Genomic DNA, 144,179 nt, shown 5'->3' with positions numbered 1-144,179 from the left:
CAAACCCAAATATGTGATAAAAAAATTTTTTGTCTGTCTGTCTGTCTGTATGTTCAGGCATCACGTGAAAACTAACGGTTCGATTTCGATGAAACTTGGTATAATTATACCTTATTGCATAAAATAGGATACTTTTTATCCCGGAAAAATACGTAGAAAAAAATAAATCTTAATTTTTCCGCGCGGACGGAGTCGCGGGCGGAAGCTAGTAATAAATAATTTATCCCGTAAAAACATCAAACGCAAACTAACCTCCAAAGCAGTATTACTTCCACTGTGGACAAGAGACAGCGCTATATAGATCGTCTAGCGCCATCTCTTTCCCACATTGGAAATAATACTGTTATAAGACGTCACGGTACCGGTCACCGTGAAACGACATGGCTCAGGCCCTTTTCGTAAAATTGTAAAGAATTGCTTTGTACGTGGGAATAAAGGATTTATTAGTATATCGAGACCACAATAGGAAGAAAGCCGGGACGGGATAGTTTATCAAAGCTCCCATTATAATAGAGTGAAGGTACGTCCTTTTGTAGAGTGAGGTTATTATTCACTCCTAATATTTACTACTTTTACATACCTAATAGAAAAACTGTTATATGTTGCATAAAATTGTATGTTTATTATATTATTGTTTTTATTTATTTACGAGTATGGCTAACGTCCGATGTTAATAATAATTAATCAATCCTAATCCTAAAGTTGCAACCAAATATTACTTTAGTAATCCAATTTCTGATAAGTCTGTAAATAAGTTAAGTATCTATCGAAGGATTGTTTTTGTATAGGAATGTAGATTAGATATCAATCGAAAAACACATCCAAATGGCTACTATATTAGATAGAAGATATATTAGTTATTGAACGAGACATATACAGGGTGTCCCACTGTTGGTATACTAAGCTCAAAGGAGGTTATAGTTTTACATACGCTGAGTACGTAAAAAATACTTATAAAATTCCAGATGCTTTTTTTTTTAAATAGATGAAGTCTTAAAACACTATGTGTACACCCATACCAAGCAACCCGCCCAGCTTTGCCACCAGCACGTGAGCTATCGTTTAAGATTATGTTTTCATAGACAAAATGCTCATATTAGCGAAGCGATATATGCCGGCTGCGCGAAGCCAGAGAAGCCAGAAAGAAAACATGGATTTACAGGAAAAAATTAGCAAAAAATTTTTGACGTAATTTTGTTGTTTAAGAATTTTTCATGATCAGTGTATGCTAAACTACAAGTCCCTATCACGCTTAGTATACCAATAGTGGGACACCCTGTATACAGCGAATATTTTCTACATTTAATACACTTATGTTTAATTATTTTAACACGTGTATAGTAAACCACAAAACTTGTTAAGACCGCTGTAATATGTTATATAGGTATGTATAGTCATAACATTAACATTAATGCACACTACGCACTTCTTAGCGACTCCATTATGAGTAGGTACCTAGTACTAAAGTTATTTAGGTCATTCATTTATCATATAACTATAATATAATATTATAATATATAACATTCTCGTGTCACAGTGTTTGTAACCAAATTTCTACGAATCGGCTTGACAATCTATACATATAATAAATCTGTAGAAGGGTCAATTCTGTACATTGAAAATATTGAAAAAATAAATAGCAGGGGGTGTTACTGGATCGATACCAAACCCAAATATGTGATTAAAAAAATTTTTGTCTGTCTGTCTGTCTGTCTGTCTGTATGTGAAGGCATCACGTGAAAACTAGCGGTTCGATTTCGATGAAACTTGGTTTAATTATACCTTATTATCCTGGGCGTAAAATAGGATACTTTTTATCCTGGAAAAATACGTAGAAAAAAATTTATCTTAATTTTTCAGTTTTATCCATAGACGTTGTTCCGTAGAACCGCGAACACACGTTGCGTATTATTATAGGCCTAGCCGTATTTGGGAATTGGGTCCAATAGATATTTATAAGATTTTGTTGTCAGAGGTACCTACTCAAAATGGAGAAATAAACCATCCACGCGAAGACCGACATCCGCGCGGACGGAGTCGCGGGCGGAAGCTAGTTTTAATTAAATTGTGATAAACGGTGTGGGCAACTGTTTTTATACACTTAGGAAAATGAAATAACGTTTGCTATATTATCAGTTTATCAGTGTAAAAACTTAGAGAACTGAGTAGGAGATAAGATTTGGAAAGGTAAAGAAAAATTTACAAGATAAAGAAGAAAAAATAAAAGATACGGACTTCTATGGAAAAACATGTGACATCCCAAGAATGAAGAAAGTATTTTACGCAGATATATAATTCCTTCCATCGCAAGATTGTCCCAACTTATACCCAAAGTACTTTTCTTGATCATTATTTCTTACCAAAACGCTTGAGTTAAAAACTAACTTTATAGCCCAGAAACTATTCATACAGTGGGTCGAACTGGACAAGTAATATGGGAAATAAAATTGTATACAGGGTGTCCCACTTTTGGTATACTAAGCGCGAAGGGACTTGTAGTTTTGCATACACTGATCACGTAAAAAATACTTAAACAACAAAATTACATCAAAAAATTCTTGCTTATTTTTTCCTGAAAACCCATGTTTCTTCTCTAGCTTCGCGCAGCCGGCATATATCGCTTCGCTAATCTAAGCAATTTGTCTATGAAAACATAATCTTAAACGATAGGTCACGTGTTGGTAGCAAAGCTGCGCAGGTTGCTTGTTATGGATGTACGCATAGAGTTTTAAGAATTCATCTATTTTAAAAAAAGCTGCATCTGGAATTTTATAAGTATTTTTTACGTATTCAGCGTATGCAAAACTATAACCTCCTTTGAGCTAAGTATACCAGCAGTGGGACACCCTGTATATTATACGTAATTGTCCGGCCGCTCGTAGAAGTTTATCGGGCGGAGAAATCATTTCTATTACTGGAGTACTTGGCAATACTTTACGGCCTTAAGTACTGTAAAGTGAAAAGTTTTAGGGTTCCGTGTGGGTTGTTATATATGTTTTTATATTATCGTTATTGTTATATTAGTTGGAGAACATTGTGAGAGTATGAATAGTTAAATCAAATCCATTATCATTCGAATACAAAATTAAGTAGTTGTTTATTGATGAATGAAATCAAAATTATTTAAGGAAATTGTTATTATTCATATAACGTTAAAAGTTAAATTAATAATAATATTTTTATTAAATGAACTAGCTGTTGCCCGCGACTTCGTCCGCGATTAGGTCGTTTTTCGTCATTCGTCGTTTAAGAAAAATACGTGAATTTTAAAATAAAGATTTTAAAATTTTCTTAATTACCTATTGTCTCTTATAAAATTTAACTACATTAAAATTGAACACTCTGATAAGAAAATCTTATAATCTGAAGAAAACATGAATGTGGTTTAAATTCTACATTACTTAGTATCAAATAATAATCTAAATTAAATGTAGATTAACAGTTTGAGCACACCATTATAGAATATGTACCTAAGTATTAAATTACGTTAGTTTACATAGTAACTTTACTAAAAACACGATGACTATCTTTCGCGCTCGATACCACAAACTAAGCATGTTTGTGGTACGTGGCCCGCGTCACTTGACCCCCCGCGAGTTCCCCTCCGTTGCTATGCGAAAATACATTCGTCGCCCTACTGTAGGAAAAATTGTAATACTGTGGCCTGGGCGTTATAACACGTCCAGGGAGTTCCTGAGTGCCGATATCACCATCTTGAGGAAAAGCTTCTAATGTCGATTTAAAACTGCATACATACGAATTAACCTGTTCTAAAATTGTGAAATGAGTTCAGTTTTAAATTTGAGAAATATTGATTTCTTGTATTCCACTATTCGTTGTAGTCGAATACAAAATATATTTAAACAAACTTAGGTTGGCCTTCAGGCAAAAGGGATCCTATCAAATGGTAAACTTGACCTTGTATCTTAAAAGTAAGCATGAACGGATCTTCTGATAATTATTGAGCACCAAAGGATCATTTGAAACGCACTACTATAAGAGCGAATATTGTCTAATAACAGTTTACATTGCACCACAGAATACATAATACAGAATACTAAACACTAATTGCACAGTATGTTCCTCTAAAAGTAGTGATTTCAAAGGTTCCGGTGTATCTTCAAACGAAAGCCGACTCGCCTTACTACACTTTAAAGCATTACAAAAAGAACATACTACGTTAATATCGCCTATACAGAAGATGATCTGTAATCAATTGTGAGGTTATAAGCAAACCCACTTTTATATTTGTCAGACCACACCACCGAATTCGTAGATTGTTTACCTCAAGACATTAAGACTATGACGAAATCTGTCTGCAGTAAGACGGGCCTCTCGCTATTCGTACGTTTCCAGAGACCGAATAGTTTCAATTCTTAATCTTTCATTAAACAAACTTATTAATCGTTCTTGTCTCATATAATTGTAATATTCGCGTCCCTACTCTAGTCATTGCTTATGCTCATGTTCATCTTATTATGATGCACCCTATCATTTGTCAAACGGTCTTCATATTGAGTAAGTAAAGTTTTTAATTGTGAAAAAATGTATTATGATTTACACTTCATATTAACACTCTTTTATCATTTAACATAAAATATAAGTCTGTGAGTGTGTAAAAATAAATCCAGCTAATTACACATTAAACTTATGTTTATAATTTGGTATACGACATGAAAATATATTAATTGTCAAGCAATAATAATACAGATAAATACTGAACATAAGTATAATAGATATTAAGTAGTATTAGTTAAAATATACTTTGACTACTTTGACTGTAAGTTAAAGTTTATTTTTACTAACAACATGTAAATGAAGAAGAAATAATAATTACCAACGTACTAACCTTTTCTATAATACTTAACACGGCACATTTTTCAAATTATCTTGCTCAACTCTACTAAAAAATTTGAGGGTTTTGTTGGAACTTTAATATGTAAAAACTATGATATATCTAAACCACGATACAACTTGCATGCGGAAATGCTCATTACAATTGTGAATCTAAAGAATAACTAACAACATACTGTTCAATTTTATTGAGCTGATGAATATCTTTTGCCTGGAAGAAATCACCGTCGCCTAACAAATATAATGTGTTTTCTTATAAAACCGTTACATAATTTATTTTATCTACTTAAATAATGAAAATGATATATTTATAAAATATAAAACATATTATGTAAAATGATTAAAAATAAATAAATGAAGCAACTATGATTCAAAGAAAACATCTTTTTCAGTGTGAAAATGCTCTAAGCAATCCTGGATGATGAACTGTATATCATGTACCTACTCTGATCCCAGTACGGTCGGTACGTCGATAGCCATAACGATAAATATTATAATCAGATAACCGCAAAGTCAAAATAAAAATAAAATTTTGACTTTGCGGTTATCTGATAACTTAAAACATTACTTGTAAAGTTGTGAGTGCAAAATTTACGTTTCATTTGGCAATAAAAATTTTTTCGGTACTAAAACGTAGTAGTTTGATATGTGGTTGGCTGCCCCTCCTCTCCTTCCTGAAAAATATCCTCCAAAATTTCCCGAGATACTTCCAATGATTGAACCATTGGACGTTGGACATTAACTTCAGTCAAAAATTGACGAAGCGGATGATTACTAATTTCCACTTAATCCTCGCTGCTACTGTCTTTATCATCAAATCATCAATTTTCAAGTGGTGTAGTAAAAATATCAGCAGAAATCGTCTTCCAAAGGCGATATAATTTTATTAGCATTGAATCTGTAAATAAAAAAATCAAAAGTTAACTGTAAATCTATAAAAAAAGCTACTTACAAATAAAATTTTATCAAAAACTTCTGTTATCAATGCACCTCAAAATAATAAAAGAATCATTCATTTCATTTCATTTAACAACTTACCAACAAACAACAACAACTTACCTTTTGTGGGAACGCATGATGGTGAAAATTCACAAAACACGAAGATTGCATTTGATATTTTTTGTTTTATGGCATTCAATTGCTTTATAAATATCACTACATAGTATAAAAAAAGTCGCTTTCTGTGTCCCTATGTCCCTTTGTATGCTTAAATCTTTAAAACTTCGCAACAGATTTTGATGCGGTTTTTTTAATAGATAGACTAATTCAAGAGGAAGGTTTTAGTACATAATTTATTAGGTTTTAGACAAAGCGGACGAAGCCGCGGGCGTTAAGCTAGTAAATTTATAAAACACGGAGATTTTTAAAATTGTAACTAATGAACACAACAATATATTATTATACTCTTTGGAACACAATCATTAGATTAACTGTAGATAATATGGTGTCTATTTTTACTTAAAATAATAAACATCTACCCTCACTTTAAAAAAAATGTAGTTTATTATTTACACGAAATATATCTTATAGGGAACGGCAGATATGGGTTAAAGAGTTAAATAAATAAATAACATAATTATATTTAAATTATTAATTTTTAACATTGTGTTCAGTAGTGTTAACATGTAAATTGATTTGATTTTTACGAAATCTCATAGATGGCGCTGTTACAAAATTAACATTATACAACTTACATTCTTTAAGCTATGTTTCTCTTCCCAAGTTACTTAAATGGCATAATTTTTTATAGTGTCAAAATCTAGATATTGTCAAACAACATTTATATATGCGTCATTTGATTATTAATTTCCAATAGTTAACGTGTAAATTGATTTGATTTTTATAACATTTAATAGATGGCGCTGTTTCTAATTTGTCTTTATACTACTAAATTCATTTAACTGTTTCTCTGCCCAAATTACGTAAATGACATAGTTTTTATTTTGTAAAGCTAGATAATAGCATGGCTTACTCGAAACCAACATTTAAACATGAGTCTTTAGATTGTACGCTGTCGTAATACACGGAATACGTAAGAAAAATAAAGGTTCACAGCTCCTCCCCCGTAGGTGATAGCTTAATAATATGTAGCCTATAGCCTCACCCGTCCTGTTAGTAATATTCATGCAAAATTTGAAGTAAATCTATGCAGTACTTTTCGAGATTAGCTCGGACAAACATACAGACAAACAGACAAACAGACAAACAGACAAACAGACAAACAGACAAACAGACAAACAGACAAACAGACAAAAATTCCCCAGGCCCAGGTATTCTTTTAAAAAAATATTCAATGTACAGTTTTGACTTTCCTACGATTTTATTATATGTATAGATTAGATATGATCTTCTAATTTTATTTTCGTTCTGATTCTATTTTTTTTTTTTTGTTTTTTGGCTAACTGTGTATAATAAATAAAGCCTACATAAGCTTAATAAATTACACAATATACGGTTTTTAACGAAATGAAAAAAACAAGTGATAACTGCGTTAAAAACAACCGACTTCAAACTTGCACTTGCAAAATTTACAAATACCTACGGACAAAAATGCTCATAAAATAAAAACTACTGGGCCTATCCCAATAAAATTGTTATGGGACCAATTCGACACCATCCCGCATCGAACAAAAAAAGAATCACGTAAATCAGTTCAGAAACCTCGGAGTAATCGGTGTACATACATAAAAAAAAACACACCGGCCGAATTGATAACCTCCTCCTTTTTTTTTTGTAGTCAGTTAATAAATAGAAAATACATTATTAACTACAGAACCCACGCAGAGCATTATGCTCGCAATTCTTTATTTAATGCTAGCGGTGGCATGAATGGCTCGCTTCCACACGATTCCAATGCATGATACATTCTTGTTAGGCATGCAATAAGACTTGTTATTTGATTCTATATAAGTGTTAGTATCTTATATCATAATATTTTATTTTTAACCACTCTTCAATTTATTCGTATTATGTAGGGTAAAATATAAAAAAAAGATCGTGTATGCCGAGCACACGTGTCAGAAGTGAAACTTCTTTGCCAAAATCGTCGCCTTACTCCATGACGTGACGGTATTGCCATGACGCGACCTTTAAATTTTACAACGCGCTTAGGTAGTAGTACCTATCATTTCAATAAAAGTAGGATTTTTTTGTTTTGAAATTAATTATATTTCACTTAATAAATAACCAATAGGCTGGTCCACACAGAGCGAGCACCAATTGCTTCGCGAAGCGGCTCGGTCAGTGTGCACGTGGCTCGCGGATGTGCCGCTATTTTTCTGAAATAAATAAACCATACTATATTGCGAATCTGTACTAATATTATGAAGAGTTGTTTCCTTGAACGTGCTTATCTCTGGAACTAGGAATCCAATTTATTATTATAAAATTATTCAGCTATTGCATAGCTTCTATCGCGGGCCTTGAGCGCGGGGACCGAATCTAGAAACGACGGGCGGAGGTGTGGCTTGAAGGCATAGCATGCAATATCTTTACCGCGGCAGTCCCCGAGTGCCACACGTCGTTTTTTTATTGTTAAATAGTCCAAAAGGCTGCATAATATCATTACGTAAAGAACAATTATTATAGGAGCGGAGCAAGTTACTTATTTTATTTTATTAAATGGTAAAACCGCGGGGCACAGCTAGCTTAATATACCGCACATGAATTTACCAACACAGCTTATATACAACAAATAAATAAATTAATAAATCGTTTATTTGCAAGTAAACATGGTATACATAGGTGTTAATAATAAGATACATTATTTCAGCATGTTTAGCCGTTATTCAATGGCATGCAAATAACTTAAATACATTTTTCATTAGATATACATTTTATATTACAAACGTAAAAAGAAGTCAAAATACGAAGCCACTTTAATCAAACAACCCAAAAGCTAACGTTTCCATTTGAACGGGACACGTGCGCTTCACTTGTAATAAACTCAACAAAATATATTATTCATTGTAAAGAAAGGGCTTAGCGGGCAATCACGTCTCCACATTTCTTGGGAAGAAGACGAGCTTAACAAAGGATAATCATGAGATATTGTGGGTTGTGACACTAATATTGGGATGGAATGGGGCCTTTTTATAAGGCTAGTGGTGTAGAGACAGCGAAACTATTTTATAACTCTATGTATATTGAAAGTAACAAAAAAGGGTATTGAAATTGTGTAGTAATGGAAGAAATGCTTTTGTTCGCATACTTTTGCTCCTGACTAATCACAATCGACATGGTTACATGCTAGCAGAAATTTTGGTAAGGCAAAGTTTTACAATAAAGCTATCGTTACAGTCTCACACTTACGACATTTTCTTATCTGTCTGTCTTTATGTTTGTATATGCATCACGCAAAACCTACTATGTGGAAATGAGTAAGTACAGTTTTTACCTATGTATGTATTTGTAAAGGACCAACTTGAAATATAGAATCCATTTTACATATCAAATGAGAAATGAGAAATGAGTAATGAGACTTTTAATAATATAATATTACATAGTTCAATTTTGCAAATAGAAGCTAGATTAATAAAATTGTCATTTTACAAACAGATTATATTCCAATTCACTAAGATTCAATCAGCTGATAGATTTTAATCCTCACAAAGAACACTAATAAATTATTTCCAATATCATAGCTTGCAATAAAAACAAACCTAATAGAGTATTGTGATTGCTAACGCAATATCCTTCGCTCAACTCAATTATATTATTCCCCTGAACGGTGACTTATATATAAACAATGCGACTTGAAAGACGACCGATATAATTATTGTTCAGATCCGAAGATACTTATACATTGCCTTTTATAATGTTATACAATTTACTTTGGGGAAAATTGAATCATTTACGTAACAAAGCCTTCCTTTCTTTCTCTTTTCTTCGCTTGTGGCATTTTATATAAAAAGGTAGACAGGTTACTGCAACATTCGATCTGCACATACCAAGACAAAGTAAGATGGCATGATTCAAGTATCGTGAACGAAAAGGCTTTAAGCTCACCTACATCATTCTTCTTATGAAATATATGCCCGAAGTACCCTTAGCCTACCTACGCTTTTCTTCTTATACTATTATTGGCTTGCTCTAAGCTGTTTCTGAGAAACACTATTCCTTTGCGAAGTGATAGGTCATCTTGTCTCGCTTGCACATAGGCTAGTTGGATATTGTCATCTTGCTTGCACTTCTAGAATGCATTTATGGTTGAAGATTTTTGACCTGTGTCACCTTAGTGTGTCACGGTTCGCAGAAAGAATATTTCTACATCAAAGTTAAATTATTTCTTCGAAGAAGTATTGAGTAGTAGAGACTTGTATTGAAATTATAGATATTATAGATTTTGGCGAAAGAATTTTTCAAATCGTACCAATAGTTCCTGAGATTAGCGCGTTCAAACATACAAACTCTTCAGCTTTATAATATTTAGTACAATTAATATTAATTTCATCAAAGTATTGTATTACATATTTGGTTAATAAACTAGAATAATTTAATCATTATTCAGTGTTAATGAACTATGGAGCAGTAATTATCATAGTTTATAATTATTTCGATACAATTGCCTATTGTGTTATACATCAGTTTATTACCGGATTATAATGTTAATATTATGTTACCAATCATAGACGGTGAATGCATTGAAATAAACTAGCTGTCTCCCGCGGATTTTCTCATAGAGACGAGCAAGCAGAGTAGTCTTAGAGCCTTTGTCTCCAACTATTTTTTTATTATAATTTATTAACTAGCTTTCCGCCCGCGGATTCGACCGCTTTATCTTAAACCTAATAAATTATATATTATACTAAAACTTCCTCTTGAATCACTCTATCTATAAAAAAAACGAATCAAAATCCATTGCGTAGTTTTAAATATTTAAGCATACATAGGGACAGAGAAAGCGCCGTTGTTTTATAATATGTAGTGATTACAATTTTTATCTAAATTGTGGTGTTATTGGTAAAGTTAACTGTAAAAGACTAACAGATTTTCAATTCAAAATATCAGTTTGGAGATATATTAATCGTAATATAATTTTAGCTACGTCAGCTGACCAAAATAATCCACAGATATGTACAATAATAAGGAACTTTATTCAGCCGAAATAAATAGAATAGTCTTACAGGAATATGTCAAAGGAAAACCTATATTTGTCCTTGTTTTTCTAATTTGGAGCTTTATATAGAACTAGCGGTCCGCCCCGGCTTCGCCCGTGGTACATATTTCGCAATAAAAAGTAGCCTATGTCCTTTCTCGGGTATCAAAATATCTCCATACCAAATTTCATGCAAATTGCTTCAGTAGTTTAGGCGTGATTGAGTAACAGACAGACAGACAGACAGAGTTACTTTCGCATTTATAATATTAGTATGGATATTATTTTATATATTACTATAGCTGCGCTCCGAGGTTTCACCCGCGTGGCTCCGCTTCTGTTGTTCTTAGCGTGAATATATACTATAGCCTTCCTCGATAAATGGGCTATCCAACACCGAACTTTCAAGTTTGTTTTTTGTTGTTCAATAAATGGTTTAAAAATAAACTAATTTTTCAAATCGGACCAGTTCTTGAGATTAGCGCGTTCAAACAAACAAACTCTTCAGCTTTATTATATTAAAGTATTTTCTCGTGTCTGGTACTCAGAGATGACAGTAAAAACAATCTTACTACATACAGAATAGATCTTTCTCAAAGAAGATGTAAAATACTACTTACAATTCAATATAAATTAATGTATGTGGGAAACAACTGCCAAGAAGCCTATGCTTACGGCTTATAGAATCGATCAGAATTTGTAGGAAAACTCGGTCCTTGTCAGGGGAATTACGTCTTGACTTTTAAACTTTAATAGTATTTGTACTCGAACTCAAACAGCAAATATTTTACGTACAAAACTCTTATTTAATGTTCAGTCATCTTTTTAATTAGAAGATTTCTAATGTCTCTTCTACCCTTCTTCTACCTATAAAAATGTAGGAAGACTTTTCATCGTGTTTTGTTTTATATTCTAAACTACAACGGTATATTTTTTTTTAATGCTGCAATAGGGAAGCGCTTGGCCACGAACTCGCCTGATGGTAAGCTGAGATGTAACCTAAGATGGAGCGTGCTTCCCTAGAATGTACCTGTTCACTCTCCTCTTGAAGACCCCCATATTGTACTCATCGGGGAACACAGATTCAGGAAGCGTGTTCCAGTCCCTAGCGGTTCGAATAAAGAATGTCGATCCAAACCGCGTCCGGGTACATGGAACGTCAACCATATAAGTATTATCTCTTGTTAATTGTAATACATATTACAGATCACAAATTAAAATGTCAGTATCAATAGCGGTCCGCCGCGGCTTCGCCCGTGGTACATAAGAACCATCCTCGTACTTCCAGGAATATAATAAAAAAAGAATTATCGAAATCGGTTCACCCGTTCACGCGTGATGCAGTGACCAAGGAAAACGGGTTTCATTTTTATATATATGGATAAATACATTCTACTATCTTTCAAATTTATGTCAGAAATGAAGCAATAAACAATAGACTGACGAATAATCAAAATACAAAGAAAAACGTAAACTTTTTTTCTAAATTTTGCAGTCATGTAGTGCAAATGTGTACAGTTAGAAATTGAAACTCTAAAGCGTGATTTAATCAGCTAGCCCGTAGCTGAAGTATTCAGAACTTTTAGTTAAATATTCATTCTCAATCCTTTGTTAAGTGTTTAATTAGAAGAGTTTGTTCTCAAGCATACTGCAAAGTATTGTAGACATTTCCATGACTGAAATTATACTTTTCCATACAGAGTAGTGTTAAAATAATTATATATTTTCTCATAGAATAGTGTTATAACAATTACCTATATATTAACTCTTGCTAAAGCTTAGATGTATTAGTACCTAAATACCTGATGACGTATATGTAGGTACGTATATACAATAATTATCAACTTTAGTTGACCCTACGAGTAAATAGTTTTCCCTTACGCGACTTTCATTTTGCTTTTTTCAAGATAAATTAGATTAGATTCATTCAAAGTACAATCTTCAAATCGATACAGAAAATTAATTAGTAGCATGGACGAATAATTTATTGGGTCCATGTTAGTAGGTAACATAATATGATAATTTTATTATTCATATACACTTTGCGTTGATATTGTTTATAAATATTGAATCATTCTGAAAGTCAGGATATCCGTGTATTCGGTTCGTCAGAATCAGTCAAAACATGAAAATATTATTCTATTTTTTTACTCCATTTTCTCGTTCTGCCAACCACATAAAAAAGTTTCATGTTACTTTTTTAATACGCATTTTAAAATATTATCATTTAAATTTTAGCTTTATTGCATTTAAAACTGAAAGGATCGATTGTTGATTTGGGAATTGGGATCATAGATAACTGAGAGGTAAGACGTCGCCACGGTCAGGTTCAGGTCAGGTCAGACTCAGGTTCGAATCCCGTCACACGATAGCTGTTGTTTTTCTACTCTCTAAATTTTACTGATACAAACTTTGTTAAACCAGTGATTTATATGGTTATAAAAATTTTAATTGTTACAAGTGGATACATTAACAAAAAAAAAAGCTTTTCAAACTAAACATTTAACAATAATAATACAAAAATCACTCACATTCATTAAATTTCAACGTTTTCGCGTATAATACTAAATTATGCTACTTATAATAATACTGCATGCTAGCCGTGCATCGTACGTGCCAAGATAATATCAAATTATCTTACATCAAATGTGGAGAGATGCCAGATCCGTACGTTAAGATTTATGTATGTAAAGTAAAAGTGCATGTAGTTTTGCTAAGTTCTAACATCGAGTTAATATTATATTATATTATTATAGTTATAATTAATCTTATAACTGAAAGGTATAATGTATATGTGATGGACATGCATATGACTGACCGGTTGGCTTAGTTGGTAGTGGCCCTGCGCCTGAGAGAAGTGTGCCTCATTTAGTAAAAGCTCATTATCACACTGTTTGTATGCGTTTCCTGAGAACATTTACTATGGTAATGTTTATTTTTTTTACACAATATGAAAGTAGAGATTTCAATGAACAAAAGGATTCCCAAGTTTTTGATAAAAGCTGATATTTTGACGGGTGACTTTTCGATTGAAAATTAGGTTGTTTTTTTGGTATTAATTCAAAATAAGGCGCAAAAATAAATATTTTCAATCAAAAAAATTACAGGGTATTTGGGACATAATAAAGTAAGATTCCACCAAATTTCGTAGAAAAAAAAATTTTTTGAAGTAGATAAAAATAAAAAACCAAACACATGGTTTTTTGAATTTTTCACCTAAATTTTGAGGTTATGTGAAAAAATTTTAAATACAAAAGTTGTAGATCTTTTTATTACCTACAACTTTGCGATTGAACGTTTTTTCCGTAGGACTTGTAGTTTTGTTGGAAATCGAGAGAAACCATTTTTTTTCTCTTAAAAGCCCCACTTCTCCCACTTCCCCCACTTCCCGAACTCGGATTGACCGTAATTTATTTTTCCTTTTATTTTCATCATAAAAAGGAGGGGCTTTTCTAATGGGTTTCATCCGACTGCGTTTTTTTTACCTTTTTATTATATTTTTTAAAGGCTTCTACCCCAGTCTATATAGTCATAAAACTAAAACTAATTAAACTAGTTTATACACATTCTAAATCTTTGACTTTATAATAATCTCAATTAAATCTAACAAGGGACAATGTACTAAAATGTCACAACCGCCTACATCCCAGCTGTCGAAATGGAATAATTTAACACGTAATTATTTCATTCATTCATTCTATTAATAATGTCAAATTAATTGGAATTTGATTACAAGTGCAATGACCTGACAATTGAGTTCTTGTTTTACATAATAATATTAAAAGCTGGACGTGATCTGATGTTAGTATTAATGTTCGCGTTTAGATTTATGTATGTGAACAAAATTGACTATTTTGTAAAGGTATTTTGTAAAAGACAGTGTCATCTAAGTTCCTCTGAAATGGCTTGACCAATTTTTATGATATTTTTGTGTAAAATTAGCTAGGTTTGGGAATACCTCGTAAATTATTTTGTATCTTTTTAATAGGTAACAAGTTTCTCCCGATAACTGATTACACTGGCAGTATTTGTATAATATTATATACATAATATATGTATATACATATTATATTTTTTTAATTATTTTGTCAGTTTTCCAATATTACAAGCTCTTTCGACTATCGAAATAAAGCATAATCTAGAGATAATATGAATAACCTCGCAAGGATACAGGCCGCTAAATTTTAAATACATAATATAAAAAACCTTTTACATAAAACAGAGGTCTAAAGATTGTATAGGTACTACTGTCATGTGTGAGCGAAGCAAAAACTTATTTGTAATAAAGTGAACTCACGTAAAAACCGACTGATGTTCAAGCGTGTTATAGCTTTTATGAAGGTAATGTACATACACGTAAATATAACTTAAACATAATATAGAGACTAGTAAACATAACCACCACGATTGAAAGTGATTGAAATGTACTGTGATTCAACACAACTGCAGATTGAGATAGTTGATATCACGGCCATAACTAGTGAGGGTCTATCGATTACACAGTATCAGAGAGACAGTGAATGCTGATAATGAATGAAACTGTTTTATAGCCAATTTACAAGAGACATTAACAACTGTTATATCTAAAGGGACAGTAATGTATGAAGATTAAACTAGAAGCACAAATTACTATTTAGGTACTAGAAGATGTGTCAAATAATATATTATCTGCAGTAAAATTAATACTAAAATATCAATAGTTTTTTGTGTGTACAATTAATATTCAATATAGTATAATACTTAGTACTTGTAGTGTAATTTAGCTTTGTGTATTCACACTTGAGGGTTTATTAATAATTGGCAATATCTTAATCCCAATAAGAACAACTTATCCAGAAAATCATAAAGTCCTTATGGTTCTTCAAGCTCAAAAGCTTACAATGCAACTTCTTTAGGTATACAATAAAAAAAGCCAACGTCACGTTATAAACCTATAATAGTTAGGACTCTATTGACCAAAGTATGAAGTTATAGCATTGTTACGGTTACACTTATTGAAAAATAAATTTCATCTTGTGTTATAATCTTGACAAGATTTACAAGTCATATTTTAAAAACCTAATCAAAATCTTCACCTAAAATACATTTTTACATTTACATTACGCCTCATACAATCAGGCCGAATGACAGACAAAAATATCCACAAAGTCACTATTGCTTCAAAAAAGCGTTTTTTAATTAACACAAGGCATTCGTTAAATAATTTATCAAATCCACCCTCACTTTACACCGTCCTCGCTTCCCTTATTTAATTAATAATATTTACGTGCTCTACAGCCTACATAGGCATGAAACAAAATTTTGTGTTAGGGAAAATTATGTGATCTTTACATTACATTGTTTCGCGCTTTAATAAGGTGTTTTTGAGTGTATTTTTGTGTTAAAACACACGATTTACGGTGTTTTAAACAGTTTATTTTTCCGGTCATGAATTAAAAGACTTTTAACGGATTTTTATCGCGATTTATCCATAATATTGACTGACTTATCGAATACTTTAATCTTCTACTATATAAAAATAAGTCGGGTTTTCCTTCCTGACGCTATAACTCCAGAACGCACGAACCGATTTCCACGGATTTGCATTCGTTGGAAAGGTCTCCGTGAGGTTTGTAGCAAAGAAAATTCAGGAAACATTTCAAAAGAAAAGCGGGAAATCCGGGAAAATCGTTTTTCACATACAGCGCCTTATGTAACAATTCGTTAGGTATTTAAACATAAGGTGGCGAAACGGAGTTCGCCGGGTTCGCTATAGTCTGTGTATAAATATTGATTTTAATATTTTGTAAATACTCACGTAAAATCAAACGCAATAAAATACTACTATGCTTCTGAATGACTACCTATAATTTTATCAAAATAATTTAATAAGCTCAATGACAAAGTTGAAAAACTGTTTAGAAGAATAACCAAAGCACACAGACTGGCAAAACTTTAATAATTATCATCGTTGATTTTATAGACACCATTTCTAAACTTACACGGGCGATAATCTTTTTATAAAAACAATAAAAACTCCATTTTATTTACTTACATCAGGCTAAGGGATTATGGATTGATGAAAGACCTAAGTAATCGTCCCAAAACAATATTTCATTTACTAAATAAAGACCCGATTTGGGACGCGATCACTTTCTTGTTCATTGGCTATTCGGTACAATTTTATATATAACTTTATTCCGACAATAATTTGAAAACATGAACCAAGCCACCCTTTATATCTTTACTATTTAATTAAAAATCAATTTATACACACCTTTTTAATTTATATTGAAAACTGTATGTATTTGAAATCTCTTTATCAAGTACTAGGTTTCCGCCCGCGGCTTCGGCCGCGCAGGCAAAGAAAAACCCGCATAGTTCGCGTTCACGTGGGATTTCCGGGATTGCGTCATTTTCCTGGGATAAAAAGAAGCCTATGTCCTTTCTTGGGTATCAAAATATCTCCATACCAAATTTCAAGAAAATTGGTTCAGTAGTTTAAGCGTGATTGAGTAACAGACAGACAGACATAGTTACTTTCGAATTTATAATATTATCAAGTATTTTTTTGTAAGAGTAGGAAATAAAACGTCTTCGGAATAATGTATAACAGATGATTACAGGCAAACAACTTTAACAGTAACTATCCCCACGGAAAATGCTTCATCTACACTAATATTATAAGTTGAAGAGTTTGTTTGTTTGAACGCGCTAATCTTAGGAATTATTACCCCTTTTATCGAGGAAAGCTATATATATCACGCTAAGACCAACAGGAGCGGAGCTATGTGGATAATTCCGCGAGGCATAGCTAGTAAGCATATATCTGAATTTATAAAACCATTATTCAACTCTTTCATTATCTCTATAAGAAAATAATAATGCGTATTTAATAGAAAAATATACAAAAATGTTTCATAGACGAAAAAACCACAGACAATGCGCTATATAATACGAAATCATTAAAATCAACATAAAATGAATAATTAAATACACTAAAGGTTCAACGTCAAAAAACTCAAGATCTTAAGATAATTATTTTGCTTGATATTTAATATCCCTGGAGGCTTTGCGGGTAACCCTTTATACCCTCTTTTATCCAGTAATGAAGCCCTTTCACTGTAGGGCCTTAAATTATTTACGTTTTTTTACACTAAACGTTTGCTTTTTACTCCACTAAAACCATAATTTTATTTGACTGAAATAAATGGGTTTTGGAAATTAGGTTGGCCTTACTTTGTAAGTCTTGAAGCTAACCAGCTGTATAAATTTGTCCACGATCTAGAAAATCTTGTAACTTTTATTATTTCAGAACGAAGTTTTTATATTTTGCCGTACATTTTTTGTGTGTAGGTAAATTCGATTTAGATTTTTTTATATATAATATTTGGATATAATTATCTTTTCATATATTTATTTCATTGAAGGTTTACCTAGAAATCAGTCACATTATTGTTATTGTTTCTGTATACATAATATATAAAATCCACCCTCACTCACTCACGTTTTTGAACCAAAAATGAAAATAACATATATTGTGCTACAATAATTAATTTGATACCTATAATATATAAAATAAATATTTTTTTCTTAATATGAGAGATCCAATTAAAATATCAAAAATAAAAATCTGCTATTCCATATTATCAATATTGTATGGATTGCCATATAAAGTTAGAGCCAGCGCGCACGGGCAACTTTGTTTCCGCAACTATTTTGTCTCCGCAACTATTTTGTCTCCGTAATTTGTCTCTCCCACCCATGGGCTAGTATGAAAGTGCGCGCACGTAGCGATGCAACTCCCCATACAAATTGATGGGAGAGACAAAATAGTTGCGGAGACAAAGTTGCTCGTGCGCGCTAGCTCACAGTAACATTTTATCGTTACGCGTGACATTAATTTTCCGTTACGCGCCATCTTTTTCTTATCCCTACCACGCGTGGTTCGACGTATTTCTGTTTCACTTCTTACGTGTTTACACTAGTACAACAACATTTTTTTATTACGATTTGTGTAAATTTAGCAATATTCTGCTATAAATTAATTTGTTTTGAAGGCGCGAACGTAAAAATGAATAGAAAAAGTGCTTCCAATATCGACTATGAATGGTTGGATCGTATCCTATAGAAAAAGCTTAGTAAAATTTTTCAAGGTATTTTTTTTATCCAATTTATGCGAATCCTTTTCATTAGATATAAATAGAGCTTCCTGTTCTATGAATGTGTGTATAAAATGATAAACCTATAATAGTTTAATAGTTTAGATTGATTACTATTAGAAACTAGCGGTACGCCCCGGCTTCGCTCGCAAAGAATGGAAAAATTATGAGGAGGCCTATACCCGACTATGGGTGAATTAAGGGTTAAAAGAAGAATTTATTTAGTTACTAGCGGTGCTCCGCGGTTTCACCCGCATTGCTCCGCTTCTAACCTAACCTTCCCCGATAAAATATGGGCTATCTAACACCGAAATAATTTTTCAAATCAGACTAGTAGTTCTTTAGATTAGCGCGTTCAAACAAACAAACTCTTCAGCTTTATAATATTAGTATAGATACTAGGTACCTGAAAGGTCAATAACCTCCATTAGCTTCAAATGCACAATATCAATTAAACTTGTCGACCATCGGAACATTTTATTTTTATTTATTTATTTAAATAGGTACACACCACAGCTGACAATTTTGACTTATTATACACAAATTTAATCACAATCATGTTGCGGTAAAATGCCAGCCTAATAATTGTATGTACACAGCACAATTGAGGTTAAAAAAAATTATTAAAAATTACACTATTTAGCACAATAATTCACAGATCAAGTAAAATATTTTTTTTAAATACATGTCGTAAAATAAATTGAATCCAACTCATAGTACAGATAAATATCACATCACTATAGCTTCAATATATAAAATTACATAAAATACAGTTAAATCAATAAATAACTACATTACATTAAGTTGAACTATTTTAATTATTCAGACTCCGGCCCCAATGTTAAAGGATTTTATTGTTTATTTATGAGCGATAGAGTTCAAATTAATGTGTTATTTAATAGCTGGAAAATATGAAAGACCATTAAAAGTTTTGCTTGCTATATGGGATATGGGGAACTTAAATTGTAGAGTGTGTTTACGTACTATTAGTGATATCTATCATAGATTTTCAAGCGACCGCAAAATGGTGAATATCGTAATGTATGTTTTTGGAATTTTTTTAATTAAATTCTGATAACAAAAATTTTGTTATGTGTTAATCTTTAATGAAATACTTTTTTTATCTATCAGATTATGATTGTTATAATATATATCAAAATCAGTACTGTTTTTAAGAAAACATAAATATACAGATCCAAATGTTTTATTTTGTCATTGTTTCACAGTTTATTGTTTTGCTTATCCAAATTTTTTAAACACGCGCTACTTTTTTATGAAAATGACCCCACCCTGGAATCCGAAAGCTCACATAATATAAACTAAATTAATAAATCATTCATTTAATGGATCGGACAGATACATCGCATAGCACAGTCAGTAAATACGAGAGATAGAAGCAAGTAGCGAGGAATGGCAAGTAACACTCTGTTACACTTTATAAGTTCATAACACGTCTACACGGAGTTGAACTTTAGTTTGGGAAATAACGACCTCTACCTGAAGGTACTTAGGGGAGTATTGTGCTAATATATTTTGTAATGACATTTAAAACTTATGTTGACCTCCTCCTCCTGCCTTTTCAGTACAGTGCAAACCTCCTCATCTTTCTGCCTCCCTGGTACAGACAGGAGAACAGAAAAACAAAATCTATAATATCAATTTTATTTTTTAACATATAAACCTCTCAATATCGTGATTAAGAAGTTTCCACTAACAAAAAAACATTTTACAAGGATTTTTTTCAGGATTAATATTTAATAAAACAGATCCTATATCCTAATTCAAAATCACCACTAAAACATGAAAAAATTGATAACCTACACAAGACCTCAACGAGACCTGATAAATAGCCCAGATATCAATCCTAATGAGCCTAGAAACGCTTCGCCAGCACAAATTTGCCATTCCCTGGGTAGCTACGTCTTATAGCAATATTATTCCCAGAGTGGGAAAGTGATGGCGCTAGACGACCTTTATAGCGCTGTCACTTTCCAACACTTTGGAAATAATACTGCTTTAAGACATGGTACGTCCAGTTTCTGACGAATTGTGAAGGGTCGAAACGTTAATATCTGAAGCTATCAATTATACGATCCAGTGTCGAATATATCTTGGATTATGACAACATAAATTTTATAGGGTTGAACGTTAAATTGCCGAATGGTTGGGATATCCTTGGCCTCGAATGGTGTTCGTAAAAATGTGCAATTGAAACTATTATGGCAGTTATATTTTATGCGTCTCTTTCTGGGTGTTTTACTCCGTCTTTAGGTGTTGAAATGTGGGTTAATGTCAAATGGAGACTAAATTATGAACATAATACAAAGAATCCACGGCACATACATAGATATGAAGAGCACCAAAACTGCATTTATACACAATGATATAATTTTTACACACTGTAAAAATCTCCAAAAGTACTGATCCAATATTAAAACTATTTTATTAAAAGATTTTTTTTAAATAAACTCTACAACTTAACCGTGTTTAACATAAATGTATCTATATTTGCCACCTATCTTCCACTAATTGAAATTGTATTTCAGACCACCAACAAAACAAACAATACCAGTTTCCAATAAAAAGTAACGGAAATAAAATGGCCACTCGATGACGTCACACTCGTCAAAGAACTCCCGCCAAAAGTAAGAAATGGAATATTCTTTTGACAATATTCCCAATCAGAAGGTTTAATTGTGGTCGCGGTCACGATTCCGGTCACGTCGGTTCCGACCTCTTTGTAGATATGCTGCAATGACGATTCGATACTTTTATACCATCCGACACGATTAATCGTATAAGAGAAAACACATTTATTTATACAGCCCATTATTAAAACTAAGCAGCACTAAAAATTAATGAGCAATATAATTTTCTAAGCAGCCGGGGCAGAATAACAAGCCAATGAAAATAATATAAGTGGCTAGTGGAGAATTAATATACCTACTTGATCAAAATAACTTTCCCTTATCAATCTATAAATAATTCCTTCAATTAGCTTTTAGTATAACAAATATTTTTTTTTTTTAATAATATGTCGTTTATCTACAAAGACACACGACCACGCTGGCCAAGTGCGTGGAAGATGTATGTAGTAGATTTTCTTACTTGGACATGTCAGTTCGCTTACGATATTTTCCTTACTTAGTGTCGCACATACTAAAGGTTCGTTTCAGCGTTAAGGGGGAGCGGACACTGATGTATTGAGATATATTCGGATAAAACTCGATTCGAATTTGCGCGCTAAGCGCACGGTTGAATAACGATTCGGGCCAATTGTGAGGAATAACTTTGCCTTCGATCCAATAACGTTTTCGATTATAGACTCGAAATATTTATGTGTCAATAAATAGTGTTACTAAAACCGAGAAAATGGTTTAAAAGGTACTTTATCGATAGAAAAGAAAGTAAGGTAATAAGAATTGTGAGGAAAGAGGAAATCAAATTAAAATAATGTGCAATAGGTGGTTTTAAGGTTAAGAATCGATGCATAATATTTTATAGAAACCTTTTTCTAAGAAAATAGATGTATCAATTAGTTGGATGGTATGTTGATTGTATAGATTATTGGTGGATAACCTTTAATTCACAATACAAAATAAACATTATATTTTAAAAGCTAATTAAAGTATAATAAATTAATAATCATCATCACCCTATAATACATCTGCTTGCTTATTACAACATTATAATAACAAGGCGTTCCAATACTATGAAATAATAAAAAATAAAAAGGCCGTTTAAAACCGAGGAAAGTTTAGAAAGTAAAAAGGCTATAATATTTCACGAGCAATAAGCACAATGCGCAAATCAAACTCCCCTTAACTTAAATAACAGTTGGAAATCGGACTAAAAAAACACGCTGACGCGAAAGAAAAATAAATTGGCATCGATTCGGGAAAGTAATAAATTCATTATGACCTGTTCAACGAACTTTCGTTGATACGGTCTATATATCTCCTGTGACGTGTTAATTCTGCTAGTGTATTGGGATATTTTTATCGAATTATTGGAAATAGTGACTTCTACGTGATATATGAGCCAATTTGGTTCGTCCTCTTTGTTTATTTAACCCCGTACCATGATGATTATAGCTATATTACTTCCAGTGTGGAAAAAGACAGCGCTATAGGCATTGAGATATACATATGGAGACGACACTGCCTACATCGCTTATGTTCCGCTCACCATAAGCCATATGGCTTAATTGCACTCAGTCGCTTGCTAGGGAGCAAGCGACGCTCATTTTTTATTTGTTTTAAAGTGAAACGCATCAAATATGCCTTCGTGTGTACAAATAATACAAATAATACGGAAAAGTGCAAAGGAATAACTTTTCATCGGTAAGTACCTAACTAGATAATAATTTTTAAAACTTAGTTAGAGCAAAAAATGGCGCACAGATTTTGTTCGTGGTGTCTCCTCCATACGTAGTAATATTATCTCAATGAGCGCTATAAGTAGGTTGCCTAGCGCCATCACTTTCCCACACTGGAAAAAATACTGCTATAATATCATAATAACCCGTTGGCCTTGCTGGCAGGTACTTGAGGTTCGCTGAAATCCTTTTATTTTGTAGGACAGCTTTTGATGAAACTATGAGCTATTTTTGGTAAGTGTGCTTGATTTATGAGAGGGCTTAGTTGTAATGGATCAGATATTTCCAATAATTATAGGATTACTATTTAAGGAACGCTTGGCAGGTAAACAATATAAACATTTTGATATACAAATAAGGGCATCCTATTTACATCGATACTAAGCCATTTGATTTGGGTTCGACTTTAATAAAGACAAGGCCTTGATCTGACTTATCGTTTCATAGTAATCTAAAAGAGTTTTGATAAGAAAAAAGTGCGTGCCGAGCACACGTGTCAGAAGAGAAACTTCTTTGGCAAGATTCAAAGATAGCAAAATTACGTACTCCATGACGTGACGGTATTATAACCTAAATTTGCTCTCAACATGCAGAAGTTTCATTTCAAAAAAAACAACATCTTTTCTATCAATGATAAATATCGCTCGAAGCAATTGCATTCTTCGATAATTTACAAACGGTATCTAAACAGAATTCACAAGCAGCTCGATAATGCAGTATCTTCACAGGAATATAAATATTTATTTATCTGAGAAAAATGTACAATCGAATAGAAGATGGAAGCTCTGAAGTAAATGATAGATGGAAACTGGATGATGGAATTTCAAAGTATTGTTAGAATTGTTCTTTTAATAAAATCAATTAGTATAAATTGCATATTGAGCTTCTTTATAATGTAATGCAAATATTTCCTGTTAAGATAGTTCAATAGGGCAAAAAGATTGCCTTTTGAACTATATCTTAATCTATACTAATATTATAAAGCCGAAGAGTTTGTTTGTTTGAACGCGCTAATCTCGGGAACTACTGGTCCGATTTGAATAGTTCTTTCGGTGTTAGATAGCCTATTTATCGAGGAAGGCTATAGACTTTATCATCAATCTAAGACCAATGAAACTAAGAGCAATGCGGGTGAAACCGCGTGGCACAGCTAGTGCATTATAAAAAAGCTTAAAAACCAAAATTAGTTTAGGTAAAGTTTTAATAAAGTGGTAGATATTTTTGCCTTAAATGCTAATAGCTGCGGAATACATATACAACAAAGACATATACAGGTACGCAAATTGTATGTCGTAACGTAACTAGAGTTTGAAATTGGGTTATCCCAACAGTAGTTCAAGGCAAGTTTTCGATGTAGATCATAGTTAGAACTGCGGTGTTATACCCAAAAATGTTTTCAATTTGAAACGAGGTAGGTAAATGAACTTGAATGAGTCAAATGGTATTGTATTTTGACTCTTGTAAAATAAACCTTAACGCATATGTAAGTAAATTCTCGTGCTTCCTTGTGAGATATTTTTATGAGCTCGACTCCCACAGTCAAAATTGAACAAATCAATTATACATCAATTTAACTGATCAGTTTTACGTACAAATCTACTTGAACTTAAAAACCGATCAGTTAAATGGTTAACACAACCATCTGATTGTTTTATTTGTACGTGATATAATATGACCAACATCTCCTTCAATGATAATCTTAAAATTTCTAGTAAAGAAAATAAATCCTACCTTTAATATAACTAAAATTAAGCTCTCAAACCTCTAGAAATCTAATATTAACTCAGGACATAATTCACTAGACCCATAATTAATTTTAGAACTTAACTCGACTTGCCGAAACAATTAAGAAAACAGTATACAGATAAATATATGTTGTTATTAATATTCATATATGAATTAGAAGCAGCGGTTAAGGTCTTGGTACGGGGACTGCTAATATGAGGTCGGTAAGATCTGGCTTGCGGCCAAAACACTCATTATAGGTGTGGGGTACACTGAGTATATTTTTGTGTTTATAATAATATTATTATGATGTATTTTTTGTTAATCATACATTAGAAGTATCTTAAAATTATTCAAACGTTTGTGTAAACTAAAATATCTATAGATCCTCGCTCTATAAAGTCTTGTGACTGGAGAATCTTCAAAAAAAAAAAATCTCGACTATTAATTACCTATTAAAAGATATTTTTTTTTCTTCTTATCGGCAAATTTACAATAAATGGTTATAATTTATAAGTAAACATCTTGTAAGCTATATTATGCATATTTGCATACACATAACGCATACCTTATTTTTCTATGCAAAGAGTTATTTTTAATATCTATAGATCCTCGCTCTATAAAGTCTTGTGACTGGAGAATCTTCAAAAAAAAAAATTCTCGACTATTAATTACCTATTAAAAGATATTTTTTTTTCTTCTTATCGGCAAATTTACAATAAATGGTTATAATTTATAAGTAAACATCTTGTAAGCTATATTATGCATATTTGCATACACATAACGCATACCTTATTTTTCTATGCAAAGAGTTATTTTTCTATTCAGGCTAGTTTTAACGAGACTCATTATTTTCTTCACATCTAAAAACAATAGTCTCGTCGTTTGTTTGACGTCCTTGTTCCCAACAATGCTTTCATTTTATTTTCACATTATTCACGCATTTGTATTAACAGTAGGTGGGTACTCATTGTACCCCCAACCTAAAGTCGACAAATTGATGCGAAAGCTCCCATGTATCGTCCGCCGTGGTATTTAAACTTGTTCCCACATTGTAGCCGTGTTACTTGCGATATATCTCTGTCATGTTACATGTCACAGATAATATAAGCTACCCACGAGTTATTTAATCTGTGTCAACGGAAAGAAGGATCTTGCTGGAAGTCATAATATTATGTGAGCATACGTACTGATTTTTTATTTGTTTGTTGCGGTTTAGCAATAGAAGTGCTGTATCGATTTTGACGAAAATTGGCATGATGCTAAAATTTTAAGAAATTTATATGTTTTCAACTACATATTGTGAATTGACCCTGTGTTCGATAAAAAAACGTAGTATTCAATAGTCTCTAACAATAATAAATTTTGTTAAAATAAAAGGTAAAAATAGATTCAACGTTACAAATGTTCTGTGTATTTGTAGCCAATTCGGATAGTCGGTTGATAACAAATAGCAGCTTGTCGGTATATCTATTAACCTAATGTTAGTAGGTGCGTACATTGTACGTATTGAATGAATGAAAAATTCTTTATTGCACACAAAAATACAAGATTAAAAAATAAGAATGATACAAGTTATAATAATAACAGTGGGCGTTCATATCGCTGTAAGCGATTTCTACGTATTATTATTGTACCTGAGTGTATTTTGTAAAAAAATAAGATTTTCATTGATTTTTACCTGTTTGTTCCAGATAACCTCCTGAACGGCTTCAACGATGATTGACTTTGAGCAGGCAGAAGATAAGCTGTTTAATTGCAGTGGTTTAACTTAATTCAGTTGACAGACATTTTATTTATTTAGCCCGGATAGGTCCCACAGTCTTATGCTATAGCAACATTTTAAGATAATTTTATTTGTGTATAAAATAGCAATTATTAACTGCTATGAAACTAATTTATTTATCTTATACTAGCTTTCCGCCCGCGGCTTCGCCCGCGTTTTCAAAGAAAACCCGTTCCCGTAGGATTTCCGGGATAAAACCTATCCTATGTCCTTTCTCGGGTATCAAAATATCTCCATACCAAATTTCATGAAAATTGGTTCAGTAGTTTAGGCGTGATTGAGTAACAGACAGACAGACAGACAGAGTTACTTTCGCATTTATAATATTAGTATGGATTGTTTCCGTGTATATCTGTAGATATTATAATGCAATTGTATTCAAACCTCTTTTGCATAGAATACACTACAAAAACTTACCTATCTCATCACGTATCATCATATTTTTCATATACATCTTCTAGACACACAATAAAAACATATTTCAATAATATCAGGCCATTGTTTTCACCAGACAACCCCAATTCAATTTAAATTTAAATATTTCTATGTCAACAAAACATTGCAATTAAAGTGCGACTTCTATTAACTTAAAAGACAATGCATCCAGCAAAGCCTTTTCCGTAGAGGCCACCTAAGTTTGAAGATAGACTGAATTAAACAGTGTTTTGGTCACAATTGTGGTGCAATTTATGAAGCTAAGGCTTTTGGCTTTCATCGCGAATCGTGCCTATTTATTTTCTGAGGTCAATGTTGTTTCTTTTGTTTTAGCTTTCCACCCGTGGCTTTGCCTGATTTTTAGGTATAAAATTTAACAAATTATATTATATTCCTCGTGAATGAGTAGGTATATTTATTTAAAAACTTTTCATCAAATCTGTTGCGTAGTTTTAAATATCAAAGCATACAATAGAAAAACAAACAGACAGCAAGGAGCGACTTTGTTTAATATGGAGTGATTATTATTAAAACCCTTTGAAGTTTGCGTTAATTGTAATTTTCATTATCAAGAGAGTAACTATGATTTCTTGAAGCAGTATTATTTCCAGTGTGGGAAAGTGATGGTGCTAGACGATCTATATTCTATCTCTGTCACTCTTCAACACAAGAATGACTACAGACTGCTTTAGGTCATAATATTATAACCTTACGTGGTTAACAGATTAACGTGTATACCGTATAGTGTATATCTTGAATTATAATTCACTAGTCTCTCATACTTATGTTAAAAACTAAAAAATGGGATTAAACTCATGAAATAATTATATTTTTGCATATCCTTGATAGGTGTATAAAGGTTGAATTAAATCGTTCCATGAAAAATGAGTCAAAATCGAGTTAAAAGGTTACATACAATTATACATGCCAGTTACACCTATAATAATATTATAAAGCTGCAAAGTTTGTTTGTATGTTTGAACGCGCTAATCTCGGGAACTACTGGTCTGATTTGAAAAATTCTTTCGGTGTTAGATAGCCCATTTATCGAGGAAGGTTATAGGCTATATATCATCACGCAACGACCAACAGGAGTGGAGCCACGGGGGTGAAACCGCGCGAAGTGTTTTTTTTTTTAAAAGCGTGTTAAAAATGTTTGAACAAAACATACATATTCAAAGAACATTTTCTCAAACACAAACTGTTTTATGAAAAGGTTTTATTCTAAAAGAATGATATTTTACCGAGATGCAATAAAATAGGTCAGTTATTTTAACACCAATCGTTAAAGAAAAGCTCAGAATAATGTCATGAAATTAGATATTTCCGATACGATTAAATGAATTCTTAAAATAGACTGTCAACCTTTCCTTCCTTTTCATTTGAAACGAATAAGCAATTGTTAAATGGAAAAGAAATTAAAGAAAAAGTTTAAATTGATGAATTTATTTTATAACTGTTTCTAACAGTTATTTTTACAATAATTACATAATAACAAATGCGCCGAAACGACGAATAGTACCTAAATGAATATAGGTAAAATGAAATAGTATGGACGAACATACATATTGCATAACCTTTAACATGTGTCTCTAATATCTATGTACATAATATGCGTACATTTCTAATATCTACGTACATACATAACATGCGTACATCTTTACGTATGCAAGTTAAATACACCTACCAAATGTTTTACTATGTCTAAACAGTAGCTATTATTACGTATAATTTAACCGAGACTAATACAAACACACATATAAATTTACTAGATTTCCACCCGCGGCTTCGCCCACGTTTAAAAAAAACCCGCATAATTAGTTCCCGCTCCCGTGGGATTTCCGAGATAAAACCTATCATATGTGTTAATCCAAGTTACGCTCTATATGTGTGCTAATGTGTGTTTCATTGAAATCGGTTCAGTGGTAAATACCACTGAACCGATTTCAATGAAATTAGCGTGAAAGAGTAACAAATACACACACATCCTCACAAACTTTCGCATTTATAATATTCATAGGATAGGATATTAATTCCCCTTTTATTCTAACTTAATTCAGTACAAGAATACCAAACCCAACTAAATTCAAAAGCCTCAAACAAGAATACGTAATAACAAAAGACACATAATAAAAAGGCATAACCGTAACAATAAGTATGAAAACGTTTCGTTTGAAATTATTGGATATCTCCGTACTTTATCAAATACTAGCTGTTCCCCACGGTTAACCCGCATTGCTCCGCTCCTGTTAGTCTTAGCGTAATGATATATAGCCTATAGCCTTTCTCGATAAATGGGCTATCGAACACCGAAATAATTTTTCAAATCGAACCAGTAGTTCCTGAGATTAGCGCGTTCAAACAAACAAACTCTTCAGCTTTATAATATTAGTATAGCTTTTAACTTCACTTTGTACGATATTCATCGTAGTCAGTAAAATTGCTTCAACACTCACATTTTTTTTGGTCGTATCATACATAGTTATTGCGTATTGAAGTAGGTATGTATTAAGTGTTATGACTTTCGTGTAGAGTAGTGTTAGGAGTTTTCGTTAGTTATTTAGAAGGGCATTTTGTTGAAGATTTTTTGTATGCAAGTAATTACTTATTAATTCATTTCAATAATATAATGTAAACAGAGATTAACCTTGACAAATTATATAATGAAACCTTACTCTTGCATTCCTCTATCTTGCTTGCTTGCTATCAAGTTGCTTGGAAGAAATCGCTCACGAGCGATAAAGCCGCTCTTTGTACATCTCTATTATAAGCTACCTTAACTATGTAACAAAATTTATTTCTGTGTATGTACAATAAAGAGTGTTCCATTCATTCATTCTGTCTATGGAAAAAACCGCATCAAAATCCGTTGCGAAGTTTTAAAGATTTAGATAAGGGACGGACATAGAGCTACAGCGACTTTGTTTTATACTACGTTTTGATTTATTGAATAGTAAGTTACTATATTAAAACTAGAATTAAAAGGTTAATCAAACTCACTAATACATTAATTAACAACTCAATTGAACATCAAAACATGTCTCAAACACAATACTATTTGATAGAAGACAATCTGATAACTGCCTTGTCGGCTTCGTTTGACATGCCTTTGTGCTTTGTTCTTGTAAATATTATAGGCTTGTAGCACCTTGTAGGCTGCCTAGATGTAACGTGTGCAGCTTTAGAATCTTTTACTGAAAGGAGTATAGGAGAAAATTGTCATGTAACGATATCACTACATAGTATACCTAAAACAAAGTCGCTTTCTCTGTCCCTATGTCCCTTTGTATGCTTAAATCTTTAAAACTACGCAACGGATTTTGATGCGGTTTTTTTTATAGATAGAGTGATTCAAGAGAAAGGTTTTACTATATAATTTATTAGGTTTTAGACGAAGCGGGCGGGACTCGCCCCTTTTTTTTTAAGTGGGGTAGAGGCCGTGGCTTATGTCGGATTCCTACCGACCAAAACCCCACTGTGTTCCGTCAAGCCGCATCAACGACGGGGCCACGGGTATGTGTAGAGTTCATCCGTGACCCCATCAGCGGAAACCCGTCGCCGGGCCCTAGACTTTCGCCTCGTGATCGAAAGCTTCTCATTTATAAAGCAGTTGAACGCTATGAAACGACGAACGCTATAAAGCCAAATATCGAATTAAATGACCAGATTGCAGTATAATGAAAAACATAAGTTTTATTTTTTTCAAAATAAGTTAAAAATGTTTTCGGTGACTGCACTTCTCTAGATAAATTGGTGAAACTGTATAAATGAGCGTTAAAATTAGTAAAATAAAACTTTTGAAAACACACTTCAAAAATAATAATGGTGACCGCTCTCTATACAAATTGATAAACTTTATAAAATTTCAAATAAATAAAAATACGCAGTCCAATATATTTTTTTCGATAAAGCAAAAATCAGTCCCGCGTCCAATTAAAATCGCAAACGGTGTGCATGTTTCATAAAAATTAATATCAAATCTAAAATTTAAAATCAAATCTCTAACTTGTGAATTCATATTTTTGAAAACGAATAAATCACAATCTGTTCGTATTCAAATTCCTATTTCGTCAGTAATAAATCACTCAGAGAGAGAATCAGCAAATGATGATCGATCCTTTGAAGCCGGGAGCATAATTTGACGTTTGCCTAGCAACTAATCCCGATGGTGATTAGGCAACTTTGTAAAGATGTAAATGTATAGACTATTAGCAAATTGGAAGCATTTTGGAATTTCTATTAATTGTCTCCGTCTTTCTTTAGATTGCCAATATTGATGCAATTTGAAACAAAGATAGTTTAAGACAGAAAAGAAAGAATAGTTTGTATCCCGGAAATCTCACGGGAACAAAAACTATGTGGAAAACTAATCCTGAATATAACGATAATATAAAGTAACTAAGTTTATACTAATTGTAAGCTCCGACGTTTTAAATAAGGCGCAATACTCATAATTTATCGTGGTCTAAAAAGGCAGTTTCACATTATTAACTAATCTTTGTCCATATATGGCGTCCGTTATTGATGACAAAGCGCTGAATAGCCAGCTGTACGTGCTCTCTGTATCAGAGAAATATTTACATCAGCATATAATACAGCATGATTCAAAGTCAAGACACTTAAACATTAAAAAGGAAATAAAGGTCACTTCTACTTGTGCAGAAAAGAGGGGCTACTAAATATGTCTATTACTAATAAGGCCTAAAAATTACCCTTTTTAGTTTGGAAACTACTAACAAAATAGGATGAAAATTGGAGAAAGGAAACCCACGTCTTTGCAGTAGTCCATAGAGAGTATTTGACCATCATTATAACTTTTTGGAACTGTAGAACACTTGCAAAAACTAATATCTACTTGAAGATCAAAAAATTCCACAATTATAATTATAACCAGGAAAACAACAAGCAAAAGCAGAGCTACGATCCTCATGAATAGACTAGCCTACACTGGGGACGTTCGACCTAATTCCCATAAACTTCTACCGAGATAGGAATCGACGTGCTGAAGTTCATTTTTGCATTCACGTTACAGAAATCAGGGCATCGAGATAAATATTTGTAGCAATTTATCGGACTTTATATAAGTCAAAATGTCTTTGAGGAAATTTTCAAATCCTAATTGTTGATGTAGCAGTATTTTAGCTAAAGTTTTAGAGAAAATAAAAAAGTGGGATTCGAACCCGCGTCTTCTGCCTTACCGGGGCGACGCCTACTCGTGATCCCTGGGGTTGCATGTGGGCGAGTGGTCAGGCATCCTGGATAATACTATATAGAGGATAGATATGTTTATTTTGGATATAATAAATGACTATTACAAAGGACCCTACGTATTTAAGCTCACACGTTAATTATCGTACAATTTTTATACTACTTAATAGTAGCAACGCTACCTAAAGGGTAAACACGAAAGAAGCGGTCCAATTACATAATATCTAAGGTATTCGGCACTATTGACCCGGGCTAAAAGTAGAAATTAAATATAGCCTATATACACTTTTAAAATAATGTAGCTTGTCACTTGAGAAGTAATTTTCAAAATCGGTTAAGCAGTTCTTAAGCTAATCTATTACAAACAAACTAAATCAAACCTTTTCATTATTAGAGTGTAAATAAATCGTGTATAAAATCTATTTTGATAAAGAAATTTTTAATGGGAAATTTTACTTTTAAATTGAACAAAACTCTATTGTATTTTTACCATATTTACTGTATTATATACTTTATGAATTTACCTAACTCGCAAAGCTGACCTAGTTAGCGTAAACAGCTGATCTAGGGGTGTAGTTCTAAAGAATATATTTTAATAATATGTTAATATTTTGCATATAAATGTGGTAAATGTATCGAAGTGACTAAAAAGATATATTTAGAAGAACTGTAACCAAGCGACGACTGATAAATTCTGAATCTTACATTAATTAGACGATTTATCAAAACTTGGTTTTTTTGAAACATTTTAGCAAATTCTATACAAAAGATTCTATTTTGTGTATTTTATTTTATTTTAAAACACAATTAAGTAATTTAATTTAACGTAAAAAATGGAATGTCTCACAATTTTTCCATAATTAATTAACGTTTTAATCCTTTAAAATAATTTTAATTTATTAAGATCCTATTTCGAAAATTGAAATAGAAAAGATCAAAAATTTTCGGATAGTGAATTACGTCTTAATTTTTAACAGGAATTTTGTATCTAAAGTAATTCATTGCTCCTTGTGTGATTATATAGTTCTTAGAAAAATGTTTAAAATCAAGGATTTCTGAGAAAGGTTAGGTAATTTGTTAAATTTGTATCTGTTAGATATTACATTTTATTCGAAGAAACTTGTTCAAAATTAAAATTGTCAAATAACTTGTTGAAAACGCAATTTTGCTAGACTGCAGCCTTAAATCAAATAAATCAGATATCAATTTCAGCGTTGATATTTGTTTTTATGAAAATCTTATTAATATTATAAATGCGAAAGTTTGTGAGGATGTGTGTGTGTTTGTTACTCTTTCACGCAAATACTACTGAACCGATTACAATGAAATTTAGCACACATATAGAGGGTAACTTGTATTAACTCATACGATAGGTTTTATCCCGGAAATCCCACGGGAACGGGAACTACGCGGGTTTTTTGAAAACGCGGGCGAAGCCGCGGGCAGAAAGCTAGTATGTTATAACTCTTTTCCTTGCATAAACTGCGAATATTATGTATAATATCTGTTTTATGTATGTATTGGACAGGTTCGCAAACGACTTCAAATAACTACCTATTATCAATTTATTATTTGTACGCAATTTGTAGGACAATATGTCTGTTGAATTATATAAACATTAACTAAGTGAAAACAAAAAAATCAGCTTGTTAGTAATCATTTATGATGACCTCGTTATCGATACACTTTGGAAAGGGGGACTCTTTGAACCAAGCATAGATTTTGTAGGACAAATATTTTTTCGAATAATTTAGGTAAGTAATTATCTTGAGATTGAACAAAAAAAAATCTGTTAGTAATAAATATTTGAGAACCATGAAATCAAAAATTTTTATCCTTGTTATCTCTGTTAGCTACCACAATCGAGACTTTCGTACACGAAATTATTGAGCGTCTCATCAAAATAAAGCTACAAACGGAAAATTAGCTTGATAGTAGTCACTTGCAAAAATGGGCGATGTATCCTGAACTATTATATGTATGAACATAAGTCCCATATTAAATAAACCTTAAGTCTTCACTGTAAATGCTTAGTTTTTCACTATATTTATCTATTACTTTTAATTTTATTGATATTTTTCACGACAGCTGTAATAAAATCCGCAAGTAGTTAAAGGAATTATCTTGATTTTGTTTACTTTTTATTTATTTATTTTTTTTGCTTTGTATACCACATAGTGACTTGACTCATTAATCATGTTGTGTTATCCTGTAAATGTTTGTCACAATTGTCTTTTTTTTTGTTATATTATGTACCCTAGCTCTAATTATTGTTGTGACTGATGTTGGATAACCTAAATAAATAAAATAAAATAAAAATAAAATTACTTTACTCTTAAAAACGACTAATCTAATCAAGATGAAAATAACCACAAAACTAGATATCATTATCGATTAGTAGGAAGTCTTTTAGTATAGGTAAGTACCTATTTTGCGACTGAGCCGTGTGCAAAAAGTAAATCTATAAGTATTAAGTTGTTTTTATGTATGTAAATAAAATGTTTTTACTACTTTATCGGGTCGGCTATATTATTTAGATAAATATACAGAAAAAACTCGTAAAATGAACGTAATTTAGGGCTATCAAACAGCAGAAATATCTGAATAATTGAGCACTGCAGCAGCCCTGATGGAATCGTCAATTCTTGTTGATTCGGCCTACTTTGCTTACTCTGCACTGCTATAACGAAATGCAGTATGTATCTTAGAATTGCAGGCGATAATGGGTGTTTGTTTTCAAGGAATATTTGTGTAAATAGTATAAAAAGTGGGATATATTGATTTTATTGGAAGCTGTAAAATTTATTAATTTCGGTGTGAACTTTAGAATATTTCTTTATCTTAATATATATAAATCTCGTGTCACAATGTTTGTCTTCAATGCACTCCTAAACCACTTAACCGATTATAATAAAATTCGCACACCATGTGCAGTTCGATCCAACTTGAGAGATAGGATAGTTTAAATCTCAAATCGTTTTAGAGAAAGCGGGCGAAGCCGCGGGCGGTAAGCTAGTACATATATAAATTGATTTCTAACATTTCCTGTATTTGAACTGACAATTAATTACAAATTATAAAAATATAATATGAAGCAAGCAAAATTCTATATAGGTATGGCTTTCAACTAAATTTCATACAAACAAAACCCACACACGAAATATGAAATTAAACGTCCAACTCATACAGTTTCTTTAAGTTTTTAAGACAATAACCAACTTTAAATTATGTGGGTTTCGAATTACAATGACAATTCCTTGCAATAATAGGAAGCTTTAATTAATAAGGCCACACACGAACCTCCATCTATATCTATATAGATAGTTCTTGTGTGGCCTGGGACAGTCCCAGTTCCCAGCTCCGTCTGCCGGCCTAATTGATTCAGGAAGAATGTAGGTTTCAAATCAGTTTTGTGTGAAAATAATACAAACATGCATTACACACAACTATAGAATATAGGTATCTTTAAAACTTTAGTTTAGATAATTTGCACGTTCAATCAAATTATCAAAATATGTAACCACATATTTAAAATGGTACACAAAACTGAGACAAAGTTTCTAGAAAAGTAAATCTGTAAAAAATCTGAGAGCAAGTAAAAAGGTTATTTACACACTAGGTTTTGGTAAACCTCGTTGGAAGGTAATTTTGTAGGCGTCTAAGGATGTTATTAATTTTGCTCCTCTCTTACTAACGGTAACAATATGAAAACTTTATTTTTATGGTATTATGGCGTAAACTATGCTGTGTTTCTCTAAGGAGACAACCTGGCTTCACTTATCCAATTACTAAGTTGTTATGATTTCAAATGAAATCAAAAAATGTGTTAGGTATCAATTCTGAAAATAAAATGTAGGTAAGTAATTCTATTGTTAGATATTTGTCGTTTCGCTTTCAGTCTTTCCTAATTGTTATATTATCAAAACTAAACTGTGTCTTCAAATTGTCAGAAAAAGAAAAAAAATCGAACCCACTGGAAGACACGAGCTTTCCAATAAAAAAAGAATCAACAAAATCGATTCACCCGGTCGAAAGTTTTGAGGTATCAAACCAACGAACAAAAGTACCTAGTTAAAATGAGAACTCCTTTCTGGATTCAGTTGAAAAGGCTTGTATGTAGAGCAAAATCGATGATTGAAATTGTGAAATGAACCACTATAAAGGTCTCAGCACACATATGGGATCGGAAAGGGATCGTAACCGTAACGCCTTTCGCCTCGCTGTCAACCAGGCGTCAACCTACCGTATGCACGTGACGAAAGCGTATCAGCAGCGCCTGCACGTCAACTCGGCTACGGCTAGGCGACACCGGCGTTACGCCTAAAAACGGTAACTACGGCAAGTCGTAGCAGGCAGACACGTAAGCGCGTGGACGGAGAGACGTAAGCGCGGGGACGGAGAGACGTAAGCGCGGGGACGATGAGCCGTTAGCGCTGGAATTGCAAGTTCGGAGCCTGTTCCGAGGCGAGGCGATTACGTTACTATTCCGATTAGTGTGCGTTGCAGTAGGGAGTTTAATACAAACCATTCTGAACGGCTCGAGGCGATACGGTTACGATCCCTTTCCGATCCCATATGTGTGCCGAGACCCTAAAGAGGATATGACCCCATGTTTCATGCTGTCACAGTATACAATCTATCTATACTAATATTATAAAGCTGTAGAGTTTGTCTGTTTAAGCGCGCTAATCTCAGGAACTACTGGTCCGTTTTGAATTATTTCGGTGTTAGATAGCTTGTTTAACGAGGAAGGAATAGACTATACATTATCACGCTCAGACCAACAGGAGCGGAACACTGCGGGTAAAACCATGGGGCACAGCTAGTGTAAATATATATTTACCATGATGTTCTCTATGCAGCTTACCATTAAATAAACTACTACCGCGATTAGACTTCTAAAAGACTCGATCTAAAAGCTCGGCTTTAGCTGAAGACTTGACCGCTTCAAAAAGATTTTTAAAAGCACTCTTTTCTTACCGTGTTCTCTAATTTATTTCTTCCACGTAGGTCGTTAACGTGGCTCTGGAAAATCTCGTGTAGACAACGACGATCCTCAAAAACAAGTGTTGAGAATTAAGCCGTAATAAAATGCAAATGAGACCTACATACCTTATTGTAGTTGAAGTGATGCGTTGTAGCGGTTTAAAATGAGGTGTCAGTGAAAGTGTGTCCTTGGCTCAATTCAAGCTAATACAAAAAAGAAGAGCTATTGCGACTATAGCAATTACAAAATGCGGTTAGTAGTGTCGATTTAAAGTATTGATGATGAATGTTACAAAGGCGCCTGTGCAATGAGAAAGAATGTATGTTTATATGTGTTCATGAAAAATTTAAAATGTACGCTAATATTTAGCAAATATCCTAAAAGAGAGGAAGGCTTGCAAAGCTCAATGTGCGATGAAATAGAACGGCAGTTATATTTAGGCCAAAACTGTTTTATAAGTTCACATATAATACATAACAGTAGATATTCAATTGTATATAGCATATCTATGCCATAATATTTACTTTAGCATATACAAATATACAACTCACTATTATAGTTTTATAAGGTATCTAGAGAAAGAAACTGAAACTAATCGCTCGCCACTCAACACTTGAACCACGCTCATGTATAATTCATAGGTAAGTTAAAGTTTGACAGGTACGGTCCGACGTAGGTGCTGCGACGTGTTACACGTATCCAGACGATTAGCTGGACGATTACATGTTACATGTCGGAACACGTAATACGTTTTAGTTCTGATTATGCATGTTTTGGCACTTTTTGGTTAAATGTTCACAAATAGGATGCGAACTTTTTGGATAAATCTGTGGTTTGCGAAAAGACACTGATAATAAAATGATTGTGATGTAATGAAAAGATTTTACGTGAAAATGTTATTTTTTAAACCTTTTCTGATCGATATAAATTCATTTTATACCGTCTTATTTCAAAAAGTTAAATAGATTTGGCGTAAACCCCGTTTTAGTTATTTCGTGATGTGACAGACATGTTCATGATAAGACAGACAGACTTAAATAATTCATTTATTAATTATAATTAAATTAATTGTCAATTTCACATAAATCGTCATGAATTGTTTTCGCTAATGGTATTAATTGTAGGTACATACAATTTGGAGCATATCAAATAATTGAATTTCACACATCAACGCATTTAATGATAAAATAATACAAATTATAATTGATTTATATTCTGTGCGACTGGATACAATTGAAATTACTGTTTGTAATTGTTAAATAACTGAATTTATATATAAATGTAGAACAACGTAATTATATACTTACTACATGATAGGTACCTATAGAAATTAATTTAACAAACTATAAAATCGCTAATTTGTATCTATTTCTTTCTTCTTCCGTTATTTACGTTCAATGACTGTTATAAAAAGTTTCAATTTTGATTTGTATTTAATATTTGGTTTTATGGCATTCAAATGCTTTGTAAATATACATTTTTTAAAGATTAGAAAACATTTGATCACGACGCGGGACTCGAACCCGCGTCTTCGCCATGCGACGCAATGCCAACTCGGCCACCTGTGATCCCTATCTTTACAACAACAACAACAACAAAAATGATTTATTATGCGCCATAGAGAAAAGTAGGTACAAATAAGGATACATTATTACTTTGCAAAATAAAACTTAGGATGCCAGCAAAATACTTCACTGTTAGGCAAACGAGTCTCAAGAGTCATGTTGTAAATTATACAGTTACCTACTATGATAATCAAGGACTTATAAGCTTTCTCACTGAACTAATTTAGGTATAACATATATTTTAGATTTTGCTATGGAATAATAATGTGTTGGTTATTGGCATGAACTGATGTAACTGATTTTCACAACTTAATTATTTGTTTTTTTGTTTCATATTGTAGACTGTGCTGTGTTTGTCTATTTATTATAAAAAATGTGTCAATATCACCCAGCCACAAAAGTAATTATATTAAAAAAAATTCAGATTGATGATGATGATACTTTATCGGTGTTATAATTTACAAAAAAATCTGCGAGGCGCTGAAAAGAATATAAATTGAAATTCTCAATCTTTGATCAATTTTACTTATCAAAATCGAATCAGGTTTTGTTTTCGAGAAATAATATAGATTTTAATCTTCAATTTAATGATTTGACGGTCCTTTTATTCTCAGTGTAGTTAATTATAAAAAATAAATTCTTGTTTAATCGGACTATCTATTGGCATTTTGCAAAACTCGTAGCCACACTCCTAATTTTATCCTAAGCAAAAAAACTGTTGTAGACTTAACATAGCCATACTCAAGTCCCAAGTTTCATAATATCTCACATAATATAATATACTACTCCATTACTAATCACAAGACACATCATTACATAGTATAAAACAAAGTCGCTTTCTCTGTCCCTATGTCCCTTAAATATTTAAAACTACGCAATGGACTATGATGCGATTTTTTTTATTGATAGAGTATATAATTTATTAGGTTTTAGACAAAGCGGGCGAAGCCACGCGTGGAAAGCTAGTTGTAACTTCTATGTATTACCACGTATTACTGAAATCTGTATCCTATAAGCTAAGTAGGTACCTTAGCTAACTATGAACAAAATATAACGTCCCGTCTTAAAGCTTAACGGGTATCATTTATCGCGTCCGTTCCTCGAACACTGCCCATTAATATATTATTGCTTCGAAAAATTAGTTCCATGTACCTTTGGGAGATTATTGACGGCAATGGATGGTTTTGGAAACGTGAGTCAGAAGTGCTAACTCTGGATTGGACGTGAGACTCATTAGTATAGGTTCGATCTAGTTATTTACGGACGTGTAAAACAGTCGGATAAATGCTAAGTTTAAGTATGTATCAGGTAACGTCTGCGTAAGAAATGTCTACAAAATATGTAAAAGGTTGGAAGTGTTATGTGTAGATTCTTTTGTACATTAGAACATCAAGACTACTAGAAATATCAAGAACTAGACAACACTAGAAATATCAAGGTATCAACCTTGATATTTCTAGTGTCTATGGAAACTAATGTATAGGCACTTCTCATATAGCAGCTTTTTCTAAGCTCTTTTGCTGCTCTTTAGCTGATTTCAATAATCTAATATGCAAGATAGTGTAGTCAAATTTTAATGAAAATTAATTATTACGGTGTAAAGTCCCCATACAATTAATATATATAATATATTTAATTTTTATAATGTCAACATTTCAAATTTTAAAACGTACGTCGAACTTTAAATTCATACAGACAAACGGGAAAAACGTTAAAAGCTACACTATAATGGACACATTAACAATTCGCGTAAAATGTACCTACGTCATTAAAAATAATTTTAAAACCATTTCTGCCCGCAAACGAGAAAGTGCAACACAAAGTTAATACAGCGAGCCGTGTACATTAAAAATGAATTTGAATATCAAATCTATGCTTTAATTAAAACTACGTTTACTCAAACAATGAACACGTTCGTTATAATTATTTCTAATTACCTTTGATAACTTTTATATTGTTCTGTTCTGAATTTTTTGTACTGTTTTCCTTTTCTGGTGGAGCTTTCCTTGTTATTTCTATAAAAGATTGTACTTAACCGCTGTCAAAAAAGGAGGAGGATGGATTTTGAACAGTTCGACAATTTTTTTTTTATTAATGTACTAGCTGTGCTCCGCGGTTTTATTCCTAGTGATCCGCTCCTGTTGGTCTTAGCAGGACGATTTATAGCCTATAGCCTTCCTCGATAAATGGGCTATCTAACACTGAAATAATTTTTCAAATCGAACCAGTAGTTCCCGAGATTAGTGCGTTCAAACAAACAAACAAACTGTTCAGCTTTATAAGACTAGTAAGTATATGTAGTATCAACAGTTCACGATTGATCTAGCCTAATCAAAGTTATCGAGGCTAAATAATAATTCTAACGTTCTGTTTAATAATAATAATATAATAATAATAATATTTTAATTACAGATATTTCATCCATATTTGTGTTAGTATACATTAATCTTAGAAACTATGTTAGTAATACGATTATAAAATTAAATTCCATACAAATTAAATTCAAACACAGATTAAAACCATTAAATATTATTCAAATTATCCATTATCCAATTATACTTATTGCATACAATGTAAATTTGCCCACCGCTTAAGGAATGGTCCGTCTACTTTCTCAATTAATGTCTTCAGAATACTATTGGAACTCTCACGCATTCTCCTCATCATAGATGCTGCCCTTTTCCTCATTATCGCGAAAAAATCGTCGGTCTGGCAATTGGCAAACATCTGAGACGCGCTACAGAAGCGTGGAAGCCCCAACAGTACTCTGAAGCCATTGTTATATTGTACACGTAGGACATTGTAAGCCCGCCGCGTAAAAGATAGCCACAGGCTGCAAGTATAAAATGTTTGGCAGTACGCCTTAAATAAAGTTATTTTAGCCTGTGGCGAGCAACGAGCAAATTTTCGTGCGAGCATATTGCAGCGGACTGCCAATGCCCTACGCTCCCTCTCAATATCTTGTATATCATTCATATCTTCTGTCACAATATGCCCTAGATATTTAAACTCTCCTACTTGTTTAAGAGGACTGCCATTAATATACACAGGTGGTATGTCATGTACAGGGACTCCCTTACTTTTAAACACAAGAAGTTCGCATTTTTTTACATTATATTCTAGACCGTGCGAAGCTGCATATGACTCACAAATTTTAATGAGCTGCCTGAGAGCACCAATTGATGGACTCAGCAAGACCATATCATCCGCGTAACTAAGATTATTTATAGTTAGTCCATCGATAGAACACCCGATACCAGTCTTGCTGAGTTCATCAATCAGCTGGTTCACATATATGTTAAAAAGTGTCGTAGACGTCAGGCCGCCCTGTCTAAGGCCGCACTCTAACACATATCTATCAGAATACTCCCCCGCCCATCTGACTGAGTTAAACTGGTTGTTATACCAATATTGCAACACTCTAACAATCTCAAAAGGAACTTCAAGGTATCTTAGTTTTTCCCATAGCTTTTCGTAAGAAACACGATCGTAAGCCTTAGACAGATCAAGAAAAGCTGCGTAAACAGGTGTCTTCCTGTCTGTGTAATATTTCACAGTCTGTTTTAATGTTAATATAGCATGTTCTGTGGAAAGGCCGTGCCTAAACCCAAACTGCGCATCGTTAAAGTTTACACATTTTTGGAGGCGTCGATCGAGCAAGCAGTCAAAAACTTTGCCAAGAATCGCGGCTAGTGAGATTGGTCGGTAATTACCTTTATCTCCGATATCACCCGATTTGTTTTTAACTACTGGAACGACGACGCTCTCCATCATGTCTGCAGGTAGATAGGAATGACGGATACAAAAAGTATACAACATTGCTAGGACTCTGTAAATATGTTGACCCGCGTTTAAAAGGTGTTCTACGCATAAACCATCGTGCCCTGCTGCTTTACCTTTCGCTAGATTTTTTACAGCGAACTTAACATCATTGGCATTAAAAGATATTTCACTTTCTTTTATAGGTAGGCAAGCATGAGACATCCGCTGGGACGACGGTATATTTGGATGTACATGAAAATAATCTTTAAATATATTTGCTATACCTTTTGGCTCCGTCTCTCCATCGACACTCATAGGGAGGCCCGCCCTACAATTCAATTTGTTAGTGGCTTTCCAAAACTTCTTAAAATTTTTATTTTTATGCAAATCTGCTATAATATCCATTTTAACCTGATCGCTATTATTCTGATAGTATTTTAACTTATTTTTAAACTTACTTCGGCTCTTTCTCATATCTTTATAAGTATTTCCACAGAAAGGCATGCCACACGCTTTCCAAAGCAAAAATTTACTGCGCGCCTCTCTATGAGCGTCCTTTACATATCTATTCCATCCTACAATATGCCTACGCTTACGATACAATCTAGTTTGTTTACTCAATATTGCAGCATCTTGTAAAATATTTATTATTTTATAATACAACTCGTCAATAAAAAATCTATGCTCCTTATCATAACACATATTATCACAACAAATTCTCAATTGGCAAGGAAGATCAATATTTTTAAGGGCTGAGTTACATATTTCAGAATATTCGTCTACATTTATATCCTCATTCCAATGTACTGTATTGCTTTTTTGTGAAGCTACATCGTGACTATTTATTTTTATCCTTAAACCATATAGATTGCAATTAATGACTAATGGAAAATGATCAGACCAAAAAACGTCACTACGCACCTCCACATTTGAAATAGATAGCCAAGCTGACTCAGATGTTAAACAATGGTCGAGCCAGCGACAACAACCATGCGCATCGCTTATAAAAGTAAAAGTATTGCTATCTAAACCAAGCTTAATTACATCTGCACATTTCCATTGTTGATCTGAACAAAAATTAAATAGTTCCTTACCAAAGAGTTCACCAGGGTGGGCATTGAAGTCTCCCAAAATATAAACCGATTCAATATCACACATTTCCACCATGGCAACAATTTCACTCAAGCATTCGTTAAATTCCACTATATTGTCTAAGGAGCATGTAGGCATATAAACACTGAATATTAGCATTTCACGATTCGACACTATACCTTTTATTGCCACTATGCGATCACTAGAGCTCGATACAACCGACACAGAACTGAAGAAATTTTTACGCCACAGAAGCGCAACGCCACCAAAAGGCCTGCCTCTTAATAGACCGTCACCGAGATTCACACTTGATTTCCCAGTATATGAAAAATTATTATGTATATCTCCAAGTGTAGGTATATCACTTGGCAAGAGCCATGTTTCCTGGAGGGCAATAATGTCCGCTGAGTCACACAGCGCCTTAATACATCCACTAGACCTCTTGGATCCTTTACAATTAAAACTTATTATACTCATATTGGCATTATTATCCATTATTTGAAAAATTTATTCTCCTCCATATTACTTCGAAGAGCCGGTTCTTTAGATTTGAAATAGACATAGCGCCGAAACGCTACACCCATTGGCCAAATATTTTCGTCCATGAATAGGGATAATTTACTTCTAGGTATATCAAATTTGAAAGCTTGGTATTGTTTATTATTTTTCATTGTAATTTTAGAAAGCTCAACTCGAACCATAGTTTTGTCAAAAATATATTTTTCTATATCATCTACTTCAGCGGCCTTATCTACGTTATATATATAGAATGGTATCTTAATGTCCGCAGCCTTAAAACTGCCACCGATATTGGAGTCGCCTTTACCCTTGCTAGCAAAAAACCTATTTTTCGGTTTATTTTTGTATGACACCTTAATCCACTCGCCTTCTCTTTGTTTCGTGTAATCATTGGAAATCATAACGTCTGCAAACGTTTTTTGTTTTGGTTTGCTCATTCGCGGTGATAAGCCCAACCGCTTTGTACTTAGATCCATAAATTTAGCTGTATTATTAGGCGTCACAGTAACATGATGCGGCTGACGATCGCTTATACAATTCTGCGCGTGCAAGAGTGAGATATCTTGATTCGCCTGCGATGTTATACATGTCTCACTATCTGCGGAAACCGGTTCGTTACAAACCACCGCGCGCCTCGCAGCGCACGACCCGTCCGGCTGATAGCAACAAGCGCTCTTTGCAGGAGTGAGAGAGACAGGTATATCCGTGTGACCTTGAGCGGACAGTGACCCTGACGGTTGGATGTTATTATAGCAACTTAGATCCGTTATTTTATTTAAATTGCCGATGTTTTTTTGCAACTTCTCCACGCTTTCTTTCATTGCGAAATTACTTTTTATGTATTCAATATCTTGTTTTAGTATTAAAATGTCTTTTAGAAGCCTTGTCGCGTCTATATGATCAAATGTAATAGGCGGGAGTTTCCGTAACTCCCGGGCTACAAAAATTGGCACTATATCAGGATCAACAGATTTAAGAAGATTAACAATGTCTTCCACATCACGGGCCGTTTTACCCTTATTCTTACGTTGTGTCATACGTTTTGAATTGGGTAAGGCTTGTTGTAAAAGCGATTTTGCACAAGTTATTTCTTCGTCACTAAAGCTTCCAACACATAATTGCACCAAACTTATATTATCCATAACGTCTATTTTATTTTGAATAAAACAAAGCACTTCGCTTATCACAATATTACAGGTATTGCATTTCATTAAATTCGACGACATTGCGTACGCGCAGCAGAGGTTAATAACCTCCCGACCGGGTCAATGACACATCCGATCGCCACGGCGTCTCGGCGTGAACTTAAAAAATTTAAAACAATATCTAGGTACCTATAAGTTATGACTTAGTTCTTGGATTGGTTTCTAACTGAAACTCGTGCTGTGGAGTTTGATCTTAACTATAATGAGCTTTGTTTGAGCGAAAACCACTGAATATATTAGCGTTAAAAGGAATTATTAATAGGACATTTAATTATAAACGGAATAAATTATTGACGGAGTAAGTTTTAAAGGAATATAATTATTTAATTATTATTTAATTAATTATTTTAATATTTTTAATTATTTATTTATTTATACCAGACAACATTGCCACCATAGTGTTAATAGTGCTTATTCTAGTGTTAGTAAAACCACATATTATACCTACCTAATTATTTTTAGATTTAAGACTTACAAGCATTTCATTTAATATCAGACATTTTTTTTAATATCACTATAGTCAGTTATTGTGATATCAAATAGCGTGAAATACACAATTCTTTTTCTTTTAATTACAATTATTCAAGATGAAATTATGAAACTGTAGCGATATAACGAACTGCACGCGAGCGAAGCGAAGCGGGAAACGCGGCTTTAAAAGATAATAATATGGTGTGTTAGGTTAGGTATAGTCTGTATTATAGACGCCAATTTTATGTCCAAAACAGCATATTAGTTTTATAGTTCTGCAGGAACACGATTTATCAACAAAACCTCTTCTCTAGGTATGAAAAGCAATAATTGATTTTATATCTACAAAAATGTCTGATTTACTCAAATTTTTCAATTGATTAAAACAATATTATATTTTTGTAAACCAGCCCAATTTGCGCGTATCATGACAATGTAATTTGGAAAGTGGGTTAAGTAGGCAAGTCCATTATTACCGAGTGTAGCATATTGTGCTTTTATTTGAAGGTTGTTCAACTTGTGGTTATAATTTACATGGAATATTAAATACTCGAGTATATTGTTTTAAGGATTAGTTGAGTATGATATAGTTATAGTCAAAAATCATTGCCGATCAAAACCACTTTTGACTGCAAATGAATTTTGACTGTAACATTGTAATATTATGTAGGTACACTTACATATTATAACATATGGTGAGGAATATTGTTATAGGATCTGATTTTGGTATTATATTATGTGTTATATTTGTGTATAATAGAAAAATATATATGAGAAATGAACATGTATTTTAAAATGTCGTCTAATTTTAATATTGAACGGTACAATACCTGATTGAACTTATCCTATGGGATAAGAGGATCGGTGAAATCTGAAATCTGAATTTTAATTCGATACAAAAAACTTTAATACTTATTTTTAGCAAATATTTTAGTATAAACAAAACAACACAAACGTTAATCCAATTGTGGTAAACAGAAATACACCAGATGGGAGAATCCAAAGCAATATAAATCTTTATCAACGTCTACTTATACATTAGTGACCCTGTCTGGAAGTCTGCGAGCTTATTTCCTTGAAAAATTATGTCCTTTAGTGCAATAATATAAGAAAGGAAAAGAAAAGGATAAGAAAATGGCTTTTTAATTCTATTGTAGGTTCTTCTTCTTTCATCTGGAAATCGTTGTCAAACAATGCTATTTGCAAAGCAGGAGCATAAAATAGATTTAAATAAAATGGAATAATAATAACATTTTAGTTACTCCATATTTTTTTTATATTTTTGCAAAATTTAAATTTTCTGTGACTAGTTGTAACACTTAACATGAAATATGGGAGTTAAAGTTTTTCACAAAGGCCTCTTTATTAAACCATTTATTTAGGTATCTACCTGGATGTGATTCAACCGTTTTGTTGTTTATTATAGCAAAAGCATATTATCATTTTAGAAAAGTTAATTTATCGCGCCGTTTTATAAAAAACCTAGGCTATTCATTAAACTACTGATTCAACCAATTCGCTGCGACACTTATTACTTCTACATTCAAAGCGTCTATATGTGCATAGTAATAGCATCCATTTTCAGTTACAATCGAAATACCGACTCCACTCTGGTACCGAGGAATTTTATAACGTTTGGTATTCGAACACAGGAACTCTAGTTGTCTAGTCGCTTTTGTTATCGCTATAGCAACAAAGCACATTCAATATAAGGAAAAGCGTTTTAATACTCATAAATACCAACTAAATGTACTTACTTATAAATTTATAAAATGTGTAATTATTAAAATAACAAAGAAATAATGTGTTTATATTATTTTTAGAACGTATTACAGATGCAATATTTTTACGAATCAGTTAGGTGTTTTCTGAGGTAACAACTTTCCACCCGCGGCTTCGCCCGCAATGTCATATTATATACAAAAACCTTTCTCTTGAACCACTTAACGAATTACATACTTACATAGAACCTTCCCCTTAAACCTCTCCATCTATTTAAAAAGCGCATCAAACTCTGTTGCGTAGTTTTAAAGATACATAGGGACAGACAGACAGTGGGAACTGGGAAGCGACTTTGTTTTACACTATGTAGTTTTAATATGAATTATATATATCCAGTTATAATATACACTGGACAACACAGTCACTTACACGTACAATCATTAAAGATCAATATCGTATTATTTAATACAATATAGAAACACATACACTATAGAAACGACCTCTACACAATGACCTATTATACTAGTAGACGCGGCATACGCCAACATCATTGCACTAAAAAACAGCGTAATTAATACATACCTACTTACTAACGCATTATCACCAATACAGTTGTTCTCTCTTTCACTCTCACGCACGAGACATAATACATGTCTCACTCATGTACTTCGTAATAACAACTGCCGATTAAAATATAAAAAGAACGTCCAGCCACGACGTTGAATGGTGCGTGACTAAGTGAAACTCGGGCACTTACCTGAGTTTTTTCTTGCCAAAATAGAGAGCGGGTAACGTATCTAGCTCTTTTATATATCATAGCCTCTACATGTTTATGTATGGTAAATTATATCCGCAGGGCAGGCAAAGATTTAAAGGCTTGAGGCGCGTTGTAGCAGAATAATTCTGCTTACGATGTGGTGATGACAGTGCCGGCTTTGACGTGAAGTTACTCAGGGCGCCAAATGGTGAAGGGCAAAGAAAACACCTAATAAAAAAACAATTGAATTTGTGTGTGATCAAAGTACATAGATAATGATTTTAATTCCTGTCTTGTTATAAATATTTTTTATGAAATTTATAGGTACACTAAAATATTTTAATATGAATTATTCTTTGCTCCACACAAATAATAGTTCAATTATATTATACTAGCTGTGCCCCGCGCTTATACCCGCAATGCTCCACTCCTGTTGGTCTTAGCGTGATGATATATTATTATAGCCTTCCTCGATAAATGGGCTATCTAACACTGAAATAATTTTACAAATCGCACCAACTGTTCCTGAAATTAGCGCGTTCAAACAAACAAAAAAAAATCTTCAGATTTATAATTATATTAGTATAGAATATGCCTATCTAAAATATTTAAAGTTCGATACAGCCGGCTCTGGTAGCTTCTCACGTGGAAACTAACGTCTTATGATGCATTTGGACCGAATACACTGTGACACGATTTGTGCTGGAATTTTTCCTGTTTATAGTTTACTTTTTCTTTGATATTTAGCCTGAGGTTTTCACTTTTACTTATTTTTAATATTAAATTATGTGTTATTCAAAACAAATATGAAATATCAACTTCATAAAACAATAGATAATTTAAATAGATGGGTTTGCACTTAAATGTGTTTCACTTTAATTTTACTAGCTTTCTGCCCACGGCTTGACTCGCTGTATTTAAAACCATATGAATCTCTCTTCAATCACTCTATCTATCTATTAAGTCGCATCACAATCCGTTGCGTAGTTATAAAGATTTAAGCATACATAGGGATATAGGGTCAGAGAAAGCGTAGTTTTATACTATGTTGTGATACAATATTAGTAAGGTTAGAAGGTTTCGATAGCTAAAACGTATCTAAGTGTTTTCTTTGGAAATGTTTATTCATATCGAGTGGGATCGCTGAAATTTACGGAGATCTCTCTAGATAATAAAAGTGCTGTTTGGCTCTGGATGCCCGCCAATGTAAGAGATTAAATTAGGGTGTATTGACTAAATTAACTTCCCTTGTTTATGACCTTGATTGTGTGTAATGCGGTTTTCGTAGGGCTGCGAACGGTTATATAGTTGTATTATGATGTCAAAATGTAGGCATAGTTTTAGAGGAAAGTGTGGGTTGAATTATTTTTCAGTCTAAAGGTTTAAATTCTGGCATCCTGAAAATTCACAAACATTACCAACACTATTTTATGGTTTTGTGTAGGTATATATACAGTACATATAAAGGGTTAAGGAAAGTAAACCTTTATAGATATCTATAATCTGTGTTGTGTGTTCTTAGACAGATTTTAATCAAAAATTCAAATTTAACTTACAGAAAAAAAATATAGATAGATTTCGGGTTACTGTAGGTAATATATAAGAAATCCATAGAAAACAACAAAAGCTGACGAAGCTTATTAACCATCAAATACATTTTGTTGCATTTCATTAATAATTTACACAAGTGAATAAATGAATTAATATTTAAAAAAAAGCCAAGACTGGGGTTTTTATTATTAGTAAGATTATTTTCGATAGAGGCCATATTGAATTATTCCTGTTAGAATAATTCCACTGGGAAAATATTCAAATTTTGAGAATACATAATCTGTCCCATAATTTCTTACATTATTCAAAAAAATCTCGACTTGTAACGGAAACTTTGAATGAATAATTAAATAAGGAAAATGCGGGGATAAACGATGTTATTCAATTTTTATTCAGAAATATTGAGGTTAGAGTTTTGATTTATAATTAACGTTATTTAATGTACCTATGTCTTTTTGGTGTCTATAATTAACGTTATTAAAATGTATGTCTTTTTTGTATCTATTTAACAATTGAATAGACAATTTAAAGTAAAAATACGTTAACTACGTAGTCGGTGCCAAGCACTAAGCACTTAGTATTAAGCCCGTGCACCGACATCAAACCTTTTTAGTACCTAAATAGCACTAAATAATAATATTATGTAGTAATCAATAATATCAAATCTTTTTAATTTTTTAGTTTTCCGTTTTTGTAGACGGTTGTTTTTAGCGCAGTTTTTTTTTTTATATATCTACTATGTAGTGACGAAAAAATATGCCTACGATCACTTGCCTATCAAAGTGCTAATGGCTATTTTTAATTTAATTAACTTTAATCGATTTTTTTTCATCACTTTTATCTCCCACCGGCACACAGATATTAGACAATAAATTCATGTTATTTAAGTGCAACAAAGATAACCAACTCAATATTATAGTTTTCTACTGCTATAATTTCCTTATAGACTTCGATTGTAGTCAATTAAATACGCCTGAAACACAACGTTAAAGATCTTAATATAGCAATATTGTCTTGTAAATTGTAATTCCGGTCCTTTATTTGCGATCTGAAGCGACTCAATTTATTAGGCAGACCCTTGATGTCACTTAATCTCTGAGTAGGGATTGTGATATGAAGATGGTCGATACATGTAACGGCGTAGTGATGTGCGGTGTATCGATATCGATGTTTTTATACTTTTTTTCGAAGACAACAAAAGTTTGATGACCCTTTCACCAACTTTCTTTATAAATTGTAAGGTTCTATATTATTTTAATTTCTTAATCAGTTAACAATATTGTATGTTGAAATACATGATAAATTATAATACAATAATCACTCTATTTAAGAATCGTCGTCTCAGCCACAGACGTCCACTGCTGGACATAGGCCTCTCCCTAAGATTCCAGAATGGCAGATCACCAGCGGCTTCCCGTCACCTTGATCAAGTCGTCCGTCCATCTAGTTGAAGGAATCGTCCTGTTCATTCGAGAAGCTTCTGCCTCAGCTGTCATTGGCTCTATTTATTAATACTGAAAATATATCTATCTGCGTTTATGTGTATTTGTTTACCTATTATGATTGTGTGTGTACGTGTTTTCAAAGGGTTGTTGAACACTTTCGGACCACTGGACTGAGAAGAAGGTTACATTGAAAATAAGTCAAACCTATTTTACGCAACAAAAACCTTAAATAATAAAAAACTATGACTATTGTTTATTTAAGTAGTAAATGAGAAATGAAAGAGCTAACTAAAATAATCCAAATCTTATAAGTTTTACCGTGAAAAATGATTAACTTTCTAATAAAAAAATCTTTTATAGCTATAGAACATCAAATATTTTATGCACTGAGCTGTAAATGTAACTTATCTCACATAGACTTTAACTCTGAACACAATGTAAAACTTTATCAATACTATTTCTGAAATAGCATAAAATACAAATGCATATTATTCAACTTAAACTAAATAGATAGTGATTATACTATGAAACTAGCTGTCAACAAAAAATAGTGTCGCGCGCTTTTATCGATAGACACGTCGTAAATACGTCAACAATTTTATGGTGCGATAAAGGATTTATGGGTTGTTAAAGCTCGCTGTAACGTGAATAAGAAGTTACAAGTTTTTGTGTTGCAACTTTCTCAAGTTTTTACTGCTCTTATATTGTTATAGTGGTGATTACATATGTTTAGATGGTATCATACACTGTTTTCTCCGTGAAGCGATAACAAACATGTTTACAGCGCTTAAGTGCATAGTTCTTTTGCAGCTTCAAGTTTTTATGTCTTTCTGTTTTTTAGCGTTAAAGTGAAACTTTGGTGAAGTATTAATATCTTAAAATAAGATTAGAAATTATCCTTTTATAAAAGTAGTTAGTTATACTAATTTATCGATAAAATCTATCGTTACTTCCATCACTACATGTTACGTATGCTGTCAGATTTGAACAGTAGCTTTACGGGCTGGTTTATAGTCGGCCGCAAGGCGTTCTGAGCGTAACCTCTATGATGTTCTTACCAGCCGTTAAACGGCCGCCATTTTCATTTACATGGTAATGAGATGCATGTTGCAGAAAATTACTTAATTATATAATGAATTTTCGTTTTATTGGTGTATACTGTTATTAATTTCTTGGCCGCCTCCTTGGTACAGTGGTTGAGGCGTGAGCGTAGAACCGAGGGGTTCGATTCCCAGTTGAGACGAAGAAAAAAATGTCTCGGTCTGGCAGGACACACAAAACTTATCTTCTACTTGTCCCTAAAGAAAATCGATTAGTGAAACATATGTATGCATCTGCCCCTTACCTCACTAGGGGACGGACTTCACTTTTATGTTGCAACTTTGATGAAAATTACAAGGAAATTTTCGTTTAATTGGTGTAGGATCTACTGTTGAGCTTTCTTAAAATATATACCTACTGTTGTTAATTCATTTATTCATTCTGTATATTTTATGCCGCAAGCCAACTAGCTTAATGAGTCTTTGTGTAATTAAGAGTCAAGGCTCTTTATTAAAGGGCCGTTGAATTTACAGTCTGAACAAAATTCAGCTATTCAATCAAGCAGCTAAGGATTCTTGCCTAGAAAAGTCTATTCTAATTTAGCCCAGGTCTTCACTCTACAATAGTAACTAAATAGATGAGAAATGCTACATTTTTATAGCTATGGAATTAATCTATGATAATAGATTAATCAATATTATAATATAATATTAATAAAAAATTTCCAAATAATTAGGCAAACCGACTTTAAGGTACTTACCCTTAAAAAGCTTCCAGTTTACATATTATATTTGTATTTTATATCCAGTATTTCACTATAACCTAATGTGTTAAAGACTATGAGTAGGGTAGCGTGAAAAATGTCACTGTTGTGGACACTAATGTTTGTTTGTGCATAATATGTTGTTTCTTGAATAATTACCCTGTTGGGTTTATTTGTATAGATAGCCAAACATATTCTGGCACGGATAAGTCGCCTCTCGAACAAGGCTAATGATGCATATGATTGAAATAGAAACCGGACATTTTTACTAAGATTGATCGGTTTTTCTGAAGTATGGAAAGTTTTCTCCAATATACAACATTATACCTACATGATGATATTTTATTGTAATGAAATTGTATTGAAAAAAATCGTTCCTATGAATAATTAAATTTAAGTTTCAATAATTTCCACAGACTTTTAAAATAGTAAAAAATATTATTAATTAGAATATTAATCAAAATATAATCTCAAATTCAGCGGAGTACAATAAAACACAACATAATTATCATACTTTATTCATCATAATACAGATTAATAAACACTTTCATTATTTACATATTCCACATCTCCAGCAATGTTATACACTGCCTCTATGTACAGGTACTCTGTCATACCCTCATCTCATCAATGGCGGCTTGTGGTAAGTTCTGAGGATGCATTTTACCCCGTCTCAAAGTAGCATGAGGTACCCTCTCTTCCCTTGGAGACCCAGAGCCATTACCGAAATGTCTCTCCCCGTTATGCCCTATATTTTTCGGCAAAGTCGCATACCCCTGGTACGTATTCGGCAGTCGAAAACTACTATTCCTACTTCCCAATTTACTGGGCAACATCATGTTATCTATACTCAAGGTCGGACTGAGCGATTTGCCATCTAAAGGCCCTTTAAAGTTCAAATTGGATAGGCTCTGATCCATTTTCTTCCTATTCTGCCGTTCAACGTCCACGACCAAACTCGGCGCTAGGGTCGGATCGATATGATAATGCGAGTGCTTTCCGGATATTGTTTCGAAGTGTTTTTCGTTGAAGCGTTGCTGTTTTCCCCTCGACCTCGACTTATCCCTTTGGTAATATACGCCGGCGAATATTAAAACGTTGAGGATTAGGAGGGAACAGCCGATTGCTATTGTGACGCTTAATGCCGTGGAGTAGGCCGCGTATCCGGCTGCTTCTAAACTTGCTAGGGTATTATCACTGTTATTATACGTTTGTAGATCTCTTCCACTTGGTACTATAGTAACGCAAGTCGCTAGAATTGTATCTACAGTTGTCAATGCTGTATCGGAATACGTAGAACCATTTCGTCGTACCTCATTATCTGTACGCGCTAAGGGATCGGGTCTAACAATGCCTTCATACAGTTCTTGGTCGTTGTGGTTTCTGAAGAGGTTGTGTCGAGTTGCTACGTCTTCCATACCGGCTCGATGCAGTTCAGGAACCAAGCGGAGCCATACTGAAAGCTGGTGCGCTCGGTAATGGTTCTTGAGACGGGGTTTTACACCTATGAGAACAAAAAAAATTGGTTATAAATAATGAAATATAAATTAAAGAAAAAAGGCTTGAAAATAGAAAACTTAAAAGATCCGAAGTGACTTACCACGCTTTGTAAGTCACCGCGGATCTTTTTAGTAAATCGGTAGATTTCATAAAATTACTAATTCTTTATTGATAATAATACGAATTCGTCCAATAGCTTCAGAGGTAATTAATTTGATTCCATAGTGCGCACACGTATCTAAAATATTATTCATTACTAATAGTGTAGTGTCATTACATCAAATTCTGCCACTCTATTATATGCACTATAGACTAAAAATAATTACCAACTTCATCGTAATCAGCTCAAGAACAATAGACCTAACTCAGATAGCATCTAGAACCTTCTAGTTTTTTAAAGGCAAAGAAATAGATGTTTCATTTATGACCCGGCACGCTCAATTCAAGTACGATCTAGAGCTTTCAGACGCGCTGACCTATATCCTAGTGGTGTCGAGTCGTACCTAATTTGTTGGTAGCTTTTTTGTTCGCGACTTAATTTAAAATGTTGGAATTCGGATCATCGGAATTTCTAATTGGAAACCGTTGACAGTTATATTGGTTAGTCTTGATGGTAGTAATGAAATAGATTTGGAAATGGGGTTTTTTATATTAAACTAGCGGTCCGCCCCGGCTTCGCCCGTGGTACATATTTACGCTTTCTCTACATAAAAACCATCCTCGTACTTCAAGGAATATAATAAAAAAATAATTATCGAAATCTGTCCACCCGTTTACGCGTGATGCCGTGACAACGCGAAACGTTTCATTTATATATTTATAGTTATATAGTATAGTGCATGGTGCATTCTTGCCTAGTAGGTACGTAAAATTACTGGTTTAAATATTTTTTCATTTAAAACAAAGTAAGAATTAATAATTTCGCGCAGAAATATTATACTATTAAACGTAACATCTTAAAAGACTCGTTAATAAGGTCTTAAGATAATTCCGCCATTACGAAGGGAACCCTATTGCATCATCTTAATGAATTCTCATAATTCGGAGAGTTAATCCAATTAATTTGTAATATACCGAGAAAATTTTTAGCCTCCATCATTTACTACTTACTTTACGTTACAAATGTAGGTATTTAAAAATATTTTATCATATTATAATGACATGAAAATCTGATATTAAGCAATAATTTTTCATATGTTATCGCCCCATTGATTTATTTTTATTAAAAACTGAACGAATTGGCATAAAGTTAAATTATACATTTTTTCCAATATTTTAACTTATATTTCTAAGCACAACAATTTTTTTTTTATCCTACGTTACAACTAACCTATGTCCTATTAAAACTTATTAATTGTTTCAATTTAGTAAATTGAACAACGCAGCGGGTCACCAATACCTTTTTCCGTGATCACGCTATAAATTGGAAGAGTTTCCCTATTTCCTATGTGCATTATGTCGAATTAAATATTGTAGAAATTTAAGAATTTTGCAATGGAGAGTTACAAACACAGGGCAAGTTGAGTCAGCTAAGGCATTGTTGTAGAAAAACTATAAACATTTTAATTCAAAATTGCCTATCAAAAGGTCGTAAAAAATTACAGAGCGCGAGTTTTATAGAACATACATTACAATTAACACCTGATCTCGTGACAGTAGTGTTCAAATTCCATTGTTTCGCTTATAAGTAACTCTGCCTATTATTGTACTGCAATGTAGTAAAGAAATGGAAGAGAGAGTGCACTGGTGTTTGTGCACATACTAATGCACTAAGGCCTATTGTCAACGTATACGCTTGTCATGAAATCTTTTGTCCATTGACGATTGCAAGACGAATACATTGCATTTGCGTAGAAGCAAACGTCCACAGAGCGGCAACGTCGCGGCAGCCGCTCGCCGTGCGTGTTTCTTGCGGAGCGGCAGGCGCTCGTCATGCGTGCAATGTGCGGAGCGGCAACGTCGCGTCAGCCGCTCTTCATGCGTTGACCGTGCGGAACGGCAACGCCGCGTTGCGCGATGTGTTTTGATTGTTTCTACGCAAGATGCATGCATATTCGTCTTGCAAAATTCAATAATAGTCAATTGACGAAAATCGATTTCATAATCATAATAGTCCATTGACGAGCGCATACGTGGACAATGGGCCTAAAATACATAATTTTTTGCTAGACCTTATAATTCCTTACCTATTTCCAGATACTTTTGGTGCGTAGAATCGTAATCTTCCCACACGATGCCTCGGAATTTATTTCTTTCTCTGGAAGCTGGTAGCAGAGCCTCTTGCCGCGTGTTGTCATTGGGATTCCTAGGAAAAATAATTCCATTTAATATGAAAAGTGAAACCATGGGTAACTGTAAAATTGATTTAAAGCAACATTGTAATATGGAAATTTAAATATGTAAGTAAGTAAGTAGGTAGGATATTTTGATTAAAAGTCGATAATGTGATTAACTACCTTTGAGCTTTTTTTTACAGACCATATTGAATAAATTAAGTACCTTCATAAATAAAAAAAATTCAATTATGCTTATTTATGAATTGACTCATCCTTTCTCTGGTAATCCGTTGCAAAATATTAAATCAATAACGACTTTGAAAAATGATACTAAGTTATTTATACAAAACCTTTCAAACACTTACCCAGTCTTAGCAAAACTAGCGACATACAGCATCATAGACTCCGCCAGAGCGACCTCCGACTTCGTGTAGTTTTGTGGAAAATGGCCGAAGCCCTGGACGAGTGGTGCGCCGAATATGTATGGCAACTCTTCGCCGTGGACCGCGCCCATTCTCTGTACAAAAAGATTGTATTAATATTTTTTATTTATTGTAGTAGGTACAGTAAATAAAAAGGTAATAAAATAAATAGGTAGTTTTTTTTATCAAGGTAAACTACAATCATTAATGTTAGTTTAAATTACACATTACTAGAAAATCTATTTTAATTCATACATTCAAACTAATTAAATAATAGTCAAAACAAAAATACAGGTTATAAAAGTACCTATTATAATATTACATTTTATACTAATAATTAATTATTGTGGCCTAATATAAAGTCATAATTGCCACTTATAAAATATCTCTCATAACATGTTATCTTCTGCAATCATTATTTGTCAAATAAAAATAAAATACTGTGGTGCACAACATTTTCTTTTAATATTATTTGTATAACTATATTCAACATACATAGTTCTTCATCTTTTGTTTTTAAAATGTAACAGTTTTTATAAGTGTTCCTAAAATACTCAAAATCTTAAATGTAATTTTAATTATATAAATATGGATACCAGATATCTGAAATAAAGATCTATTATTATTATTATTATAGTACATCAAAGTTAATAAGTACTAACTAAATAGAAACAGAATATTGACTCCAAATACCAATACTATTCCTTTCATTTCTAATTTCTATAGTCAAAGGAATCTCTTCAATACTATTTACATAATAAATATACTTCATTTATGATTACTATATAAATTCTATTATATTATTAGAAAATAATATAAACTTTTCGAAGGAGGAAAAAAAGTAATTTTTAGGAAAAAGAAGTAAAAAACTCCATAACTACGCCCTAAAAACAAAACTTCATCTGTTTAGTTTATTTTACTTTTCTTTTTATGATTTAAACGGGTCTTCGCGAACAAAAATAAAACTAATTATTCTTCTTAAAAAAACTTCAGGCAACTGATTCACGTGTTTATTGAATAAAAGGCAATTTCATTCAAACGTAACTTATGAAAAACCAAAAAACATTATGGGTATAACAAAATAGAAATTTTATTACGAACGATGTTGTTTCTTCGATTCAATTTGAGAAATTTCAAATCTACATAAATAAGCATTCAGCTTACAAAAATGTTCACACAAAAAGTCCAATTCAGTGAACCATGCTTAGGTTTCTTACAACAAAACTCAAAGTCACTTTTAAAATGTAAAAGTAAACGAAATACGTGTCACCATACACTACTGAAAGCTTCAAACTTCAATTTATCACGCAAAAGCCTTTGCTGGGTCTCATTTATTTTATATAAGCATTGAATGAATTTCAGAACGTGTACCGTATTACATTTATATAGCAATTTCTGAACGCAATTTTCTTTACATGTGACCCCGGTCGTTGATCTAATTAATTTTTAAATTTGAATTGCGAATGTCATCGTTTTATATCTTAGAGTATATATAATAGTATAGAGCGAGTGTATTGCACAAATTGCTTATTGCGCATCGTAGGCAGATGAGCTATAGATACTATATAGATGTGTGTGTGACAAATAGGGATGGGTAGGTATCAATTGCGTGTTGAACTGTCGATAAGTTATGTAAATAAATATGTATCATAAGTAAATTTTATGTTCAATAAGTTATTAAAGGAAAAATATACGAATAAAGTATAAATATGTAATTTTAAATTTGTCTACCAACTGAATAAAGTTTGTTTATTCCATTTGAATATTAAATATTATATATGAAATTTTCTTGTATTAATTATAAGTACTTTAAAAAAATATCTTTAATTGGAATATCAGAAAAACGTGAGTACTTTTTAAATAATAAAGTTAATAAAATAAAAGATCAGGTTTAGTGCTATTTCTTTAATAATAAATCAAACCATAATAATAATGTTTTAAAAATGGTAAAAAATATTAAGAAATAATTTAAAATGATAATATAATAAATAATATTAATAATTTTTTTATTTAATTTTATCCATTCTACTATCAAAATCTTCAAAATCAATTTAGCGGTTCAGAAAATATATCGTAACATTACATACTTTACATTTACATTCGCATTCATAATATTAGAAAGTGTATCATACAAAACACACCACAAATATATTTATAATACATTTTTAAAAGAGTTTAAAATTTTAAGTTAAATAAATAATTTGTTAAAATATAGTTCTTCTAGTAAACTTTATATCGAGTACAGCGTTGGTCAGGTCACATCACTACGATCACGTGGCGGCAGTGAGGCGCGCGAGCAAGCCTGCGCGTGTCCGCCTCTCACCTACCCTTCACCCCCGCGATGCTAGATTTATTTTCATAAAAATAAGTATAACAATCGACTTACTGATGGAATGTGATAGTGGATTTCAATTTTGTGTATTTTCTAGTATCGTTTTTGCAAGATAGAACAGCACATTTCACCATGTTTATTCGTAATATGAAAAAAAATCCAGAGCAACACACTTCGTGAGCACTCAACCACGACTGCGAGCGCTCGCGGCGGGAACGTCGTGTTGTTCCCACCTGTGCCTACTGTTCCCACTTGGTTGTTCGCACTCTATAGATAGTATATATACTCTAAGTTTTATATTTTTTTATTCACATCGCTGGCCGTCAACACGGATTCGAATTGAAACCATTCAAAGATGGCGGGAAACCGAAGTTCAAAAGAAATGTCAATATTAAAGATTAATTTTGTTTTAATTAATATTACTTGTTTAACACTAAATGAGTTGGTGTGGATTTTAATTTCTATTTAAAGTTTGTGAATTATTTTTGAAGTGAAACTTCTTTAGGCGCGTTGAGAGTAAAATTTCAAGGACGCGTCATGGCAATACTGTCATGACATGGAGTAATGCGACGATTTTGCTTTCTTTGAATCCTGTCAAAGAAGTTTCACTTCTGACACGGCATAAAGTTTTTTTTATTCTACATCGTTCATAAATATTTCATATCCATAGATTAACAAACGAGAGATAATCTGTGAATAATAATTTATAATCTGTCTGTTAATAGCGGTAAATTTAATTGGATATTGCATTATATTTTAATTAAATTTGAAATTAATACGTTTTATAATGTAAAACGATCCATTTCATGTGATTGAATTTTAATGGTTACCTTATTGGAAATATCTGAAATACATAAATTGGATTATTTTTGAAAATATTTCGACGAGAAAAAGTTTTTAGCAAAATAAATCATCATAATACCTACCTACTTCAAACGTTTTATATTAAGTACGTAAGTATTGATTTAAAAGTACCTACTTTGAAATTAATAGATATCATTCACAATAATAAATGTGCCAGACTAAAATTATATTAAATATTAAAATATAGCCTCCATTGTTCTAACCACAATGTTTAAAACGTAATAATTAAAGCAAAACTGAGGGTAAAATTAATCGTGAATTGTTAGAGCTTCAGAATTAGTTTTAACTACCGCAATACAATGTAGGAAAATGCAGTGTAACTTTTACGGTTAGTTATGGAATTAAATGACGCTATTATAATATAGTTAAGATGAATATAAAATATAATACACTGGTCTAGTACTACTTTATCTACGCGACTTCAATCGCTTCGAATTTTATGTGTAGTTTATTTTATTTTAGGTTTCACTTGCGTAGCTCCGCTCCTGTTGGTCTTAGCGTGATGATATATAGCCTATAGCCTTCCTCGATGAATGGGCTATCTAACACCGAAAGACCTGTTCAAATCGGACCAGTAGTTCCTGAGATGAGCGCGTTCAAACAAACAAACAAACTCTTCAGTTTTATAATATTACTAGCTTCCGCCCACGACTTTGTACGTGCATCCCCGTTTTTCCCCGTTCCCGTAAGAATATCGGGAAATCCTTTCTTAGGGGACGCCTACGTTATGACATCTACGTGCATGCCAAATTTCAGCCCGATACGTCCAGTGGTTTGGACTGTGCGTTGATAGATCACTATATCAGTCACCTTTGAGTTTTATATATATAGATTATAGATTATTACCTTCACTTCTACAGAAACATTAAAAGAAAGCTTGCTTTTATTAGATCCATCAGTTCTAGTCTATAATCAATTAGGTATTTAATGCCTTATACGTATACTAGCCGAGACAACTGTCTCCCACCAGAAAAATATGGTTACTAATTTGGCACTACCCAGGGGACACGTGTAGGGTCTCAAGAGTTTACTCCTACGGACGCGAGTAACATTATTCTGTATAAGTTTTCACCCCTATTTTACCCCTTTAGGGGATGAATTTTCTAAAATCCTTTCTTAGGGGACGCCTACGTTGTGACATCTACCTGCATGCCAAATTTCAGCCCGATACGTCCAGTGGTTTGGGCTGTGCGTTGATAGATCACTATATCAGTCACCTTTGAGTTTTATATATATAGATTGGAATTTTTTATGTATCTATAGAATGTATATATGCGATTGTTTTTCACGTTGTGTGTATAAATATCAGTTTAATTGATTTATTATTAATTGCGGGTAAATAAATAATCTATAAAAGTATAGCTTTATTTATATTATTTCTCCGAAAGAGAAGAGGATTCTGTAGTCTCCACTAGTATTTTCATTTCTACTTTCTCCTTTACGTACTGCCCTTTACTATCCTTACCAGTGTAGAACATTAGTGAATCATTTTTACGCACGTTACAAAAAGGAAAGCTTACAAAAAAGATATACCTAACTTCATACCATACTTACTTTTCCAAGGGAATTTCCCTCAGAATTGGCCAATCCACAATATTATATGTTTGATCTTTCACCATTGTTTTATACGAAAACAAATGAGCAACGTTTATTTTATGGTAACCCAACATATAAGCATACAAACAGTGCAAAACATGCGAAGGAAAATTTATTTTGAGCAGCAAAAAGGGTACAAAATGTTTGTTTTTAAAATGTATTTTTAAGCTTCCGTTTTGTGTGTAAATTTTGACAGTTTGTTTGTGAAGACTGAAGAGCAATCGTGGCTTATATTTTAATTACGTAGTTTTAATACTTTGTTATCAAGTTACAAAGGAGATCTATGCTCGGTTCTAAATTAAGACAATTAATAAAATGTTTATCTACCAATCTGGGAGAGACAAATTTCAAAGTGCCGATAACATAATTATAACGTTACATTAAACAACAGGACGAGCTGTCTTAATCATTCAATTGAATGTCGTCATTCAATGAACGTGCTAGTCAATCAATCAAATAGCTAATAGCAGATTTCAATCGGACTTCGACATACACATATAGCTATCTGTTAGCTTGTCATATCTAGATAGCTTAAGATATCTAAAAGTTGAATAATTAACCAAAAATATAACTCGAATTAATTCCTCATGAATATTAAGTCCTTGAAACTTATCCTACATTTGGAACAATTAAATTAGAATATCAAAATGAGTCCAGAGCTGTGCTATATCTAAATAAAACAGTTAAATCTGTTGTTACAGAGAAGATTAATTAAGGACTTTTAAACTGGGTTTATATTTTTATTGGGCATTTAAATTTATAAGTGTTCGTCGGTTGATAGCACTTTTATTATATACTTGAGATGCGTTGTTCGTTTTAATATATTCGTTTTAAAAGATGGTTTAATCTGTTTTAACCGACTTCAAAAAAAAAATGAGAAGGTTCTCAATTTGGGTATATTTTTTTTTTGTTTTTATTCTTTGCGATATAGGTACGTCTTATATATTTTTATTAACAAGTTATAATTTAGGATACAATTTAGATAAGAGTTTTATTTTTATTTATTAGGAAGATAAACAAGTAACTCGTCATTGTAGAATTGAAGAAATGATCACATACAAAAGTGCTTTTATGATTTCGTAAAGACGTTTGTTTTCAATAATTTTTACATACCTATAGCCTTCCTCGATGAATGGGCTATCTAACACCGAAATAATTTTTCAAATCGTACCAGTTCCTGAGATTAGCGCGTTCAAACAAACAATCTCTTCAGCCTTATAATATTAGTATAGAATTATAAAAACTCACTTGAGGATAATATCCATCCTTAGTCTGATAGTCAAACACATAGAAGAAGGTCCTCGTCGCACGACCAGGTCCATCGTCATCGCTGGTCGTGGCTTTCGGACCTCCACTGAGGAGGTCCCCGCTCTGGACCAGCGGGGCCACGTATTGCGCGTCGGATATAGCTGATACCGTGGCGTCGCGTGTGTTTATTGGGTTCTGGAAGAGAAAAGATGTAAGAAAACTTCGTCAAAACTAATTATCTATTGTAGTTTTTAAGTTATAAAACATTAAAATAGGCCAAATGATCATTAATTCAGATTAATTCGAACGCGTATTTTCGAACCAGTCGACTTATTTCTATTCGTTTATTGTTTCCAAATATTTATAAGGATTTTATTACAGGTATAAAATTAATATTACTGAGTAAAATAACCTAGGTACGTATGAATTGAGTTCTCATGTGAAGTTTCTATGAAAGATGTAGGAGCAATATTTATGTGTTTCTAGCTGTTTCTAGTAGTCGGAAATATATGGGAAAATTCTAATTCAAATAATTATTTTCAGTGTTTCATTGAATTGTAAAAACTAAGTAATTAATAAGTAAGTATTTTCCAGTAAAGATACGGTCCGTTTTTCCTAGACTTTATTCTGCAGAAATAAGCTAATACTAACCTATTTCGATTCCGATCCGAGCCCATACATTGATTGGCCCATAACCTTTTTGTACAACAAAATAAAAAAGCCTAGTTTCGAATAGAAAAATGTTTCAGCAAACGCGTAGAAATTTAAGAATACGAGAAGATTATATTTGATCAGGGCAAACCCGTTTATTTTTATGGCCCGGCCGTGGAAGAAAATTGGTCGAGCTGAGCAGGTATTAGGAGTTATTAATAGTGGTTTTTTATTTGTAGCAACGGAATAGGGATGAAATATATGGGCACGAATGTGTCATCGTGTGGGATTTGTATGAGTTATATTAATATGTGTACTTATTCTGGTTTGTGTACATAGGTACGTATGATGCGTGTGTGCGTGAGTATTATAGGTCTTGCTTTTGACAGGAAAATGATAAATGTATGTGATAATGTTGAGTGTGTGTGAAACTCACACACATTGTTATAGTAATATGAAATTGTATTAAAGCTAGCATTTGTAGATTATTATATAGATAGATATTTTCAGTTACGGTATTTTTGCTTTAATTACATAGAAAAAATAGACGCTAAAACTAGGCATTTCGGCTACATAATATCCGTAATTTTTTCAATAAATTTTGATAAGTATTAAAATTTATTAATAACCGCGTCCTCTCATTTATTTTGGCTTTCAACAAGCTTAATAGAACTAGGTAATCCCTAATAATTTTACGTTAAGAGTGCTTCAGAAGCCGGTACTCAAAGAATTAATTCCTATATTGGTATTCTGTCCTCTGATATTACAAGGAACCACTTATTATAATTCAAATATTGATATAGTATGAAATAACCAGATTAACAATAAAAGTGTTCGGAACCCCGAAGCTCCCTTGAGATCACGATTCGCATTTGAATTTCAACTTAAGCTCTTCAAAATACGGTCCAATTTTCGACGCACTTAATGGTATAATAGATAAAAGCACTTAATATTCTCGGACATTTCCGAACCCAGTTACTTATACTTTGGCAATTTGAATAATAAACAATACTCTACCGTACGAGTGGCTGAGTTGGTCAAGCATCCGCCCCGGATTGGCGTGAAAGGATGCAGGTTCGAGTCCCGCCTCGTGATAGAATTTTTTCTATCCTACTAATATTATAAATGCGAAAGTTTGTGAGGATGGATGTGTATGTGTATGTTTGTTACTCTTTCACGCAAATACTACTGAACCGATTACAATGAAATTTAGCTCACATAAAGAGGGTAACTTGGATAAACACATAAGATAGGTTTTATCCCGGAAATCCCACGGGAACGGGAACTACGCGGGTTTTTCTTGGAAAACGCGGGTGGGTGGAAAGATTGTTCTTTATTAATTTATATTTATAAAGACTTTGAATGCCATAAAACCAAAAATATCAAATTCAATACTCTACCGTTTTCTCCCAGTCGGTGTATTCGTTGACAATGGTGTAGAAGATCTCGCTCAAGTGATATGTGTATGAATTTCTGACGTATGTCCTGAAATGGAATTCTTTATTAGTTTGTGTAAGCGACTTTTATAAAAAAGATTCATGGAAGATTATTAAAAGTATAGTTATAAGTTTTAATCTAAGTCATATTATGGTGTCTATATTAATGTTAAAACTAACATATTATTGTACTGAATAATACAAGTTAAATAGCAAATAAGTCACTAATATGGTGTCTTTAATAATACTAATAATTCAATCATCAATCTGCGAAATAGGTACAGTTAGCAAAACGATATACAGAACAGACAGACGTAGTAAGATTGAACAATAAAAGAAGAAATATTTTACTTGTTACAAATTTACAGGTCACAATTGATTTCATCATAAATTACGGGTTTAGCTTTAAAATATTACGTAATAATACCTAACTCAATTTGCAATTGCTCAAAATACAAAAGCAACGAAATCCAAACACTGATTGCTTCAGGAAAATACATCTCCATTTGGCACAACAAGGTGAGGTCATAAATGAAAAACAAACCTCAACATCCGATCCCGACGTTCTGGCTCGATGCCATTCTGGATATCATTCGCCGAAAACTTCCAGAGCGCTTCACAAGTCACAACACCAAACAGCAAGTCATATTTGTTCTGGAACAATCTTCTTCCACTGTCACTCCTTTTCGTATGGACATTTGGAATCATATTATTTAGCGGACCAAAGCTGGGAAAGTCTCCAGAACCATGAACTGTGAGGAAATCCTTTGCAAAGTCTGTTTTTATGACCACTCCGTCAACAGAAGGGCCAAAGGCGGTGAGGAAATTCGGCGCTGATATGTCCATGGATAGTAATTCATCTATTGTAGCATCTCGCAGACAGTCTACGATCACCTCGTGGTCTTTAGCAAGGTCTTCTGGTATCGAGCAATTCATGTGCTTCGCTAGTTTCAACGAATAATATACAGGGTCGTCCACAATAGCCCAAGAACTGAGCGCTGAGCCAGATAAAAGTATCGCTCTATGAAATAAACCTGCAAATAGACTGTAATTAGAACTTGGCATATGAATGCGTCCCTGTTATCGACAGGTATCTACAATGACGGTGAATGAAACGAATTGCAGAATTTCTAAAGCGCTTAAACGTATTATATGAAACTCGAAGGACTAAATAACTTTTCAATTTTTCCTTGTTTGTTAGAAAGTTGTCGTATAAGCCTGCGGCTTTGTTTTCAAAGTTGAGAAGCGTAAAGTGAAGTTTAAAAGTATGTTAATGACGCGAAACACGGAAGTGTAATTTTAAAAACATTTTTTTTTTACTTTTCTTTTATTTTGAATGAATTATTAACAGTGCAGATAGGGACAAAATTTTGATAATTTATGTAACCATTAAAAAAATCGCGCGAACAAGTTGTAACTTATTGTGATGTGTCTTTAAAAGATCCTTACATTTTAATTAAAAAAAAACTTGCTTCATAAACAAAAAGCATTCCCACATTATATTCACAAGAGCCATAAAAAATATTCATTGCCTACATCTTATAAAAGCAAAATTTATTAAGTGTTTATAATTTCATTCTCATACATAGGTATGTCATCTACATCTACATAGACCAGTAACATGATGTAGAACACTGCACAGAAAAATGCCCAAAAGCACACAAATTCTATCACATACATTCAAAACTAACCTGGCATAACAGTAGGCGATATCATCAGAAAATTGATACACGCCGCCCCTGACCCGTGACCCATAAGGGTGATGTTCGCTGGGTCTCCTCCAAATAGAGCAATGTTCTGCTGTACCCAGTGTAATGCGGCTATCTGGTCCATTAGGCCATAGTTCGCCACTCTAGCTTTTAGGTGTGGAGCTGGATTTGCGTTTAGGAACCCTGTAATATGGATAGGATGAGTATCTATTGCAGATTTGTCTGTTTCTTTATCGTTTATTTATTCGTAAATAGTAATAGACGTATGCTTTTCATTGTATATATCCATATATAATATATGCTATATATTATAGAAACTAAAGCTAGCTGTCTTTATTTGTGTGATGGAATGATTTTAGACTGGAGACTCTGCTTAATATTTTTAAATGGTTATAAAAAAACGTGTGGTTTGAACACTGTATATGATATGCATTATAATTAAGGTAATCTGTCTGTTTATGTTAGCTAATATCGAGCAGATTTTAGCAAGGAAATTCCCGTATGGAAGCAAATACACCACAAGTAATGTCAAAAATATTATAGAATTCCTCCCCAATAATTTCACAGGGAAAATACGTAAGACCAACCTAGCAAATTGGCTACAAATGCCAAATTAGTTCTCGATACGAACCATTTACTCAACGTTTATAGAAATGCGATGGAACTACGAGGCAATCTTATAAGCATATTTGAATCAATTCTTCACAGTAATAGGGGATTGTGCCATAAGACCCTGATTTCAATGCCGTTGGAGCTCGGGCGACAGTCAAAAGCAAAATTCCTTTTACTCACAAAACCTTTCAGCTAGATTTATCTTCGCAAAGGTTTCGTTATAATACGCGATTTGCGGGATCAGTTAAGTTGGCAGGATTCCCAGTACTTCGAGTATTACGTTGGATCTATCGATCCTTCGACACTCGCGACTTGGGATAGGCTGATGATTGTGGGTGAGCGGGAGCGGCAGCGGAAAAGTTTTTGGAAGTTAATTGTTGATTTTAAATGTCTTTTATTTGTTATTTCATTTATTCCGAAGTGCAGGCGGACCGTCGGCTCAATCTGATTGCATAAAAACAAACACAAGATACCCGGTGTTTATTGATAGCTCATGAAATACTAAGTAAAGCACATTTAGTAAGAAAGCTCGACACTGGTCCATAAATTGCTTAACTAAATAACCAGTGTTTAAGACACAAAAGTTACAAAATATTACCTTTAATCATGTCACTATTTTGAAAAATATAAGGCGAATATATTAAATTTCCCGCTTTCATACGCTTCAAGAACATAACCTAAGATGCGTGACTTCGGTTTCATCGGATAGGTAACTTTTCTAACGTGAGGATCCACGATAATAAACTATACGAGATAATGAAAGATAGGATATAACAGGAAAACTTATAGGACAGAAAGATAAGTCTAATTATTTGCAATATAAAAGCGTTATGAAAAATAACTCTTTTGATAATAATTATCTTTTTGTATAAAAGAGTTGCAATTTTTATTTCATACAACAGCTTCACCCGGATTATTTTTTGTAAAATTTTCAATAATATTAATATATAAGACTTGTCTTCATAATCCAAACAGAAACAAATACAATAACGAAAAATTATTAAAATCAGTTCAGCGATTCATGAGCTAACTACCTATATAAAACAAGTTTCATTTAACCGACTTTTCGAAAATGATGTGACGGTCTCGGGTTAGTATTAATACCTAAACGTGCAGATAAAATGATAATAATTATAAGAAAGATCAATGTTGTAAAACCTGCATTAGTCAGCACATTCATAGAAATTAGGTCACGCGTCCTATCTTCGGACCGGTCTTCTATATCTATGACCTTTATAATATAAAACCTATATGTTGGAATTTTCCATATTATAATTATTCTATATGAGGCATATTTCATTTCATTGATGGCTATTGCTTTGTCCCAACATAAATAAATGTTAAAGTTAATAGATGCCTAATGAAATAATGTGTAGCAACTTTTCACTTAACAGTTAATGACTTATGTTAAAATTAAATATTGCTACTGCTTTTTTATATAATTTTAACAGCGTTATTTATAACATACTAGCTTACCGCTTGAATCACTCTATCTATTAAAAAAACCGCATCAAAATCCGTTGCGTAGTTTTAAAGATTTAAGCATACAAAGGGACATAGGGACAGAGAAAGCGATTTTGTTTTATACTATGAAGTGATTTGTGGATTTGTGCCTTTTTTATTGTTTTTCTTTTCCAACAAATATAAATATTATTGAATTAGGAAGAATATAAAAGCTTCAGAGTCCAAATTTATTTATCCTATATCGTACCCAAAAGAAAATGATTATTTAAATTGTCTGAAACTTCTAAAATAGACATAATTGCCTATATCTGACTTTTCTAGAAAGCTTTTATCGGTATATTCAAGCAAATGATTATACAGCAGTTTCACATGTTTCGATCCGTTTAGGGTTCCGTACCGAAGGGTAAAACGGGACCCTATTACTGAGACTTCGTAGTCTATCTGTCTCCAGGCTGTATCTCATAAACCGAGATAGCTAGAAAGCTGAAAGTTTCAAAATTTATGTATTTTCTTTGCGATTTTTATTTATTTATTTATTATACTTTATTGCATTAAAAAAAATACATAAACACATATAACAAAGACAAGACTACAGAAACAGCAAAGGGCGGCCTTATCGCTAGGTAGCGATCTCTACCAGGCGCGATATTATATTATGCGATATATATCGATATATGCGATATTATAACAACAAACACTGAAAATTAATAAAAATTAAATATTAAGGACCCCCCCATAATACGGAACCCTTCGTGCGCGAGTCCGACTCGCATTTGGCCGGTTTTATTTGTTATATTTAGGTCGGCTAGAACGTGAGGAACTTAGTGAACGAATTTCGGGTGAAGCTATCTAGCACGATTTATCGTAAATGAGAAGAATTTCCGTTAAATTACCTTTGGATGTTTTTAAATCGGTTTAGTGGTGATCGATGTTCTTATGTTTCAATGTGTTAACTTTGGGTACAGAGATTATTGTCGTTTGATATTTTTTGAGTTCATGGTTGCGTTTTGACAGCTATTAATTAAGAATTCTAACGCTGTCTACTGTATATAAATAATATATGCTAATTTTAATTATTTATTTATACTTGTGTAAAGCAGTAAAAGAAAGCTTCGTTACTCATTGGACGTTACATATTCTCAAATTAATCTAGTAACATCATTTCAGTAGTATTTCGTTGATAGATAGATGGAATATTGACAACATAAATCAAATACAATCACACATAGTTCAACACCTTTTACATTACTAACAATAAACAGCCATCCACACAAAAAATAGACTAATATAATTGTAATTGACAAATAAATTAATAGCTAAACTTCATTTACGACCACTTACCAAGGACCCCCAATCTGAAGTTGAGAGTGACCACCACGAGGTCTGTATAGCTGGCCAGTACGGCTCCATCGTATGGGTTGCTGGAACTCCACGAATAACTTTCTCCGTGAATGTACACTATGACCGGTAGCGCTATCTTCGTTTCGTCCACTGTAAGAAATATTGTGTTAATGTGTGTTCTAAATGCAGGGTTAGTAAGCTTAGTATAAGGCAATAACATAATAATCTATACTAATATTATAAAGCTGCAGAAGAGTTTGTTTGTTTGAACGCGCTAATCTCAGGAACTACTGGTCCGATTTGAAAAATTATTTCGCTGTTAGATAGCCCATTTATCGAGGAAGGCTATAGGCTATATACAGGGTTACAGGAAAAGTCGATGTAGATCCGTTAAGGGCATGTAGTACACATCATTTCTGAATGATTTCACTATGTAACCTCCCATCCTAAACTTAACCGTTTTCGAGATATTCGAGTTTTAATTTTTTTTATGAAAATGCCCAATTTTTCGGCTATTCAATTGAATATTTTGAATTTTTTTGACTCTTATGATTATTTTTTTGGTTTTTTACATGAAGAATGAGATGCTTAATTACCTCAAGGACTAAAATTGCACGTAAGTTAACTAAATAGGTCATTGTAGACGATCGAAACTTAAGAAAATAAGTACAAATTATAAAAATATATTTTTCTTTTCTGGATATCTCAAAAAATTATTATGGCACTTGCTCTGCAGATGTGCTTAAAAACATCTACATTTTATCAGCTATCCAACGAGGTATAACAACCTATGGTTGTATTTAAACTCATAGAAAAAAACACAGTTGAAAAGGTTCAGGTAGTAGGTCTAACGGGTCCCTCGGCTATTGTCCTTCAAGTTAATCCGGTGCGTGTGAGCGAGAAAACTTACGATTTATGCAGATGAGAGTGAGAAAAATAATGTGCAAAAACAAGTTTGGGGATACAACATGCCCATTGTTTTGTATTTGGTCGTTTGTTTGCTTGCCATCCATTTCAGTCTGCTCATGCGATTCGTCCATGGTAGATGCGAATTATTGTGCTTTCGGATTCCCACACGACTTATGTGTGTGACTTAGGTGACCTACTAATGATCTCCCATTACAATTACTGCGGGACATGTGGTTTCAACATGATGGCTGCTCTGCTCATTTCAGAAGAAGCGTTAGGGAATGGTTGGACACGTAACTATCCTAACAAATGGATTGGACGAGCTTGGCCTTTACCCTGGCCACCCAGATGTCCCGACCTGACCCCCATTGATTTTTATGTATGGGGGAACATGAAGAGCCTCGTTTACAGTGAGCCCAACCCCATATCGTTAGTGGAAGTTCTCAAAGAAAGGATGCTGCTTGTGTGCTGTTGAAATGCTGCTAACGACATAAGAAGAACATTAACCACATGGTGTAGTGAAAAGTGGACTACGTGAAGGAATGAGAAAATGTGTGCGAAATAAAGGTGGACACGTAGAACATGAACTATAAAATTTTATTCAAAAACATTAGGTGAATAAATGTTATTTTGAACTGATTTATTGTTTCATTTAGCTTACTACAATCACCGACGATCTGTACGCCAACTATGAGTATGCCAACTAGCGTTAACAACGCACCGATTACGTTATTTTCCAAACAATAGCCAGTAACTAGTCACTTACGCTCAAGTAATAGTTGGCGTACGGTCATTATTTGTACGATCGACGATGTGAACAAAAAAAAATGCTATAAAACTGAATGATCTCCTAGGTCAGGATAGCGGGATATCGATGGATGCATGAAGGTTGTACCTAGACGAGTGAGGCCTATGTTCAATAGTGGAAGCCAGTAGGCTGAAATGATGATGCTGAACTTAAGTCAAATTAATAAGATTAAATAAGGGCTATTTATTCTGACTGCCATGTAGCCTTAGAAACTAAGTTTCACCTTTGAGGTTAAGAAATACCCTAGAGTGTTATACCTCGTTGGATAGCTGATAAAATGTAGATGTTTTTAAGCATATCTGCAGAGCAAGTGCCATAATAATTTTTTGAGATATCCAGAAAAGAAAAATATATTTTTATAATTTGTACTTATTTTCTTAAGTTTCGATCGTCTACTATGACCTATTTAGTTAACTTACGTGCAATTTTAGTCATTGAGGTAATTAAGCATCTCATTCTTCATGTAAAAAACCAAAAAAATAATCATAAGAGTCAAAAAAATTCAAAATATTCAATTGAATAGCCGAAAAATTGGTCATTTTCATAAAAAAAATTAAAACTCGAATATCTCGAAAACGGTTAAGTTTAGGATGGGAGGTTACATAGTGAAATCATTCAGAAATGATGTGTACTACATGCCCTTAACGGATCTACATCGACTTTACCTGTAACCCTGTATATCATCACGCTACGACCAACAGGAGCGGAGCAATGCGGGTGAAACCGCGCGGAACAGCTAGTCTTAAATATAGTTTAAAATAACTAAAAAACACGCTTAAACTCTAATGTTCTAATAACATAAGAATGGAGTGCAGAATTAGGATTGCTCTTTGAACATTGCCATTCTTAGTTTCTGCTATCTGTATTTGGCTGATAAGATTCATAAAATAATTTCGTAAAAAATTGAAAAGCAAACAAATTTATTTATTATCCTTGATTTCGTGGCTTGAAAATTTAATTAATACACGGACATAATCGTTTTTCTACATAACGCTTTTGAAATCAACCACATTATATAATATGACATCATTAATTTCAAAGAGTTTTTCTAAATAGACGCAGTAACGGTCAGTGGAATTAATTGAAATTTAAAAGCTACTGAATTCTTTTCACCGGAGGCATATTTCATATTTTATGAACGACCTTTACGTACAAAATAATAATTAAACATACCTTGAATATATATAATTTATTAAATTCGTCATTAATCTGACCTATATACATAAATAGATACTTCTCACATATTCAAAAAGGTTTAAAACGCATCAGTGACACAGTTTAGCATCACCAAGCACTATTCAACATAAACAGATTTTTTGAAGTGAAACTTCTTTAGGCGCGTTGAGAGTAAAATTTAAAGGTCGCGTCATGGCAATACCATCACGTTATGGACTAAGCCGACGATTTTGGTATGGAGAACCAAGGCGATTGTGACATTATGACTATAAAGTGAATGCGAGTAATCGATTTTTCTTACATATTAACGGTTATTGGTGAACATAATTATCATCTATTGCTAAATAGGGAAGCTGGAATAGGCATGACGAAAGATTTTGAAATCCTCTTCCATAATGTGTGTATACGTTTACTATACAAGAAAAACCCTATATTTCGGGAATATACTTAAATTTAACGAAGATAAAAGCCATTTTTCAAAAAATATTTATAAACTGTGCCAAAACAGCTCGCAGGTGTCATGGCGTAGGTGTGACGTCACTCTTTAGTAAATACGTAATTATTTGTACGCATTGCGAAGAAAATTAAATAAATGTTTATTTAATATGTGTTATAAAAACGAATTTCAAAGTTTATAAGTGGTGTGCAGTATTGCAGTGTGAATCCACATAAAAATAATGCTCAAAAATGTGTTAGTAATTATTTCAAGCGAGAAAAGAATAAGAAATGATTGTATAAAGTGGGCGCGGAGAACCCCGAAACCACGTATTGTGAATTCGCAATTATATTTCTGTTGTGAGTCGACAAAGCATACGTGAAACAAAAGAAAATAAATAAAAATGCGTATTCTCAACATATTCATAACAACAAAATACATCTGACGTGAGTTGTTTACTTAAACGTGACGTCACGCGTGTTTTAGTCAAAATGGCCAACTGCAGAATTTCAATGTTTTATTTTATTGATAATCTCATTAATCTTAATGTTTTTTAGATTTTTAAGTCACTATATTTAATTTATTTATTATACATTTTCCCTTGAAAACACTAATATGATCATTTATGGATACTGTCGTCATGCCTATTGGAGCTGTTCCGCGTGCTTTCACTAGTGGTCGAACCCGCGAGCAAAAACTCTATCAATTTCTATTTATAGCTCATGTATTATCCTGATTTATAACCTATATTGTTGAAAAATTTATTCCAAATCCGTTCTGTAGTTTACTCTTGAAACACTAACCAACATACATCGATCCATCTTCAACAACTTTCGCATTTAAGGACGTATTTACAAATTGACGCGCATCAATTTTAGGTATTGAGTCTTACTACTACACGTGCACGGCTCACACACACATCTAAATGCGCGAAGCGGCGGAATTATGAGTAAACTGACACGACTTGATACTTGAGCTTATTTTTATTGCCATGTTTTTTTAACTTTACTTTGATTTGTAAAGTTTGTAACGTTGAATGGTCACAAAAGTAGATACCAGATACCACCTAATTTCATTGAACAGTGATTGTTAGGTAAACAAGTACTTGCCAAAGTGTACTTCGAAGACTGGTACTGGAACTCATAGACGAGTAGAGCTAGGAGTGCTGAGTTTGGGCTCGTTTTGTTAGTTATGTTGAGACCTTACCTCCGGACTTGATGGAATGACCTGCAGGTGTACTTCGAAGACTGCTACTGGAACTAATAGCTGAGTAGAGCTAGGTGTGCCGAGTTTGGGCTCGTTTTGTTAGTTACGTTGAGACCTTACCTCCGGACTTGATGGAGTGACCTGCAGGTGAACTTCGAAGACTGCTACTGGAACTATTATACGAGTAGAGCTAGGTGTGCCGAGTTTGGGCTCATTTTGTTAGTTATGTTGAGACCTTACCTCCGGACTTGATGGAATGACCTGCAGGTGTACTTCGAAGACTGCTACTGGAACTAATAGATGAGTAGAGCTAGGTGTGCCGAGTTTAGGCTCGTTTTGTTAGTTACGTTGAGACGTTGGTAATTATTAGTTAAATTTGGTTTTGTACTATTTCGCCGCAAAATGCACCGAAAAACTGCTTATTTTAGTCAGATTCGTAAACGCGTCCTTAATGGGACTACAAGTATGTTGTACCTTCTATAACTACAACATATAGCTACTTATATATATATATATATATATATATATATGATATGGCAATTTAATATAATAAAAGCTTCACAAAACTTACTCTGTAACGGTGCAAATATGTTCAAATACAGACAGTCCTCGCTTTGATTCTTAAGATACGGTATCAGTCTTTTGATATATTCTAATCTTCCTTTGGGCATTTTCTCTAGAAAGATCCTCTCATCATTCAGGTCGGGGATCTTCTGTGGACACGCGGGGCCTGGTCTATCTGATACTCTTACACCTTCCCAGGGTGATGGCGTGCGTGTAGGACTGAACCTGTAATACATAAGGATATATAGTATTCGAATTTTGTATAAGGTTGTAAGAAAGTTGGCCTATAAAAGGTCTTGGGGCAATAAAATGTAGATTCCTTATCCTCCTTACTATTTAAAATAAATAACACAACTTAAAGTAATCAAAACACAAATCATGCATTTAAAACCCTTACGACCCACGTCTTATATTTTTTGTTGGTATAAATAATATAAGAAGACACTTGTTATTTATTTCTCTCTACTTTTCCAAATATGAAAGGAATCGCTTTGGAAATCAGTATCTAGATAATATCTTAAAATATAGAAAGTGATATAATTTAATTATATTAAAAACTTAAAATTGTAACTTTCTCAAAGTTTGATTTCAAGTCACGAAATGTTGAAAGTAAAAAACTTTTCAGACTGGCCACTTACAGACATCACGTCCTCAATGTAATTTATTTGGCGCAGAATCTAGTTTATGAGCCCATTAAATCTGTGTCAATGCCAATCTGCTTTTATGTCGTTATTAATAATTTATAACATACTGAACAACAATCATTAAAGCCGTTTTATGTCAGAGTCAAGATCACGTTTATCAGACATAAAATAACGAAAACATGAATGAAAGTTGCATGATAATATGCTTATTTGCTTGATATGATATTTAATTTTATAGCTTAAAAATGCTTCTTTATAAGTGAGGTTTTTTCAAGATTGGAAAAATTTATATCATGAGGCTCGCCTCAATCTCGAACCTCGGTTCGAAGCCGCGTTTTTTGCGATCATCTCTTGAATATTTATTAATGTTTTTTCTTATTAATATTTAATTTTAATCATTATATTTTTACTAATATAATATGTATAGACTAAGAGATAAATCGGAAAAGCGAATGTTAGACGCCATTACGTCACCGTCACTAACGTTGACAGCTATAAAATTTTGACGCATCGCTTTTAAATGGCTCAATTAAACGTCCGTTGTTTCGCGTCCCTTGCAATTTTTACAGCGCCTTTGCGCCTTTGCAGCGCCACATTTGTGTTATGAAGCTCCGTGTACAGACGTGAACGTTAAGATTTTCGCGTTGTTGTTCGCGCACGTTCGCGCCTGTTCGCGCTCGACTTGCAACCTTGTGGACAAAGTAATTTTTTAGCAACTGTTGTCATATAATGAACGCGCTTATCTTTCAACAATGCACCAAGCGTTATATGGGCTATATTCAAGTTTTACAATCTACTTACAAATCACTTAATTAAGCGATATGATTGGTTCCATACAATCATATTCCTCGCTTCACATCCTCGCATATTATTCGTGGATAAACATCCATATACCTCGAATTCACAGCGTTAATGTGAAGCCGCCATTAAATAAGGACTGTCAAAATGGCATTTCCCGCGTATCCGCCATATTTGAATGGAAATTGTGCGCCGAATATTTTTAGGGAGAATTGCTGCGTGACCTATTATTATTTGGAACTAGTTGACGCCCGTGGCTTCAGCCGATTTGTCTAAAACTTTATAAATCATATACTGAAGCCTTGCTTCACTTGGAACCATTATATTAATTGAAAATACCGTATTTAATATACGTTGCGTAGTGTTTAAAGTCTAAAACTATATAGAGAAAGACCCAAGGGAAAGACAGACAGAGGAAAACGACTTTGTTTAATATAATTTACTGAAGTATTTTTTATTAATTATACAGTTGTAAATAGTATTTTTATTCAATTCAGTTTTAGTTCAATTGAAGCAAAAGCAATCTTATTATTGCACTATCAGAATCAGAGGTAATAAAGTTGAAATTCTGCAAAATGATCAAATGCTTTTAGTGGTTACTTCAGCTCTGAAACGTTCCCGTTAATCACAATATGGAATCGAAATTCAATAGTTCATACGTTTCTCCTGAATTTTAGGTATTGAAGTTACTCCTAAAATTATTGTTATTGATTTGATATTTAATAATCAGAAAGCAGATAAATTGCATTGCATTTAATGCTGGTTCGCAGGAAGGCGCATGCAATGATTGCCAAAAAAATTGTTTTTAAACGCATTTGTTGTTCGTTTCGCAGAAACAGTTTCAATTGATTCTAAATTAATTAACTCTGATATTCAATAACCATATTCATTAACCAAGCAGTTAAATTGCATACATTTTAACAAAGCCTTTTTTGGCGAATATTATTCGTATATTGTGTTTTACTCTTGTAGTTTTGTTAACATAAAACACATTATCTCGTAAAAGGCTGTTTTCTAGTGTAATATCATCTAGATTGATTCAAAGCTGTCCCGTAATCAGATAGTGTTTTGTTAAATGTATTAGGTAATTTATCATCCAGGTAGTACTAGATCGATCAATCTAATAATAGCAATGTTAGAGCCGTTTTACAGCTACTTAGTATGTTATATTTAGCTTATCTATCAGGCAAATGGCTATTAATGTATGAAAGTATATGTCAAAATGTATCAAAAGATTCAGAGACAGTATAAGATTATCATTAACAGCTTCTGTAAATGTTCTTGTAAAATGGTACTATGAAAATATAGCTGTAAAAGTATCGAACAAATCGGAAAAAATATCAGGGACTGGTGAAACATGTAGGCTGTTAAAACTTAATTTAGAGCATTCAGATATCTAATTATTATTAATACAGTATAAAATAAACGTCGTATACTTAAAGATCGTACTATATATATACAGTAGATGTATATACAGTAGAAAAGGAATGTCTTACCTATTAGATCCCACAGGAGGAGTAGCGTAAGGTACGCCTAGGAACACTTCTAGCGGACTCAGAAATCTATGTTCATCCATCGCCAACACGATGCCCTGTAGCTTCCCGTACTTCGTCTGAACTATCCTACTGCTAATCTTAAATTTAACCTTCGTCTTTGGTATAGGATTAGATGGATTCAAGTAATATCGTTTGTAATCCCCATAATTGCTATACGAATTCTCGTGACCATAGAATTTGAGGAAATCTTCACTATTATAATACGGGTTATCGAAATTGACTTTAAAACTCTCCGTGTCCTGATCATAGTCTTCGTTAGGTGCGTCGTTCTGTTCGTCGCTGTGACGGTTCATGTTTGTTGTGTTCGAGTTGACTGATTGGATAAGAAATAGAAGAATGAGGTAATACGAATTGAGTATGACTTTAGTTTTTCGTTTGGCGCGCGTTCTACAATCATATTGACGCATTGCATCGGCCTCACTCCGCGCTATATGGAAGCAACGGGGTGGAAACATATTTCGTCATGTTTTTATTTTTATTTTTGATTTACCGCTACAATGGTCATCGATTCGATTCAGCTCGCCTTCTCGCCATCTGGAATAAATGCAATATGTTCAGTGTTATTGGTTTGTGTACGCTATAGCTATAGATGTAGTTTATATGGCGCTTATGGCTTTGGCACTAGGAGAATTTTGAATGTGTTTCTTATTATTAGGTAGTGCTCTTTTGGACACATTCATTACCATAATTTGAGCCTTAAAATGGAACGATTGGAATATATTATATTTATTCATTTTCTACCTATTCCATCTAGCATTAATTAAGAATTGCATAAATGTTAAGCAAACTAGAACTTCAAAATAGTTTTAAGTTTGAGCCGAAATATAGACACAAAAAGACAAAACATTGCTGGATATAATAAAATTATTAGGACATGAATAAAAGTGAAACCACTACTGCAAATTGAAACTGAAAACATTAGCCTAAATTGTTGTCGCAATTTCTATGGCCATCTATGCATATTTTTATGAATAGTGTTTTGATACAAAGCGTATAAACCTGCGAAGAAATACATTTTTAGATAACCTTTTTAATCTAACGAGCCCGGCCTAAAGTGGGATCACAACGAAAGGATTTCAAGATACTTCTCTATCAGATTCAAGCCCTTAAAAAGGTAAATTCGACGTTTGATAATAATGAAATGCTAACAATAGTCTATATTGTATACCCTTAATATTTTACGACCTGTTGAACATATTTTGTAAAAATTACGATCAAATCTTTGCATGGTATTAAAAGTTTTCTACTCAAATGGTCTTCGATATAACATAATATTAAAAGACTTTATTAAAAGCTCTCAAAACCGTATTGAATAGATTAACGTGTATATAGTTTTGAGTTTGATATAATAATCCGAATTTATGTTGTACTAGCTTTCAGACCGCGGCTTCGCCCGCTTTGTCTAAAACCTAATAAATTATACACTAAAAGTATGTACGTATATATCTGTCAACTGTGCTATAAGCTTCCTCTTGAATCACTATCTATTAAAAAAACCGCAAAATCCGATGCGTACTTTTAAAGATTTAAGCATACAAAGGGACATAGGGACAGAGAAAGTGACTTTGTTTTATACTATGTAGTGATTTCGTTAAATAAACCTCTACGAATCAAATCCGACGATTTTTTAAGGACTGATTTTTCAATCCTTGGTTAAAACTTATTCATCGAATAACGTATTAACTACGATTTCAAAAATGTATTCTTATTGTCCGTATTTGACAGTTTACAGGTGACATTTTAAAATGTTCGTGTAATACTTTATTGGACGGATAAATTACTACATTGAAAAATCAGCCCTAAGTACTATAAATGCCAATATTAAAATACTCTTTGAAAAGTAAACACTGAATAAATACCGGGTAAAAATTTGACTAACAGCTACGTGCGGTGTCATTCATTAACATCACTTGGGAATGCTTTAATCCGGGATAAAAAGTAGCCTGTGCTAATCCAGGGTAAAACCTATCTTCGCACCTAATCCTTTGTGACACACACACGTCACACAGTTTAAAGTATTAGTTTGTGTTCAATAAAAGAATGTTAATAGGAACGTTTAACCAATTTTAAAAATGTTTGTTTAGGTACTAGCTGCTTCGGGAGATGTTATTCTGCCCTGCCCCTTTTACGTTTTATCTCCATAAGACCTTCGTTTTGCTTTGACAAAAATGTTAAAAAGAATTATCCGAATTGTTCGAGCCGTTTTCGCGATTTACGCTTAGCAACACGTGACGATTGAACAATTTACAACGCTTACTCAAATACACAGACCCTATCTACCTATTACCTACTAGTCTAAAATTAAACACAATAAAATATGACTTATCACTTTTTTCCCATCATAACTGTTGTTAATTGCATAAAATTATGTAAACCATAAACAATAGGCTGGTTTCTATATTTCCTACTAGCTTTACGCCTGCGGCTTCGCCCACATTTTCAAAAAAACCCGCATAGTTCCCGTTCTCGAAGGATTTCCGGAATAAAATCTATCCTATGTGTTAATCCAAGTTACCCTCTATATGTGTGCTAAATTTCATTTAAATCGGTTCAGTAGTAGTAGAGTAACAAACACACACATACATATCCTCACAAACTTTCGCATTTATAATACTAGCTTTCCGCCCGCGGCTTCGCCCGCGTTTTCAAAGAAAAACCCGAATAGTTCCCGTTCCCGAGGGATTTCCGGGATAAAAACTATCCTATCTCTCAAGTTGGATCGAACTGCACATGGTGTGCGAATTTTATTATAATCGGTTAAGCGGTTTAGGAGTCCATTGAGGACAAACATTGTGACACGAGATTTATATATATATTATTAGTAGGATGAGTAGGTAAACAAAAGGGAAATACCATAAAAATTTATCTGTACGTCACCATTTTTATTTTAACGACTGAAATAGAGTGTACTTTAGAAGTGTGTTAAAATCGTCATGAATTTTCGACCCAATTTTTAGAGAGCACTACGAAACGTTTAAATACAGGGATAAGTTTAGCAACTGTTAATAGTCTGATTGAAATGCCAGTTTTTAAATGCGTGTTTTCATCGATTGTTGATTCAACCATCATAGTTGATGTTACTATGCATGAAATATTAAAGTTTCAAAGTTGATTTTACGGGATTACATGTAGAAATTGCGTGGTCACGGGGAGACGTTCTCTGTAAAATGTGTGAAATCCGTTAAAAAAGCCGTCTGAGAGCTGACGACCTACATTTTACCTGGCCCTCCAACTATCCAGTATGAAATAGTTTCGAACTAGCGAACAAGTATACACTAAAATGTACATGTTTGAAAACTCCGTAAACGCTTTGGAAATTTCCCTACGCGTTTGACTTTGTTCTTGTTCCTCAATAGAATACCTTTTCATTCAATAAAGAATTTCGTTGGCATACAATGTCAGGCCTTTCTTTTACCGTCATGCTTTAGCGTTAGCTTTCATGTTAGTAGAAGTGAGGGTATTTGGGATAGGTAAGTAGAAGTGAGGGTATTTTGGAGTTGTAAGCAACGATTAGATGAATATTATTTTGTGTGATTGAATATCCTTGAATCGACTCAAGGAGATGTTTTAATACAGTTTTATAAAATGTATAGTTATTGAGCTATTAATAATTTATTTATTTAGGCCAGAAATATTATGAACGTATTAACGTAACGAAAATTATCGAGTTTAAGGTCTTTATCAATATTTTTAAATAATAATCAATATCCATAAATCATCTTAGTTTTTGATACATATTTTTATTTAATTGTAAAATATACACGGATATAGGTATTAGGATATTATACAACAATATCATGTGACTGTAGATTTATAAAAGAAAATGTGTGCGTGTACTAGTGTACACACGTAAGAAGTGAAACTTCTTTATGACCTTATTTTTCAAAAAATAATTTACTATATGCAACTTTACAGAAATACGTCAAATCACGCGTGGGTAGGGTTAAGAAAAAGATGTATATCAAACAAAACACTCGTAAAACGATACAAAATATTATCCATAAAAATACAATTTGATCCAGAATAAAACAATTTATCATTAAGTTTAATTACGGATTATAATATTAATTAATTTGCAGAATATATTGTAATCAATTTATCATACTGCGGTATCTATTCATCATAATATTATTGGAGATGAATTATAACTTGAGTGAGTAAATATGCAAATTACTTGGAAGATAATAACTTGTAATCTATGGATCTAAACTGTATAATGTACATAATCTTAAAGTTATCAATTAACTAACATACATATTATAGCTATATAGTAGTTATATGTTACTTATATAAATGAATGTCAATTTCCTTTAGGGCCAATTTTTCAATCCTTGGTTAAATTTATCCGTTCAATAAAGTATTACACGAACATATTAAAATGTCACCTGTAAACTGTCAAATACGGACAATTACAATACATTTTTGAAATATAATATTAGTAGGATGAGTAGGTAGTTTAAAACGTTATTCGATGAGCAAGTTTAACCAAGGATTGAAAAATCAGCCCTTAATCTTATAGAGACTTAAATCATTTATTATTTTTTTAAACATTCAACTTCTATATGGTTAGTTAGATACTATATTATGTATAGCGTGTACAGCGTCAATTAAACTCCGACTTTCTAAAAACAACAAAAAATATGTTAATTATTCATCATCATTAATCATTAAAAAATCTTCCATTGTTTTGGGAATGTTTGATAAGGTTTGTTAAAATAACATGCAAGTCTGCATAACATTCTAATTTAAAAGAAAAATCGCTTATGTTGTATCCAAAACAATAATTTAAATACCTACGTAAATAGATTGTTATGAAATGCCTTTGAAAGCTAGAACACTAGATATAAATAGCTACATATTTCATCATATTCTTTCTATTTTACGCCAAGCTTTCTGTATAATGAATAGTAAATTCTCGCCATATACTGAATTGTTCAGAAAATTGTCCATCCATCTCGCTCTAACCAAAGAGAATAAAAGAAAGAGCAATATGCGAGGTTAAACACGCAATAATATGAAACAGGAAATTCCATTTGTCCTCTGTAACCTAACAGCTGTTTTATCCGATATTTATGTATGAGAGAAAATCTTGGAGTGTATACATTGCTGGGGGTGTAAGGAATCTCGACGGGTGTACGTATGAAGTATGGTATGTAGCGAGCAATGTATGATGGAATTAAATCTCTCGTTATTGATCCGTATGCGCATTACGTTATCCATATTAATGAGTGGTTCTACAGTTATCATGGAGCTTCTATTGTAATTAAATTATAATATTTCTTTCGTTTTCAATGACTAGTAGTACAGAAATATTTTTCTAGAAATTCTGTGTACCTAATGAATTTTGTCATGTGCTCTTAGCACTCTGAAAATTTATGAAACAGTTATGTAATATGTTTAAAAATAATTTCTTCAGGCATGTTTTCAAATCATTGCCGTAAGTTCTGTTTCTACATTTGTTTGGTAGATTTCACTGCACAGTGATAATGCTGTATGAAATTTGATTATATACTTATCACATATCTTAGTAGGTATATAACGTCAAAAATATGAAAAAGTAAATAGTTAAGAACTGAAAGAATATAACTTTGATAACTGTTATATTGTAATCTATACATGACTAGGTATATATTAACAATTCATACTCATCAGAACAAAGCAACCAGTCTATCTAAAACACACCATTAATTTTTCACCAAACTGACCTCTATCTCATCAATTATGAATCCCTTATCACGCCACACTAATTAGTATGCATAATACAACCTATCTTGACAGAATCTATATAGCCTGTACCTCAAATATTTGGGACTAAATGAAGGCAGAGTCGAATCAATTTGTCGTAGAATAATGGTAAATTGTTAAAGTTAGAAGGTATGTATAAGATGTAAATCGCTACATAGTACATATAAAACAAAGTCGCTTTCTCTGTCCCTATGTCCCTATGTTCCTTTGTATGCTTAAATCTTTAAAACTACGCAACGGATTTTGATGCAGTTTTTTTAAAAGATAGAGTGATTCAAGAGGAAGGTTTTAGTATATAATTTATTAGGTTTTGACAAAGCGGGCGAAGCCGCGGGCTATAAGCTAGTTCCTTTATATAATCTGCTAAAATATGAACGTCTATGTCAATATAAAAATTAGGGATGAAATAATTAAATTAAGATGTATTTAAAACAAAAGATTTAATAATTATTATTACATTGGGTCTAAATTCCACGATCGTTGGACCAAATTTTAATAATGTAAGAAAATTATTTGTACCGATGCAGTTGTTATTTTGCTACTTGCTAACAAAATATAAAGCTCAAATAATTTCACTCTCTTCTTTGTAGATATAGTATATTATTTATCCAAATGATAAATCTCGAATAAATAAGTGCTTTAACGACACTCCACACTAACTTTCATATCTTTCGTTTGAGTTTTCCGCCATTTTAAAAGTTATGATGAGGCATCCGAAAGTTTTCAACCTTTTGGAATTTTTCAAGTAATTCTTGGGACAGACCACAAATTGGAGTGTGCGGAAGAAAAAATATACACAAAACAGATAAATCATATATTATAAGTGTCTGTATGTGATTTAAAAACAGATTGTTTTGAAGTGAAACTTCTTTAGGCGTGTTGATAGTAAAATTTCAAGGTCACGTCTTGGCAATGTCGTCACGTCATGGAGTAAGACGACGATTTTGGTATCTTTGAATCTTGCCAAAGAAGTTTCACTTCTGACACGTGTGCTCGGCTCGTTTTTATAATTATTAATTTATAGTAGGTATACATATATAAATTCGTAGAGATTAAGAAGGTACAATAAAATATTATTTTTATTATCTATAGCGTTAAACTTGCGTATCCAAGAGAAAAGAAACGGTTCATTGCATATTAAATAGACTCTAGACTTCCTTTAATCTTATCTTGAATTGCATTTTTATCGCCTTAAAACTATTTCCAATGGGACAAATGTAGCCAGTACTTTACATTGCAAATTGTACCTACTCTAAGAAGAATTCTTAATGAGAATAATTTAATGTCTACAGATGAGTGCAATGAATATATTGTTTCTTTATTTTTGTTGTGAACTAGCTGTTTGGTTTTGCTATATTTTCAATTTAGTTCTTCCATGAGGGAGTGGTTTTCTTAAACCTAGGTAATTAAATCGAAATGTTCAAATTTAATTTAGAATTAACTATTCTATAAATTACAGAACAACGTACAGAATACGACTAATATCAATTTACCCAAGTCACCAATTAGTGTACAACTAGATTTCCGCCCGCGGCTTCGCCCGCGTTTTCAAAGGAAAACCCGCATAGTTCCCGTTCCCGTAGGATTTCCGGGATAAAACCTATCCTATGTGTTAATCCAAGGTACCCTCTATAAATGTGCTAAATTTCATTGTAATCGGTTCAGTAGTATTTGCGTGAAAGAGTAACAAACACACACACATCCTCACAAACTTTCGCATTTATAATATTAGTAGGATTTCTAAGTTGGTCGCGGAAGAATTCTAATCAATACCCGCGGCCCCATCATTAAAGCGGCTCGACGGAACACAGTGGGGTTTTAGTCGGTAAGAATCCGACATAACCCACGGCTCCTTCCCCGGGGGCCGTGGGTAACTTTGGAAGATTTCCCCACTATAAAAAAAAGGATTTCTTTAATGCCATCCTACTCTATTATAAATAGGTATATAACATTCTTGTATCTACTGTAGTCTAGTCAACAATGACTCAAATTCTCATTAAAGTTTATTAAAGTACGTTCCTTTCTCGAATGTACTCTAAATTTTAACACAAGAAAACCAGTGACAATATCATTCAGGACACTCAAATAGGATACAGCTAGCCTTTGAAATTCCCTATTTACGTTATTAGTATTCGAATGTCGTGTTGCAGAAATTCTGAATATAGCCTGTGAAATTCGTGAAACAAAACCCGGTGCCGTAATGTCCTATGACGCATCTATATGTAATAAGCTAATACTCTTTGCCAAGATTTTGGCAGTGCCACCAAATCGATACTTATTTGAATATAGTTTAATAAGAGCGCGCATTAATTTCTGACAGTCATATTTCTTTTTCTCCCTTCTAAAGGCCTTTTGTTGAATTATTTACTTTATCAACCGACTTTAAAAAAAAGGCTATTATACTGTATTTTTTTAGCTTGTTACTTCATCTGTAAATAGGTTTTTTTTTTATTATTATTTATTGGTTGCCTTTCGGTTGGCCCCATTAAAATGTTGTTTAGTTCTGTCAATTTTCAGGCGGTTTTTTTTTCAGTACTAAATTTGATTGTAACTAAGCACATTATGATGGTGGTGGTATCAAAGCAGGCAGCAGCTCATACTGATGTTAATGTTTCACTGATCTTCTTAAGAGCATATAATATGCCTTCTCCCGCTTTACAAGAATACATGTTCAGAAAGGAAGATGTTAATACATTATACATGAAGGAGAAATTTGTATAAATCTTACTAATATTATTAACTTGAAAATTTGTGAGGATGTATGAATATTTGTTCATCTTTGACGCAATAACTACAAAACGGATTTTGTATATTGAATACTTGGTAGTTTTTGAACCAGAATAAAACATAGGCTATAGAAAAACTTGCTTTTTCCATCTCTATAGAACTAAAACCTTTTAAATATATTCATGCGTTTGAAGTGAACAAAATGAACAGTCAATAAAAAGCCAACCTTTCAACAGTTTATCAGCAGAGTATAGTAAAAAATCTGAACATTCCAACGTTTACAATTCCCTATTGCCTCGTTCAAGCCAGAACTTACAGGGCACGCCCATCGGGAAAACACGAAAGTGAAATACGTTGCGTTTATTTTTAATGTAGCTTCGAATTTATTTCCGATGTTTATTTCTCTGGGGCACCGCACGTCCGTCTCTCTCGAGCGCTAAACGACAAATGAGATACAGTTTTGATTTTCGAAAAAATAAAGTAAACATTTTTATAGAAACTAGCTTGACGCTCGCGGTTTCGCCCGCGTAGTCAAAGAAAATTCCGTAGAAGTGTCACCGCTAAAAAGGAAGTAATCAGGAATTTTAATGAATTACTAAAATTTTTATACCTAAAACGGATTTATTTATTTATTTTATTTATCTTTGGGAAACAAACAATACAATATATCTTATACATAAGAGATAACAAACTATACACATATCAGCAAAGTTTCCTCTAAAAATTTAAGTTCTTTAAAAAAAATACACATTCAGTCACAAACAGTCGCTACTTGAAGATACAAATAAATATAGAAATAACAAGCATGAATACAATTTAAATATCACAGTTACTATTGCATTTACTTCGAACTTTGGTTCAACAACAATTCTATAAAAATGTTTACTTTATTTGGATCAACTGTTTTGTCCACACCTTCCTACGTTTCTTCGCAATCTTTCACGTTATATTCTTATTACAATTAACTTATGGTTATGACTAAAATAAACTTATTCAACAAGACAAGAAAAATAATTGCGAACGGAATCATACAATTAAAAACGCCATTACAAAGGCTTGTTAGGAAACGTAATTTTCAAAGTGAAATTTACTTAATTACAAGGTCTGGATGGGGTCCAATGGTATTTGGTGTGGAGCCAGACATTCGGATCGCTGTCGTTAACTAACGTCATTAACTCTCCTTTACATCATTACGTAGATTAATTTTGGTTTTATATTAATTTTAATTAATTGATAATTTGGATCATTCTATAAAGAAGCATTTTATTGTATTATGTAATTAGGTACTTCTACTTAATCTAATAATTGTTTTTCTTTTTTTCCGTTTCTCAATTTATTATCGTTTTTCTCCCGTGGTTGCCTGGCAGAAATCACTCCATAGAGAATAGTGATAAGGCCGCCCTTTGTGCTATTGTTAATTGTTATTTTATGTATCTGGTTTATTGCAAAATAAAGTGTTAAAAAATATTGAAAAAATAAATAGCAGGGGGTGTTACTGGATCGATACCAAGCCCAAATATGTGATTAAAAAAAATTTTGTATGTCTGTATGTTCAGGCATCACGTGAAAACTAACGGTTCGATTTCGATGAAACTTGGTATAATTATATCTTATTATCCTGGGCATAAAATAGAATACTTTTTATCCCGGAAAAATACGTAGAAAAAAAAAATCTTAATTTTTCTTAATTTTTCCGCGCGGACGGAGTCGCGGGCGGAAGCTAGTAAATAAATAAATATAATTTTTGATATAATATATAGGTTATAATTGTTGAGCAATTAATGAATGTGTGGCTCTTTTAATGTGACCATAACGTTTTGCGTGGTATTTTTCGTTTAATAGAGCGTATGCATAAATTACAATTAAAATCTATCTGTGATAGGTAAAATAAACTTTTCTCTTAGCTTTGCTATTATCCTGCAAAAATATAAAATGTATATAATTACTATCGGTCCGCCCCGGCTTCGCCCGTGGTACATATTCACGTTTTCTCTACATAAGAACCATCCTCGTACTTCAAGGAATACAATAAAAAAAGAATTAAAGAAATCGGTTCAGCTGTTCTGAAGTTATGCGCTTACCAACACATTTTGGGATTCATTTTTTATATTATAAGATTATAAATATAAGGATTTGTGTCATTGGAAATTAATGTTTTAGCGACAGCGAAATACGTATATAATAATGTGATATCATTTTTCGATTCTAATTTTATTTCAAAACACATGCAAATCGGTTTAGCAGTTTTTGCGTAAAGCAACAGCAAACGCAAACTTCCTATAATACAGTTTGAAAATTGAAAACAAACAATGCTATAATAAAATGTATAACGCGTCAGAACATTCAATTTGTTTCCAGAAAAATCGTACTTTCTCAATAAAGTAAGCAACTTCAACTTACAATATTCCCAAGTTACGATATTAGTTTACAAGTTGAACGGTTGTTCTAAGTTATTGTACATAACTTATGTTATATTATAGTAGTAGTTATATCTATGAAAAATTTTATGAATTTTTGTATTATGATCTATTGCACAAGATTAATATTTTTGATTAACTACTTATTTCACACTAGCGGTCCACCCCGGCTTTGCCCGTGGTACATATTTCGAAATAAAAAGTAGCCTATGTCCTTTCTCGGGTATCAAAATATCTCCATACCCAATTGCATGCAAATTGGTTCAGAAGTTTAGGCGTGATTGAGTAACAGACAGACAGAGTTACTTCCACATTTATAATATTCAATAATAGTAGGGATAGTTATATAGTTAAACTAAGTAATTAGTAATCTAATAATAATGAAAATATTAAAAAATACGCTCAAATTCATGGAATTATTACATTGTCACTGACCCTTGTTAAGTAGTATACGTACATTAAATCTGTCCGTATAAAGTGGGTCAAAATCAAGTCTAAAGTCGATTACATTAAAACACATGCGAAGCTACTAAAAGCGTGTTAAAAAGTAAAAAACACTTATTAAAATTTCATAGTAATAGTTACGTAGTTACTACGTCTTAGTCTGTAGTAATACAGGGTGTAATCGTTAAGTGTGCACAGGCGATTATTCCGTAACTATTGCAGATATCAAAAAACTTTAAACTGATACCGAAAGACCTTTACCTAATGAGTAAAATGACAATAATAACTTATTAAAAATTACATTACATTGAATTTTCCATACATTTCGTGTTCAAAGTAAATGTTCGAAGTGACGTCCTCGTTTTGGAATACCATTACATATAAATTTATAAAGAATAGAAAAAATTCGATCACGAGGCGGGACTTGAACCCGCATCCTTCGCGCCATTCCGGGGCGGATGCCTAACCAACTCAGCCACTCGTGACCCGCCTGAGCAATCGAATTTATTCTATCCTTTCAGTTTTATGTGTCTTAAGGGACACACCGCGCGCCATCTATTGAGATGATTTAACAACCATCTCAACCAATATGAATGATTTTTTCTATTCTTTATAAATTTATATTTATAAAGCATTTGAATGCCATAAAAACCAAAAAATATAAATTCAAGAAAAGGTCGTGTTCCATCGTTACAATATTGTATTCACTGAAAAGTGCTTCATATTGGTTGAGATGGTTGTTAAATCATCTCAATAGATGGCGCGCGGTGTGTCCCTTAAGACACATAAAACTGAAAGGATAGAATAAATTCGATTGCTCAGGCGGGTCACGAGTGGCTGAGTTGGTTAGGCATCCGCCCCGGAATGGCGCGAAGGATGCGGGTTCAAGTCCCGCCTCGTGATCGAATTTTTTCTATTCTTTATAAATTTATATTTATAAAGCATTTGAATGCCATAAAAACCAAAAAATATAAATTCAAGAAAAGGTCGTGTTCCATCGTTACAATATTGTATTCACTGAAAAGTGCTTCATATTGGTTGAGATGGTTGTTAAATCATCTCAATAGATGGCGCGCGGTGTGTCCCTTAAGACACATAAAACTGAAAGGATAGAATAAATTCGATTGCTCAGGCGGGTCACGAGTGGCTGAGTTGGTTAGGCATCCGCCCCGGAATGGCGCGAAGGATGCGGGTTCAAGTCCCGCCTCGTGATCGAATTTTTTCTATTCTTTATAAATTTATATTTATAAAGCATTTGAATGCCATAAAAACCAAAAAATATAAATTCAAGAAAAGGTCGTGTTCCATCGTTACAATATTGTATTCACTGAAAAGTGCTTCATATTGGTTGAGATGGTTGTTAAATCATCTCAATAGATGGCGCGCGGTGTGTCCCTTAAGACACATAAAACTGAAAGGATAGAATAAATTCGATTGCTCAGGCGGGTCACGAGTGGCTGAGTTGGTTAGGCATCCGCCCCGGAATGGCGCGAAGGATGCGGGTTCAAGTCCCGCCTCGTGATCGAATTTTTTCTATTCTTTATAAATTTATATTTATAAAGCATTTGAATGCCATAAAAACCAAAAAATATAAATTCAAGAAAAGGTCGTGTTCCATCGTTACAATATTGTATTCACTGAAAAGTGCTTCATATTGGTTGAGATGGTTGTTAAATCATCTCAATAGATGGCGCGCGGTGTGTCCCTTAAGACACATAAAACTGAAAGGATAGAATAAATTCGATTGCTCAGGCGGGTCACGAGTGGCTGAGTTGGTTAGGCATCCGCCCCGGAATGGCGCGAAGGATGCGGGTTCAAGTCCCGCCTCGTGATCGAATTTTTTCTATTCTTTATAAATTTATATTTATAAAGCATTTGAATGCCATAAAAACCAAAAAATATAAATTCAAGAAAAGGTCGTGTTCCATCGTTACAATATTGTATTCACTGAAAAGTGCTTCATATTGGTTGAGATGGTTGTTAAATCATCTCAATAGATGGCGCGCGGTGTGTCCCTTAAGACACATAAAACTGAAAGGATAGAATAAATTCGATTGCTCAGGCGGGTCACGAGTGGCTGAGTTGGTTAGGCATCCGCCCCGGAATGGCGCGAAGGATGCGGGTTCAAGTCCCGCCTCGTGATCGAATTTTTTCTATTCTTTATAAATTTATATTTATAAAGCATTTGAATGCCATAAAAACCAAAAAATATAAATTCATACCATTACATTCCACATCGAGCTCTATTTACAGTTGTTATATTGTTCCCTAATTATTATTTCTCTGAGAATACAAATGAGTCTAAAATCTGAAACTTCCAAAGTCGTAGGAATTGTTTTAATGTGCGCAGAATGCATAATGCACACTTTTTATGTAAGTTACGTGCATTTAAATTGATGCAAAATTAAACATTGTTACTACAATTTTAATAATTATTTGGAATAAATGTCTCTACTCTCTAAACCTAATTAATTTTTTTTTAAATGGTCATGGTAATCTAAGTCTATCTAGGTATGGAATAAATGTTTGAGTTTATTCATTTTTTTATCTTATAGGTACTTTCGGTTGTGATACCTATCACAATAATAAAAATAATATACTTATACTAGCGGTCCGCCCAGGCTTCGCCCGTGGTACATGTTTACGTTTTCTCTACATAAGAACCATCCTCGTACTTCAAAGAATGTAATAAAAAAAGAATTATCGAAATCGGTTCAGCCGTTCTCGAGTTATGCGCTTACCAACACATTTTGCGATTCATTTTTATATATAAGATTATAGATTATTAACTTAATAATGATATGTGAAATAATATTATATATCTACCTATGTGAATCAAGCATATATAAAAAAGTGACAAATATAAGAAAAATTTCAACAAAGTTTTACATTTATGTAATCACAGCTATAGATATAAATTTTGTAACAAACAAAATCAGAAGTGTGATAGCCCTTTAGATTTTAATTTTTCAGGGATGTAAATCTGAGCAAGCGAAGCCACAGCCAAAATGCTTGTTAGTTAGTTGCATAATTTGTCAAGAAAGTCTCTCAATTGAATAAATGTTTAAATTTCTAGAAACAGGACCAACGAATAACATTTTTCTTTACACAATCATTCGTATAGGTTTTGTGCCAAAATATGCTAGTAAAAGTTATTGCTGTGAAGAATAAATTCAAGGGTATCATGATATGCTCGTTTTGTATGATAAAAATAACATGAGAACTCTATGTTCTTCATAATAATTTTTGCGCGGTCTATAATATTATAGATTTGTCATTTGACGAATATTTCTAGAGATCGAAATCGCGTTTGAATTAATAACTATTTCGACTTGATATGAAATTCCTAATTTTCAACTGAAGGCTGAAGAATTCGTTTGTTTGTTTGAACGCGCTAATTACAGAAACAGCGCACAGATTTCAATAATTTCATCGTTGAATATTCACGAAATTTCTGAGCGTTGGTACTTTACTGCTTACTATAATATTTATCAAGCAAAGCCAGGGCGGCGCTAGTTCTACAAAAAATGATAAAAATTATATCACACATTCACTCTGTATAAATAAATGACTATTGTATAACATTTATATAACAATCATCATTTGTCGAATTAGTCCTGGACATTTTAGTTAATACCTACACTCTACAGTCCTCTCAAAGGCTGATAGCTACAAATACCTTAAACCTACCTGCCACCTTTGGACGGTTTTCAGGCCAAATGAGAAACGTCTTAGATTTATAACCATTTGGAATCTATTGTTTTCAATTTAATTAAATGTAAGTACGAATAATGGAAGCATTGTACCTTTGTATTGTTCATTGTAGGTAATATTTCAGTATTGTTCTATAGAATTATTGTAATAGAAATAGATTTGATTTTTTGGTGACCTTGTATTTTATTCAGCGCCTTTTCAGATAGGTAAAGACGTGGCAAAGATAATCATAACAAGAATTTATGTAGTTTTTACACTTTTATCTGTACTGTCTAGATATACAGAAAAATGACTAGTTTTCAGTATGCTTAAGAACTAGTGGTCCATCCACCCTGGCTTCGCTAGTGGTATCAGGTAGTTACTGTTTCAACGGAGAATGGATTTTTGAAATCGGACCAGTATTTTCTGATATAACAAACAAATTCTTCAGCTTAATATTGTTACCTATATATTAAAAAGTTGCAATAAATCATACTCCCATACATAAGCGGTTTTGAAACGAAGCCATAACTCAAAAATATAAATAACAGTCGAGATGTATGCATGAAAACTGTAAAATTCAGGCTCCAAGTCCAAACTGTTGAGCAAAAATTGTATTTGTATGCAAATGGCGGCTCTGCGCTGAGATCGTAACTGCGTTCCGATATTGAATGCGGCATCCGTTTTTGAAAAAAATATTTTCTAAGAAGCAAATTGGAATGGGTTCAACCGCCTGTGCTGCTACTAGAGAATATATGCTTGATTATGTTGAAGAAGGAATATATGCATGCATGTCAAACGAGATGTTTTATTGTACTAATAATATCATACCATACAAGATTCTGGTAGGAGGCTGTTCCCCGTTAAATTAAATAATATGGTGCGGTGTACAATGCAATTTTTGTATGACAACATAAAATTGCATACAGATTAGATCTTGATTAGATCCTATAAACGACGTGTTTGACATTTGACATAATGTATTTAATACTTGATTAAATCCGACGAGAAAAATTAGTTTGTTTTCTTTTGTTTCTCAATGAATCAAGAACGATTTGTCTCACTATATTCATTGAAGTATCAAGATCTTATTCCCAAGTCGGAAAAAATATATATCAATAGATAATTTATTCCTCCCCATAAATTTACTAAGAACGTAACAAAAGAATTTATCCCTACAAAAACATTGGAAAGAATTCCCTGTTTCATATCCGTGAAATACAATTTACCCAGCTCCCAAGTTTACAAGAACAAAAATAAAAGAAAGCACAATAAAGTGAAAAAAAAAATGCAAAGAAAACTAAAACTAAAAAGTTGGGAAGTTCTTGCGATGAGTTTAACTTTACCACTTATTGCCGGTGAATTAAAATTTCAGGGAAGGATAAAGTGGAAGCTTGGAAGAGTGATGGGTTGTTTTATTCTTTTGGTTAAATATTTAAGGGACATTATTGCAGAGGCTATTAGGAGTATTAGGCTAACAGAATAGATGTGGATTAACTAGAAACGTAAATCTATACCAGTATTATAAAGCTTTGTTTGTTTGTTTGAACGCGCTAATCTCAAAAACTACTGGTCCGATTTAAAAAATTATTTCGGTGTTGGATAGCCCATTTATCGAGGAAGGCTGTATATCATCACGCTAAGACCAACATAAGCTGAGCCACGCGGGTGAAACCGCGGAGAGCAGTTAGTGTGAAATATTTTTCAAATTTAACTATCTATAGTTAAATTGTTGTCAATATTGTTCGTCAATGTCTATAGACATTGACGAACAAACATGGTTATTACCAGTATATTTAAAACGCTCTCTCGATTTCATTATATCTCGTAAACTACATAATATAAAAGAAAGTCGCTTTCTCAGTTCTCTGTCCCTATGTCCCTTTGTATGCTTAAATCTTTAAAACTACGCAACGGATTTTGATGCGGTTTTTTTAATAGATAGAGTGATTCAAGAGGAAGGTTTTAGTATGTAATTTATTAGGTTTTAGACAAAGCGGGCGAAGCCGCGGGCGGTAAGCTAGTTTTACATATTTCATTTAATAGTTTACACAACATCAGCCCCAAAACGTTTCGTCATCGCCCGAAAATTGAAACTAAGCTGAAAAAAGCCCCACAATTTGAAACCGTTAAGTGAAACTGGAAAGGGTAACTTGTAGGGTTGTCACTCGATGTATTGTCACGTTTAGGGGATCTCTGTTTTGTTTGAAAGAAAGGGATGGAATGAGAATTGAGATTTGAGTTGCATTGGTTGTAGGTCTGTATTTTGTATATGTTTTTGTAGCAACCTATAGTAATTAATGATAGATGAGGTTTTATGTTTGTTAGTTACAAATGGAATTTTAGCACTGTATAAACTATAAAGCTTAATTCACCAAACATCATTGTAAATTAGACAGTTCAATCCTATATTAAACTATACATGGACAGCTCACAAATTAAACAATCTAAAAATATAGTTTTATCAAAAATCGTTTCAATAACTTTTAAACGTCATATTTTACTTACATCTTTAAATTATGACCCCAAAAACTTATTTTTCCGAAACAAATATAATATATAAATAAATGAAAGATGTGACAACCCTAACAAAAAATACGGAAGTGGGCAATCTATCCCCCGTTGCCCCCCAAGGGGCTGCAAATGGCCGGATGGGTCATTGGTGATATCATGGGTGATGACACAGTAGATATCTTTGTGATAAGGTTTTATTGTTTAAAGTCACGGAATAAGATTTACCTACGTGTGTATACTTCGAAGCTGTTATAGAATTTTGACAGGATTTTATTTCAAAAACATATTACAACCAAGGCGAAAAAGTGTTAGGAAGTTTTCATCTGTTTTGAAACATTTATACAGTAGATAAATGCTATCAACGGAATAAATATATATTATGTATAACCTATTTTATAATTCGTATAAAATAATTATGTAATCTACACCGATCTAACAGGTAAAGGTATGCAATTGTACCTATATTCTCTACCTTCTGGTATATGTACAAATAACAATTCATATTAGCTAATATTTGTACACGCAAAAATGAAAATTTTCATACCTACAAAAACTTCACGATCTCTCACAAATGGTTTTAAAACATTCATCAAATTGTGTATTTCAAACAGCTGCTGCTGTGCCAACACAATTTGACGAGACCTTTGACCACATTTATAAGAAAACAATGGTCCCTCGAGCCGTCTAAATGAAGATGAACAATAAAAAAGGTAAACGAAGATATACGATTATATAATTAAAGTGCGAGAAGGACGGACGTTGGGCAATTCGCAAAGGGCCCTAGGGACCGATACGTACCTTGGCGCTAATACGTTTTCCAGTTTATGTCAGACCTTGTAATTGTTCCTGGGTTTGGATTAGATTAGATGTAACTTTTTGTTGTGGTAATGTTATTTGATGAATGGTAGATTGAAAATATATCGCAGTCGGATTGTGTAAGTCGTCGTATTACGGTTAGGCTATTCGAAATTAGGGCGATCAGCAATTAGTCAGATTTAGCGCATGTTCAGTAGCAAATTGCGAATTTCTGTGTAGTTTCTAAACAGCCAAACCCTTAAAAAATTAAAAAAATAATGGTTATCACTTTACTACACACATTCCTATACCAACTGCTATTTAGTATCTATTTACATAAGTATATTTCTTTAATTTTATTTCCAGGATATTATTAAAAAAATGTACTTAACCAATTCAACAGTTTTTAAAGAGAGGGTAGAACTAAAAATCAGTAGGTACTTCATAATACGATTCTTGTATCAATCAAAATGCCACTAGAGTTTTTAGAGATATCATTAAATCAACTAAACAAAAAACGTTTCTGAACCTTTCAATTACACCAGCAAATCAGAAAGAAATAAGTAAGAACAATTGAACAAGCGCAAAGAATACCTAACAACGCTGCACTAAGCCGTTATATCCTACGGATTCAACTCAAGTCTAGAACAAATCTAGTATTAACCGTGGCTTTACTGCTCTGCGACGTTCAATAAATCTTTGCTATTATTAAGCTAGAGTACAGATATTGGAAATATTTTATAAGGAGGTATGATTAAGATTTTTTGTTTTATTTGTAACGGATAAACACAAACTGTCAAAATTTTACGTATTTTTTGATTTTGTTAACTGATGGCCTCCGCGGTGCTAAACCAGTACATGCATTATGTACTTACCATAATTTTAACTGGAAGATTTATGTGCGTCGTAAAAATTATGAGCCAAACGTTGGCTTTAATCCTCACCCGTGAACGAATTCAGTTAAGTTTACAATCACACAGATACAATATATTATGTAGGTACTAACACTGCGAAAAGATCACGCACACAATCGAAAAAAAAATGGTCAACTTTTTACAGAAGTTTCAAATGATTTAGAAATAATAATATTAATGTATATTATAATTAACACTTTAAATAGATGTAATAATTAATATTACCTTCATTTTACAACAACTTATTTTAACAATATGCAATTATAGCACATATCCTACGGAAACAAAAGATTTAGGCGTACCTCGGCTCTCAAATTGAATTCGAATTCATTGAGCTTGCCAAGTCCTCTAGTAATTTAATAAGCAAAATGCTGTCTGCTCAATATCCAAAGTAATACTGAAAATCCATATTAATATACATTTTCAAATTATTTCCAACCTAGAAAGTAAAGAAAAATTAGTTACTTTTATTTGATGTGGTTTGGTGTTTTACATTTTTGTGTCAATAAATGTAATGAATTGATTTATCGCTTTTGAGTTTCTATGATTGACATTAATAAGTTTTCATCTGTCAAACGAATTACGAATAAATGGGCTCTAGATACGTAATAAATTTATAGAAAAGAATACTAAATATATATAGAAATAAAATAAGTTCTATCAAGTAATCCTTCAATTTGTAGTAGATTGTAAAAGACACAAACATAAACCAATATGTCCCAGTCGTCGTCTGTGTCCTAACAGAATCCTTAAATACGCCAAAATATCAATTTTTAGTAGATTGTAAAAGACACAAGTTAAGCATAAACCAATATTTACCATTTTTCGTCTGTGTCCTAACAGAATCCTCAAATACGCCAAAATACGCTAAAAGCTAAACAATCATAAAGCAAAAAGCATCGAACCGTGAAGTTTTTATTGAAGGCCGGGGCAGGGCGTAAAATCAAAGATTTATGGGAAATCCGTGACATATATAAAACACCAACAGGCTTTACGACGACGAATTTTATCGTAAACAAAAATGTTACTGTGCGACTTTTTTCTGGAATGTTTTTTGAAGAGAAATATCGTGCCTCTATAGGTATAGTAAAAGACGAATGTCAAATATCTTACCATAGGTATCTATCCTACTAATACATAAAATTGTATGTTTGATTCAAAGAGATTAGTCAGTTCCATAGAATATACTAATAGTTATACTGACTCTATATCTGGGTGCCCTTTCACGAAAAATCAGCTGATGTGATCCATATGAAAATAATTGTTGTACCGATAGTTAGTCTAGAACTCTAGACCAACTTGGCCCTGCGGTTTCACCCGCATTGCTTCGATCCTATTGGTCTTAGCAAATCATTAACAGCTTATAGCCCTCCTCGCTAAATAGTATATCTATCACTGAAAGAATTTTTCAAAGTCTGCTTTGAAAAGACCCTGTAAATCCTGAGATTAGCGTTTCCAACCAAACAAAAAACTCTTCAGCTTTAAAATAATGGTATATATTAGCACATAGGCTACTTTTACGCAGGCACCACGCCAGTGAAGGCTCGTTAAAAATATACGAACAAGCATTTCGTACACGCTTGAAAGCTCCAGAACCACACATACAATCCAAACATAAAACGTTTAGAAATAACCGTTTTGTCATTAAAATATTCGTTTTCAAATCATCCAAACGCATGAAACAATAAGGTACCCTCGTCTACCCATGTCACCGAAGCGGCTCAAATTATTTGCGATTTAATATTCAGGCCACAGGTGCACTTGACATGACTATCTCTTATCATTTTTTAATATTAAACGGTGTGATTGACGGCCAGATTTGATTACCTACGTTTTAGAATAAAATTTTGAGGTTATTTTTAAGTGTTAATTCTGAAGCGGCGGATGAAATCCCAAATTGAGATTGAGCAAAGTTTATTCAGTAGGTTAAATTACATTACTTAATTTAACATGTTTTTTATGTAAAAGAAATTGTACTTTACAAAAAATTATGCTATAGGTAACCATGGACTTATAATTAGGTATATTATAGGCTATAACATTCTTTTTACAATTTTTTAAGAGTTCAGTTTGAAATTAAAAAAAAAAGTATTAACTATGGAGAACAAAATATTATGTTGTATCATTTAAATAAAAAGCTGACGTCATCATCACAATAAGACAGATGTATAATTTGCAAACACAAACTAAAAGTTCATAAATAAACCAAGATAAATAAACAACATGTTTATCTATTTCAACAAAAAGTGAGCAATCATCTAATCGCGTTGATTAAAACAACCTACACAAATAACGCAAATATGTTGTGAAATATGTTCACAAACAATCCCCGAAAAGCCATTAATTTCCAAACTAAACCAAGTTTGTACTATAGTTAAATTAAACCTTTGATAAACATACGTTCGTGCTATCTATTTATGTCGTCTGTCTGTCTTTGGGTTCCGTATGGAAAGGGTAAAACGGGATCCTATTACTGAGATGTCTATTTGTCCGTCTGTCACCACTCACCAGGCTGTATCTCATGAACCGTGATTGTATACCAACAAATTATAAATTGTATAAAGAATAGAAAAAATTCGATCACGAGGCGGGACTCGAACCCGCATCCTTTCACGCCAATCCGGGGCGGATGTCTGACCAACTCCGCCACCCGTGACTCGCCAGAGCGATCGAATTTATAGTTACTATTCTTTCAGTTTTATGTGTCTAAGGGACATATATGAGTTTGAATGCCATAAAACCAAAAATATCAAATTTACCAACAAATTATTAATTCAGTAGGCATTATAGATAGTCTACCGAAAAATAACGCTTAAATTGCAAGTAAATATTACGAATCACAATTTACAGTTTACCTCGCGAGTTTATTATCTTACAGTTTTTACAATCTTACTGTAACATATTATATAGCGTTATTTATTCTATATGTTGTTTGTTAAAAGCGACGTCTGACAAAGACATTCTCTCAGGGATTGCGCGGCTTGTTATAATAATTGACAATTTTGGCGGAGTATTACGTAAACAGCTGGCTTTCATGTTGGCTTCGATTAAATGTGCGTAAAATATATTATATATACTTATAACTTATTATTATATATTGTGTAGTCGTGTCAAATCTGTAAACAAACTCTTGCTACGAAACGTACGTGTACCTAGTATATACATACCTACTAGGTACATATACAAAACGGATTGATTTTTTTACGATTTTTTGTGTATATTTTTGGTAGGTCTGAAAATAAGAAGTAATCTATTACCACATTATTACATTCGGGACCTCTAAGTGGTACCTATGCGATTAAAATAAAAATAACTTCAAAAACAAGCAAGCAGCTGAAGTTATTTTAATTTTAAAATCCACTCAAAATATTTCTAAGCACAAAAAGACAAAAATATACTATGGTTATTTAGTGTTTTCTTATTTTTTTCAAGAAACCTCAAAATAACTATTTCCAATGTCAATCAAATCATCTCGAATCAAGAAAACGCTTACAATAAAAAAAAATCATAATATACACAATAATCACATAACAAACAGAAACAACAAACGAACTGTGTTTCTCTCATCTTCAAAACATACGTAAGTACAACAAAAAATAGCCGAAAACCGTTTGAAGTCAATTCCAAAACTCGACATGTTCCCGCGGTTAACGAAAACCGTCATATTAAATTATTATCACAATTTTCCACGTAAACACTCAAATTTAACGACCTTGATGAACAATTGGGAAAGTAACAATATTAAGTAATTGGCGGGGAAATTGATGAAGCCATATTCAGTTAGGATAATTAGGCAAAGTTGGAAGTTAGCTTATAGTTTGGAATATCAAGCTATCGAGACGGGAACATAAATTAAATTCGCTTCCCAATAACAATACTGTTTTTACTCGATTAAAAGAATCCTAATTGTATTTGCCTGTCAATGAAAATCCTGTGATATCGATACAGTTGTTTCTGAGAAAAATTGATGCAATAATGGTAAGACATACAATTATTATCTACCCTTAGTATTATTGTTAATTTGTTAGCGATTTAGTCATTCAGAGATCACAATGAAACAGAGGGACAGTTGTACATATTTTCTTTATTGAATCTTTATCAAAATAAAATTTAGTAGGTAATCTATTATCTAACTCACTTCTCAAATAATTACGCATATTTTTTTGAAAATGTTTTATCGTAACTGTAAATAATAATAAGTAAGTGTAATTAAAGAATAATCCGCCAGATAAAGTACAGAAGATTAGGTAACAAGGAAAATAATATAGGATATTATTTGAATTTTCATAAGAATTTTCCCGGAAAATCATACGGCCCTTTCTCGCACCTGTTCCATGGAATTTATTATAAGATATTCGACATATGACGCAACTTTACTGTAACTTGGCTGTGCTTAAGTAAGCACCGCATATTGATACAGGGATATAATTATTATAATGACTGTTTATTTATTTATTTATTTAAAACTTTAATACATTACATTTACAAACAGGAAACCTAACTTACAGATAAAACAGCAGCCGTATAACTCAATAATGATCTTAATAATGATAATGATTTGGCAGCCTTATCACTAAATAATGATCTCTTCGAGGCAACCGCGGTAAAAGGTGACGAATAAAAAGATCACTGCTTAAGTTAGTTTTTAATATTTACATACGTTATAAACCTGCCCTATAAGTTACCTCTAAATACCATATCTTAATGCAGATGTATGGATGTTGACGGATATTTACATAAGGATATTAACATACACGCACACACTCACACACACATTCACATACACACTTAGGTTCAAGCACACACACTAAGTACTAACTACCCCAACACACACACAAACACACGTACACATACACTCTCCCTATAGATGTACAAACACACAAATGAGCCACAATGGCGTAAGAATGCCCCATTCGCAAAACAGAGATCCCTGATTTACGCTTAATTCGCAGTTAACACAATCATGTACAAAATGCTATTAAGCGCTTTCCCAATCCGGTAAAAACCGGTTTCAACCGCTTATCATCGGTTCCAGCCAATCAGGTTGTTTGCGTTATTTTTAATTGAAAACAATCATGCCGCGAAAATTGAGGTTTCACTATAATTGCTTGAAAGCTTACCCTACTATCGTAAACGATGGAGCAATTTGCAAGCTGTTTATTATGTTCATTAAACATTTTTGAAACGTTTGAAAAATACGTTTGAAAATAAATTATTTGGAAACGTTTTTGCTTAGTGGACACTTAATAACATTCATCTGATTAAGTTAAGTAATTGTTGGGTCGTTTTATCAGCCTTAAATTTGTCGTATTTGAATGTTTTACTCGTTAAAATAACCTAAATGCTGATTTTAAATGATGTTTTGATAGCTATCCGCATGCGGCTGCACCCGCTTTTTCTGAAACTTAACACATTATAGTTAATTTACTCTATCGATCGACTCTATGCTTAAAAAATCCGTATTCTACAGATTATAAAGAAACTTCGAGATGGCCATAGCATGCTATCTTTTTAGGAAAACTTAATTGGGAATTACATAGAAACCAGCTAGGACTAGCTATATTTCGTATAGAGTAAATAGCGTGTTTGTGTGAAGCACACGAGCGTACAGATTCTAGTTCCCAAATTAGGTTTTGGTTTTCGATAGATTTATAGAAACAGAGCAAATTTTCCTATACTCCTTTGCTTTGAATTGGGTCACAATACTAAAGGATATAGGACACTAACATAGTAACAAAGATGATATCTGTAACAGAATGACGTGTGGGGACTCGGGAGTGAGGGTTGAGACCTACTTCTGATCTTTCTTTAGAAACGTACCCATTCCTTTTGTAAAGATAATTTATTATGGATAATGATTAAGAACTAGTCTTTATAATCCAAATAGAAAATTATAAGCAGGTAATTCGTATGTTTGTACGTACATATACCTGTAGTAACTAAATAAATAATGTAAACCGTTCCTTATTTCTTCCTTTCTTTGTAATATTAAACATCAAAAAGATAGTGTTTTTGATGTTTAATATTATTTTTTTGGCATGTCCTTTTTTTGTCATGTCCCAAGCGAATACTGAAGGATGTACTAGGTATATATTCAAATGTGGGTGTTAATTACATTCTGAACCCACAGTTGGCGTGCCCTCTGGCAGACAAAGGGACAAACTTGTCTTGAAGATAATTAAATTATGAATTTTTAGTCTAACAAGAATTAATTGAAAATGGTAACCACTAACAGTTACTCACTAACTATAATCTCAATATTATCACTACATAGTATAAAACAAAGTCGCTTTCTCTGTCCCTATGTCCCTTTGTATGCTTAAATCTTTAAAACTACGCAACGGATTTTGATGCGGTTTTTTTTTAATAGATAGAGTGATTGAAGAGGAAGGTTTAAGTATATTTCATTTATTAGGTTTTAGACAAAGCGGGCGAAGCCGCAGGCGGTAAGCTAGTATTGAATAAAACAATTTTCTAATATATTATTTAATAACATTGTTTAAATATAGAATATATAAGACCGTAACAACGGCTGCTAAAGGGTGCACGTAACCCCTAATTAAATTTGAACAAGATAATTGGGTCCCAAAATAAAATCAACATGTTTGTTACTTCCTATCTATTTTATTTGAATATTTAATTCCTATCTATTTATTTATTCTTAGTAGGTAAAGTTTATTTTTGAAGTGAAACTTCTTTCAAGGCGTCATGGAATTCCGCCACGTCATGGAATAAGGCGACGATTTTTGTATCTTTGGATCTTGCCAAAGAAGTTTCACTTCTGACACGTTTGCTCGGCACACACGTTCTTATTTATCTACACCTTACAACATACAAATAGAAACTAATAAACAGACTATTATGCGCATTTAATAACTCAGGCCCCGGCACTAGAAATCCCCGGCAATAGAAAATCTATTGTGTCGTGGACTGATCGGGCCGCTTGGCTCAATGGGTTATAAGTACTTTTTAAGATTCCAAACTAACATTACAATAACAAGAACATGTCACAACGAACACGGTAACAATAAACCATTTCGTCAGCCTTAAAACTATTTCACTCCAATATAGTATCAGCAGTTTACATAAAACTATTCAAACAATTGAACTGGGTTCGCAATATGGCTTGTTGATTTAGTTAACAAGTTATATATAACAACGAAGTATTTACTCGGTTCATGTAATAATATAAGGGCTATGTTTTCAGAAGTGTTAGGGTTGGTCTTGGATTAAGAAGTAATTATAACAGACGGGTAATGCGTAGAAAAATAAGCGTGATTGCTTTTGAAATTTGATGCTATATTTGTTCAGGTTTTGTATCTAAAACATCAAAGGCTTTTTTATATTTTTAACCGACTCCAAAAAAAAAGGAGGAGGTTATCAATTCGGCCGGTATTTTTTTTTATGTATGTACACCGATTACTCCGAGGTTTCTGAACCGATTTACGTGATTCTTTTTTTGTTCGATGCGGGATGGTGTCGAATTGGTCCCATAAAAAATTTATTCGGATAGGCCCAGTAGTTTTTATTTTATGAGCATTTTTGTCTGTAGGTATTTGTAAATTTTGCAAGTGCAAGTTTGAAGTCGGTTGTTTTTAACGCAGTTATCACTTGTGATTATTACCTACGTATAACTAACGTAGTGACTATATTTGATAGTCTACTACTATAATGCTAGAAAGCGAGCTAATGAATCATTTCTTATTCATTTATATGCTACGTTTGAAAACCATTAAAACTTTAATTTTATGCTCTTTTAAGCTTTAAGAATTGTATGTACATTCATCTGCATCGTATATAAATAAAGAAACAGAATATTTAGGAAAATATCCTCCGAATCGTACTGTAAAGTATATTATGAGTTTGTAGAAGCACTCCAATTTACCAAGGTGTCCATCTCGTTACCTTGTGATTGCACCAGCCTTGAAACTGCATAGTGCAGCATTAATTGTTACTGGCTTGCTCAAAGGTAGGTAGATAAACTATTCCCTTATGTAAACTTATTTATCCAAAAGCTAAACATTCATATTATATGTATAGCAGTTACTAGTCTCCGATCTTTACAATTACAGGATTTTTTCGTTTTTAATTATTTCTTTACACTAGATTTCCGCCCGCAGCTTCGCCCGCGTTTGCAAAGGAAAACCCGCATAGTTCCCGTTCCCGTGGGACTTCCGGGATAAAAACTATCCTATGTGTTAATCCAAGTTACCCTCTATATGTGTGCTAAATTTCATTGTAATCGATTCAGTAGTTTTTACGTGAAAGAGTAACAAACATCCATACATCCATACAAACTTTCACATTTATAATATTAGTAGGATTGTCAGCCAGAAAAATTATAATTTTAAAGACTGCCCTCTCTGTATTAATTCGCACGTCATACAAAATCTACTACGGAAAAGTAAATTTTTATCTACTTTAGAAACAAAGTCGCGATCAGAAGCTTGTAGCAAAATAAACACTACAAGAAGCCGTGTCTGCACGTTACATCTTCCATGCAATTGGACTGAGATACCTTGTTATGTTCAGTAGCTGAAATGAAACTACAGCCAAAGGGAAATATTCTCATCCTATGTAAATGTTCCGTAGCTACATTTAGTGAGGATAGTCGTAGGAATGTAAAAGAATAGTGGAGAGAAATGATGTTTCGTACCATAAACCACATAACGCAAAGTAACAAGAGCTATCTTTTAGGAGAGAATTATCTAAGAAGACATAGCTTCTAAGGACATATACAATACCTACTCTAATCATGTTTCTTTATAAACTAGTTAGTTAGGTTTATAACATGGCTACAAGAAACTGAGACTATAAGGTCTGTTTTAGCGCTCACTAGCTTACCGCCCGCAGCTTCGCCCGCTTTGTCTAAAACCTAATAAATTATATACTAAAACCTTCCTCTTGAATCACTATCTATTTAAAAAAACCGCATCAAAATCCGTTGCGTAGTTTTAAAGATTTAAGCATACAAAGGGCCATAGGGACAGAGAAAGCGACTTTGTTTTATACTTTGTAGTGATTACGGAAAAATAGGTGAACACCCTACCAGAAAAAAAACACATGTTTTTCTGAACGATTTTTTCAAGTCAATATGTGGTCTGCCTATTCCACCCTCCTAGTCTGTGAAAGACACATACGTTTTACTGATCGATTTTTCTTACGGGAGTTGGTTTACCTTTGATCAGCCATCCCTTTTTTCAGCTATTTTAATAACTTGAAAGGTGGACATTTCTCTTTTATTTACTTTAGGTGGTTTAGCTTGAAAACTGCTACCATTTAAAACACAATCAAACACAATTGAAGCTAATAGATTTCTATTACAGAACTTCTCCTAACTTATTTGTCCTATTTACATTTATTCCTGAGAACTTAGTTCATAATAGAGTTCGGAACTTGCACAATACTGAGATTGTGAAACTAAGCAAGAACTGAAACAGAACTGTTATAATGAAATAGAAGGTAGTTAGGACTTCTGTAACTCCTGTTTTTTGTGAAATCAAAAGTTAAAATAATGACTAAGTACAGTTGAAATTAACATGCGTTTGTTTGATGAGGACATTGTGACATTTGATCACAAAGCAGCTCGTGTAATAGTTATAGGGTTTCAGTTTTTAATTCTATTACAAATTAATGGAATTAAATAGATGTGTTAGTAAATGTAGTAACTATAAAATGAAAACATCATTTACTTAATTCAGCCATTTTTTATCGAATTTTGACAGGACTTTCAATGATAACTAGACGATAACTTAACCTAAAGTTTTTCATTGAAGAAGAATTACGGTTCCCCACCAGAATATATTACCTTAGTCCATTAGTTGACTATTACTTAATTCAAAAAGAAAGAAAACTAAAGGTATCCTTTCCAATAAAACACTTTATAATCACAGCAAAACTGACAAGGCCAACGACCTGAGCTAGGTTTCAAATCAGTTTTGATAGCATCGCGACCGTCGACCCAAGTCGAGAAGAAAATTGCCGTGAGCGAAATGTCAACGACACTTACCGTGGCTTGATAGTGCAGACGTTTTAAAGTTTTTTCCAACTTTACAGGCAATTCACCTAGTTTTTAGGGAACATTCAAACGTATGAACCGGAGTGCAAAGGTCAGTGTGATTATGACACTGTTTTTGTAGCATTATGTTTTGTCTGAAGCTTATGGAAAATGTTCTGTTTGTACTTGTTCGGGTCTAATTGTGACCAAATGTTTGTTAACAGTATTAGGTATTTAAATTAGAGTATGCACTTGCAATTTAACTAGATAGAACTTATGTCTATTATTGAAGAGAAACTTCTTTATCGGGGTTGGAAAAAAAATGAGTGTAACATTTTTTCGTTACGCGTGACATTTTTCCGTTACGCGCCAGCTTTTTCTTATCCCTACCACGCGTAATTCGACGTATTTCTGTAAAGTTGCATATAGTAAATTATTTTTTGATAAATAAGGTCAAAAAGAAGTTTCAATGCTTACGTGTGTACGCTAGTACACGCACACATTTTTTTTATTTACTATACTTTTATCGTGACGATTATCTCACTGAAATATACCTAAAATTCCTCTTGACAAACGATATCAAAACCCCAGTTAGACATTTGATTCTTTTACTTCTTACATCGTCCTTATATTACAACTAGCGGTCCGCCCCGGCTTCGCCCGTGGTACCTACATGTTTAAACTATCCTATCTCTCAAGTTGGATCGAACTGCACATGGTGTACGAATTTTATTATAATCGGTTAAGTGGTTTAGGAGTCCATTGAGGACAAACATTGTGACACGAGATTTATATATATTAGATGATAGGTAAGTTCAAGCACTGTATTATTTAAATTCCTTCTGAAAACTTATTAAATTTATTACCATTCTTTCCGGTTTTCAGGATAAATAAGTAGGTAAATATCGAAACACATATGAGATATATCTCCCCTCCTAAGTCATGTATCTTTTACAGGATACTAATAATGTTGTCGTATTAACAAAATGGTGTTGAACATAAAACATGACAGAAACAAATGTTAAAATCTATTCCAGCTACGTCCGAAGGGTTGATTTTATCCTCGTTTCCCCTTTAGCGATAAAAGCATGGAATTACCCGTAATATTTATTAGAAAACTTTTCCGTGGGTAAGTAGTTACATTTTATTCGCTTTTGAAATATTGCGAAGCGAAATATAACAGACAATGAATTTTAAACAAAGACCGCCTTATTGTTAATAAAATACTGCAAATTTTAAAGCGTAATAATGATTTATAGCAAATGTGTTGTGATTTATTATGTTTTTATTTCTGTGTGATTTTATGATGAATGCTTCTATTTTTAATTAATAAGAATATTTTTTTGTTGTTTTACGAGGGTAAATGGGAATTCATTGTTTAGGCTTCTCTGTCAAACAGGGGATGGAAAATTGTATAGAACGATTGTTAATTACATTACGACTGAAACCGCGGTTAAATCTTGTGTTTTTTATTGGAGGTGTATTATTTATTTAATTGTTTATAATATTCTAATATCATGGGTCTAGAAAACGCTAGAACGATCGAATTACTTCGATTAAATATTATGCCAAATGTTAACAGAGTGAACAAGTTTTCTGGAAAATAAATTTCACTATATATTTTTATACAATAGTCTATAATATACCTACTATTACTAAAACTAAACTAACATTAACGTACATATACTAACGCTTTACCCTACTTCGTCTGTGTTACAAATACGTAATCTAACTTTTGTACTGTTGAAATATTTTTCAATTTCCCTTAGTTAAGTTTTTCCCTTACAAATTACAATATCTCCCCCTATATTGTCTACACTAATATTATAAAGAGGAAAACTTTGTTTGTTTGATTGTAATGAATAGGCTCATAAACTACCTACTAGACCGATTTTGATGAAATTTGGCACAGACAATCTTTAGACCCTGAGAAAGAACATAAGCTACTTTTTATTGCGAAATATGTACCACGGGCGAAGCCGGGGCGGACCGCTAGTATAGTAATATTAGTGTACTCTAAAGTTCTAGACGTATCTAGATATTTCTGCCGCTTTGATCATTGTAAGTGTTAAGTCTGTAGAGCTGTTCATCTCCGGTTGCCTTCCGACTGAACTGTCCTTAGCTTTACTGAAATGGTTGGCCTTTGTAGTTATTTGTATAGTTGTCTCATATAAAAAAATAAAAACATTTACTTCTTATATACATGGTATTTAACACTATTTCACGTTTATTTTCATGCGTTTATTGAACTGACGGACTGAATTATTATTTCATTTTTATGAAGTCAAATTTCAAAATCTTCCAAGAAAAGTATGTACTACGAATCATAAAACAAAGCGTTGCAATAATTGTTGTTTGGTATGAAAACTAAAACTCTCAATGTAATATAATTTCATTCCTTTAAATACCTCTAGGTACAAATACAGCACAAACCGTAAAGAACATTTTTACTTCGAATCTTTGAAATAACTCATATTTAAAAATCTTGATATATTTTACGAGATTTTAAAGAAAAGAACAAAAAATCTTAATTAGTTTTTATTTTACCAATCCAGTTGGTTATGCATTCTTGAACACAAAAAACCTTTTAGTTTTACCGAATTCACAATTTTTCCCAACTTTTTCAATTGTTCCTTCCTGAAAACCGTGTATTACTTTTTCTTTGAACGAGTCAAAAAATTCTCATAAACACCGACGTACATTCCGTGAAATTATAAATTAAAATTTATTCGTTTTTATTGCCACAGGCAAGAGTTTTAAGCGTGAAATATTATGTTAAAAGGACATTCATAAATTTTAAAAGTATTAATTTTGTATTTTCTAAACCCAAATCAGTTTTATCAGTTTATGTTTCGACGATTGTCAGATCATTAATTTTTGCGTTTGAAATTAATCGTCTATTCGATTCCTTGTTTTTAGTAAATAGAATTTAATTTAGTTTAACTGCATCAGAAAACACAATATGAGCTACACAAATTCTTTGCACGCTGGCTCGTTCACGGGTAAAACCGCGCGTACAGCTAGTAATTAATATGTTTAACAAACGAAAACTTTAAACCATTTAAAAAAAACGACGTGTGTCACTCGGGGACTGCCGCGGTAAAGCTATTGCATGCTATGCCTTCAAGCCACACCTCCGCCTGTCGGAGTGGGTGTGCGTGAGGTTTTTCGTTACGCAATTTCTGGATTCGGTCCCCGCGCTCAAGGCCCGCCATAGAAGCTATGCAATAGCTTAAAACCCGATCATAGACCTGACTGCAAAACGTCGAGTTAAATAAATCGCATTTTATTCATTAGCGTTTTAATTTATAAATCTCAAGGTGCTTTCATTTACAGAATATTTCAAAGGTAGCGCTAGTTATTTACTATTTACTTCAAAGTGAAGGAGTTAACCTGTTTGAAATTCAACGGATCATTACACTGCCGAGTTAGAAGTTAATTTTAATTTTTAACCTTTGGATTGAATGGCTAGTAGAAACTTGCATTTCAAGTGTCCACAATTTTTGGTTGGTTAGTTCCTTCATTGGAAAGGTTGGTTTTATCATTACTGTTCGTAAGGACAGAGTTGATTTAAAGGGATTTTTCAGTGGCTGATAGTTGATGTTAAGATTTTATTGAAGTGAAACTTCTTTATCGGGGTTGGAAAAATTTAGTGTAGTCATTTTTTTCGTTACGCGTGACATTTTTCCGTTACACGCCATCTTTTTCTTATCCCTACCACGCGTGATTCGACATATTTCTGTAAAGATGCATATATATAGTAAGTAAATTATTTTATGAAAAATAAGGTCATAAAGAAGTTTCACTTCTTACGTGTGCACACTAGTACACGCACACATTTTTATTTTGGTTATAAAGAGGGTTGATTTGAAATAGGGCATTGCACAAGAATATTAAATTTTACGGTAATGAAATCACATCAGTTTTTAATAGATTCAAAGATACAAAATAAACTAATGACTTATCCATAAATAATAACCGAACCTTCACCAAAACTGGACAATTTATTTTAAGTTATTGTAAACTTTTTGCCTGTTTCAAAATTATTTCAGACACATTTCAATAAATACTATACCTACCTACTTCTAAACGATTTTTGAGGATATACATCTGTACAGATTAAGAGAGATTCAAACTAGGTATAACATTAACATTTTCTTGCAAAATACTTATATTTCGCATAAAACAAACGTAACCCGCAGCCGAGCCATAACTCACCTGAGATTAAAATAAGTTGACATTTCATACATTTCCCTGGTTTTCTGACCATTAACAAACCGACCCTTTTCTTGTAAGGTAAAGTCCAGATTGTGACTTCCGAAATATAAGCTTAAAATGTTTTACGACTTGTGCATTATCACAGATTAGATACTAAGTATATATCTATTATGGAATTATATTTAACTAGGTAGATTTCCGACCGCGGCTTCGCCCGCGTTTTCAAAGGAAAACCCGCATGATTCCCGTTCCCGTGGGATTTCCGGGATAAAACCTATCCTATGTGTTAATCCCAGTTACCCTCTATATGTGTGCTAAATTTCATTGTAATCGGTTCAGGAGTATTTGCGTGAAAGAGTATCTAACAATAAACAAACACACACATCCTCACAAACTTTCGCATTTATAATATTAGTAGGAAGTAGGATTTAAACAGGACATGGCATACCTACTTAGTACCTAGATGGAAATATAGATATACTACTGTGTTATGATAACTGTGTACATTTTATATAGAAAAATAATTAATTTATTTCATTTCATTTAGGTATAACTATAGGTATTTCCATCGTTTCTATATATATGTATATGTTAGAATTCATCGACATTTAGCCAACTTATTTCGTCATAAAATCTTCACGAGAGCGTTTCATATTGTAACGTTGTAGGCATTGATGCATGGTTCATAGAACAATTACGATTATTTGTGTAATGACGTTAATTATCTCGTTTCGTCGAGTATTACAATAATTAACAATTATTGAAAATATAATTAATAGAAGGATACTAGTGTTAAATAGTGAATATTTTAATTATACAGCCTTCACGCAAAAACCAGAGAATAAGATTGTCTTTTAGGATTTAGGTAGTAGGTACCTACCTAGGCGAAAATCTCAAATAACTACCTAAGTAGGAATTTATTGTTGTGTACATTTTACTAAATTACTAACCTATCTAGGTATCTACCGAGGACCTTCTCTTGGGATAAACTTAAAAATGTATCGAGTTTTTAACCGTTTTCTTCAAAACTCAAACTCAAAACCAAAACAATCATTTAGGTATTCAGTTCGGTTCTTTCAGAAGCACTTTTAAATATATTGAACCGTAGCAATTGTGTACCTTTGCCACTTGTTTGAAAGGTTTCTACAGATTCCTGAAAGGTTCGGCATTATGTATCGACTCAATAGTAATGTTTATTTATACGAATATTGGTACCTTACCTACCTACAAGTGCAAGTTTGTATAAGGTTTATTTATACAAACTTGCACTTGCAAAATTTACAAATACCTACAGACAAAAATGCTCATAAAATAAAAACTACTGGGCCTATCCGAATAAAATTTTTATGGGACCAATTCGACACCATCCCGCATCGAACAAAAAAAGAATCACGTAAATCGGTTCAGAAACCTCGGAGTAATCGGTGTACACACATAAAAAAAAAAAAAAAATATACCGGCCGAATTGATAACCTCCTCCTTTTTTTTGAAGTCGGTTAAAAATGTATGAGTATTTGCAGTAGGTAAGTAATAATGTAACCAGTGTTAAAACAACTCTCAATCCTAAGTGATCTTAATCCAATACTTAGGTACCGAAATATTCATAAAATCCTAAAATAACAAGAATGTTTTATGATAAGACAGTTTCAAACAGCTAGCAATCTAACCAAGAGAATAGAATTAAATTATATTCAAGTAGGTATTCACGACGAAAAGAAGACTGGTAGTTTCCGTTAATTAAATAAAATGAAAAAATCCTTTCTAAACAATAATAGCTGTCGACTCCACAAACTTTCTAATTAAAATTTCACAAAGGCTTTCCTAGATAGGATCAAAAGGCCTTCACAAAAAGTCTACAAGCGATTTCAAAGGGCACTGTTAAACATACTTGCAATTTACTAAACGACCTCTCTTCTCACAATGCATAATTACCTTGCAAACATTTTGTTTCAGTCAAGTATCCGACAGCTATCATTTCACTAAATAACACTAAAATCACTAGAACACTATCGCTTTCAATTTAACTGTTATTTACGAACCGTTGACGGTTGATGAGCGTCGGTTTTTACAAATTCATACGCGAAATTCAATCTCGGAATTAGCCGTTCGGGAGGCGTTGACACGACCTTCCTCAGTGGAGGGTAGAGCGCGACTGAAGTCATAAACGTGTTATGGTGGCAGTACACATGGGCCCAACGTGTTGGGCCAACGGGTTGGGCCAACGTGTAGAGAGCTACTTGGCGGTATGTTGGCTTCATTAGCCTAGTTGGCGCCAATATTGGCAGGCCAACCGAATGTTGTCGGTTTTTTGTGCACATATCAAAGGATCTTGGCGCGCTCCGCAAACAGCGTTCACACGTTGGTGTCTTGTTCAGTTCGTTGTTACTCGTCAGCGGAAATAGTATCGTTGCGCGTAAGGGAATTTTACGTTTTCATAATATTATTACGATAGCGATGGCGGCGCCGGTATGGAAAAGTAATGAAATATTATTATTCATAGAATTGTATCGCAATGAACCAATAATTTGGAATCCACGGCATGAATTTCATAAAAATAAAAACAAAGTAAGTTATTAAACACAATAATTTTAATTAAAACACTTCCATTAACAGATACCTATGTGTTTGACATTGTATTGTGTAGGTACAATAAGTAATCTGCTTGTTGTGGTGGTTTCAAAAATGTTTACTTATTCTATAATATAGGTACATATATAAATATAATATATCGCCGTCCCCGGAGAATAAAATGATAACTGCAAAAACACAACTTTTCAGGAATAAAAATAACTACGTTAAAAACAACCGACTTCAAACCTTTTTAATAAATAATAATATGTAGTAATCACTACATAGTATAAAACAAAGTCGCTTTCTCTGTCCCTATGTCCCTTTGTATGCTTAAATCTTTAAAACTACGCAACGGATTTTGATGCGGTTTTTTTTAATAGATAGAGTGATTCAAGAGGAAGGTTTTAGTATATAATTTATTAGGTTTTAGACAAAGCGGGCGAAGCCGCGGGTGGTAAGCTAGTTAATCTATAATATAAAAATGAATCCCAAAATGTGTTGGTAAGCGCATAACTTGAGAACGGCTGAACCGATTTCGATAATTCTTTTTTTATTATATTCCTTGAAGTACGAGGATGGTTCTTATGTAGAGAAAACGTAAATATGTACCACGGGCGAAGCCGGGGCGGACCGCTAGTAATATTATAAATTTTTTTTTTACTTTTCCGTTTTTGAAGTCGGTTGTTTTTAACGTAGTTATTTTTATTTAATACTTTTTAGTGTATGTTTCAACACGAATCTAACGAGCCCAAACTCGATAAGGTTGAGTCAATATATTACTGAGTTCCTATGGCCACCTTCCAATTTCATCATCAAATCAGCTCTATGTCATGCTAATGTTTCATCGCTATCCAATTTACATACGTATACAAAATTTCAGCTCAATCGGTTAGTGAATCAAAGTTACTTGCTACATTTCAATTAAGGGGAGGCTCCCTAAATTTTATATTGTGAATTTGCATAGTCACACATTCAATCAAAATGGAACTTTAGTATAAGATTTATTGGTTCTTTTTCTTTCTATGTACAAGACAGTTACGTAATTGTAACATTTTCGCTCGATTCATTTTTTTATTCAAAAATTATGCCTTTTTTAAGGATTATTACATTTTTTTTAAGATTTACGACTTTATGTCTAAAAAAAATGTTAACAGTAAGAAAATATAGTTTACTATTCAATCCCAAGATATTTTTTCTTTAGATCAATTATTACTTTAGTTATAAACGAAATAAGAGAATTGAGACTTACGAGATTTAGTTTCGAGCTCGAACGCGATCAAAGAGTGCACGCGATATTCATCTTTATTACGGCTGTGTTAGCGTCTAGCGGTCTAACGTAGCGGTCTAACCGGTCTCTCAGTGTCAGAAATTATGTTAGGGAGCCTCTCCTTAAGTCATCGAGATCAGACAAAAATGCTCATAAAATGAAAACTACTGGGCCTATCCGAATAAAATTTTTATGGGACCAAGGAATTATTATTACCAATTTTTATCCCAGGAGTTAAGAGAAAAACAAAAATGTTGTTTTGTGAATTATTTATTAAAAATAAAAATATCAACAAACATAAGCAATTAATAAACATTTATTACGTAATATAATAATAATACACACACAGAAGAATTATTATTACCAATTTTTATCCCAGGAGTTAAGAGAAAAACAAAAATGTTGTTTTGTGAATTATTTATTAAAAATAAAAATATCAACAAACATAAGCAATTAATAAACATTTATTACGTAATATAATAATAATACACACACAGAAGAATTATTATTACCAATTTTTATCTCAGGAGTTAAGAGAAAAACAAAAATGTTGTTTTGTGAATTATTTATTAAAAATAAAAATATCAACAAACATAAGCAATTTGTTATGTACCTACATATAAGATTAGAGGATGCATGGGGCCACCCAAGAAGCTGCACCTGTTAGGAATTGCGACATCGCGCACACCTGCGCTTCCAGAGAGTGTTGCGGCAATCATCGCCACCGCGACGCTGCAGCTACCCCGCCGAGGAGGACGAGCACTCTTGGTTCTAACATCGAACGGGAGGGACGTAGATTAAGTTAGGAGTAATTTATTATGTAATTTTTTTTACAATAAATAATTTAAAGTAAATTTCGGTTTTTTTTGCGCCTTCGCGGGCCGGTCGATATAATTGGCGCAGTCGGTAGGATGATCCTCGAGAGCCGTCTCTCGGAACGCGAAACTACAAGCATCGAGAATTGCCATTCCATCGGAGGGACGACGACGGGGACCAAGAACCTACATCTATTGGCCGCCGCAACGCGAAGGGTATCCGAACATTGATACTGCAAGAAAGGCCGAAATGAAAATCCTGTAAGTACACTAATTCTCTTAGTGACTTGCCATTCCTAGATTTGTAAGTTTTCCTAGATTACCCATTCACGGGAACCGAGGAACTGTAGCGCGTAGGTTTAAAATATTAATTCATCGCGAATTAATTTTCGAATTTTACAAAATCAAATTGTAAAATTCAAATATAGATATTAGGTTGATAAAAGATTAATAAGTTTAAATATTAATTAATTACGAATTAATTAATTTTCAAATTTTGCGAATTAATTCATTTCATAATTCAGATATATTAATTAGGTAAAGATTATTATTTTTTTATATTAGTTTAACGAAGTTAATAAATTAAATTAAATTTAATATATTTTATATTATAAGTATAGGAAATTAATCTAAAATGTCAGATTTGGATAAAATTTTTAATGCACTTAGGCTTTTGCCAGAATTCGATGGTAATGTTAACGTTTTAACAAGATTTATACATTTAAGTGACCAATTGGCTGAGGAATTTATAGAAAAAGATCCCGGAAATACTTTAAAAACTGCCGCGTTATGTAATGGTATTTTAAATAAAATCACTGGGCCTGCAGCCCGAGTTATTAATGCAAACGGTATACCTACTACTTGGCACGGTATCAAAAGCGTATTAGTTAATAACTTTTCTGACCATAGAGATGAGACCGCCCTTTATAACGATTTAGCCTTATTAACGCAAGGTCGTAGCTCTCCTCAAGAGTTTTACGAAAAATGTCAACATCTTTTTAGTACTATAATGACGTATATAGCATTACATGAAACAGTCGTTACTACTCGTGAGGCAAAAAGGGACCTGTATCAAAAATTAACACTACAGGCTTTCCTACGTGGCCTACGAGATCCGTTAGGCTCACGTATACGTTGCATGCGCCCCGCAACCATTGAAAAAGCATTAGAATACGTGAATGAAGAACAAAGCACTTTATACCTTCAACAACGTAATGAAACTTTTGATAGGAAACCCCACGTACCCTTTAGAATGCCGTACTCGAATGAACCGTTTTATAGACATAATGATTTTAGTGAACCTATCTCTTCTAAACTACAGCCTTTACATTCGTTCAGACCGCAATTTAAGCCACCAAATTTTAATCGAAATTTTAATCAACCACAGGGACCAGCACGTCCTACTCGTACTATGCAAATTTTCCGCGCTGCACCCCCTAACTATAACCCGCAGAGCAATACGTTCAGATTACAGCCTAAACATCCCGCGCAACCGAAACCGCATCCTATGAGTGGCGTTAGCCATTACGTTACAAAGACTTTACCACCAACACCTTTTGCACGCGCTCATGATTGGTCAAAATTTGGTAATCCACCCCCGAGTAATTACTTTAAGACTAGGGAGATGAATCATAATGAATATATAGATAACGAAGAATATTACTGTACCGATTTATATCCTTATGAGGATAACTATTATAATAATGAATATTACTGTACGGAATATGAACCTTATGTACATTACGAACAGACAGACGCACCTGAAAATTCTGATGAAACGTGTGACGTACGTTCAGAACACTATCAGGATTTTCAGAATCCACCAAAAATTAGAAAAACCAAAATAGAATTAAATCTACACACGCAACGTCAACTTCCTTATATTCAAATTCATAATCCTCCACTTAAATTGTTAATTGATACTGGAGCTAACCAATCTTTTCTTAGCCCTGATGCAGTACAGAGATATTTTCCTGACGTTACTCTTAATTATGACCCCTTTGAAGTAAGTAATGTTCATGCTGTAACTCGTAGTAATTATTCTATAACATTACCTAGTTTTCCTGAATTTAATGACCCTGACGATATTACATTTTTCGTTTATAAATTTCACAATTATTTCGACGGCTTAATAGGTTCAGATTTGTTAGATAAATGGGAAGCATCAATTAATTATAAAACTAAAACTTTAAATACTTGCAATGCTACGAATCGGTTATTAGTATATGACTCACGGAACGCTAATCTTTATGAGGACGTCATACCCGCAGGAAGTAGTAAATTAGTTAGATTACCTATAGATGTTGAGAATGGAGACGCTATTATACCGGAACAAATTATATGTAATTGTCATATTTCTGAATGTTTAACGAAGGCGAAAAGCAATCGCGCTATCGTGGAAATTTCTAATCCAACCCGTAATGACGTAATTTTTTCAATGGATCGACCAGTATGTGCCGAGGTTTATAATAACGAGTGCACGCGCACCAAACGTTCGTCCGACCGTGTGAAACAGGTAATATCTCGCTTGCGTACTGATCACTTAAATAATGAGGAACGTTTAAATTTAGAGTCATTATGTTCACAGTATGCGGATGTATTTTATATAGAAGGAGAAACCTTAACATTTACGAATAAAATTAAGCATTCTATTAGAAGTAAGGATGAAATACCGGTTTATACGAAAAGTTATCGCTATCCATTTATTCATAGGCAGGAAGTACAGAATCAGATAAGTAAGATGTTAGAACAGGGTATTATTAGACCATCAGATTCAGCATGGAGCTCTCCTATTTGGGTGGTACCTAAAAAGGCAGATGCATCCGGCAAAGTTAAATGGCGTTTAGTTGTTGATTTTAGAAAGTTAAATGAGAAAACTTTGGATGACAAATATCCGATTCCTAATATTACAGATGTCTTACATAAATTGGGTAACTGTCAATACTTCACAACGTTAGATTTAGCAAGTGGGTTTTATCAAGTAGAAATGAACCCAGCTGACATTCCAAAAACCGCTTTTAGTGTAGAACATGGTCATTTTGAATTCTTAAGAATGCCCATGGGTCTAAAGAATAGTCCGTCTACTTTTCAAAGAGTAATGGATAATGTACTGAGAGAATTGCAAAATTCTATTTGTCTAGTCTACCTAGATGATATAATAGTATTTAGCACTTCTTTACAGGAGCATATCGTTAATCTTGGGAAAGTGTTTCAGAAATTGCGTGAATCCAACTTTAAAATACAAATGGATAAATCGGAATTTCTTAAACTCGAAACCGCGTATCTAGGTCACATTATTAGCAAAGATGGGATAAAACCTAACCCAGATAAGATATCTGCCATCCAAAAGTATCCCCTTCCGAAAACTCCAACCGATATTAAACGATTTCTAGGTCTATTAGGTTATTATCGGAAATTCATACCAGATTTCGCTAAAATCACGAAGCCCATGACACAATGCTTAAAAAAGGGTTCAAAGATAACATTTTCTAAAGATTACATTGAATGTTTCGATAGGTGTAAAACATTATTAATGAACGATCCAATTCTCCAGTATCCTGATTTCAATAAAGAATTTATTCTTACGACTGATGCGTCGAATTTAGCCATCGGTGCTGTACTCTCGCAAGGCCCCGTTGGTTCCGATAAACCAATTGCGTACGCTTCACGTACACTTAATAGTAGCGAAATTAATTATAGTACGATTGAGAAGGAATTATTAGCAATTGTCTGGGCAACGAAATATTTCCGTCCTTACCTTTTTGGCCGCAAGTTTAAAATTATAACTGATCATAGGCCCCTTCAATGGGTCATGAATTTAAAGGAACCTAATTCCCGTCTCACACGTTGGAGGCTCAAACTTAGCGAATACGATTACACCGTAATTTATAAGCAGGGAAAGCAAAATTGTAACGCCGATGCTTTATCGCGTATTCAAATTAACAATGAGGAAACAGATTCTTTAGCGGTTAATCCAACAGAAACAACACCTTCGTTAATAAGAAGAAGTTCAGATACAATTACTGTTAATTCAAATTCAAGTACGATTACTGCACATTCGAAATCAAGTACTCTTACAGCAAATTCCGACACCGTCACAGTTCATACTGACGCGGAGAACCCAATTCTAGATATACCTATAACAGATCACCCGTTGAATAAATTTAAGAGACAGATAGTTATTACTTTAATAGATAGAGTACCGAGTAAGCCTATAATTTCAAAACCTTTTGAAAATCATACTAAGATAGATATTAATGTTAACAAAGCGAATATTGATAGCGAAATAGTTTCACTAATTAAAAAATATGTAGATCCTAAGATAAAAACTGCAATTCTAGTTCATCCCCCTGATGCTATGTGTACTATAGTTCCAATAATACAGAGTAATTTTAAAAGTTCATGTATGGATTTAGTTCTTACAAAATTAGAATTGCAAAATGTCAAAGATTACTTTAAGCAACAGGAAATAATACGAAATTATCATGAAGGCAAAACTAACCATCGCGGAATTAACGAAACTCATTTATCTTTATCTAGGAAATACTTTTGGCCTAAAATGAAGGAAGCAGTAACTAAATATATTAATGAGTGTAGCATATGTGGTCAAGGGAAATATGATAGAATTCCAGTAAATCCAAAATTTCGAATCGTAGTTCCTCCTACAAAACCTTTTGAAATAGTACATCTCGATTTACTTAGTATTGATTCTCAGAAATATCTCACTATAATAGATGCATTCTCTAAGTATGCTCAAGCATATTGTTTAAAGGACGCAACCGCAATAAGCGTAGTTCAGGCTCTTTTGACGTTTGGTACACATCATGGCTTACCTATGACTGTCGTAACGGATCGAGGTCCTGAGTTCACGAACCAAATATTCAGTGAATTTGTAAGGCTTCATAGAATAAATCACCATAAGTTATTAGCTCATGCACCTAACGAAAATGGTATGGTAGAACGGCTTCACTCAACTTTATTAGAACACATACGTTTACTAAAACTTGAACGACGTGGTGAATTAATCATTAACTTAATGCCGTATGCTGTTCTTGCCTATAATAGTTCGATCCACAGTTTTACGAAGTGCAGGCCTCTTGACATTATAACCGGTCATTTAGATCCCCGCGATCCTGTAGATATCGATCTATCAGATAATGTCTTACAGCAATATATGCAAGAACATCGCGATAGTATGCACAAAGTATTCAAAATTATTAATGAATCGTCTTTGGAACGCCGTACTCAAATTACAGAAAACATTAATAGGAACCGCGAACCCGAAATACAGTATTATCCAGATCAACAAATTTTTGTAAGAAATCCTAGGGCTAGTCGACAAAAGACCGCACCGCGTTTTACGCACGATACTGTACTGGCTGATTTACCTATTCATATCTATACTAAGAAGAAATATGGCGCTGTTGCTAAATCTAGGCTTAAGAGGGTACCTAAATTGTTACAGAATCCTTCCTCTGATCCTGTGCCAGATTCAAGCAGAAGATCCCACCCTGACTAGCTTGGATGACGGACCTGGTATATTACCATTTAATATTGGAACTGCTAGAATTGTCACTCATTATCATTCATTTTTGCAAATTATTAATTTAAAGGATATTCGTGATAGTATAACCATAGTAAAGGATCAATTAAATTCATTAACGCCTAATTTGCACGATAAATTATTTTCGCTTTATAATTCACATATTGAACACTTGCATTATAAGATTATTAAATTGTCAAATCAGTTGGAAACTTTTGAACCCAATCGCATAAAGAGAGGTCTCATAGATGGTTTAGGTTCAGTTATAAAAAGTATTTCTGGTAATCTAGACTATACAGATGCAATTAAATATGATACCGCAATTAAATTATTACAAAATAATGAGAATAAATTGGTCACAGAAATGAATAATCATATAAGCCTCAGTAAAGATTGGATAGAACAACAATCTGATATTTTAAACAACTTAATTAAAAATCAGGAAAAAATTGAAATAGCTATAAATGATTTAAAGGCCAATAATTTAAACGTTACTCTATACATAGATTTAATTCAACGCGTAGCGATTTTATCAGATAATATAGATGATATATCTGAAGAATTACATAGATTAGAAAATTTATTAGGTTTTATTCGTGCGAAAAGTACGCATCATCTTATGTTCAATTCAAATTCTCTAAAAGAAATGCTAAATAAATTACACAAATTTTATGGTAAAGAACAAATCCCTCAAGTTAATTATAGAGAATATTTTGATTTAGTTAAACTAGGCTATTATTATAGTAATAGGAATATAGTTATAGTTTTTATGTTCCCGGTTGTCCTTCCTGCTACCTTTGAATTATTTAAATTATCCATAGTTCCTAATAAAGATAGTAAAGTCCTAATTCCACCCTATCCTTTTGTGGCAATTCACAACGAGGATTTTATGTACATGGAGGCAGAATGCCCGAAGTCTGGCCTAGGGTATCTATGTGAGGACAAGCTGAACCATCATCGATCCAAAAATGACTGCGTGTATCACCTTATTACCACGCAACGAGTCGTCGCATCTTGTCTCTTCACGCCTGTGGAGCTCGGAGCGCCCGCACTAGAAAAATTAGACGACGCCCACTACGTCATCAGTTTCCCCAAGCCATCAAAAATCCACTTATCATGCTCGCAAGATCAATATGACGTCATTAAAGGAAGCTACTTAGCCACAATACCCAAAAACTGCATTCTTCAAACGGAGGCTTTCAAGATAGTCAATCGAGAAGACCATATCAAAGGACAGATAATGAAAATTGCAAACCTGCCAGATTCCAGCCAATATAATACAGATGAAGAAGTTCTGAAGTTAAATTCGATAAATTTGGATAAATTACACGCTAGTAACAGAGCTATATCAATGGAAATGCCTATCAGTACTAACAACGGATACGAGATTCTCTATATGCAGCCTTCCATAATACCGATATATGTTATATTAATAACGAGTGCAGTTGCCCTAGTGACATGGTACGTCGTACGGAGACTGCGTACATCAAAGCCTATTACTACGAGTGTTCATGGTAATCAAAAAGAAGAAATAGAACATCAATCGGCGGAGGGTGAAATTTCAGCGATATTAACGAGCCTTGCCCGCCAATAATCGCTGAACTTCAGGAGGGAGGTGTTATGTACCTACATATAAGATTAGAGGATGCATGGGGCCACCCAAGAAGCTGCACCTGTTAGGAATTGCGACATCGCGCACACCTGCGCTTCCAGAGAGTGTTGCGGCAATCATCGCCACCGCGACGCTGCAGCTACCCCGCCGAGGAGGACGAGCACTCTTGGTTCTAACATCGAACGGGAGGGACGTAGATTAAGTTAGGAGTAATTTATTATGTAATTTTTTTTACAATAAATAATTTAAAGTAAATTTCGGTTTTTTTTGCGCCTTCGCGGGCCGGTCGATATAATTAATTAATAAACATTTATTACGTAATATAATAATAATACACACACAGAAGAATTATTATTACCAATTTTTATCCCAGGAGTTAAGAGAAAAACAAAAATGTTGTTTTGTGAATTATTTATTAAAAATAAAAATATCAACAAACATAAGCAATTAATAAACATTTATTACGTAATATAATAATAATACACACACAGAAGAATTATTATTACCAATTTTTATCTCAGGAGTTAAGAGAAAAACAAAAATGTTGTTTTGTGAATTATTTATTAAAAATAAAAATATCAACAAACATAAGCAATTAATAAACATTTATTACGTAATATAATAATAATACACACACAGAAGAATAGGTATTATTTAACAATAAAAATATATTATTATTATTAAAAATCGTATTGTAATATTGACTAACTTTGTGAATGACTTACAGGAGAGAAAAAAAAATATAGATCATGTATTAGGCTATGTAGGATTCAAATAACGCATTACACAATTAAAACTATGGTAATGGCGGTTATCATTTTATTCTCTGGGGACGGCTATATGTAAAAGCCTATATGTGAAGGACTTTCCAGAGGATACAATTTTAAAGCCTGTTTTTTTTGTAGGCAATTTCTTGTATTTATATATCGACTCTCTTCTGGAAGGGCCCCAGGGTCAGGTTATTTAAACAATTCCTATTATTCATAATGACTATTATACATATTTTATATTTACATATTTTATTACCTATTATACATATTTTATATTTCAGGTTAATGATGCGTGGATTCGCATAGCGGATAAAATTTATATTCCAATAAATGAACTAAAAAAGAAAAAAGAATCATTAATGACCACATTCCGGATGCACCAAAAAAGGAAAACCAAATCGATAAAATCAGGAATGGGTGAAGATGAATTATATATTCCTATTTGGCCGTATTACGACCCTCTCGAAGCTTTTTTAAAGGATATCTATGTATGCTCCAGTGTGATTAACACTGAGGAAAAGATAATACAGGTAAACAATATTTTCATTTCACAAAATCTTAGTGGTCTCTATTTCCAAAAAAGTAATTCATAAAATCCAATCTTATTTGTGTCGCATTACGCGGCGGTCTACGCGGTATACTTAATAATGGCAAAAACGAACTACCTCCATTATTTCTCCATGAACCCGGCCGCACTAGATCTTCATTTTGATAAATATCGAATGAACCTGGAGGGGAATAAATATTCTGTGAAGAAGTACTTTTTCTCAAAAAATTATGTAGATATAGACATGTCATTGTAACAATAGAAGCTTTGGTAGGTTCCAAGGGTATATGTTTTTTAAAGATCCTGAACCTGGCGGTTAGTATTCCGAAAGTATTTTCTACTTTTACTCGAGAACGGGATAATTCTTGATTGAATACTCTTTCTGGGGACCCTAGTGCGTGATGACCCGAAAACGGTTTCATTAAATGGGTACTGAGAGCAAATGCACCATCGCCTAAAAATACGTAAGGCATGACTATGTCACTATTAGGAAGTGGAATAGGACGGGGTAAATTCATACTGTTAGACGATAGTTTTTGATATAAGATACTTTGATTGAAAACTCCTCCATCACTAATCCGTCCTTGAGAACCTACATCGGCAAACAAAAAACAATAATTACTATCTACTAATGCTAGTAAAACAATGCTAAAGTTGCCTTTATAGTTAAAGTATTCAGTTCCCGAGTGTAAAGGTGATTGTATATTAATATGCTTCCCATCTATAGCGCCCAAACAATGCGGGAAGCTGAATCCTTCTGAAACGGACATCCATTCGCTCGCAGATTCAGGCATCTGAAATAAATAAAAAATAAACTTATATCACTTTTTTACTACAGGATTCGTCATCGGCAGAAACCGACTTAATAACTCAGGCCCCGGAACCACAGACACAAACTGCTCCTCCAACTCAAAAGCGCCGTTCAAAAAATCCACCAGAATTATCAGAGGCCAGCAAGGAGGTGGCAAATGCTTTTAACACATTAAACAGAGTGCTTGATAATAAAATACTTGATGATGATTGTGAACTATATGGTAAACTTCTTGCCACAAAACTAAGAAAATTTCCACAATATGAAAGGGAAGAAATCATGTTGGAGATTGATAGCATGATGATAAAAAGACGTCGAGGTAGTGAAAATACTGATTCCACTAATATGAATCGTTCATCCACCTCACAAAGTTCGTATCGCTCATCTCCTTCGCCACACTACCAACCCAACTCAGCACAGTCCATTCCTCCAACTTACGTTACTATTCCCAGTCAATCTCCGCATTTACACCTACGCCATTCACCTCAGTATGTTTTTAATGAACCCCAAACTCAACGTATTCGGATATTGTCTAATGATAAAATATATTCACAATCACAATTAATGCAGTCTTCATCTGCTCAAGGGCTACAAACATCATCTACAGAACTACCTGTTGAACTTCATTTACCAGAATTGTCTGATAGAACGTACAACCAATCTCAGTCTTTAAATACTCAAAATATAATATATCAGGCATATGAAGACGCATAAAACACACAAATGAAAAGTTCATGTGATGCTAAACATTGTTTCATGATGATTCAAGTAATTGATCTATCCATGGTAAAATTAAGACTGTTGTATTTTGAAACTAGAACTATTTTGTAACTCTTTATTTTAAACATTAATAAATAATACATTACTAACATGAAGTTTTACTTACTTTAATCATATCTTGCAAAACATCATTGAGTGCCAAACAGACTTCAATTATTATGCGTGAGATAAGTGAATTTGATATTTTAAATAGGTAGTGTAAGCTTCTGTAGTCATCTCCAGTGACTAAAAATCTCAATGTCAATGCAAGTCGTATTTTTGTTGGTACAGCTTCCCTCCAAGTAGTATCTTGCTTAGAAACTATCGGAGAAATTTTTTGTAGCAGGTATTCAAAATCAGTGCATGACATTCGAACGAAATTATCGAACTCCCCAGATGGTTCTGCAAGAAGCTCGGCAAGCTGTTGATTCATAGTCTCTCTAAAAACAAAGAAATATTAACATAAAGTTAGTATGGACATAGTATTAATTAGTTGCATCTTAATCTTAATCTTATCTTAATACTATTATAAAGGCGAAAGTTTGTAAGTATGGATGTATGGATGTATGGATGTTTGTTACTCTTTCACGTAAAAACTACTGAACCGATAACAATGAAATTTAGCACATATATAGAGGGTAACTTGGATTAACACATAGAATAGGTTTTATCCCGGAAATCAATCAAACTATGCGGGTTTTCCTTTGAAAACGCGGGCGAAGCCGCGGGCGGAAATCTAGTATAATTATACAGTGATAATTACTCCGTAGCAAAATTTTAGGAAGTCACTCGGTGTCTCATTCATAACAAGTTTCTTTATGGAATCAATGTCGAAATCTCAAAAAAAAATTACGTTTTTCCATACAAATCCAATCAGCTGATTGAGTCTAATTTTACTGTATTACATAACCGAAAAATATCCGTCGGGGGCTGCCATTAAACCAGCTAAGTTTCTAGTGACGTGAATACAATTATTGAAGAATTGTAGATGTTTAACGACGACATAAAATACACTTATGAGTATTAGTAAGTTTTTGTTGAAATTCAAAAATTTTAATTTTGCTTAATTTTTCTATGTGGTACATACATGGACTCCATAGCGAAAGTTACTAGATAAACTGAACATTATCCCACCAAAAACATAAATGTAAAAACGGGAGCCAAGTTCAATCGTCGACTTAAGTGCCGAAAAAAGAATTGAGATCTAAATGTCTGCCAAGTTCTGTAGACAGTCCAGAAATATTTACAAAGATGTATTAAATTCTTAGATGAACTGAACTCAATTGTTTTATTTTCCCTTATAGAACAACGCTTATTCCAAAATATTACTTTTTTTAATTTGAATAATAGAATTATTTTCATAAAGCAAACAACTAATGACCTATTGAACCCCATAATTTGATCAGGCTAGTTTTTACTCTTCTCAAATTGATGTTATTGAACGTTATTATTTGTGAGGTTCTAAAAACTAGCCAAGTCAAATTATGAGGTTCAATAGGTCAATTTGTTTGCTTTGTGAAAATAATTATACTATTCAAATTAAAACTGAATGTCAACCTGACACACAGTACCTGCTTAGTGTGATTCATTTCACGTACAACATTTCTAACCATTATGGGGAGGCTCCCTAACATAATTTCTGGCACTGAGAGACCGGTTAGACCGCTACGCGGTGCTAGATGCTAACACAGCCGTAATAAAGTTGAATATCGCGTGCGCTCTTTGATCGCGTTCGAGCTCTCTTATTTCGTTTATAACTGAAGTAATAATTGATCTAAAGAAAAAATATCTTGGGATTGGATAGTAAACTATATTTTCTTACTGTTAACATTTTTTTTAGACATAAAGTCGTAAATCTTAAAAAAAAATGTAATAATCCTCAAAAATGGCATAATTTTTTAATAAAAAATGAATCGAGCGAAACTGTTACAATTACGTAACTGTCTTGTACATAGAAAGAAAAAGAACCAATAAATCTTATACTAAAGTTCCATTTTGATTGAATGTGTGACTGTTTCAGAATATTAATGCAAATTTACATAAAATTTAGGGAGCCTCCCCTTAAGTAGAGTAATTTTTTTTTAACTTTTTACGAAAAAAAAAAACGAACTCGAAATACAATGGGTTAGGTTATGTTAGTTTTTTTAAACAATCGAGCGGAGCGTCTCGAATTGTTTTACGTGAAATGAAAATTTGACACTGTCAAAACAAAAAATATACCTAACTGCTAACAAAAACACGATGGAGTAACTTTCTATATCTAGTAATTTTCCGATTTTCAAAAATTCGTTTCAAAAAAATTAAAAGTTTCCTCAAAGTGAAATTTCAGATTTCAAAATTCCATATGACAATTTATAGCTAACCACAAAAAAAATTGTACCTGCTTTGCCCTGTAATGTACAGTTTTATCAAGTTACCTATTGTAAATGTGACACTGAAATTTTTGCAAAATTATTATCAGCCTGAAACTATATCAATAATAACTAATAAAACGTTTACCTCGTTCTATTCCGATGAATAGTCACCATCCACCACCTTCTTTTGCGCCATTTCCTTTTAATCACTCTTCTTTGGTGCACATGAACGTAATAATTATACGCACTGTATAGATAAATTGCCGCGGCTGCAAGAAATTCTACGTCCATCTTTGAAGGCTGAAGCGCCAATGCAGAATGATCAGTAAGCCAATGTGTGAACAGGAATCTTGGTATCCTTCATTTTGGCCCAACATGTTGGCCCAACACGTTGGGCCCATGTGTACTGCCGCTATTACGTTTCGCGATACGTAACATGAACCTAATTTCACTGTGGGGGTATAATATTGGTGACTGAATTGCTCCCTTCGATGTTAATACCATTCCTTGATAAGAGATGGCGCTTTTCAGACTAATCTTATGCGTGTTGTGCATTTTCATGATATTATTGTAGCTGTAATTAATTCATTTTAACGTAGCGTAGCGTAGTTCTGATGTTCGTAAATCGTAGCACTACAATAATTCTAATACGGCTAATTTGTTTTGGTTCGAGCACAGGTTCGAGCATGGGTTCGAGGTTAAAAGATAGTTTTATTAATTATTTAACATAATATTGGTGTTTTTTATGGAACTTTGCAATTTTGCATGGAACATGCAAAATTACAAAAATGTTATGTTAGGCAAAAACAAATACTTAGTAAAATACGTATTAGTAACTTGTTTATTTCTATCGTGATTTACTTCGCGCGTTTGACAGTTTTAATCAAGACAGGACAATCGTCTGTCGTTTTTAGTTTTAATTATTTGTCTTGCAATTTAATAAAAATTCATCCTAACTACCTATCCATTATTTTAATGTGGATAAGTATTCAGAATAATGTATGAATTAAACAGATACATAGGTACTTGTTTTTGATACTTACCTACAAAATGTGTAAAAAATAGTACTTACCTAGGTAGGTAGGTAATTAAATTACAAATTTTAAGAGTATAAAGTTCACAGACATACATTTAGATCTATTGTCTGTGGTAAAGTTAGAAAAACCCTCTTGTAAAAATATATATATACATACCTACCTACTCGTAATTGTATTTCGCGAACGCGACGCGACGGTAAAACGGTGTTCTTTATTTTACCAATAACCGAAGCATTTTCACTTCCATAAAGTTTTAAGTTAATTTCCTCGCTCATTACTTTTTATCGCTGCAACTTCAGCAATTATAAATAAAAATTAGACACCTTTGTTGTTCAAACGATCTACTTTTCATGTAAATTGGGTTGATTTTTCACATTTTGTTCGGGAATTGCCTTCTCCGGTAGTGTTTAAAGACTTTGATCAGGCCCTCTTGAGAAAATTAGCTAATCCGGAGTGAAAAATATTAATTTATTACTCGGTTTAACCTGAATGGGGTGGAAAAGGGTGTTCGTTGTAAATTTTTTGAACAAATTGTTACCTACAGGTACATAAGAATTATATACCTCTAGGTACATAATTATAGTATATATTATATTAAATACATGATATTTGTTAAGTAAAATTTTTATTTATTTATGAACATTAAACATCACTTGCCATTACAGGACACGCACAATGTGACAGCGATACACAATATTTCTTATCTATACTAAATACTAATATTATAAAGCTGAACAGTTTGTTTGTTTGAACGCTCTTATCTCGGGAACTACTATATCACATAAGCAACTATCCTATATACTTATTATTTTTTCAGGTCCTTCACCTATTAGAAAAAAAAATATTCTTTCTCTGCAAAATGTTCATGTTATCTTTAATTAAATTGCACATAGAATGGCGTTAGAGGGACGGGACGAAATTGTAAAAATTAATGTTGCCCTTTTCAGCGTGAAATATATGAAAACTCCATTATTGATTTAGCCTCCGTCTTCTAAATGAAGTCTGGGTATTAACATAAAATTCCCCTCTCTGGTTATTTTATTAAAAGGAAATTGAACGTCAAATTTTATCACTCGATATCTATTTGGGAATCATTTTTTGAGTTTATGCAATGATTTACGGGGAAAGTATATTAATAACTTAGAGTGAAAATTTACTTTTTTACAATCTTTGTGAAAATAAACTGTATATTTATCGGTAGAAACTTTGTATGTAAAATTTCTTATTTTATCATTCACCATTCACTATAGTTAGGGTTATATATTTGTAATTTACTGGCTTAAATAAAAAAAAATCTTCAACCGTTTTAGAAACAACATCATCAGGTATCGTTTACATACATTTTTACCGAAAAGTAAACAGGTACAACCACTGAATGTAGAGTAATATGAAACAGAGACAAAATTAATTACAATTTAAATACAATTTTCTTACTTGAAATTTTTATTAGTTTTACGTCAAATTATATAACTAAATTTTATATTAATTGACCTCATAACAATATGTATAAATACCTATATTGTTCGTAGAGACTAAATTCCGATTGTAAAATTCTACTATACTTACCTACATAAAAATTAAAATGGATCGAAAATGGTCATATTTTATAGATAAAAGTTAAGGCACATTTATAAGTATTGGAAATGGGGATTAAAATATATTTTTTCCCATCAAACCCCTAATACTACTAGCAACATAGCGACACACAAGCCACAATCATAAACTACTCCAACAAAACATCGATACTGCATTGACTATGACATATCGATCACAATGCATGTACTCCTTTCAATAGAACTCTTCTACAGTCTACTCACTCATATCAAAAGCATATTACTAGCGACGAACTATATAACGATGGTCCAAGCCTTCACAATCATAAACAATTCGAACGAACGTCGATACACTTTGCAGTGACTAGACGCTAAGCATGTCCTCGTTACAATGGAAGTTTCCACTCAGAAGACAGCAAATAGAGAACTAGTGAAGATAAAGTGTCCATGGCGAGAGTACGGACACCTACTTGCAGTGGATAATGGCGATAGGGCGATTAATTTTCATTGTATAGTTCAATGGAAAGAGATTGTGGGTTGATTCGTATTATAAATATTTCAATAATGGCTGCGGTCAGGGTAGATCCGTTTGTTACAGATTTTTAAGAAGACATATAGGTAAATAGTCCCTTCATATTATTGTTTAAGATCCCACCGCAGGATTAGTGCGTTCATAGTTTTTTTTTTTTTTGCTAAAACCAATTTTTTATGTATATTTATAATTTGGAGAATATACATCGACTGGGTTGCCAGTCAAAATTTGGCCAAAAGTTTGGTTTAAAAAAAAACTGTGAACGCACTAATCCTGTGGTGGGATCTTAGACTATTATAATAATAGTAATTGGATTTAATATATTATGCAGTAACTACACTAAAATATATTATTGAGTATGTTGAAACGGCAGAAATTATTGTCTACGTCACTTAGGAATAATGTAAGTACAATGTAAATATATAGGTACTTTGCTACAAATGTATATGCTAAATCTATATAATATAAGTCTAAATCTAAATCTATAAGTCTAATATTTATTATTTTCAGAAACTTCACAGAAACGCTAGATTTCCAGGATAAAGAACGAACACTCCAATACTTATCCACGTAAAATCATTTCAATCAAATTAAATCAAGACCAGAGATAATTGAAGTTACTTTCACCCTTTGTCTCATTGAAGGCTAGAATTATCTCTGGAGTTCCAGCGTAAATCAAAGTTCAACAATAAGATACAAGTCTCGCCGGGACAAAGCGGACGCGATCCTCAAATGGTACTATGGTGTTAGCGGTGAGCGATGGTGGTAGAATGTTCGGGAATATTCTAGAACGTTCCACAAATTTGATAGAAGAATGTTCTATAGTTACGATATAGGATACTCCTTAGAAGGTTCGAGAATAACGTATCTAGAACCTTCGATTCGATTCCATCGGAATCGATAGAAAATATTTCGATATTCGGTTGTTAGAATAATACAAAAGTATGACTTTTGTAATCAAATTGTTGATTGAATTTTAACACGTCCTATTTTCATAAGCGTTACATTTTCAATAAGCTCTCAAATCAGTTGTAAATACAGGTACGCTATGAAATTGTTCAAATATAAAATTATTATTTTTATATTTTTTCTAACCGGTTAGGTAAGATATAGACGTAAGAGATATCTTGCAGGTTACCTAAGGTGAAGGCTAGAAAAATAAAAATAGTGCCAACACACAATTTTTTCACATGTACCACACAAGCGTTTATCCAAATAGTGGCAAATGTCAGCGCAAACTGGATTATATGATCCTGGTATTAAGATTCAAAATTTGTACAGCAGCTGTTATCCTTCAGGCAGACATTCCTGGGTAAGGTATTAGATATATGAATAGTGAAAATGTAGAATTATTTTAAGCTCAGACGTTTCCACAATACGGGATGTTTACATTGTGTTGGAGATGGGAGGTTCTGAAATTATTTGGCGCTGAATTTAGGGTTAGTTACCAGAGATTACAAACTAACAGTGTCTGGTGAATTCAGTAGTCGATGGATTACTAGACGAGAAAAAGAAAGACTTAGGTCCAGCATTAAAAAAATATAATTTTGATAATTCAGGAATAATTTCATGCTATTACAGAATCAATGCAATTGTGTCTATTTTCACTCATGGAGTCCATAAAAATTAATTAGAGTCTAGAATTATAAAACCATTTCGTTTTGAAATTAACAATACGACTAAAATACTTATTAACTATGCTTATTACCAACAAAATACCGTTTCCAAAAAATATAGATTGAGACAATTATAACCGCGCAACAAAGCAGAGTAATAATTAAACAGAGACTATCACGTAATATTAGCTGTCATCGTTTCAACCGAACCTCACGGATTCAGTCTGTCTCAAAGCTTATCTACATTTAACGCTATTGCGAGACTGTTTCCTAATCTCTATATCTGGATATAAATAACTAGAAGAATAATTTATTCTTTGTACTACAGTATCTTTCACGTATTGCAAAAGAGAGATCCTGAATGATATTTCAACAGACTAAAATTGTCAGTATGGTAAAAAGAATAGGTATCACAAAGTGAAAAAAAGAAGATACGAGACTAAAGTCCCGTATCTATTTTATTATTATATTTATTATACTAGACTACTATGAATTTGCCCGTGTTTCATAGAAAGACTCGCACAGTTCGTTTCTGTGGGATTTTCGGGATAAAACCTATCCTTTGTGTTAATCCAAGTTACCCTCTAGGTGTGTTCCAAATTTCATTGTAATCGGTTCAGTATTATTTTCCTAAAAGAGCAAGAAATTTCCATAATAAATACATACCCACTAAATCATAAACTTTTGCATTTACAATATTAGTATGATTATCGCCGTAGTCCCTAAGTTTGTCGTCTATGAAATAATGAAATCAATTAACGTTTAAAGTAAATCCATAAAAATTTAAGTAACAAACCAAATATTGTTTCAAAAATACACTACGCATAAGTTTTTAAATTCCATCTGTTTCCAGCATTTTAGAACTAAGGATATTTATTATTTAATTTCATCGTATTTCTTTAATTTGAAAGTTAAATATTGCGGAGATTTATCCAGTAACAACTCTATATCCATCATTGTGTTTCACGAAGTCGCATGCACTCCGATGCTTAATCTGTGTCACGTTCAGTATATATTTTCAGTCGTATGACGTTGGCACAAGGTCGAAATTCTCATAAATCGCTTCATACTGTTGCAACAAATGGCGTATAATTGTGACAACACTATTTTGAACCCTATCGTGATTGCGATACAATTGTTTTTCAATTATCGGTGTTTATTAATTTTGTAGGGTAATTGGCATAGATTAAGACGCGATCAGACCATTAACGTCTATTTTAGATTTTGCACTTCGGTTTGCCTTTATACGCCTAATTTGTGGGATTAGAAGCAGAATGGCGTCAAAATTCAATGAAATTGTGTATCGCTTGTTCAAGGGCATCTGTTTTATTTGTATTGGATTATCTTATACGTCTTTAGCTATGTTTAGAGCCAAGAATGTTAATGGTAAAATCGTACCATTAAAGAGTAGCGTAAATAGTTCAAAAAATGGAAAGTGCATGGGTTTGCTTACAGAACTCAATTACACATTACTTATTATATTAATTTCAATCTTAGATGTGAATTTTTTTTTGTAATATGAAGATGAGTGGATTGAATGATTAAAACAGCAAGTGTTACCATCACAAGCAACAGTGCCAACCCTTTATAAGCCCAAGTTGAAAAGATAAAGAAGGCTCATTGATATGCATATATGAAGGTTCCTTATATAATACAGAACAGAATAATATACAGTACCTTACTGGATTATATCTCTTATATCCACATTACGCAAATCGGATAATCACTTTTGAAAATCGAGTTGCTTTCATAAATCTTGATAATTTAAAGTACTTTTTATAATTCGCATTTCATTTCTCCACCAACTCTCGTCTAGGTCCTACGAATGTAATTCCACCTAGCATACCACATTGTGGTTCCCTAATGCCAGAAATTCGTATATAAAACAAAAAGAAGTGTTGAATGAAATGCGCAACCTAGACGTAAATAAAGCAAGTGGGCCCGATGGTATACCAGCGATCGTCTTGAAGACCTGCGCACCTGAGCTATCACCAATTCTCACTCGCCTGTTTCGCCTGTCTCTCAAAATGGGGGTGGGGCCTAAAGCATGGAAGCTCGCTAACATCCAACCAGTGCCTAAGAAAGGAAGTCGCGCTGACCCATCTAATTATCGGCCGATCTCAATAACATCCATAATTTGCAAAATTATGGAGCGAATATTGAACTATAGGCTCCTCACGCATCTTGAATCCAACGACCTTCTAAATGATCGCCAGTACGGTTTCCGTAAGAGGAGATCTACTGGTGACCTTCTAGTTCACGCTTCACATCTGTGGGGAGAAGCCTTGGAGAATCATGGGGAGGCTCTTGCTGTGTCCCTTGACATCTCCAAGGCTTTTGATAAAGTTTGGCACGACAGTTTAATAAACAAGCTTCCTTCCTATGGAGTGCCCTCCACCCTTAGCATTTGGATAGCTGATTTCCTACGGGAACGATCAGTGCGTGTCGTCGTCGATGGCTGCGCTTCTGATCAATTGGCAATTAATGCCGGAGTTCCCCAAGGATCTGTCCTGTCTGCAACGCTGTTTCTGCTGCACATAAATGATATGCTTAAGCATAACATTTTTGGGTATGCAGATGACAGCACCGTTGTAGAACGGTACTTATCTGATGCTATTGCAACAAAGGACAAAATTAAAATGGAAAGAGAGGCCATGGTCGAACGCGTGAATAGGACACTCAGAGAGGTCTCAGATTGGGGCGACGCCAATCTTGTCCAATTCAATGCCAATAAAACTCAGGCTTGCCTTTTCACTGCCAAAAAGAGTAGTTTTGAGCTGACGCCTTCTTTTCAGAATGTAGCGATTACAGTAGCTGACCACCTCGAGCTACTAGGAGTAACTCTCTCATCTGATCTTAACTTCGGTGCTTTCATCGAATCCAAGGCTCGAATGGCTGCCAAAAAACTTGGCATATTATCGAAGGTCAGGCAGTACTTCACACCAAAACAGCTTCTAAATATATATCAAGCACAAATTCGTTCGTGTGTGGAGTACTGCAGCCATTTATGGGCTGGAGCTGCAAAAACACATCTAGGAGCATTGGATTCGATTGAGAGACGTGCTGTAAGGATTATAGATGACCAGAATCTGACCAAGAGTAGACTGCTTAGTCTTGAACATAGACGTAAAGTCGCATGCCTATCAGTTTTTTACCGCTTGCACTTCGGGGAATGTGCAACGGAGCTGCATAATCTCATTCCACCCTCCCCTTTCCATCACAGAACATCTCGACGCGCGCTTGGCTTCCATCCCTTCATAGTTGATGTACCTTTTTTGCGCACAAAACGGTTTCAGAACTCTTTTATAAACCGAACAGCGAGGGACTGGAACGCCTTGCCCGCGTCTGTCTTTCCAGAAACCTATAATCCGGATCTGTTCAGGGTAAAAGTGAATAGGCTCTTTCTAGGCAGGCATGCTCATTCATAGACTGCATCACTACTTACCATCAGGTAGGATGCAGTCAAATGCCTGGCTATCTTTAATAAAAAAAAAAAAAATAAAAAAAATAATTAATTTTAATGCTTTTAACCCACTTCATTAACATTTTTGGGAAGACTTGCTTATTTGGATTCTACTTATACTCAAAAAAAAAGCGCACCATATAAATGCAGTAAAAGTATTTTTTTATTTATTTAAAACATCTTTACAAATCATTTAAAAAACGGTTTACCAACTGCAAACTGACCCTTTCCGTCATGGACTGAGTCTAAAAAGCTAATTCAAGCTCTCAAATACAATTCAAACTTTACAGTCACGAGTCTAACTAGAAGATAAATTAGATAGCACGATTTGGACTCAGCAAGCTGTAATTTAGACGAGTTGCAGTTTGTCTTTTGAACTGCCCCCGTACCACGATATCTTAAAGCAGCATTATTTCCACTGTGGAAAAATGACAGCGCTATATAGGTCGTCTAGCGCCATCACTTTCCACGGCACACACACCATGATAACCCCCGATGTCTATTTCGATTTACATTAACTCCTCAGCTGGAAGTCTTAACTGTCCTGTGGATGGAAATTTATTTACTTGGAACGTCGATAAATTTTGTTCAAGGCAATAATTAGGGAATGCTTTTGTCCACAGCTACGGTTGATTGAAATTACATTTAGGTTCATTACGTGCTTTTATTGGTGATGTTTTAGTCTAGGGAGTTCTAAGTCTGCGGACATTTTCTCGTTCTATATTTGTTGATTTATTAGACACTCAAAATTCATGTCGCACAGGCTACGGACAGAATGCTAAATGTCTTAATTGCGAACCGATATGTATGTAACTATGTATGTAGATTGTAGAGTCAAAAATGAAAATATATATAAATATACGTTGTTATTTAAGCTTATCCTTAGTTCCTTTTATTGTAATGTAAAATAGCTTTTGAGTTTTGAATAAAAGAAACATAATATTATTGTCAGATGATTAGGTATAAAAATATGTTTTAATTAATTAGATCTATAAAGTTCCTTATTAAAAATCCAAAAATACTGTTTCTTCCATCGGTGCATCCATTTATCTCAAGTCATAAAGATAAAACTTCGCTGTCAAACTCCCGAAGGCACAGACTATCCAACACTGATAAATCATTTTACAAACTTTCATACGGTAATACTCATCACGCTCTGTCTGTTAGATGCTCTGTGCAATTTGCTTATCAACTAAATTGAATTTTAATTCTAAGTAATAAAGTTCATTTTGCGTTGCGTTTGAAATAGTTGCAATATAAGATGAATAGTTAATTTCAACTTTACTGTACGCTTACAGTTTTAAATCAATTGATCTGATGCTCGAGTTCCGAGTTACAAATTGACATACATACTTTAAAATAATTATTGTGTTCAAAGTTTAACCGACTAATTTCACTAATAATATATAATAAAAGTCGAAAACATTAAAGACAAATCCATACTAATACTAATATTATAAATTCGAAAGTAACTCTTTCTCTATTCAATTCAATCTATCAATCAATTTATCAATTTCATCCATTTTAATAAGTTTCTAGTAAAATGCCATTCGATAAAGAAAATTTAAGAAAATCGTGCAGCAAATCCATACTAATATTATAAATGCGAAAGTAACTCTGTCTGTCTGTCTGTTACTCAATCACGCCTAACCTACTGAACCAATTTGCATGAAATTTGGTATGGAGATATTTTGAGACCCGAGAAAGGACATGGCTACCTTTTATTGCGAAATATGTACCACGGCCCACGGGTGAAAAAGGGGCGTACCACCATTGAGTTAATATGTAGTACGTAGTACATATTAAATCAATGTGGACCACAAGTTTTAAATAAATCAAGATTCACGCAGCCGTTTTCAGTTTTCACGCAAAACGCAAACACTAAAATTATACCATTCATAAATATTTTTTCATGTCTTTCTTTTTTGTAAGGACCTACTTATTATTTTCTTGTAGGTACCTATGTATTAATTTTATAATTTTAAACTTACTAATAGCTAAACGAATACATTTTCCGGTTATCCGAAAACCGAAAATTAATATTAAAAAACCACAAAGCAATATCGGGCGCATTCATTCGAACTTTTCAATTCATTTACACAGTTCAACGCCCGATTGTTCTAGACTTCGATTTATTCGAGAATTTTCGTAGCAATTTGTTGATTAATAGTTTTTTTCTCACTCCGTTACGATTTTGTACATATGTGTTTTGTTTTTGTAGAAGATGAAGTATGATACCTAGTATGTTGTTAGAATTATAAATATGTATAGGACTTTTTTCCAGATTAAGTCACTGCGAAAAGTACCTACTATAGTCGAGCCAATTTAATAGGCAACATTTGACGTCTATCAATTTTATCTTCATAGGGTGGTAACCTACTTAAAAACATCGATTAAAGTAAATTAATCGATACGGACTTGAAACATTCGTTCAACAAAACAAAACGAAATATCATGGTATTCTATGTCGTCGTTACTAGGTTACGTTGTTGAATTTTGTTGAACTGTCAAAATATGTTGCCTATTAAAATGGCTCTACACTACATTGATTTTGATGAAATTCGGTCTAGTTTGAGTTTGAGTGTGTAACAATCTTCTAATATAATTATATAAATCTCGTGTCACAATGTTTGGACTCCTAAACCACTTAACCGATTATAATAAAATTCGCACACCATGTGCAGTTCGATTCAACTTGAGAGATAGGATAGTTTAAATTTCAAATCGTTTTACAAAAAGCGGGCGAAGCCGCGGGCGGTAAGCTAGTAATATTATAACGATTGCAATCTAAAAATAAAATTCTTAGCGAAAGTAACAAAAATAAAAAAATAAAACAAAGCGAAACACTAGTAGTGCTAGTAGGTACTTTAAACGTATACCTAGTAGGTATGATGTCGAAAACATATTTTTCTGACTCTGAAAATATTGTTTTGCCAATTAGAACAAAGACGTAGAAAATATTACCTAATTAAGAAACTTAATTCTAGATTTTCCCGTCTGCTGCTCACACAAGCACACAACCTACATTTTTTTTTTAAATGAACCCAAAAACAGGTGAATAATAAAATTATTATTGTATTGAATTGAAATTAAAATAAAAACATTACGAATTGAGAACATTCATCGTTTTGAATATCAGTTTAAATGAACAAAAACCCATCCAAGTTCAGCAATAAAATACTTACAGATTATTTAAGTGTCATTTCATATTATAATTTTTATTTTTATAAAAAAATTGTTCTTTTTAATTATTATGTATAAGTGAATTATTTATTTTCAATTATTAATATTTTCTATTTTATTTTAACTATAATTATTATTACAAAGATGGCGGTAATATTTAGAATTATTTATTTTCACTTTCAAAAACATTGTTGTTTTAGTTCAAATACTGTTACATAGATGGCGCTAAAACAAATAGCAATCCAATTGAATTATATTTCAGCGCCATCTAGTAGATTGTAAAGTAACTACTACAGTTTCGAGTTGCTATTGGCGTTATACGCTTTCTTAAATATACCATAGATGGCGCTATAACCAAAATAACATTCTGACTACTAAATTGTGTAAAAAAAACGCCCAGCAAGAACTAATTAGTATAATATTATTTTGCCTTAGTATGAGATTTTCTGCAGTTTTTTTATATTAAATTAAATTCTTAATAATTATAATAATAAAAACTATAGAAACCTATAATAATTATTCTTAATAATAATTTTACTTGGGATCAGCAAAAAACTCAAGTGGGCGCCACAATATTTTCGGCCGGGGTGTCAGCGGCCCTTACGCCGGCACTGTGTAGGTATAGGTAATTTAATACTAATTTTCACAGTACGAGGTTTAGCTTATTACTATTTTGAATTACGTTTTCAGTAGTTTTACCTACCTTTACATCAATGATTTGTTTATGATAATGTAGTTAACGTAAAATATTTTTGCTTACACAGTACACACAACTTAAACAACGTTGGGTAATTAATATAAGCGTGTTAAAATAACATTGTTTTGTTTTATGCATTTTCTATATCTTATATTCTCTTTATCACATCACATATCATATTGTTTACAAAAATCGCTCACCAATCGATTCCACCCAAACCCAAGCTACAGATAATAAAAACAAATTAAAACCACTAACACAATAACTAGAACAATGAAACAGCAAGCTATCCGTTGTGAACTAAAATCCTGACTAATGTAATTGCCAAAGTTCCGATGCTGTTCGCACTCCGCGGCCTCCAACTTGCTGTACCTAATTGATGTATGATGACGGTACGCTTCTGATTTCAGAGCTTTAAGCGTGTCTATTTATTTACTAGATGCCCGCGGCTTCGCTCGTAGTCAAAGGAAAACTATAGATACCTATTATACTAAAAATTTCTAGGGTTTCAAACTATATTCATTTTTGAGGAGTGCAGAAGAGACAAACAGACAGTAACTTAGCGCTCGCGGCTTCACCCGTAATATAGTTAAGTTCCCATAGAAATGTTTTACCGCGAAAATTAGCCTATGTCCTATAGCCTCGCGGTTAAAAGTAGCCTACGTCACTCTCTAGCCTCCAAACTTTCGGACATAAATCGTTGGATAAAGTCGCTCCGTTGCGACGTAAAAGAAAGACATATTATAAACACACTCTGGCATTTATTAATTTGAAAAGTACTGGAACACTAGTTTCATAGTTGTAACACAACCAGCAGTAACATGAAATTATTCAGAAGGTAATGGATAATTTTAAAATCCCCAAATATGTTTACGAATAAAATATCATGCAACAGTTTAATAACAGCAATCAACCGAGAGTATTGTCAGAAATAAAACAAAGATCTAAACACACTCCCGGGATTCCGCGAAAAATATGAGACCGCAAAAGCTGGAGGCTTTTTGGGAATTCAATCGACACTTGGGTGTATTCTGGCGTACTGACCAACGGCAATTTGGGAAAAACTTCACGCAAGAGGCAAGGGCGTAAATGTTTTTGGAATTTTTGCGACATCCTGCTACGAATTGTCTGTGGATTGGATGTTTTTTAAATGTAAAAAAAGATGGTGAGATTCTGTTCACGTTTTGATGGTAAATGGTTGTTTTGTTTTATGAAATTGAAGTACCTACAGATATCTATTGGGAGTTTTCGTAGTTACAAGAATTATAAGAAACAAATGAAATCCATCTCAAATTAACACGAATTACTGAGACTATAATGAATCCTTTAATTAGGTACTTCACTAAACTATTAACTACTAGCTTTCCGCCCGCGGCTTCGCCCGCGTTTTCAAAGAAAAACCCGCATAGTTCCCGTTCCTGTGGGATTTCTGGGATATGTGTGCTAAATTTCATTGTAATCGGTTAAGTAGTAGGTATTTTCGTGAAAGAGTAACAAACACACACACACACACATATCCTCACAAACTTTCGCATTAATAATATTAGTAGGATAAGATTTTTACATCATATACAGCCCGTCCAAATCTGTCAGTCGCAGGATCAATGATTAGTTTCAGCAGTGTCAGCGTGTCAGCACAAATACTGTGAAACAATGGGACGCTGTAAATCAGCATCGCAAGTGCTGTCAACCACGGAATTTGGATGCGCAGATTATAGTGAAACAGATGGTGTGGATTTGACTGACTTCAAAATAGGAGGAGGTTTTTAAACCGACTGTGTTTTGTGTTTGTAAGTACCTCAAATTCGATTTTGATGATTCTTTTTAGGTATTGGTAATCTGGTGGCTTCCGGTTGGTCTTATTATTTCTTTGTTAAAAAATAATTAAATTGACATTTTTAATAGGGTATGTTTCAGAAGTTATGTTTAATGTAGACTTATGTGAAGCTGAAATATATTTTTAGTAAATTCGACGAGACGAAAAATATAATTTGTAAACCGAAGTTACCTACAACATTTTCGTGTCCTCTAGGACACACTATTGCGATTTTTGAAAGTTATTGTCTATGAGGATTGAGGAGCTATTCAAAGATGAAATAAAAATTATTTTTTTTTATTTCATCTTTGAATAGCCTTTTTAATTTCCTTACTTTAAAAAAAGTAATGCTGAAAAAGGGTTTTCTCAAGGAACTTTAAAGTGAATTTTCATTCTTCTAAATGCAATAATCTAAATGTAAATGAGTCTTCAGTATAAGACGAGCAATTACATTTTTAGTATCTTAATTATATTAAATACAAAAGTGTAGTATATTAACCACGAAAAATACTGAACCGTCTTTGATGAATTTTATTATCCAGATAGATTACACCATCCTTATAATATATAAATGTTATTTCGATACCTTAATTACTTCTATAGGGAAAGTCTGATGCTAAAACACTTCATATTATAAAAATCGATTAATAAAATTCAAGAATGTCCGACAAAATCAACTACGTACCTATGTAGGTACCTAGTTGTCGTATGCTTAAAA

General features: G+C 33.1%; 4 protein-coding genes across 4 annotated transcripts; 1 reads left to right on the top strand and 3 right to left on the bottom strand.

The window, feature by feature from the left end:
* Positions 1-44,524: 44,524 nt before the first annotated feature.
* LOC123700667 lies at positions 44,525-45,691 on the bottom strand. The gene has a single exon (XM_045647938.1). It carries the CDS (start codon positions 45,689-45,691, stop codon positions 44,525-44,527), a length of 1,167 nt encoding a protein of 388 aa, XP_045503894.1.
* An 8,315-nt stretch (positions 45,692-54,006) lies between these two features.
* LOC123701658 (neuroligin-4, Y-linked-like) lies at positions 54,007-114,650 on the bottom strand. Its single transcript, XM_045649148.1, has 11 exons — positions 114,449-114,650; positions 78,993-79,586; positions 76,062-76,279; positions 70,956-71,105; positions 67,521-67,721; positions 66,374-66,863; positions 65,794-65,878; positions 63,743-63,937; positions 57,646-57,797; positions 57,191-57,309; positions 54,007-55,008 (listed from the first exon to the last, which is right to left on the bottom strand). Exons 2-11 carry the CDS (start codon positions 79,505-79,507, stop codon positions 54,116-54,118), a joined length of 3,018 nt encoding a protein of 1,005 aa, XP_045505104.1. The 5' UTR covers positions 79,508-79,586; positions 114,449-114,650; the 3' UTR covers positions 54,007-54,115.
* Positions 114,651-114,691: 41 nt separating this feature from the next.
* On the top strand, positions 114,692-127,320 carry LOC123701491. Its single transcript, XM_045648988.1, has 3 exons — positions 114,692-115,081; positions 125,375-125,623; positions 126,479-127,320. The coding sequence occupies exons 1-3, from the start codon at positions 114,971-114,973 to the stop codon at positions 127,163-127,165; spliced, it is 1,047 nt and encodes a 348-aa protein (XP_045504944.1). The 5' UTR covers positions 114,692-114,970; the 3' UTR covers positions 127,166-127,320.
* LOC123701482 (putative nuclease HARBI1) lies at positions 125,603-129,968 on the bottom strand. The gene is made up of 3 exons (XM_045648976.1): positions 129,710-129,968; positions 127,338-127,650; positions 125,603-126,434 (listed from the first exon to the last, which is right to left on the bottom strand). Exons 1-3 carry the CDS (start codon positions 129,853-129,855, stop codon positions 125,652-125,654), a joined length of 1,242 nt encoding a protein of 413 aa, XP_045504932.1. The 5' UTR covers positions 129,856-129,968; the 3' UTR covers positions 125,603-125,651.
* Between the last annotated feature and the right edge of the window lie 14,211 nt (positions 129,969-144,179).

The sequence above is a fragment of the Colias croceus genome, chromosome 2 (genome assembly GCF_905220415.1).
Source record: "Colias croceus chromosome 2, ilColCroc2.1".
NCBI classification, from domain to species: Eukaryota; Metazoa; Arthropoda; class Insecta; order Lepidoptera; family Pieridae; genus Colias; species Colias croceus.
This window is presented reverse-complemented; position numbering and strand designations above follow the sequence as displayed.

What these genes read in the sequence shown, in the direction of transcription:
- LOC123701482 (XM_045648976.1), bottom strand. Translation starts at nt 129,855, where the DNA reads ATGGACGTAGAATTTCTTGCAGCCGCGGCAATTTATCTATACAGTGCG. An exon ending in ATTCATCGGAATAGAACGAG is followed by an intron (nt 127,651 to 129,709) that starts GTAAACGTTTTA and finishes CTTTGTTTTTAG; the next exon opens with AGAGACTATGAATCAACAGC. An exon ending in TTTTGCAAGATATGATTAAA is followed by an intron (nt 126,435 to 127,337) that starts GTAAGTAAAACT and finishes TATTTATTTCAG; the next exon opens with ATGCCTGAATCTGCGAGCGA.
- LOC123701491 (XM_045648988.1), top strand. Translation starts at nt 114,971, where the DNA reads ATGGCGGCGCCGGTATGGAAAAGTAATGAAATATTATTATTCATAGAA. An exon ending in TTCATAAAAATAAAAACAAA is followed by an intron (nt 115,082 to 125,374) that starts GTAAGTTATTAA and finishes TTTATATTTCAG; the next exon opens with GTTAATGATGCGTGGATTCG. An exon ending in CTGAGGAAAAGATAATACAG is followed by an intron (nt 125,624 to 126,478) that starts GTAAACAATATT and finishes TTTTTACTACAG; the next exon opens with GATTCGTCATCGGCAGAAAC.
- LOC123701658 (XM_045649148.1), bottom strand. Translation starts at nt 79,507, where the DNA reads ATGTTTCCACCCCGTTGCTTCCATATAGCGCGGAGTGAGGCCGATGCA. An exon ending in CCTCCTGTGGGATCTAATAG is followed by an intron (nt 76,280 to 78,992) that starts GTAAGACATTCC and finishes TATGTATTACAG; the next exon opens with GTTCAGTCCTACACGCACGC. An exon ending in AGGATGGATATTATCCTCAA is followed by an intron (nt 57,798 to 63,742) that starts GTGAGTTTTTAT and finishes CTTTTTGTACAG; the next exon opens with AGAATGGGCGCGGTCCACGG.
- LOC123700667 (XM_045647938.1), bottom strand. Translation starts at nt 45,691, where the DNA reads ATGGATAATATAAGTTTGGTGCAATTATGTGTTGGAAGCTTTAGTGAC.